This window comes from Pituophis catenifer, unplaced genomic scaffold (assembly GCF_029215685.1).
Source record: "Pituophis catenifer annectens isolate HBS135680 unplaced genomic scaffold, rPitCat1.0.hap2 SCAF_4, whole genome shotgun sequence".
Lineage (NCBI taxonomy): Eukaryota > Metazoa > Chordata > Lepidosauria > Squamata > Colubridae > Pituophis > Pituophis catenifer.
The window spans coordinates 100,812,462-100,956,640 of NW_027256884.1; the positions used below are offsets into that span (position 1 = coordinate 100,812,462).

Below are 144,179 nucleotides of genomic sequence, written 5' to 3' on the forward strand. Positions count from 1 at the left end.
TTGTTTGGTTAATTATGCTTAAGTGAAGTCTGAGGAAAAATTTAATCCGCTGTACAACCTAGTAACATGCAAAAAATTGTTCACTACTAGATGTATGCAACATGGACTGGAAACTTGAATTCACTTTTATGTTTTAATAAATGAAACCTGACTCAGAATATTGCAAAGTCAAAAAAAGCATACAGGAAGAAGGCAACTGAAACTTTTTCCATGCTGTTGCTGAAGAAAATCATACGGCCTCGTTGCTGCAGTCCCAACTCTTCCTTGTTATGTTTCACCAAGGACAGTCACTTGAAAATGATGGATTAATTTTAATTTTACTCATTTACTAAATGAGTAAAAAAAAAAAGACAGAAAAACAGCAAGTAAGAATATTTTTAAAAAATTGTGTATGGATAAGAATAGGTACACCTATGTTCCTTGCTTTTTCAAAATAAAAAAGGAGAACTTACAGGTTGATTTCAATTCTATGGTCTGCTCAGACTCGGTGACAATATTTATTAAATGTGCCTGCCGCCCATCTCACGCAGGACCTTCTCTCCGGATCGTTTGCCCGGGGCAGGCACCGGGGACGCGTCACGCAGCCCTAGCAGAGCCCCGGAATCTCTCTGTGCAGTTGTGCCTCCCTGCTGGTCTTCGGCCCAGAGAGCTCATGCGTGGTGGCTCTGCTTGGGTGCTGCTGGCCCTTTAAGCTGCGGGGAAGAGAAGCGTTGCGAGCGAATGGCGCTCGGATCCGCTTGCGGGTCGCATCCTTCTCTTCTCCATGGTAAGAGGCGCGGCATTCCCCCCCCCCCCTCACATACCCCCTCCATCTTTTTATGGGCAGCTGGATTGAAAGTTTAGCGTACAATCAAAGCAACTGACGGTCTTTGGGGATGTCAGGTGGCAAGTCTGCCTTCTCAGTCGCCCTCTGTCCGCTGCTGCCTTTCCGTCTCCCGGCGACGGTTGCTGAAAAAGTGGCGGAGACCTAAAAGAAAAAGGCGGAAAGTTGTTTTCCCGCCCGCCACTGGCTAGGATCGCCCAAACTTTCCTTGTCCCGTCGGACTCTCATTCACCCCCGCCCTTCTGAGCGTGTAGCATTACAAACGAAAGAAAACGGTACATATTTCAAAAGGGGCAGATTTTCTGTCATCTGTCATCTGTCATCTGGGGAACGGGCAGAATTCCTGGTGCCTTTCTTGCCTTGCCGAAGAGGCGGCGGTTTTGCCAGGTGGTAGTTGTCCGCTACTCTTAATGTAAAGGCTATAGTGTATTTTAGAATATTTTGATTCTACCTATTGTTTGTGTGTAGATATGCTCACACCCTTTTATCTTTGGATTGTCCAAAATAACATGGAGTCTATTAATAAAACATATTTCTCCAGGTGGTTATTTCACCTATTAAACTGATAATACCATAAACTATTAAAACTTTTCAATGTGCACCAAAAAATAAAATTGAAGATAAAATCCAATTGCAGAAAAAACAGAACTTAGTAGATTGTTGATTATATACAAGAATAATAAAATGCATTGAACTGGAGGATAAAAATCCATTTAATGCTCTAAGGTAGGGGGACTGGAATACTTCTTATTCTTTGATCCTCTCATTTTATTTAGGACTTCTGGATTTTTACCTTTGCCTTTTTAAAATACCAGTTATATTCCTTGTTCACCAGGCCCTTCATGAAGCAGATCATGGCCTCATCAGCCAAATACTGGTGGATTCAGAAGAGAATCTTAGTGTTTGCACTGAGAAAATGCAGCCCACATCTCCATATAACTGGAACACAGATTGGAACTTCTGGGTAAGTTCAAATTTTCCTTCCCCCCACTACCCCTCCCCCATTTTAGAGAAGTGTTTTCTTATTCAAGGATGTGTGTTTTTTTTACAGCTGTTTAATTAAGTCAATCTTTTCCTCTGCCTTGGAGAAAATGTATACTTAGTAATACTTAATGTATTAGTTTATCTCTTTGTTGAGTAACTGAGGAATGACTTCACTGTTATATTTTATACGAAATCATTGTTTAAATTGGCTATTCTAGAGAGAATGGAGACTTGGTGTTGTTTTCCTACTAACTTAACTTTAGTTGTTTTATATTGGACTTGAATGTGGCTTTTTTATTTTAGATTTTTTTTATCCCACCTTTATTATTTTCCCCACAACAACAACCATGTGAGGAGTGTTGGGCTGAGAGAGAATGACTTGCCCAGTAGTCCAGGCAGTTTTGATGTCTAAGGCAGAACTAGAACTCATAGTCTCCTGGTTTCTATCCTGGTGCCTTAATCACTAGACCAAACTGACTCTTTCTTGTCTTGTCACTATTGGCCACATGTTTGGGCTGCACGTTTTAGCAAACTAGAAATTGGAATTAAGTTCTGAATAGGTATTCTTATATTCTGGGTTACTGGAATTTATGGACATTTGTACAGTTTGTACCTGAAATAAATAAAAAATATCCATTAATTCTGAGGCTTTAATCTTAAAAACACTATGATACACTCATTGCAAGAGATAAATTTATAATTGTGCTTTTAATTGCTGTAAAGATTGGAAGCTACTTCTTTGTATCTTTTTTCTTTTTCTTACTTTGTATTAGCATCTATTAATTTTTATCTTTTTAAATTTAGATATCGTAGATAGAATGATCCACTCCCCTGAACCTGAGTTTTAATTTTGAAATATCTATAATCCTAGTAAGGAGAATCACGTTATTGAGTTGTCTACTATTTGATATTGAGATTCATTTCTATATAGGTAATCATGATCAGGTGACCCCTGGGTACACAGTATAGCCAACTGATACAGAGACTTCAGAACAAAATGTCCCTGGCAATGAAATACAAGTAAACAACCACTGAAAAAGAGGGTTAAGATGGTATCGTGCCAAGATTTTTGGAGATTATTTAAACTAAAATAAAATTTCACAACATATTTAAAAACCCTGAAAGGTTACTTAATAATTAATAGAAGGTACTAACGGGCCTTTAAAAACTAAGGTAATTTTAATTTGTGGCCAAATGAGAAAAAAAGCTAAGCACTCTCAAAGCCATATGGAGACAAGGATTATATTGCAAGAAATGTTAAATTGAAGAACAGAACATGAGTTAGCAGGATATGGACCCCAGGATCTGTTCGGGCTCCTAAAACCCCTTTGAACTGAGTGGTGCTTACAAATTAGGGGGTTTTTTATGTTGGAAAGAAAAGATTTTAAGGGGCAAAGTGGTTGCCTTAAGCCTGTGCAATGCTTAAAATGTATATTTTGTTCCTCAAACCCTTTCAAAATTATACTGATTTTTTTCATTTTGGCAGAATTGAAGAAAGAAATCAACACCATACATCTCAGCAAGGGTTAAGACCACCTCTTGGTTAAAAAGCTCAGCCCTTAAAAGGCAGCAAGTTTGATCCTCCCCACTTTCACAATGTCATGTCATTTGCTACTTCATCTTTAGCTTCTGGGAGACTAAAGCTTTGAAATGCAATTCAGTATCTACAAAAATAAAAATAGACCGTTAAATATTTTTCAAGCAGCAAACAAATTAAAGAAATCATTGGAACAGAGGAAACAAATGTTTTAAGGAATTGCTAAAGTAGTAGATAGATATTTCTAAAAGAAGTAGGCATATTCGTGTTAATCTCCATGAATTGGAGATAGAAGAATTGGATAGATATCCAAATCTGAACATTTTGGTAAGGAGAGCCATTTGAGAAGTTAAGAGAAATCTATTTGTCCAAAATTCCAAGAGTGGCAGTTTCAAATTTAACAAAACATGAATAGACTATACCTGCATGTTTGGAAGGAGACAAAAAATTACAAACTTCATGGTATGCCATCTTGTGTCAGACAAACAGCTGGCAAGCGTTATAAGTGACAGAATAAGCCTTTCTTAGCTGATCCTTCACATGTACCTAAGCAGGGTCGGATAGGTTTGCAGATAGTCCTTGTTTAGCAACTACTTCATTTAACAACCATTTTGCAGTTACAATAGTGATAAAAAAGTAACTTATGATCAATCCTCACTTTTATGAACTTCACAAGTTTGTAAAGCAAAGAAAAGCCGAAGTAAGAGCTGATGGACTGAAAGCAGCCTAAGCAGTTAGTGAGAAATAAAATGGAAAAATCTAAATCTTGACCGGAAAGATCTAAGCCCTAAAAAAGAAAGTTATGTCTAGGGGAAAATGGGGGCAATACTGCTACACTGCCTTTCCATAACAAATAGATTATCACAGAATGCAACAGTCTTTTAGAGTTCTTTAATATGTTAACAAGCACTGGGTAGAAGTGACTCAATAGGTTTCATATACTTAAGCATTTATAAATTTGTTGACAAAAATCTTTTACTAAAACTTATCAAACTTGGTGGAATTGGAAACTTCTTACAGACTTCTATTATTACAGAATAGACTATATTATTTTATGTATGATTAACAGGTAATAGGTTAATCTTTCCTAATTCAGCACTCCAATTCTATTTTCCTAGCCCTGATATTTATATTTTTAAAATTTGTAATTATATATATGTCAGGTTTAGTTTGAAATGTAAGTTCCAAATGATTTCCATTTGCAAGATGACAAGAATCTCTCAAGTTTAAAATAGGTATTTTTTTGTAAACCATGCAATACCCAGGATCTGTTTGTGCTAACAGTACAAACATCAAACTGCTCCAAGCATAGAAGCATTATCTGAGCTATCTGTTGATTAGAGTTTTGAATTATTAATCATACTCTGGGCATGGGAAATCTGAGTCAGTAGTTACGTGAATTATCCGAGTTGATGAAGTGAATCAGCTGCAATTTGGGATTTAGTCCCATGCTTGTTTCTCAGCATCCCACAGTTGTTCTTGGGCTGGAATTAGATGACTAACAGTAAGAGCTATTTTATTTCCTGAATTCAAGCTACAGGTAAGCAAACCTTAGGTATGGGAGCACTGTTGGGCTTCTGAGATAATGATGCTAGAGAATTAATAGAAATGCCCATCTATGGAAGCTCTTCATCTTTAGTCATTTTTTTCCTGGCAGGTGGGCATTTTAATTAAGTTATGTTGGACTAACATGTACAAATGAAACCACCAGTATTCTTTAAAATAAAAGCAATCTCCTAGATGGGATTGCAGTGTAGTGGTCATGGGCCTAGGATTGTTTCGAGTAGTATTTCTCAACCCCAGCAGTTCCAAGATATATGTACAGTTCTCGGTGGTTGGCTGGAGGAATTCTGAAAATTGAAGTCCACACATCTTAGAATTGCTAAGGTTAAGAAACACTGGTTTGGAGATACTGTACATCCCCAATGTTAACCAAGCTCCCTGCCTAGCAATGTTATTTTTAAAAGATTTTTTAAAAGAATACATTGGAAGCTGGCATGCTACAATATACTAGTCTCAAAGATTACTTTTATTTTGCTAAAATGCTATGAGATCCACTTGATGGGACATATCAGCTCAATTTGAAAATAAAAATGGTTGCAATAATGCTTTGTCCAGAAAATCAGAGGTATGCAAAAATAGTGGAATACACATATCATAGAGGAGACAGTTTTTAGTAGTAAATATTTTGTGACCAGTCATCCACTGTGTGGTAGCCATTTTGTGAGATACCCCTGACAAGTTCTCAAAATTTTGAATGTATTTACTCAGAAAAATTGCCTATATATTTTGAAGTCAACTTGAATTTTAGAATTAATAATAAGACATTTATTTAATTTTGCATGTTTGCTAATGATGATTCTTGAATGGAATACTAGGAAGACATTCTGCAGAGAACATTGTTTTCAGCTATCCAATATAACTGTGTGGAAAGGAAGAACAAGAATTGTTAATTAAGTCCTAGTGGTAGGCCAGACTGTCTTTAAAGGTTTCCATAAAACTCTAATTGCTCCCTTGGAGACTTACTGTGGTTTAATCCATTAGAAATTAGAAAGAGACAATGCTGCCAACCTACTAACAGATATGAATTTTCAAAAGAGAGTTTTGAAATAGTCATGAGAAATAAGTGACAAGCCAACTGTCTTCTGCTTGGTGTGTATATATGTGTGTTTATATTTCTGAGGCTACTTAGAGAGTTTTATCTTGTCTAAAACTATGAATGGCTTTTTAAAGTGCTTTGTTGATGAGGCTAAATTTATGATATATCATTATTCTTGATTATCTAAAATATAAAAGATACATTTGATAATTTAATTATTAAAAGCCAATTATATATTTATGTTTTCCATTGCAAACAGCTTCTTATTTTTCTAAGTATTTAATTTGTCCATGTTATTATCAGTACCATGAAACAAGAATGCAAAGTTCTGGTCTCCATATAAGTCACCAAACCACGTCCCTCTGTTGATTAGCTCCCCATCTCCCTTGCCCCACCCTTCTGTTGATCCAAAGAAATGTCAAGGGATAATCAGGAATGATTTCTTTTCTATTCCCTTTCTTGCCTGACAACGTGACTGATGACTAGACTACTAATAAAATAACAGATTGAAGGAAATGAGCTAGCATGATTTAGATCAGGTGCTAACATTCCTCATTTAAAATACTTTTGAATTCAGTCTACTTGTAGCAAACCGTTAATTTCTTTCATTTTACGTGATGTTAATTAGATGCTTCTGTAACGTTTGCCAAGTGAATAGCTGCTGACTACTGCATGTTCTTACAATTGATTCATAACAAACCTATGAATGTTAATCTCTTGACTGCATATTCTCAAACATAAAAAGCAGTCAGTTCCTAATGCTATAAACAGTATGTTGTTTTATGGCAAGCCCAGCTGTTCCATAAAGCAATTCTGGTCAATCGGTGAAAAGCAAACAAAAAAGAACAATATATTCCCAACTCTTCTGTGTACTTAGCATGCCAATAGAACACTGACATGCCTACCACTGCACATACAGTATCTAATGCATTTGTAATGGGATATTTGCTGTGTCACTTCCCTGGATTTGTTGCTGATTTGCTTTTAGAAGACATATTCCTCTTTTCAAGGTAGGTTCTGTGAAATTTTATGACTCTATCAGCCATTGTTCTTAAATGAGGGAGGGGGATTCATCTTATTGTCAGGTCATTAGAAGTACATTGGATGGGATAGAGCCTGCTTACTAGGATCAGAAACTCACCTTACCAACAAGTTACTAATTTACTAATGTTCTGGTGTCAACTCTGAATAAGGTTTTTTTTTTTACCAGGGTCTTTATGAGAGTATACTAATTGTGATAATGAATATTGTTGATTATTTGTTCTCTCTGCTGGTTGTATGTTGTTTTGTTTCTTATATTTTAGAGGAGGCCTTTAATATTATTTTTTATGGGGGTGGAAAATACAGCATTTTTGGCAATATTTGGATGTGGATATTTTAGATAATTTGAGTCTGATAAATATCTAAAACTATGTGTTTTAATGCACTATAATTGACAAAAGCTGAGAAATTGTGACATTTAATATTCAATCTATAATATCTAAATTATAAATGTTTATCTGGATTCATAGTATTTGATTCAATACTAGGGATAATAAACTGCAAAATCGTGATCTATTATTAGGGATAACATGACATTTTCCACCTGAATATTCTCAGTGGGTGATGGGAAAGCAAAAAAACCAATTGAAGATTTTATATGGACTTTCCATGCCTACTGTATTTATATAGAAAATACACAAGTTTGAAGTCAGTTTAAAATGTAGCTTTTCTGGATGTTTAAAAATTGGGGAAGGTAAGATTTTAGTGTCATCTGCTATAAATACTCTGCGCTTTAAAAGCTTTTTAATTCTGTTATTGCTAGACAGCTATTTTTCCTAATTTAATAATAGGATTTTAAAGGTGAGAATTTTAGAAAAGAACTAATGATGTAGAGCAGCAGAAGGGTGAGGCTATCCTTGAGGGCTCCTTTGTGCTCTCTGAGCTTGGTTGTTTTCTTGCAGATGTTTCATTACCCAAACTAGGTAATATTAACAGTGCACTGCAAGAAAATGATCAAACTCGGAGAGCATTAGCAACTCCACATTTCAACCCAAATTACAAACATTCTCCTCTATTGTGGCCATCCTTGTTTTAAAATGGGAACTAAGGAAAGTCATCCAGGAAAGCTGAGGGCTCTAAACCAGACTGAAAAGTCATGAAACCGTCCCAGAAGGCAGGTGCAAACCACCCCTTCTCTCGTTGCTAAGAGAACAGCCTGGTTGTCCTCATTACGTCAACAGGAGTCTAGCCTTGTCTTTGCTCAGTGTGGAACTGAGCAAAGACGAACATTTTAAAGCTTGGATTTCAAGCTCAACTTTATAGATATATTATCAGAGAATATCTGTCTACCGTATATGACTTCTTATATCCAGGACTTCTAAGGAACTTGGTAATTGTCTGGCAATCCCCCCCCTTTCCCCCCCCTCATTTGAGAAATGCTGAGAACTGGCAAAGTATCAGATTACATGGAGAGGGCAATGTTTTCTCTCCCTTTTTTAAAGAATAAAGGAGCATTCTAGGACTAGTGCATGCTCCCTCTCTCACAGATACACAAAGTCCCTTTGTGTAGGCAGCATTCCAGGAATTGAAGAAAAATAGAAAAAGGAATTAGCATCAGATGGGCCCATGAATATTGATTTTTGCCTCCCATCATGGCTTTAGTCAATGAAAACTTTCATGTAGCTTTAAATGGAGCAGTGAAGAGTAGGTTAGGAACTTTATTTTGATCCATCTCTTATGAAGCATTCTCTGCCAGTGATAATGGCATAAACTCATCCGTTTTACCAGGGGTGGGTTCTAAAATTTGTGATTGCGTCATAAAAATGGTGCTACTGTGTGTAATACTAGCTTGTTAAGACATGGTGAATCACGTTTAAAAAGCTATTTTCAGAAACCTTTTATCACTTTCATAAAAAAGTGAAAAGTGATTAAATACAAGTATATCTAAAAGAGTTTAATAATTTTATAGCTAGGGTAAAGTGCAAATTTATTTATTACATTTTTAATTTGCTGAATAACTAAAGTACCTGGACAGATTGGGTTTTGGTTCTGCATTAAAGGCATCTGAGAGTCACATGTGAACCTGCATTTTGAGATTATTCATCTCTGTATCATGCAAAGAAAATCGTAGGTTTGGGATGCTGGACAAAGTTTGCCTGCATATCTGGAAGAACTTGTTTTTATGTTTCCCTTAAGCAACCGGTCATTATGCAAAACACTTGGGTGGTGCTCTTGTCACATTCAGTTGGCATAGGGCCCTGATGGTGAACCTATGGCACTTGTGCCACAGGTGGCACGCATAGCTATATCAATGGGCACGCCAGCTCATCTCCCGCATGCATGTGCACGTTGGCCAGCTGATTTTCAGACCTTCTGGGCCCACCAGAAGTAGGGAAACAGGCTATTTCCTGCCTCTGGAGGGCCTGGGGTTGGGGGTGGAGAAGGACCGTTTTTCTTTCTCACCTGACTCCAGATCCTCTGTATGCATCTGGGGAGGGCGAAAACAGCCTTTCCCACCCCCTCGGAGGTTCCCAGCCTCCAGAGACTTCTAGAGAGGCTGGGAATATTTTTTTTCTCTTTACATCAACAATTATATAGGGTTTGTGACATTTGGAGGTTTTCTAAATAACCTGCTCCTAGTAGCAAGAAATGATAAAGCTTTGCTAGCCATTTTGGCTGTGGGCTAAGTAACTTGTAGCCAACCATAATCTTATCAAAGACCATTACCATTATGCAGCTGGTGCCTGAGTACCATATATAGTAGTGGCCAAAATTGTGGAAACCTTTTGGGAAAAGTGTATTTTCTAAAACTAGCTAATAACACCACTTTTTTTTTGGAGTAGTATCATAAAATTATGTATCAATGGAAAGATAATTTAATCAAGAATGTAATGCAATAACTTTTATGAAGGATTTGCTATTAGAATAGCAGTTATAGTATAAGAAGAAAAATGAAACATGTAGCAAAAATGAGATATACAAAAATTATCACTATAGAAAAAACAAGATATACAAAAATTATCACGGCAGTTAATACTTAGTTGGGTAACCTTTAGCATAAATTACGGCCTTACAACGTCTTCCCATGGAGTGAACCAAGTCTTTTAGTTCTGCAGCTGTTATAATGTGAAACCAAGATTGAATGATTGTTTCTATTAACTGGGTTTTATTGCCGGGTGGCTTCTGACTAACAAGTTTCTTTAGTCGGCTCCATAGATTTTCAATTGGGTTAAGGCCTGGACTATTCCCAGGCCCATTCCAGGAGTGGAATATGATTATCTTGAAACTCCCCCCCAAAAAAGTGGTGTGATTAGCCATCAAACCTCAAAAATACACTTTTCTCAAAAGGTTTCCAAATTTTGGCCACTACTGTATGCATGTCTTGAAACATTTTCTAGCTGTTGCTTTCATCTTCTTCCCAGCCTATGAGTGAGACAAACTTAGTGTTTTTCCCCCTTATCCTGACACTGTCCAAAGACCATCTCAAGAATTAAAAAAATGATTAGGCTTTGTCACCCCCTTCTTTGGAAAAAAGTCAAGTGACTAGCAGTGACAAAGAATTGAGGCTAGAGAGTCAAATAAAGATTGATGGTGGGACAGCAACTTTCAGTGCTGTGTTGCTGATTCAAAGAAGGGTAGAAAGTGATATAACTCAATAGCAGTGAAAATCCTTCTGCTGAGGGGCAACAGCACAGACAACATTTCATCTCTTAATCTAATCTATAGCTCTGAATAGTTAGAGGCATCTCCTTTAACATTTTCATCATGCTACACAATAAAGACAGAATTCTTCTTTAGATTAGCCTGCTCATTTATATTCACTGTGAACTCCTTGAGTACTGAAATGTATCTGAAGATTAGAAAGCAGGAAAGTCCATGGAATTCAATTCTCTATTAAACCGGTGTTAAACACTACATTTTTTTATGTCAAATCCAGAACCTGAATATGACCGGTTGAAAGAAAACCAAGAGCCAAAACATCTACTCACCAGGTAGAGGAGGAATGAGGAAGCACAGTGTGAATGTGTATCTTAAAGCAACAGATATCTTGCACTACAATAAGGAATGGATCGCATTTTGAAAATTAGAGTCCAAATTAAGTTCCATAGCCATCAGCTGCTTATCCCTCCACTAATAGACAAACAATGAATAGAATAGAATTCTTTATTGGCCAAGTGTGATTGGATACACAAGGAATTTGTCTTTGTTGCATATGCTCTCAGTGTACATAAAAAAACAAGATACATTCGTCAAGAATCATAAGGTACAACACTTAATGATAATCATAGGGTACAAATAAGCAATCAAATCATACTAGGAAACAATCAATAGCAATATAAATTGTGAGGATACAAGCAACAAAGTTACAGTCATGCAGTCATAAGTGTTTTGCCTTTCATACTATATTTGGTTAAAATACCGTGCTTCCCCGAAAATAAGACCTTGTCTTATAATTTTTTGAACCCTGAAATAAGCGCTTGCTCTTATTGCCATTCGCTCAAAAGCCTGATTGGGCTTATTATCAGGGGATGTTTTATTTTGGGGGAAACAGGGTATCAAAAAGGAACTAAAAGAGAAACTTTTATCTGATGAAAATCTCTGAAGGGTTTTAAAGAAGGGTCATTTTGCTAATTTAAATCTTTTATGTGGGAACTTGTATGGAAATAAAAGGCTTTTATTAATTGAAGGCTTTTTCAGACTATCTCCAAGATTAATTTCTACAAAGGCTAGGTACAATAATATTCATTGCAATGGGAACTTCTCCTGTTATGGGTATCTGCTAGTTAGACTTATAAGGATACTCTATTGCAGTGATGGCTAACCTTTTTGCCGTTGTGTGCCAAAAGCAGGGGGAGCATAGGGGGTCGCGCATGCATGTGCCAACACCCATAATTCAATGGACCCCACTCCCCACATATGCGTGCATGACCCGCCTGCGCTCCCCCGCTTTTGGGACGTGATGGCCCAGTGGGCCTAGTAGGCCTGTTTTTTCACCCTCCTCAGGCTCCAGAGCCTTTCTAGGAGCCTGGGGAGGGTGAAAACGGCATTCCCCCCCGGAGGCCCTCCCGAGGCTGGAAACAGCCCATTTCCCGACTTCCGGTGGGCCCGGAAGGCCCGAAAATCAGCTGGCCGGCATGTGCATGCGCACTGGAGCTGCGCTAGGGCAACACTTGCATGCCCACAGATATGGCTCTGCATGCCACCTGTGGCACGCATGCCATAGGCTCGCCATCACAGCTCTATTGCCTTTTGCCGAACAAGCAAGATTTTTCAACCATTTTAATTTTTTTCAACTTTGGCAACTTACACCTTAAAGTTGCCACGGTTGAGAAATACTGTTCTAGACTATTCAATTCTGTCAAGGAAGATTCCCTAGGCATTATTCCCTTATTTGCTTTCTATATGATTTATAACAACTGGGGTTTCTCTTTATAAGGCCAATCTTCAATCAAGAGTAATGTATTCAAAGTAGCACAATGGGAATAGATTATTGGAAGAATGTGGAATACTAAGTAGTTGAGAGGAAACTGGGATACATAAAATGGGGTGCTTGGAAATTTGAAATGTTGTCACTGATCCACTAGGCACCTAAGGGATGGCAAAGAAAGGGGTGAGATGAGTAAAAGTTCCCTTTTTTGCAAGGTTTGTGATGTCTTACTCCTGCTCAAAATGGACAGAACCTCTGGGGCAATTTTCCTTTCATCATTATGACCTCAGCTGTCTTGTTTCAAAAATTATGCCTTAATTCTAAGTTGAATCTCTCCTTGATCAACTTCCACTATTGCTTCTTGTCCTGCCTCTAGGTGCTTTGAAGAATAGATTGATCCCTCTTTTTTATGGCAGCCCCTTAGATATTGGAAGATTGCTATCATGTTACCCCTAGTCCTTCTCTTCATAGGACTAGACATACCCAATTCCTGCTACCATTCTTCATGTGCTTTGGCCTCCAGTCTCCCAATCATCTTTATTGGGTTTTTTTTTTTTTTTGGTAAATCATTGCAATCTTCTCCTTCTTGAGCTGATTTTATAACCTGAGAGACTTCAAGATATCTAAGAATTTACCGAAGAAAGTAACAATAGTATAATAAATAGACACAGTATATCTGATCTTTAGCCAAACCTTCAACAGAGTGCCTTATATTTTTGCTAAGAAAATAATAAAATATTACACTACTGTTAGATAGAATCACACTTGATTCACTAGGGGCTCTACTTCAACTTGGAAGGAATTATTAAGTGGATCATCACAACTCTCTGCCCTGGGTCCTGTGCTTTTCATGTTGTTTTTTTTTAGATTTGCAGATCATGTAAAATTGAAAGGCTCATATATTAGATGCAAAATATAATGTTGAAAAAAAAATCAAGGCTGGCCTGAGCAGTGGACTTAAATGAATAGGATGGAATTCAATAGGAGAAATGTTAAGTTTCACATATTAATAGGAAATATGTAAGGTATATGTGTGAGAGAGAGTATGATAGAATTACTAAAAAGGCAAATATTATTTTGGAATTCAATAACAAGAACATAGGATCCAGATCACAGGAAGTAATTTTTGCAGTAAATTTTGCCTTGTTCAGATCCCTTTGGAGTATAGTATTGCATCCAGTCCTAGGCACCACAGCTAAAAGGACAGTATCAAATTGGAGTAAATTCAGAAGAGGGCCTGAAACCAAGCACTGAGAAGAATAGACAATCTGTGTACAGAAAAGATGCCTACGGAGAGATTTAACTCTTCAAGTTATTTGATATATCTGAGTGAATAAAGGTATTCTCTATTGCCTCAGAGAACAAGATCAAAACCATTGAGTTACAACTACAAAGAGAAAGTTCAGAAGAGACATCCTGACTATGTACATTGTCAACCAATGGAACCTACTTGCCACAGATGTGATGAGTTGTTCACTAGATGTCTTCAACAGAAGCAGGATGGTCTTTTGTCAGATAAGCTGTACCAGATCTCACACTGAAAGTGAGTTGAACTAGATGACTTCTCTGGCCCTTTCCAATTGTATGATTTTACGAAAAAAAATCTATAAAAATAAGCCATATAAATTGAGGGCCATTAAAAAAGAATTCCAAGAAACTAAGCCAAAAAGGTTTCTCCCGACTTAAGTCTTACTTACTTACTAGTCTTATTTACTATACAGTAGGAGGAATTTACTATGCAGCCACACTATTAACACATTTGCACAGTAGGTTTCTGCCCTGAGAGGATTAGTAAATTTGGATGCAGCTACTGAAAATAACCATTTCCCAGAATTACTAGGATGTTTTGGGGACATTTAGCACAGGACTACAGGTAAGGGTCTTAATAAGAAAAAATATTAATACTAATATTAAAACAGAAGGAATGTTCCATTCTCCTTTATTATTACACATATATAACCCCTTTTTATTTGTCTTCATATTATTCAACATCTGATGTCCATATCTTACAATTCAACATCAATTATTTTGCTTCTCTGGGTGAAGAATGATATTTCTACATTACTAATCTGTTGATCTGCATTTTAGAAAAATAATTAATTACACAGAAGTATCTGATTCAATTGAGCATTGTTTTCCCAGGTCACATTCTTGCTTGTCCAATTGGTACATAGTTAATCTGAAATATTTCAAAATCTTTCTCCTCCAGTCTCTACAAGTAAGAGTGAGGCTGGGCTATAGACGGAGACCAAATCTCACTAATGTCCAGACCTCTGTCTGCCAGTGCCCCACAGGAAGAATACCTTCTGCTTAAGAGACTGCTCTTCCCAGAGCAACTCTGGGGAAATGAAGAGTCATGGAAAATTACTGTAAGTAAAGCATCCAGACCGAACTCTTGAAACACTTTTCCAGTAGTGATTGGGAAGAAATTGGATGTTACAAGTCAGTTCAATATACGAAATGCAACAAACAGATTGTCCTCCGGTTGTCATTGGGTTCCAACCCTCACCAGATTAATTAATGGTGAGAATTGAAAGAAACATGATTGGAGCATCTTAGCACAACAAGGCAAAGCAGCTTAAGAAAGCATGTGCTTTCCCTTTCTCAGTTCCTGAGATGTTTGCTGTGTTCACATTATTTCCTTGGCCTGAGCTCCTTGATCTTTTATCATCTCTTCTTCCTTTCCTTCAAAGCTATTCTCTATGCCTTTTACATACCATCCTGATTTTTGTCCAGAGTGCTAGAGATGAAAGAAATTATGGTGAAGGAGGTAGTCTGAGGTGAACTGTGGCAAAAACTGTGGTTTAGAACCATAGTATTTGGGTAGCGTTCCCAGAAAGTTGGGAACATTTGATTGTTTGTATAAAGTATTCCTCTACTTAGGCGCAGCAAGGAAATATACACATTGCTCATACCATATATCAGGGCTCCTCAAACTATGGCCCGCTGAAGCAATTTATCCAGCCCGCACTCCTCTAACCGACCCCCTCACTCCCCTCCAAGCAAGCAACGTTGGCGCAGGCAAAACCCCAGGGCAGCTCTGACAAGGCACCCGGAGGGAGCGGCTGGAGCTCCTAAACAGGTGGCCAAGCTAAGTGCCTGAAGGACCCCATCCCATCACTGGCAGTCAGGGCACCTCAGCAGGCAGCAGGTGAGGTCTCGGCCAGGCTCCTCGGCAGAAGGGGGCTTTGCAGGGGGTCAATCTAGCGCCCAGAGCTGGCTCTGCCCTAAGGAGCCGGGTCCAGAAGGCTGAAACAGCCATGAGACTAATGTGCAGACAAGCACCCTTGGAAACAGTCTTTCAAACTATAATCCGGGCCCCCAACAGTCTGAGGGACCATGAATTGGCCGCTTGATTAAAAGGTTTGAGGATCCCTGCCACATATGATGGCTAAACCAAAGGAATATTGTCAGTAGAAAAACTGAAAAGAGAGAAGATCATATTCCCCAATGTTTTTTAGTGTTCTGGCAAAATAGCCATCAAAAAAGTAATAAACTAGAGAGAACCCAAGCAATGTTAATTAGTCCATAGCTAGTAGTTTACAAAGAGTGACTGATCTTAAGGATCTGAGACCAGCACACACATATCACATACATTCAAAATAAGCAAGTGATTTCTTTGCACCCCAACCAAAATGCACCAAATTCCAGTAAGGAAATTAGCAATTCAATTTAAAGTATACACTTAAGAGTAAAATATATTAAAATATTAATGCAAAGCAAATAGCACCCCTCCACCCAATGTCTAAATCATGATGTTGCTAAAGCAAGGAATAAGCATGCACAATCTTAATAGAAACACTAAACTGGAAAATCTGAAATGAAAGTAGAATAAATTGTGGGATACATAGTTCAGGAAAACTCTTCTTTTCTACCAATCCCAGAATCTTCATACTGATAGCAAATATTATAAAGTTTATGAGCCACCAAGTGCATGAACCATCCATAATGTTCAATAATTATGTTGGTAAGAAATTAATTGTACTATTGTTATAAACTAAATATGAATCACTAAGATGATGGCCAAGTCAGGAAACAATGTGATGTGTCACATTTAGTATCCTTACCCCCTTCCTCCGCATTCCCTATAACTCTCCACAGAATGTCGTCTACAGAAGACTTTATTCTAGTGTCGATGAAGATACACAATCATCCAGGTAGGGTTGTCTGAAGGTTCTTTGAAGGTTGAATCATTGCAACTGAACTAATTTTTGTTGTTATTTTAAGAGACGTTTCACTGCGCTTCCAGGCAGCTTTCCCAGTCAGAGCACGACAGTTAGGCAGAAGTTTTTGGGATGTACCAATTCCTGCCACACCAACCTCAATTCTCAATCATCCAGGTAGAGTTCGTACATTCCAACGACTCTCTGCCTAACTGCCTTGCTCTGACTGAGGAAGCTGCCTGGATGGGCAGTGAAACTTCTCTTAAACTAACAACAAAAAATTAGTCCAATTGCAATGATTCAACCTTCAAACAACTTCAGACAACCTTCAGACTTTATTCTAGTGTTAGTAAGGCTTTATTTTCTTATATCATCTAGTAAGACACAAAGGTTAATAGGTAAGTATAAACTATTTATATTGACGTTTGTTATATATATGCACGGCACAGAAAGTACAGGAATGCCTTACCTTATGACTCTTCACAGCAGTTAGATCACTGAGTCAAGGCTCAGTTGATCCATGGATTCTACAAATCATGAAACAAAGAAACCTAATCACCGGTAATCTTTATTTGGAATTTATTATTTATTTATTTGTTAAATTTACTTGCCGCTCATTTCGCTGTGGGGCTACTCTAGGCAACTTACAACAGGAAAACGGGGGAAAAAGATAAAAAATGTAAATATAACGATAACAAAGCAACGAAACAAAAAATAAATAAACAATGAAAACACAATAATATGAATTAAAAGATGGGAAGAGGGAGGGTAGAAAGCATGGGGTGGGGGATGGGATCAGCTAATTAGTCCAGCAGCCACATCCAGTGTGGTATTCTCTTACTGGATCCCTAGGCCAAACAGCAGAACCAGGTCTTGAGGTCTTTGCAGGAGGATAGGAGGAGGGCGGCAAACCTTATCCTGGACCAGCACTACAACAGCAAAGACTCTTCTCCTCAATTCTGCCAGTTGGAGTTTCTTGAATGATGGGATCTTCAACAGACCTTCTCTGCTGGCATGAGTAGGGCAGGCTTGCCTTAGTGGGATGAGACGGTTCGTCAAGTATTCTGGAGCTATGCCATGGAGGGATTTAAAGGTCATGACCAATACCTTGAATTGCACTGGGAAGCAAACTGGCAGCCAATGCAGCTTGTGAAGCAGTGTTGTCATTCTATGGGCCCCAAAGACTGCTCATGCTGCTGCACTTTGTATCAGTTGAAGCTTTCTAATGCATTTTAAGGGGTGCGCCATGTAAAGTGCATTGCAGTAATCCAGATCAGAGACGACTAGGACTTGAGTGACTGAGACAAGGGAGTTCTGAGCCAGGAAAGGCCACAGCGATGCCCAAACCAAAGGTGTGCAAAGGATCTCTTAGTCATTACCATCACCTGTTCTTACAGCAGAAGTCACAAATCCAGAACAGTCCCTAAAATACGAACTGGACCTGTCCAGAACTAAAGATATCCAAAGCTGGATCTTGAAGCTCTATGCACCCAAAGCCCCTCAGACTTGCCAGGGTTCAGTCGTAGTCCATTGCCCTCCATCCAGCCCCTACAGGTTCCAGACACTGTAAGAGGGTACCGACAGCATCGCTCGGATCACCACATGTGGAGATGTAAAGTTGAAATCAGTATATTGATGACATCTCAACCCATGGTGATGGATGATCTTACCCAGCGACTTCGTGTAGTTAAACAGGAGTGGAGCGTGTACTGAGTCCTGCAGTATGCCATAAGAGCCTGGCCGAGGGCTGGATCTCTTACTCCCTATCGGTACTGATTTGGAGCGGCCTTGGAGAAAGAAGCTAAACCAGTGCAGAACTGTGCCACCCAGCTCTAAATTCAGCTGGCCACAAAGGTTATCATGATCAATAGTATGGAAGGCTGCTGAGAGGTCAAGGAGAGCCAGGATGGCTGTACTACTACCATTCTGCCCTTGCCAGAGATTATCCATAAGTGCAACCAATGGATGATTTGTCCCATAACTGGGCCTGAAACCTGACTGAAAATGGTTTAGGAAATCTGTTTCACCCAGGATCATCTGAAGCTGCTAAGCAACGACCTTTTCTATCACCTTCCCTAAAAAGGAAAGATGGGTGAATGGACAAAAATTGTCCAGGCAGGTGGAATCATTTTTTTTAGGAGAGGGCAAATCAGGGCCTCCTTAAAAGGTGCTGGGAATGTCTCCTCTTGCAGTGAGGAATTTATCACTGCATTAACCCTGCTGTTCACTGTCCTGGAAGATTTTACCAAACATGAGGAACAAAGGCCCGATTGAAAGGTGGTTGCATTGACAGCACTGAGGACTCTGTACACTTCCTTAAGGTTCAACAGGATCAAACTGTTTCCAGATCATTGAGCAAGACCTTTCTCCAAGTATCTCACAAAGACTCTGCACCACACTTGGATTCCATGAATGTATGGAATACATGTCTCATTTACAGCCAGCATGTGGACTGATCTTTAGCCATTCCTGTTTATTCAGCACAACTCTTGTTTTCGGAATATCCTGAAACACCTCATTTACGATGCTGGAAACACTGACCTCTTTTTGATGTTGCTGACGTGCCCTCAAATCACTTGGCATAGCTATTTAAAATTATTTTGGGCAGGCTATATAAAAGATAGTGTCATTATGTGAAGAGGGCAACTATACAAATGTGATACATATATACTGGCTTCACAAAGAACCATATACCCTGTTTTCCCCAAAATAAGACATCCCCTGATAATAAGCCCAATTGGACTTTTGAGTGCATGGCAATAAGGCCAAGTGCTTATTTCAGGGTTCAAAAAAATATAAGACAGTGTCTTATTTTCAGGGAAACGCAGTAGATATTATTTGTTATTAAATTTATTTGCCGCCCATCTCACCACAGGACTTCTATGGGCAGCTTAATTATTCAGGCTCCTTATAAATCTGTGTCTAGTATTTTTCTGGAGGAGCATTAAACCCAGGGGTGAAATGCTCCCGGTTCGGACAGGATCACCCAATCCGGTAGCGATGGAGACGGGTGGTTCGGAGAACCGGTAGCAAAAATCCCTGCCCCCCCCATGCCCAGCTGAGCCATGCGATCATTAGAGGCTTTTTCTTAATTTTTAAAAGCATTTTTTTCTACAACCTCTACGGCAGAAAAAATGCTTTTAAAAGTAAAAAAAAAACCCTCTGATGATCGCGCGGCTCAGCTGGGATCATCAGAGGCTTTTAAAAGCATTTTTTCTACAACTTCTTTGGCTGAAGAGGTTATAGAAAAAATGCTTTTAAAAGCCTCTGACGATCCCAGCTGAGTTGCCTGATCGGCAGAGGCTTTTAAAAGAAAAAAAGCCTCTGCCGATCAGGCAACTCACCTGAGATCGTCAGAGCCTTTTAAAAGCATTTTTTAACAACCTCTTCGCCAAAGAGGTTGTAGAAAAAATGATTTTAAAAGTAAAAAAAAAAAAAAAACGGTCACGCCCACCCAGTCACATTACCCCCCAAGCCACGCCCACAGAACTGATAGTAACAAATTTTAGATTTCACCACTGATTAAACCTGCTTTAAATCATGTGACTAATGCTCTTTTCAAAGAGTGGCACACTTATAGTAAGTTTAAAAAAGATTGATTTACACCTTGAAAGAAAGGTTATTCCAGTTACATATTGCTGTTTCTGTATTAAATTTGTTAACAGATACTTTTCTACTTTGGCCAAAAAAAATGTATGGCTGTGTTTTCCACTATTATGTGAATGGGAGCATGGTGTGTGTGTGTGTGTGTGTGTGTGTGTGTGTGTCTGTGTCTGTGTGTGTGTGTGTGTGTGCGTGCCATTTTACATCAGTGATGGGTTGCTTCCGGTTTGCACTGGTTCAGGAGAACCAGTAGTAGCAGCGGTGGGCCCACCTGCCTGGAAATCATCAAATACGCTCTGTGCATGCGCAGAAGCTTCTGCGCATGCAAACCAGTAGCAAAGGTAAGTAAAACCCACCACTGTTTTACATGCTCCATGAGATTTTTCTGAATGTTGCTGTTCCTTTTGGCACATATCAATTTGGAATATTTGAGAGGAGAGCAGAGCCTTCTGAGGTAGTCAGGTCAGAGAAATTTACCCAGAGTTTTCTTTAGCCTGGTTTCTGGAAAACCATTCTGTGGTTTTCTTTTTATCTGAAGGAAAATGAGATTAAACCTGTGAGAACAGGGACAGTTTGCTTGATACTTAAGGAAAGTGAGATTAAGCCTGTGAGAGCAGGGACAGTTTGCTTGATACTGATTTCCCTTCCAATGCTATTTTCTATTTTCCAAGCAGAATTGCAGAGGCTTGTATTTTTCCATTCTCCGATTAGTGGAAGTTTAGCACTATATTAGGATCAGAAGAAATGATGAAGAGGGCAGATATGGGGAGGGGGGGTTTCATTATTGTTTGGCTATGGTTGTAACAAAATGGGAGAATATAATTGTACATTATTTTAATTGTATTTATGTGTTCTTGAGGTGGATGGAAACACTCATAGTTAGGGATGAGAAAGATGCCTTTTAATTGTTTGAGCAGTTGTGTTAAAAATTATTTCCTTGTCCCTCCATTCTGTATGGGTTCTTTACCAAAAATGATTGTGCATGGAAAAATCAACTTGTGGATTACTCTCAAGGTGCATATCATGCCTCTAAGAAAACAAAAACATAATTTGAGCTACTTCACATTCCACAATCTTTTCTTGAGATAAGAATGGATAACCTGTATTCTTTACTTAAAAGAAGCATATGCTTATTTAAATGCACTTTAAAAAAAAGGTTTTGTATTATCTAGTTCAGTGGAAAAAGACACAATGCTATAAAGGATTAAGGTGAGATACAATAGGAATATTAAGATATAACAAATATGGACATATGTAATGCTAGCTCCCCAGATGTTTTATTTTTATCTATATTGCCTTGGGTTTCCCCCCTCCCACAAAGAAAAATGGCCAAATCAGTCTGTTAAAAGAATAAAATAGCCTTTGATTTGAAAGAATCTTTCTTGTAGTATTGGAAATTGATTATTTCCTCCATATGTGTGTTTGAATGTATAACATGCTCTTAATTGTCTTTTAGTCTGGACCAATGTTTGAAAAAAAAAATCTATATCTTTCAATAGCAGTACTATAAATCAAAAAATAGAAGATAATAGAAAACACTAAATTATCAACTAAAAAAACTGATAGTCTAAAATAATTTCTATAACCCTTCCTGGCAGTACTCTGAATGTAGCATCGTCTCTAGTAAATCAAAGGAAAGTTGGATTTGTTCTTAAAGTTCATTATTTTTGCAGATCTCAAGTTCTACTTATAAATATCGGAATGAAGAATTCAAGAAACAATTTGCCCACCTGCCTGATTTGGAAAGGCTCGTAGTAGGTAAGAAAAATGACATTATTCAGTAGAAGGGCAGTAAAATATAATTGAACTTTCCAATACAAATTTTAGGTAATGTGATGGAATGAAATAAGGAGGTGATTCTCAGGAGGTGGGGGATGCATTCCAGAGGAGTAAGAGGCAACTCAGTCCAAGTATTATGTGTGAGATAAAGAAGGTGAAGATAGCTCCACTTCCTCAATAATCACAGATTATATTGTAGCTGCACATAGTGGAATAGTCACTTTGAACTCTGCTTGGAAGAATCACCATGTATCATTCTTGGTTTTGGACCTGACATGTAAATATTTTTTAGTATGAACTATAATTAAAAAGGAAAAGAAATTATACAGTTCTGCCTCTGACCCTGTAGAATTGAGGCATGAAAGAAGGATATTAGCCCATTTCTTCCCCAGATATGGTAGATGATCCAATGTTACAAGAAAGAAAATCAACAAAAATCAACCATTATCAAAAGAAATAGAAAAAGTCAATTATGTAAATGTCTTATTTATAAATATCATAATTCAGATATTCAAAATTAAGGCAAAAAAACCCATTTCTGGTCTGATTAATTCACAGAGAGGCAACAACTTGTTAACTTAGAACACACAAAATTTAAAATAATATGCAATGTTATTCAAAGACCACATGATGGTGCTAGTCTACTACAACCTGCTTATTGTTTGATTTCAGATTTTACAGAATTAAAGTTTATCAAGGAAAAATTATTAAAGTCTGTAAAGCTATATTCATTAACATAATTCAAAATATAATACTCTGTAGTCTATCCACCAATTAATATAGAGATGGAAAGACAAAAGTCAATAAAAGATTAATTAGGGTGGATACAATCAAAATAAATCAAATGATTAATTGCAGATTCCTAACCAAATCTTTCTATATTTCTTTAAAAATAACTCTTGAAACGGTTGTATCCCTGGTTCCACTGTATCTAGTTTTCCCTTCCTCCCTTACAAATGCCAATCAGCTAATTCTATGGCTGTGGAGAAATGTTGAATTCCATGATGTTCAGCCTTGGGTTCAGAGTTTCTTTTGTTTTTAAAACAAAAACAAACCCCAACTTGAATTCCTTTTGTTAAAAAGGCTCATATAATCTGACTTTAAACATGATTCAAAGCATATCACTCTCCCTTCGGATGATGTAAATTCTACATTTGAGATAAGTGAATATGTTTTGAGAATGTATGCAGTCTGCCAGACACAGCAGACAGTCTGGAGTGTTGTGAATCTGAATTAGTTTCACAGCCATGCTCATTAGGCATTTAACATGTAATGCAAAGTCTGAGGTTATTGCAGGTCATTTTTTTTTAAAAAAGAAAGAAATATATTCTGAAATTCCTTAGCACTTGTAAATATTTACGGTATTTTCATGTTTCTGGAGTATTTTCAAGAACAAAAAGAGCTGTGGACATTTTAGAAACAAGAAGAAAAATTCAGGACTCCCTGAAGTCAGTCCTTCCTCGTAACACTTGTGTAATGGTCAGAAATAATTTCTTTTTTGATAGAGACTCTTATAGCATAGAAAGAATATGAAACCTGTGTAGCTCCCAGGTAAAAGGAGACAGGGGTTATGATTCTGGACTCACAACTTGTTAAAACTCTGACTCTGAATCTTAAAACTCACAATAGGTTTGATGCAGAGGTGGGTTTCAGCAGGTTCTGACTTGTTCTGGAGAACCGGTAGAGGAAATTTTGAGTAGTTCGGAGAACCAGTAGTAAAAATTCTGACTGGCCCCGACCCCATCTATTCTCTGCCTCCCAGGTCCCAGCTGATCGGGAGGAAATGGGGATTTTACAGTAACCTTCCCCTGGATTGGGGAGGGAATGGTGATTTTATAGTATCTTTCCCCTTACACGCCCACCAAGCCACGCCCACCAAGCCATGCCATGCTCACCAAGCCACACCCACAGAACCGGTAGTAAAAAATTTTGAAACCCACCACTGATTTGGTGTCCTGTTTTATTTATAACAGTAACTATAGTATGTCAAATATAGTATCCGAAAACATTCTTTTATAGCTGATATTTTTTAACTAGCAATACTAACACAGTTGGATTAACATGCCACTTTAGAACTTTTAAAATGTAGAAGCCAAACACAGATTCTGCCTACCATAAGAGATACATATACGCATACACACTTTCATCATGCTGTTCTCTTTTGGGTTAAAGACATTGTGCAACATGTACAAAACAAATAGGAGGTAGCAACCAAAGAAATTAAAGATATGAGATAAGAAAAAAGAAGGAATACATCTAATCTAAACCAACACTATTCATTATACTTTTCCATATCTTTCCACCCTTGAAAACCACCATATCTATACATTGCTTTACATGCTGTATTTTCTTTAAGATGCTGATCTTTCTTTTTTCATCACTATCCAATCATGAATTTCCAAATCTTTCTCTTTATCTTGACCTTAGTACTGTATATCATTCTTCCTTGATGCGTTTGTTTCATAACTTGACTCACATTCATTTTCTCTATGTAACTAAACTATTTGAATTATTTTCATATGGTTTACTCATATTTGTATTCAATCCAGTGCAAATTCATTCTAGAGTCTTTCTCTTTTCTCTCTTTCTCTTTTTGTTTTACACAGCAACTCATTCCCATTACATTCCCAGCAATGTAGGCCAATGTTTTCCTTTAATGCTGCTTCTACAGCATTTGCATTTCTCCATCTTTAATAAATATTCTCAGAAACATGCATTCATTTACTTGCTTGGTTTTTCACCATTTATATATAATTTGCAGTTATCCATTCCATTTCCCTGTCAAACACAACTACTTTGGTTTTTGATAGATTTATGCTCCTAAATATATGATATAATCACTGACTGCAAACCATTCCAAATCTCAATCAACATGATATTTTTGCATCCAAAAGTATGCACACACTCATGTTCCCAGCCACTACATCTGCAACCATTTCATACAAATACTGTAATTAAATTATGCAAGCAGGTGTGCATCTTTGTCTTATTCCGTGTATTTCAATCTTTTGGCTTTATCCTTTGAATCATGTTTCACAGTACTAATTTTCTCAAACAATAACACAGCAAAAATTTAGAAGCTGAAAGTTGTAATTAAAAACTCTCTTACTTAATATTTATAGTATTTTCTAATATAGCTGAGAAAAGGTGCTTGAAATTAATATAATAGTTAAATTTAGGGAGCTTTCTTGAGGGGTAATTTAACTCTAAAGCTTAGTTTATTACTTTTGATAATAATTTAGACTCACATGTCTAAGAGTGCCATAGCTGATAGAAGGTGAGAAAATTAGATCATTTAACAAACGTAGTTAGGAAGGAGTGAGAAATTTAAGTGAAGTCACTTTTTTGGAATTATTGTCAATTATAGTACAAACTCATCATTTGCTTTAAAAAAAATCTAGTTTCTCCTGAACTTAGTTATATGAGAGAGAAGATTGCACATTATAATAATATCCAATGAGTAATAGGCTCTCCATTCAAAATTAGTTTTGTCTCTAGGCAATCTTGACTTTAAGCTAACATCAAGGTCTGTTTTAAGATGCATGTAAAGATCAGGGATCTGTATTTGAAGCTGTTCAAAATAAAATATAGGTAATGTAGGAATGGTTTTATCAGTTAACAAAATAGTCAACAAATAAATAATGAATAAAAATATTATTGATGAACTTAATTGCTTGGCTACACTTTTAAAATGTTATAAAAATGTAATGCTTTTCTTTAGATTATGCCTGTGCCCTCCAAAAAGATATCCTTCTTCAAGGACGCTTATATCTGTCTGAAAACTGGATCTGTTTCTACAGTAACATCTTCAGATGGGAAACTATGGTAAGGCATGTGTGCTTTAAGAAATGTGTGTGTCCAAAGTACATTGTGTATATTTTTATGTACACATAAATACCTATACACATTCATACACTTTACTGACAATATTGGTACAGATAGTATATTTTCACACTAAGAATTTTAAGTTTGCATTTTATGATAAGATTTCTATCTTAGTTTGTACAGTTTTCATAAGGAAAAAAAAGAAACACAATCTGTTTAGGTTGTTTTTAACTCTACTCCTTCAATTATTTTTAAAGGAATGGTTTTGATATGAGTAGTAATGCTGAATTAAATGAAATCATGTGAAAACTATTGCTTTAATTATAGTCATTTTAGTATTTTGTTTCTGTAGTTTCAGCCTTAGCTTTTAGATGCCTTATTTTATGTGTATTTCAAATTTCAGATTTCTATCGCTTTGAAGGACATAACCTTCATGACAAAAGAGAAGACGGCTCGGCTTATTCCAAATGCTATCCAAATTGCTACAGAAGGGGAGAAGGTACAGTATTCTTACTTGTACCTCTGTTTAATGGAGACATTTCTTGAGGCAGCCAATTCCTTCCTTCCTTCCTTCCTTCCTTCCTTCCTTCCTTCCTTCCTTCCTTCCTTCCTTCCTTCCTTCCTTCCTTCCTCCCTCCCTCCCTCCCTCCCTCCCTCCCTCCCTCCATTCCTTCCTTCCTTCTGGTACAAAGCCAGTCTTTCTTGTTAGTTAGCTTTTCTTCTGAGTGTGTGTATGCATGTGCCTTTGAGTCAGTGTTGATTCCTAGTGACTGCCTAGACTAGTTTGTGAAGTTTTCTTGCAATATTTTCAGAAGTAGCTTGCTATTGTCTCCTTCTTTGGGCTGGGTTGCCAAAGGTATCCCAGCTGTCTTTGTGCCTAAAGCTGAACTACAATCATGGTCACCTGACTTAACCACTACAGCAAATCTTTTTTTTCTCATCATGCCTCCAAAGTTATAGATTTACAGTTCCCATTACACTAATTTGACATGGCCATTATAGGTAGTCCCCGACTTATCACCACAATTGAGCTCAACCTTTCTGTTGCTAAGTGAGATGGTTGTTAAGTGAATTTTGCTTCATTTTACCACTTTTCTTACCACAGTTGATAAGTGAATCACTGCAGATGTTAAGTTAGTAGCATGGTGGTTAAGTGAATCTGGCTTCCCCATTGACTTTGCTTGTCAGAAGGTTTCAAAAGGTGATCTACATGATTCCGGGACATTGCAACCGTCATAAATGGGAGCCAGTTGCCAAGCATCTGAATTTTGATCACATGACTATGGGGATGCTGCAACAGTCATAAGTGTGAAATTGGTCATAACATAAGTCACTTTTTTCAGTTTGTAACCATTGTAACTTTGAACAGTCACTAAATGAACTGCTGTAAGTCGACGACTACCTGTACTACTGGTATATGCCTGATGAAGGATGTTCTAGTCTATATGTCTAGGAGTCTAAAGAAGATTGTCCCAAACTAAACTAAAGAAAACCAGTTTGGTGTGCTATTAAGAAAGCAGGAGACTGTGAATTCGAGTCCTGATTTAGGCATGAAAGTCAGCTGGGTGACCTTGGGCCAGTCTCTCTCTCAGCTCAACCCATCTAAGAGGGTTGTTGCTTTGGGGAAAGTAGAAGGAGGAAGGATAAAGTAATGTTTGGGAATGTATCAATGCGTACTTTGTGTTGAGGCTCTTCCTCTGTCAATCAGGAATGTATCTAGGCTTTTACTGTAGAATATGTGAATGGGCATGGGGATATAAGAGCCAAAAATGCTTTATTATGTTGTACTTGGAAAGGAAAATTTTGAATTTTAAAATACTATTATTTAGCATTGCCGTGCAATGGGCCGCAAATAAATTGGTTAATAATAATAGTAATAATTGCAAATGATCTTAGAACTTATCTATATCTATATCTATATCTATATCTATATCTATATCTATCTATCTATCTATCTATCTATCTATCTATCTATCTATCTATCTATCTATCTATCTATCCTGTCCTGTCCATCCGTCTGTCAGTCTATCTGTCTATATAAAAGACTATATCTCTTTTATATACCCATGAACCCATTAAGTTTATTGACACTTAATTTTATGGTAGTGTGAATATAAATTTGGAGTATACCCGTTTACTTGGAAGTAAATACTCTGTAACCAGGAAGGCAAACAAACAGATTGAATAAATAATAGTAAGCCGGACTGAACGTAATGAAACTTTTATCTAAGTAAATAAGTATAGGATGATGAATGGCTGAAGACTGTATAATTTAGTTCTTCTTAGACACTTCTAAAAATCAACTCAGCTCTGACTTAATATCTTTTTATTTGAAATAGGGTTGACTGACTTGTAGATTGCTTTCAATACTTTTCATGCAAATTACCATTTTGTTCTGCAGTTTTTCTTCACTTCCTTCAGTGCCAGAGACCGAACCTACCTCAATATATTTAGATTATGGCAAAATGCATTGTTGGAGAAGGTAAGTTCTTATTATAGCTGGGAAATATCTGAGGTCGTGACTTGTTTTGTTGTAAACAAGTTTTATTAACATTTTTCTTTCATCATACGTATTTTTTGAACAGAGTGTTGACCGGGTCACATCTTATACATCTTATATATCTTAATTTTAATAATCTATTCCAATCTTCCCACTTTTTCCAAATTCATCCCTTTTATATAATTCTTTATCATAAATTCATCATTTTTCATTGTAACTTGTTATTTCATCTCTTTTTTTTCCCCCAGGTACCTTTTACATATTTCCAATTTTGACCATAATATTCTTTTTCCATATTTCTTTATCTTATCTTAATCTCTTCTTAATACATAATACATAAACAGTATCACTATCCACCCTTTAACTCCTAATTTCTTACAATAACTTCAATTAATTATCTTATTTCTCCATTTGCAAAATATATTTCTCAAAATCCCTATCCCACTTTTTAACATTTCAATTTTGTCTCTTAATTTAACTTGTCTTCATAATTAAATCCCATTACCATTTCATATTTCATTTGCTATTCTGTTTTGCTATAAGCAATATACATCATCATATTCACTTCTTACATTAAAAACCCTTTAACTTATTGACCATCCACAATTAATATTATTAATACAGTTCCCTTAAATCAACTAATATATAGCTTATTTCCCTTCCTCTTTTCCACTATTCTTCCTCTCTTTAACCATTTTCTCTTGGTCTCTCCAAAATTCCACTTCTTAATAATTTCCTCCTTTTATCCCATTCTTTTAACTTCTTCTTTTTCTTTTTTTTTCTTTTTATATTATATCTTTTCTCCTGAATCCTTTTTCTCACTTTTAAATATATTACTCAATTCTCCCCAAGTTTTCTCCTAATATCTTTCCACTCTTTCCTTCTTTTCCCTTTGATTGATTCTTTTTGGGGGAATATTCCACTCTTTTTTTGCCACTGTTAATCTCAGTGAAATAATCTAACTGCTTTTTGCTTTCAATTCCTTTTCCTTCAATATTATTTTCTTGCTCCTCATTTATGCTCTCTTTTACCTGTTCTATATGTTCCAGTAAAATTTCTGACTTTTTATTACCCTTTAGTGATTCACACATGTTTTTAAACATCTCAGTTAATTCCTCACACATCCAAGACTCCATATTGTCAATTAAAAAAATTATTAAAACGTTTGATTTATATTTAATTAAGAGTTTACAGTTCATATAGATCTTGACTTATTTTGGATGCTGTAATCTAACAGTACCAGTATCAGTAATACAGTACCAGTAAGATATCTTTGAAACTGTTGCCTTAACATTTGTATTTATACAATGGTAATTTGCACTGATATTTCACAAATTTTATTTTTTTAAAAAAATATTTTTTTCTCTTACATAATAATTATTTTAAAATTGAAACTCTATAATCTATGCATAAATATGAGCGGCAGAGATTGTAAATTTGGTGTACTTTAGAAATAAATGAAATTGGCCTGAGTATTTATTTAAAAAATATTTTGAGTTAGACATAATGCCCAAACTTAAAATCTCTCTAATCATGGCAAAATATGGAAGTGGTAGGATGATGAGTGGCACTTTAAATTTCCACATATTTTTTTATTTATTGTCAAATTAACATCTGACAAAACAGGGGCAAATTAAATTTATTTTAAAAATATTGGACATCTGTTTGAGAACTTTCCTTACTTCGATGTGTTTTAGTATGAAAATTTTGAATCTTATCTTGATTTAACAATTTGACTGAGTTCTGCAAGGAATAACCTATGTTCAAGAAAAGGGAAAGCATAATGGATAATTTGATGTTTTTGTATGTGTTTACATCTATCGGCTCTTAATCGTTTATATACATATATCTCTGCACAGACTGGTTGATGTAGATTTTAATCACTTTTATGTAGATCATCTTGGGCTGATTTAGAGTGCTTTTAGCTGGAGAAATTCCAAAACCACTCATCAAAAAACAAGCAGCTTTTCTATCCTTCTCTGCTTGCATCCTTAGACTAAATTTTCACCTGATCCTAAACTCCAAATTCAGAAATATTGCATGGCCTTGCTTCCATCAGATGTATTATTTCAACCTACAATTATGAGTGAAGAGCTTATTCTGGGTTAGGTGAGATAGAACTTCAAAAGAAGTAATGGATGGAGCCAGATCAAAACCCAACATACATTTTATATTTATCTGTAATTAAAGTTAAATATAGTTACTATAGTTACTTTTGTTATGTTTTAATAACATTCCTCTTCTGTCATATTAACAATTGCAAATAAGTATAGGTAGTTCTCAACTTACAACAGTTCATTTAGTGACTGTTCAAATTTACAATGGCACAGAAAAAAAGTGACTTATGACTGTTTTTCACCCTTAAGGCCATTGCTGCATCCCCATGTTTACATGATCAAAATTTAACTGGTTTGACAACCGGTTTATATTTATGATATTTGCAGTATCCTGAGATCATGTGATTACCTTTGGTGACCTTCTGAAAAGCAAAGTCAATGGGGAAGTCAGATGCATTTAGCAACCGTGTTACTAACTTAACAACTACAATGATTCACTTAACAACTGTGGCAAGAAACTCACTTAACATCTCAGCAACAGAAATGTTGGGCTCAATTGTGGTTGTGAGTTGAGGATTACGTATAACACATTCTGAGATCCAAATGTTGGAGGGAGGGCTGCATTTTTCAGAAGATGTTCTGTGTATAGAAGATCACAAGTTTGAAATATTTCTGACATAAAAACTACATAGTAGTAAAATAATGTTAAGGTACCTTTTCCCTAAATAAGCCTTTATATGTGCAGGGTTTTCCCAATTGTGAAACCTAGTGGTTCTTAAAGCTGGCGAAATGGGGAATTATCCCCAAAGGTGATATTTGGGCATATCCTAGGGGTCACCTTGCTGTGAGTTGAGGAGCTAGTTTGGGATTACCACTACCAAGACGCTTATGTAAAACAACAGTCTGCTTTGGGTGCGAGTGGGTGGGGGAGTAATGACTTTATTCCAGACCAAGAAAAAGAGTAATTGATTCAAATACCCTAAGAACCACTGTTAGCCTTATTCAGAACTGATGTAGTCCTATGTTTAGAATGATACTTTTTTATTATGTAATCCATCTTTTATTTGAAAGCAAATTTTATTTAATGAGTCCTTAATTTCTGGGTAAATCTGGGTGGTGCTTGTAGACTGCAATCCTATGTACACATACTATGTACACAATGGGCTTACCTTTGAACTTGATAGTAATTACATTTAAGTAGATGTGCATCGGATTCTATTCAAATGGAAAGGTGGAGGACAGACACATCAAATGGCATCTTATTACAGTTGATCACTTTCAGGGGAAAACTCAAGATGTTTGTTTTTCCAGAGGTGCGGGACTGGCATATATGTGCATCATGGCAAAAGGGTTAAAGAGAAATCTGATGATGAGGTTATGCCTAGGAATGTAGATTGGGTTCTTCTCTTGCATCCAAGTACAGTTGATCAACTTTGGATGGAATTATTAGCAACATTATCACACATGCAGCTTTCAAATCGCTCCCAGGAGATGCTGCATTAACTCAATGCAGTTCTTAGGAAAGGAGCAGAAGAGAAATTTCCCTCTGAATCGGTTCAATCTTATGCATATTCCAGTAACCTGTGCAAGAGACAGAAAAAAGCCTCGACAGTAATCTGTGTGCTTCACAGACTGTAGATTTGTTTCCTTGATGGGAGGAGCTGAAACGGGGCTGGTACAAGGAACAACTTACAGAACTAAAATCAGACCTGCCCACTTTTTAACAGCTTTCCGAGTGCCAGGAGTAGAATTTGTATAAATGCAACACTTTTCTCTCGAAGTGGAGTTTTGTTTTGATTTTTTTTAAGTGGTACCTCTATAGCTTTTGCCACTATTTGATAGAAACTTCTGTGCAGGCAAGGTAAGTTTAGATTAGATGTTACCTACCTTGCCGGTTTCTAGTTTGCTTTGTTAGTTAAATGGCTTGAGGAGGAGGCATTCTGACACTTCAGGAAGTGCTGATTTTCAATGACGGAAAGTTGCTTCAACCCTGAAGTTGCCTTGTTAACTTTGTCCTGATGATGTGTCCAGTTTCCTGAGTATCACTATGAAGTTCACTGTGCTTCGTTATTGCAAATCTATGAATATGATCTCTTTTCATGCCGAGGACTGCAGGTAAATGAATGTGGAAGGAAAAAAGGACCTCAAGCTTACATGAGAAACCTGTTGCTCTTAAATCCATAATCTCTTTAGACTGAATAGATTTTTTTCTATTAAAGTTAGAGTTAAGTTTTCTTACTCCTAAGTTAGAAAGAACATCATTGTTATTTGAGTTGAAGAAAAATATTTGCATGGTTTAATCAAGTTTAACTGACACTTTACTAACAACTATATTTGTACATTAATTATGGTTGCTTTTAATTTTGTTTTTTATGGACATTTAATAAGTTTTTGGTTTAGGGATTGTGCAAATCCAGAAAGTGATTAGGATAAGCAAGTTATATGAACACAGCCATAGTGTATCAATATGTAGGATTGGCACAATGGTATGGGTTGCCTTTAAGCAAGCACTAATGATGCTTCTTTGTAACTAGAGAATCATTAAAAGATGGCCATAAGGTAAGAGTAGATGCTTAGAATGCAGAAAGATCTAGATTCAATTCTTAACATCTTCAGATATAAATAGGAGATCTCTGTTTGAAATGCCTGTTGATGGTATTAAGAAACTAGAAAAAGTTATGGAGTGACTGAGTATACCACATCCTCCTCCTTGAATGTCATGCATTAATTACTTGCTATCTTTGCAGAATAATAGCAGTGATACTACTGGGTTCATTTAATATACTAAGCTATTATTAGGTTTTGCTGTGGTTTATTGAATAAGACATATTGTCCTGATTCATGTGTAATTCTAACTTAAAACATGGTTTATTGCAATGGTTTGTTTCATACATCGTGCTTAGTTAAAACTAAGCCATTTTCAGTAAATGTGGTATTGCAATGTGGCAACAAAAGCCATACTATTCGCATTGTGGGAACAAAGCAAAGATAGCTGCCTTCATCCATGAGAAAATAAGTCATCATATCCAGGGAGTACCAAAGGTATGTGAAGATAGTAGCACATCACAAAAATAAATCTGCTCCACCTTAGATGAGGTACATTAGATGCATTAAATGAGACTTTATTTGTTGCATGCTCAGCAAAATTTGAGTATAGTCTCATCTATGTATTTCTGCTTGTCTTTTCATTCAGAAGAGACTTAAGTACTTTATCCTCTCTTTATTTCTTATATTGCTCTTCTACTTTTCATCTGTAATGGGAAGGCCAATATACAGTTTTAAAAGTACTCCCTATTTATCCTGCTTAATATATCTGTATATTAGACTATCAACTATTGCATACAAGGCTACCTTTTTCATGATTTCTGATGACTCTTGTATCTCGAGGCTGAGGGACAGTTTTTACATCTCAGGAAAATAACACAATAACAGAGCTGAAAGGGATCTTGCAGGTCTTCTAGTCTTACCCCTTGACTCAAGCAGGAAACGCCATACCATTTCAGACAAATGGTTATAGAATCTCTTTGTAATAATGTGGAAACAATCCACATTATTACATAACTACAAGTGGATCAGGGGTGGATTCTACTTACCTTTACTACCAGTTCGCAACGGGGCCACGCACGCATGCGCAGAAGCGTTTTGATGACATCAGGGTCAGTAGGCGGAGACATAGAATACCTACTATTATAGCCTACTATTCTATAGAACCTGTGCGAACTGAGGGAAACCCACCACTGAAGTGGATCCTACTACCGTAATAGTGCATGTTTTTGCTTCAACATACAATACAACCCCATGCAATTATGGATACTGCAACTGCAGATAACAGGAGTTTGAGCCTAAGCTAAATTTTATTTATTTATTTATTTATTTATTTATTTATTTATTTATTTATTTATTTATTTGTTCAACTTGTATGCCGCCTTTCTCCGAAGACTCAAGGCGGCTTACAATGCATTTAAAAACCATATATAAAACATTAAAAGTTAAACCATTAAAAACAATTAAAACCCATTCACACCATTCATGGCCGGATCTTGCCAAATCGCAACAGTAAGATCAACGGCCCCATGCCTGCTGGAAGAGCCAGGTCTTCACCACTTTTCGGAAGGCCAATAGGGTGGGGATGGTCCGGACCTCAGGAGGTAACTGGTTCCAGAGAGCTGGGGCAGCCACAGAGAAGGCCCTCCCCCGTGGGCCCGCCAGCCGGCATTGTTTAGCTGACGGGACCCTGAGGAGACCAACTCTGTGGGATCTTACCGGTCGCTGGGAGATATGCGGTAGAAGGTGGTCTCGAAGATACCCTGGCCCTAAGCCATGTAGGGCTTTAAAGGTAATAACCAACACTTTGAATTGTGACCGGAGACCAATAGGGAGCCAGTGCAGCTCGCGGAGAATTGGTGTAATGTGGGTGTATCTAGGTGCACCTACGACAGCTCTCGTGGCTGTGTTCTGGACCAAGTGTAGTCTCCAAACACTTTTCAAGGGTAGCCCCATGTAGAGCGTGTTGCAATAATCTAACCGTGAGGTGACAAGGGCATGAGTGACTGTGAGGAGAGCCTCCTGATCCAAGTAGGGTCGCAATTGGTGCACCAGGCGAACCTGTGCAAAGGTCCTCCTAGCCACAGCTGACAGATGTTGCTCTAATCTTAGCTGTGAGTCTAGGAGGACACTAGAAGGACAAATTGTGAGCCCGTTCTGAGGGGGACAATTTCTCCCCCCCCCCCCCAGAACCAAGGATGGACAATCAGCATGGTCTTTAGGAGGCAATACCCACAGCCACTCGGTCTCGTCTGGGTTAAGTCTGAGCCTCTTGACTTCCATCCAGACCCTCACGGCCTCCAGGCACCGGCACATCACATCCACCGCCTCACTGAATTGACGCGGGGTAGAGATATACAGCTGTGTATCATCAGGGTATTGCTGATACCTCACCCCGTATCGTCGGATGATCTCACCCAGCGGCTTCATGTAGATGTTAAATAGGAAGGGAGAGTGGACCGAGCCCTGAGGCACCCCGCAAATGAGGGGCCTAGGGGTCGACCTCTGTCCTCCTACCAACACCGACTATGATCGACCAGAGAGATAGAAGGAGAACCACTGTAACACGGTGCCTCCCACTCCCAACTCCCTTAGTCGTCCCAGAAGGATACCATGGTCAATGGTATCGAAAGCCGCTGAGAGGTCAAGTAGCACCAAGATGGAGGAATGACCCCCATCTCGGGCTCGCCAGAGATCATCCATCAGCGTGACCAAGGCAGTTTCCGTGCTGTAGCCAGGCCTGAAGCCAGACTGAAAAGGGTCTAGATAATCCGTTTCCTCCAATGACCGCAGGAGCTGAAGTGCCACCACTTTCTCTACAACCTTTCCCACAAAGGGTAGGTTGGAGACTGGACAAAAGTTCTTTAATTCTGCTGGATCCAGGGAAGGCTTCTTGAGGAGGGGCCTTACAACCACTTCCTTTAATAGTTGCAGGAAGGCCCCTTCCCTCAAGGATGCATAAACTAAAGCCTGGAGCCAGCCTCGTGTTACTCCCTGCTGGTCAAAACCAGCCAGGAGGGGCATGGGGCCAACAAACAAGTGGAGGAACTCATCGCTCCTACAGCCTTGTCCACTTCCTCAGGAGTCACAGGCTCAAATTCATCCCACACAATAGGACTAAGACCTGCCCCCGTCATCTCGGTCATAATTGCCCAATCAGAGTCCAGGTCCATCCGAATCTGAGTGACTTTATCCGACAGAAACTGCACAAACACCTCAGCTCTACCCTGCAAGGGCTCCTCCACTCTCCCTGCATTAAGGAGGGAGCGAGTCACCCTAAATAGGGCGGCTGGGTGTGAATCAGTGGATGCAATAAGTGCGGAAAAATGCGAACATTTTGCTGCCCGTATCGCCACTAAATAAGTCCTAATAAGAGTGTTTGGTCAGATTCTGAGTTACTGGTCCTCCAGCGTCTCTCTAGACGTCTCTTCTGGCACTTCATCTCCTGGAGCTCCTCGGTAAACCAGGGAGCTTTCCTGGATCTACCGCCATGGAGAGGTCGCAAAGGCGCAATCCGGTCCAGTGCCCCAGATGCCGCCCTATTCCAGGCAGCCACCAGGGACTCAGCCGGACTGTGGACAAGGGAGTCAGGTATCTCCCCAAGCTCCTTCTGGAATCCTTCAGGGTCCATTAGGCGCCTGGGGTGGAACCACTTAATCGGCTCCACCTCCCTGCGATGGAGGAGTAGCGTCCTGAAGTCTAACCTCAGCAGGAAATGATCTGACCACGACAAGGGCCTGGTGGCTCAGCAGACTAAAAGCATTGTGATTAACACCAGCTGTCTGCAATTACTGTAAGTTCGAATCTCACCAGGCTCAAGGTTGACTCAGCCTTCCATCCTTTCTAAGGTAGGTAAAATGAGGACCCAATTTGGGGGGCAATAAGCTGACTTTGTATAAATATACAAAAGTATGAAGGCTATTGCTTAATGCATTGTAAGCCACCCTGAGTCTCCAGAGAAGGGCGGCATTTAAATCAAATAAAAAAAAAGGGGGGGGGAGAAGCATTTATAACCCTTAATTCCAGATCATATCTCCACTGCCCCGAGAGAAACACCAGGTCAAGTGTATGTCCCCCCCCATTTGTCGGACCCTGAACTACTTGGATCAGGTCCATGGTTGTCATGGAAGCCATGAACTCCTGAGCCGCATCTGAGGATTCACCAAGTGACGGCAAATTGAAGTCCCCCAGTACCATAAGCCTGGGGAACTCCACCGCTAGCCCAGCTACCGCCTCTAGCAGCACAGGCAGGGCTGTTGTAACGCAGCTGGGAGGCAGATACATCAGCAACAAGCCCAACTGAACCCCTGAGTCCAACCTCAAGAGGAGAGACTCACACCCAACAATCTCAGGGGCAGGGATCCTGCGAGGGCAAAGACTCTTCCGGACAATAGCTGCCACTCCTCCATCCCTTCCCTGGAGTCGCGGCTGATGCAATATCTGGAACCCGTCTGGGCACATCTCTGAGAGGGGCACATCCCCCTCCTGGCCCAGCCAGGTTTCAGTTATGCATGCCAGGTCAGCCCCCTCCTCCAGGATTAAGTCCCGAACGAGCGGGGCCTTGTGGACAACAGATCTGGCATTAAACAGCAGCAGCCTGAGGCCAGGGCCCTGACATCCCGAGTTACCAGGTATACGAGGCAAGCCCGGTGAACCAGAACCAGAGGGGCCAGAACAAGTAATCACTTTGAGACAGCGAGTCCTATTTCCCCGAGAGCGGCCTACCTCCCGCCATATCTACCTCTCCCAGTCATAACCGCAATACTCCGGCTCTCTAATACCCCAGATATCCCCTCCCCCACCTCAACGGCCCCCCTCCTCTCCGGCAGGCAAGGCACCCCACTCACACTGAGCCGGGGGTCGTATCTGAGCCCCCATCTGCTTCTGTTTGCACACTCAGCAGAGGGGGCTCCATTTCTTGCCCCCGGCTCCCTCATTCTCCCCAAATTCAGCCACTCCAAACCCACTCCTTCCATCCAATCCATCCCGACACACACACACACACACACACACACACACACACACACACACACAGGCATGTGTGTTTAAATGGGGGTTTAAATTCCGTAACTGTGGAAAAATCTGCTTTATTTTGTAAATAAAGGGAAATATTTTCTGTGATCATATGCCACTTTACTCAGCAGAGTTCTCCCCTGCACATTGCTTATTTTTCCTGTGGGGAAGTAACTTGCAGAAACAGGATGACAGTATAGCATCAGAATGTTAGCAGTTTGCTAGGATCATCAGGAAATCAAAGAAGAATTCTATCAATGCACCAAATGATGGATGAAATGAAACTGCAAACCTAAAAATGCAGAAAATACCTAAACCATTTACTATGGACAATTTATTTGGATCTTTGTTTTTTAACCATGGATACTCAAAACCTGCAGATAATGAAGTCCACTGTATTAGCATTTATTGTAAAAATTCCTTGCTAATTCTACTAAGGTGATTTAGTGTAATACTATGTAAATTGCATTTTTGCTTACATAGCATTTGTATGGCTTGTTTGCTGTGCTTTCGTTATTTTATGACAGATAGGAGGATTGTGTTGCAATCATAAAAACTTAAGATAAACCTTGGGATCAATAAAGAACATCCACGTTAAACATTTGCTAACTATATACTTCTTCAAATAAATATTAACTCTTATAAACTTTATAAACTATTAGCATTCATGGCATATTCAGTATTATTAATTAGGGTACATTTTATTCTGTGTACATGGAAGTGGTTTATGGTTTAGTACTACTATTAAACTAATAAGGAGCCCAAGTTAAAAAATTATTTTTGTATGCTTTTTATTTGTTCTGTGTAGTTGAAAAGAAGCATAAATTCAACTTTCTTTTCCTTGATTCCTTGTTTGTAATTATGAAATCCCCAAATTATTTAATGAAGTGGAATGAATATGTAGGAAGAAGGCTTGCCAAACTAACCTTGACTCATTTTTCAATCAGATAAATTCTTAATAGATTGTGGGAATGCTGTTGACAATACAGCTTAGCTTCAAAGAATTTGACAAAGTACCTCATGACATTCTTATCAGCAAGCTAGTTACACTAGGTGGATGGCATGATAATTAAGTGAATATATCAAAATGGCTCAAAAATGTAGCTCAATAGTACTCATCAATAGTTCCTCATTAAATTCAAGAGAGATTATTAAGCGTGGCCCCCCAAGGATTAGTTCTGTGTCCTCTAAACATCTATTCTTATTAATGGCTTGGATGAAGAAATGGAGGGAATCCTTATCAGTTTTTTAAATGAACCAAACTGGGTTGGCTAATTATCCTAGAAGAGAAAAATAACATTCAAAACTTTCATAAATTAGCCTGAAAGTAACTGAAGGATACCGTATTTAACAGAAGCAAGTGCAAAATTCTTCATGTAGGAAGCTAAAATGAAAAACACATATGGCTTAGATTGGTATTTGTGAAAAAGGTTGGAACAATAGTACATTATAAAGTAAATATGACCCAAAAGTGTCATAATATTTATTCTACTTCTACAAAGTTGGTTAGCCCCAACTTTGAGCTCAATTTCTAGTTCTGCTTCTTATGTTTTTAGAAGGATTCAGAGAAATTAGAATGGGTTCAGAGAAAGGCAATCATCTTGAGAGGTAGACCAGATAGGAGACATGACCAAAATGAGCTAATTCTACTGTATTGTAATATAATGTAACAGGAACCTTGCAAAATGTGAAATAACATTTCCCTTTCTCACATCCCCTTTACAACTCAAAAAACTAGGAATAGGGTCCTTTCTGAGCTGCTTGCCTCATCCCACTCCTGTTGTGGGCTAAATTGCCTTTTATATTTCTTCCCAATGGTCATTCCCACATACCATTACAGCAGTGAGGGTGATTAGAGAAATAATGCAGTGCTGTGTTGGAAAAGGGATTGAAGGAGCTATGTGTTTAATCTCAAAACAAGACTACTGAAAGATAGTTTGATACAAGTGTAATATTATGGAAAGTCAAACGTGTTCTGTTCCACAGCACAGGACACAGGTGTTCTCCTGATAAGATAACAAAGAGTAAAACAATTTAGTAGAGGTTAAGGAAACAGTAGAATATTCTGAAACTGCAGATCTATGGAAGACATAGCTCTTAAGTCTACATTATTCTGCTTAACTTGCTATGTTGCTACAGGTCTTTGATCAGGGCCTCTTTAACATTTGAGGAGAGAGGCTTCTGAACCAAAGACAGCTGACTTAATGATTGTGGCCTTGTACAACTAATATGAGTTAAGAAGTTGCAGCTGTTCTCAATAGTTAAAATGTCTTGGGGTGTTATTTCAGGAATCGGTTGGGGGGGGTGTAAGACCCCTGGGATGGCTAAACTGAATAGTTCTTGCAGCCCAAAACAAGTTGTGTATACTAATATTGAGGTTATTGAATGCTCTTATGAAACAGTCCTTTTAGATTATTAGAATAATTTATTGACTTAAATAACAATCAATAATTAATTTGTGAACAACTTGCCATTGTTGTTAATGTACATTTTCTTCTGTTTCCCAGAAATTAACCAAACAGGAATTCTGGCAGCTTGTCCACCAGAGCTATGGCTCTGAGCTTGGCTTGAATATAGAAGAGATGGAAAGCATTTATTCATCATCGGAAGAGAATGGACAATTAAGGTAAGGAAATATTATAGATTGCCACATTGTTACTGTATTTTTGCTTTTTTGGACATTGTGTTTTGTTGATAGGACCATCTATCGATAAAAACTTGGTATAATTTATTCTATCAGGGATATTTTAGGTACTAATTCTTGTTATGCTGGTTGCTGAAAACTTTTTATCTTTACATAACAAAGCAGTAGTATTTAAATGTTTTTGAATATGCAAATTGTTCAGTTATGTACAGAAGATTCATTTTACAGAATCTTTATAGAAGATTGTCATATAAACCCAACAAATATGGCATTGCTATGGTTGCTTGCAATGGTATTGTCAGGATTAAGAGCAGATCGATTCAGGTTATATAGGTTTTTGGCCCACTTTAATAGGTAGGTGATAAACCTTCAGTGCTGATGGCAAATTAAGACCTTGGACCTTATCAGATGCTGAACTAAGTCACTATCTTGAAGTCTGTTCCTCCAACAAAACTCAGTGGCCCTTCTGTCAAGATCACCATTGTCCTCTAAAATGAAGTTTTCATAAATAGATTTATTTAGCTATAAACTATTATGTTTTCCCCTGTTTCCCCCAAAATAAGACATTCCCTGATAATAAGCCCAAATGGGCTTTTGAGCGCATGGCAATAAGGCCAAGCGCTTATTTCAGGGTTCAAAAAAATATAAGACAGGGTCTTATTTCCAGGGAAACACGGTATGTACAGCAGAACTGAACATGCTTTCTATCCCGTTGTCTGTGTCCCCTCCCGCCCTCCACCCCCCGCCCATCTGCCCCAAGTCTTTACAAGAGCTAGCAATAAATGGTATGTGCTTAGGTATTGGCTGGGAAATACTTTGCTTTCAAATCAAGCCTCTACTTAGGCTTTGTTCTACCAAGTACTATCTAGGTAGTTTGGATTTCAAGTCCTGCAATTCCAAACTGGTAAATTCAATAACTGCTAGTTACAGATCATATCTGATGAGCTTTAGTTTGGAGAAAATTATCCTAGAAACTTCCTATGTTTGTCCTTTTGCCTAATCATCCTAGATGTGAGTAATTATACAGAAGATATTTGGGAAAATAAAACTATAGATAAGCAAAGGGATTTCTTTTCCCTCATTCATGTAACAAAATATAACACAATGGTACTGCTTTTTGACAAGTTCTGAAAAATGATGTTCCTAAGAGATAAAGACATCATTTGATGGTAGAAAGATTAAATGTTTAAGGCAGATTTGTTTTCCAATCTGCTTTAAATACAATACTGGTATATCACTGTATTAACAAATGATTCTAGAATAAGTATGAATTAACATTGTTGCTATTTTTGTATAGATCTAACCTTAGCGATGAATCTGGAGATAAGGAACCAGCTAAGTCTGTTGGTATAGTTCAAGAATCCACTGCTCTGACTGAAGTTGAGACAGAATTTCTTACTGGAAACTCACTTTTAGAAGTAAGCTTTTAAACATTCCTTTTCACTATAAATGCATTATTTACTTTATTAACTTGTTTTATATTCCTGCATATAAATATATACTGTTTAAACCATTATATATACCATAGTTTAACAACAGAAACATAGTATAAATATTTAGAATTTATCATAACTAAATATAAAAATATAATCAAATAAATATTTTAATGCAAGACAATCTATATATTTACATAAATGCAGATTGCCTCTCTGCTAATAGATTTCTCATATTCTTTGAGAAATCAGTTTTGTTAAATGAATTGTGTTATAAGCTATCCAAACTATGATAAAATAGCTGCTGTGGCCTCCATTCTCTGGAATATTCTCTCATCACAGGTGAGTTCCACACTCACATTCTTGGCTTTCTGGAAGAGCCTAAAAACTTTGCTCTTCTGCTTGGCTTGGGCACTGAGAGGGCCTATACATTGGGGATGGCTGATGAGACAAAAGATTCTCATCACCAGACTACTCATCATCTTGGTTCTTAACTTTTAACATTTTTATTCTAATTTTTATTGGGTTTTTTTTAGCACTTTTAAACTTTTTGTTATATTGTAAACTTCCCAGTTACTATATTATTGAGTTGGGCAGCATTAAATTTAGTAAATAAATTGAATAGCTTTCTAGACTGAAAATAGTTCAGTGAATTCCTTATTGGTTCATAAATAAGCCCTTCTGATTTAATAACACATACTATATTTCCTAAAAAAAATTGTTATTATATTCTTTATTGCTACATTTTCTGAAGTTACTTATGTCAATTATTTTATTTTGAAATGAATTCTAATCTTACATACCATATTTGCTATTATTCAATTAATTTTTAAAAACTAACCTACAAAAACAAATGAGAAATAAAAATCAAGCTAGTCATATTCTTGTAGACTAAAATTCTTATTATTGTGGATATACTGAAAATGTGTAGCATAGCATGGTGATAATTTGTACATAGTTAGAAATTTAGATTTTTAACAAGTTTCAAAATATTGTCATCATATATAACAAAATCCTGTTATTACATATAATATCACTATACTTTCACTCCAACCTGAATATCAAATCCTTTTTTTTTTGGCATTTGATACTGCTAAGATACACACACAAAACCACAAATCTATATATATGTATAGTACACCAAAAGTCAGGCCCCACTTATAATATTATCTAAAGTATATTAAGTGTTTGGATTGTCGAGGACTATCTGTATTTGAAATGTGTGTAGATATGTGGGTTTTCAGGAGTTTGTGAGTGGTTTTGGAAGCATTTAGAAAGTTTTTGTATTTTCTTTTTGGAAAGCTAAGATTGTGAATTGTCACGTTATTAAATAAGATGGCTGTGAGAATGATATTCTATTTTATTAGGTTGCTGAACCAGAGGAATGTCATTATGATAAACAAGACAAGAGGAATTCATTGATTCCTTTAGAAAGGAAGCTCTCTGATGTTGTACCACACAAAGTTTCATTACAATCCTTGGATGTAAATGAGAATATTCCTAAAGAGAAGAGCAGTGCCTCAGAAAGTGATGAAGACGGTAAATAATGTTCCAGTCTTAATGTTCCATACAGTACAAATTACAGCAACAAAAGAAAACATAAATCATCTTATCTATGGAATCTGCTCGTGCTTATCTTGCTGCTAGTAAAACTGATAGAAAATGGCCGAGTGTTGTGGCTGCCTTAGGCAATAGATCCCAAGACCTTGAGAGATAGTGTCAGGTTGGAGGACACAATCAGTACATGTAAACTGATCATCCTGTTTCTCCTTCAATAGTTCATTACTTACTGTCAAGTTTGAAAGAAAGACAATAGGATCAGTTTGGAAAGCTTCTGTACAAATAACAATGTGGAAATATTGTCTAAAGATCATTAAAAAAGATTTATATCTCACCTTTTTTTTTTTAAATAGGAGGAAGGTGTATTGGATATGTTCACCACCTTGAGTTATTTGTAAAAATGATAAAGGTGGGATATAACTAATCAAATCAATACATAAATAAATAAATAAATAAGTGAAGGAGAACGCACACAATACTCCTTCCTCCCCCTCTTTTCCCCACAACAACCCTGTGCACTGAGATTGGACTGAGAGACAGTGACTAGTCCAAAATCATCTGGAACTCAGTCTTCTGGCTTCTACCCTGGTGCTTCACCACTCAGAATCATACTCTGCCAATGACTGCTATTTTATCTTTTATTTATTTATTAGTTTGTCAAACATGTACAAGATAGCAGGTATAAATATGAACATGGACATGAACGAAAGAAATGAATACAAATAAATGGGGACAGTAGGACAGAGATGGTAGGCACGCAGGTGCGCTTATGCATGACCCCTTTATGGACCTTTTACATCAACGTGATATCATTATGTGATCTGCACAATATAAATTAGAAACAAAGCTGCTGCAGACATAGCATCAATTGTCCCCCCAGTATCCCTGGCTACTCCAAGGCCAACCACAATTATAGTATTGATGAAGCCTTTGTCATAGCCATGGATGAGAGGCACTATTCTGCACATAATGATGGTGATGCAGATACTGCCTTTTACAGAAAGTAAAGTTTCAGTAACAGACCACAAAATGTTCCAAACTGAAATCTTCCCTAACTCTAAAGCTTTCCATGACATGAGCACTAGATTGCAATGAACGTAGGACATTTTATGCTACAATGCTATTTGCTTTATTTTTCTAGTAAATAATTCCAAAATTCTAGTAAATAATTCCGATTTGGACAAACCATTTTTTAAAAATGGTATAGGATTTCCTGCTTGAGCAGGAGTTTGAACTAGAAGACCTTCCAACTCTGTTATTCTATTTGTCCATTTCTGCAAATACCAGGGCATGTATAATTCTTGGGAGATTCTTAAAGCAATAAACATGTTGCACTTAAAGCAGGAGAATACATGACTTGTGAATTATCTTCATTTATTTTAATCATATGGCCAGTGCTATTAATTACTCTATCAGCTATTTTTGCAAGGATTTTCAGTACTTGCCTGTCATTACTATAGAAAAACCTTCCACCTCAATTTCTCTATGTTATATTTTTATTTCAGTAATCATTATTATGCTGGCATTATAATCTGAATCCTAGTGTTGTGATATTGTTTTATTTTAATGATGAAGAATCTTCCTTCCATACTTACAGTTACAACTCAACTATTTTCTTTCTTTTCCAGTCCATTGATGAATTAAGATTAAATGGATTATCTGATAAAATCTCCTTCTCCTCCTCCTCCTTTTTGCATATATTTCATAGTATCTTTGATTATTCTTTTGTAAGTTTTGTTCTTGTTTCTCCTGTCACCACCTTCAACATCAAGGGATGCTTTTTAAAGTCCTTCATACAGTGGTGAAATCCAATTTTTTTTACTACCGGTTCTGTGAGCATGGCTTGGTGGGTGTGGCAGGGGAAGGATACTGCAAAATCTCCAATCCCACCCCACTCCAGGGGAAGCATACTGCAAAATTTCCATTCGCACCCCACTCCAGGGGAAGGATACTGCAAAATCCCCATTCCTGGGGGAAGGCTATTGGAAAATCTCCATTCCCACCTCACTCTGGGGCCAGGTGGTATTTTCCGGTTCTCCAAACTACTCAAAATTTCCACTACCGGTTCGCTGAACTTCTCAAAATTTCCACTACCAGTTCTCCAGAACCTGTCAGAACCTGCTGGATTTCATCCCTGCCTTCATAAGTGTAGATTTCTAGAATCCTTCACACTTTGTAGGCAAGTAAACTGACAAATTTTCATTAAGTCTTCTAATTCTAAACTGCCATAAATGCTTAAGGTGTTTTCTAAAATATATTTGGAGATTTCCATTTAGGGAATTTTGGCAGGAAAGTTGCTGGGAAGAGGAACTACTCTGTCCATTACCTGCATTTGATAAATTTAATCAAATTGTCTCACATAATTGTACTTTTGATGTCCTTTAAGTAGTGCAGACAATTTCATCTTTTGGGATATATTTTTTCTGAGGTAACTGTTAACAGAGTTCTTAACCTGTGTTTTAAACTCTTCTCCAATAGCTGAGGAAGCCATCCTTGAGTGTGAACTCCATGGAAAACTCTTTATTAATCGCATTTTCCGTATTGGTGCAGATAAGCTGTTTGAAATGCTTTTCACCAATTCCCATTTCATACAGACATATCTGAGGACTAGAAATATAACAGGTAAATTATTTTAATTTGTACTGTCTACATTGAGAAAAAAACAAGTTAATCTCCCTTTTAACAAGATGAATAATATTGTGTTAAAAGCAACTGATACAAAGACTGGGTTCAAATATAATGCAAACCCATTTTTTTCATGGTTGCATTCTGATGACTATATACCACTTCTTTTGCTCTTCCCTTTGCTTGACTGGGCAAACAAGTAAAAAAAAAACATGTCTGGATAACATCTGAATTGAGAATCTATTAATAATTAATAATCATTCTGAAACAAACAATGGTTTAAATTTAGCTCAGATCTTGGTTTTTGAGAAGGTTATTCAGCCTTTAGATATAACTGAATGTTTGGATGCAATGGGGTTTTAACTGCAGTATTTTGGCTTTGTTTTCCTGTTCAGAACTATGCATATCTTGACTTTTTTTAAAGCTAGGAAATGACAGTCATTGTCAGAATATAAACATGCTCACAAGTTATGGCTTATTCGCAATCAACCCATGTGGATTTGAAATCACAATTTGATATTTCTTTGCAAGTTATATTGAATTAACAAAATGCAGATGGATACAATAGGTTATCATACTGTAGAGAGAAGAATGAATTTATAAAATGGAGCACTGATCACCTGAGTAGAGAAAGCAGAAGTGCATCCAAACATTAGGTGATTCCACGTTTAAACAGTTTTCATTCAAAAAGTTTTGCACACAACTAATGATTAACCCTCACCATAATTTTGTATTAAGTTTCAGTTCAGCTGATATCAGAGAACACCACTGATACGTTATTGTTATTGCACTGATAGATCTTACTTTAATTAATTAAAATTCCTTTACTATGATTAATGTTTCACATGCTTTTCTAACTAAATAGAAGGTTTGTGCTTTTTTAAAGAACTTTTTCTAATGTAGATAAAAATAGATTGTTGCAGAAAACAATGGTCCCATTAGTAGGTTTCTTTTAGGGCATTGCAATTAATTGTAGGCTGCTGTTAAAAATACCACCAACATTTTGCTTTGTTTTGTTTTATTGTTTATTTCATTTCATTGGTTTTTTTTTTGTTTTATTTATTGTTTTATTTCATTTGCCTGGTTGCATATTTACTTTTCTGTTCTGAATAGTTTTTGCTGTATGTTTTCCTGCCTCAACACAACACTTATAGATTTAACCACTGCTATAATATGATGGGGTTAAACCCCAAATATATTTTAATATATATAGAAAAAAAAATCCAGAAGAAAGCACTCATTTATGGACACAATCTCAATCTTTATCATAATGGTTCAAGCCAGTTTCAGAATAATAAACTTGGGGATTAATTATTTAAAATCCATTACTGTATACCACATGTTATATGATAATTTCGTAGTTCAATTCACTTTGCCTTGCATGTATGGTTTAAGGTTGCTAAATGATACTGTATAAATGAATAGCGATAATGACTTATATTTTTGGCTTTAGATATTGTATCAACTTCGTGGAACCAAGATAATAGAGGCAATCAACTCAGGACCCTGACTTACAGAATTATACTTAACAATCCACTTATTGGAAAATTCACAACTGCAACAGAAAAACAGGTATAAAACTCAATTGTATCAGATTGCACTGAACTGGCGGAAACTACAGAATACAAAAAGTTGGGGTCTATGCTATGTAGAGCTTTATAGGTGATAGCCATTTGGTAGCAAATTAGAATAAGTGCAGTTTGTGGAGTGTTGATATTATGTGGACATGCTGAGGCAAGCCCATCACTATTCATTCCACTACATTTTGCAGCAGATGAAGCTTTAAAAGAAAGGATTGCAAAGATGTGCTATCTATCTTTGGTTATCCATTGACAGAATATCGGGAAAAAAATAGAAGACGTTGGGCATCATTAAACTTATTCTAGACTTGCTTTCCCCAAAACTAGTGCTCTACAACTGTCCTTGAGCAACAATTCTCATAATTTCTGATCAGTATTTTGGCTTGGAATTATAGAGAACTAAGTTCAATTTCCACTTGAGGCAATATGTTGAGAAAAGCCGTGTTAGGATATACACAACTATGTAGTGTGATCATTTTAGAAGTATACTTTCTTTCAGGACTTCTACATTTATTGTGGTGCAAAAGTTTTCTCAGTTAGTTTTTGAACATCAGCATTTTTTTTTAAAAAAGAGTTCTTTTCTGCTTCCATATTAGGTGCTGCATAAACGAAGCCACAAAGATCGGTCTTACCAAGTAGATGCAGAGGTGGTGACACATGATGTGCCTTACCATGATTACTTCTACACTGTGTACAGTTACAGTATCTCTCATATGTCCAGTCAAAAATGCAGACTCCGGTGAGACATTTCGTTTAATGACAGTAGTAAAACTGGAAATCGTAAAAGACAGCTTTTCTCAGTTCGGTAAAACAAGGAAGCTTAGGAATGCCAGGCTTTAATTTGTATACTTAGATGATTGGAAAATGATCTCTTGACTGAAAAAATGTTTGCTCTTTTTTTAGTTTCACTTTTTTCCCCTATGAAAGTTTTAGTAGAATTTTTTTCAACAAACTAATATTGGCTCTATGATCTATATGCCCTACAAATCTATGAATGTATGGTGCATCTGTCATCCAAAGTTACATAGAGTTGTGAAGCAGCTATTTTCTCTATTTCCTCATTCAGCTCTCAGCGTTTGTGTTCAAGATGTTACCTTAGTGATCATGCTTTGTTTTGTGTATACAGCTTCTTACCTGAAGCTGAAAGCCTGCAAAAATTGCTCTCAAAATGGATGAAAATGCTGATCTTACCTATAGTTGTATTCCAATCAGTTGCTAGCTTTATTCTTGTTTGTTACAGGATTTCCTCAGATGTGAAATACAAAAAACAACCATGGGGGCTTGTCAAGAATATAATTGAAAAGAATACATGGGGAGGTATCCAGGAAAATTTTAAACAACTTGGTAAGTATGGTATTTTGCCATCATTCTTGACAATGGTATTCATGGCTTTTATATTTAATTAGCTTGGCTATTTAGAAATAGTGAAGAACTGCTGCATTCTGGGTCTATTGATCACAAATGTACTTCAATACATCAATGCAAAAGTATTTTGCTTCATTTGGTATTAATAAGTCAAATTTAATTGTAAATTTTTATTCATTCTGATCCCTCTAGTGTCCATCCTTCAAAATTCCAAGCAATCATTTTTTCTTTTAAGAATTTAAAACAACAGCATTTTCCAGGCAAAGGTTTTATAACTGATTTCAAAATGTTACTTCAAATTCATCTGGACCATTTATTCATTTGTAACTTTCCAAAATCAAAATCTCTTTGTCCAGAGAGGAATCATCTTTTTTCCATCATGGTCTTAATGGAACCATGTTCAGCTCGCCATTTCTTTCCTAGAAATCTTGAACCAGTTTATGATAATTTCAAGGTAGAAGATCCAAAAATAAAATAAAATCATATTACTATTCCAGTATTGTTTCTACTGTATGTAGTATAATGAAATTTTCAGGTTGATTCTGTATGAAATTCAAGATTTACTGAGTTTCAAAATCAAGTAATTGGGTTTTTTGTTTTTTAAAGAAAAGCTTATCTTGGCTTCATTTTCTTTGTCTTTTTTAAAATGTAACATTTATCAGTATATCAAATGTACATTTCTTGTTTTTTCTTAAGTGGAAAGTGCAGTTTCTGCATTTCAGTAGGCAGATCTGATTCTTGTCATACTGCTGATTTAAACTATCATTTTGTAAATATAAATGATTATTTGTTAAGAGAGAGAGACATAAAGAGAAACAGACGTGAATAAAATTAATGAACTTCTTAGTAGTGGAGTTTGGGCCAGCAATCTGTAAATGTCATAAAACACTTTCCTTCCACTTGCCCGCCAGATATTATCAGACCAATTTCCCACAATTTTTAGCTGGTATTAAATTAAACTATGATTTCTGACAACAGAAATCTCAAAATACATGGATGCTGTTCCAGAAGGTTAGCTTAAAAAAAAAATAGAAACTATAAAGTAAAAACTGGAAAACTGATTCTGTCATTTGTAGAATCAGAATTACTAAAGGAAGAATATGGAATAAACAAACCTATTGAGGATCCTGCAAAACTTGGTGTCCTAAGAAGGAGAAGATGGATTTTACAGCGGAATTCAGAAGAAACACTTCCTAAACACTCTATACAAGATTCTACAGAAGACAAAAGAACAATACCTCTTGGGAATACAGGTGGGTTCAAGTAGAAATATTCCCCCCCCCAGCTATTTATGAAACTGAAGGCGTTGTTTATTTTAGTACTAGAGGTCATAGTATTTCTGCACAAGTGTCATACAGGCTTTTCTTGCTTGTCCATATGCAGCAAATCCAGAGTATTTCAACATAAATATGTGTGGTGCAGCTAATTGTAAAGAAAGTTCAAGGAAAATGCTGTTGGCATACAAAGCCTTATATTCTGGATAATTGACATAAGCTACTTGATATATTACTTATGCAGCTATGGTTGTATTTTCCATCTACAACCACCATTTTAAATTCTGAAATAATTATGAGCCTTTTTGTAAAATTGCACTTACTTTCTAGAATACTGAAGTTTTTCTTGCTATGTTAGTCATAGCACATTGAATGAGATTTGCATATGGCCATGTACTAACTGCTTTTAAAAATAATTGTGTTGAAATCCTTATGGCATCATTTAATGTACCATCTCCCTTTGCCCCCTCCAACTCTAATTTTAGACAATTTAAGTGGCAGCATTTAGTGACCTTGGCTGCTCTGAAAAAGACTAAGGGTTCTGGCCTAGTTTATAGGTAGGAGACCTACCCAAAATATGAAGCTGTGGGCTAGAGTAGGAAGAAAAAGGTAGAGAAAAAGGCAGAGACAAACTAGTTCTGTACTGTTACCAAGAAAATATCATGGGCCTGTCCATATAGTCACCAGATTCAAGTTTAAGTCAAGCGAGTTTTTATCTTATGTTCAAAAAGCATCCAGATCAGGCATAACCTTGAACTGTTTTCCTGCTTTGAGGGAGACAAATCTTCAGCAAAGGGATTTAGTAAAATCAGGTTAACTGAATTTCAAAATTAGAATGTTGTAAAGGTATTTTCCTTGCTTGACAGGAATGAAGAAGAACGCTACAAATAAAACCATCATCATCATAGTGGCAATGAGTATTTTGTAAGTACTTGCTTGATACTTCTTTTGGTTCAAGACTTCTTACAGCAGCTAAATGAAGGCTGGCTCTGACTGGACATGTCTTACAGCTGCTATTAAGACCTATAGTATGGCAGTAAAAATGGTGAAACAATACCATTTCTCTGTTCCTATTGCATCTGCAGAGTATCACCCATCAACCCTGTTGCGGATCACCCAATCCCTCCTTGGCCAGGATAGTGGTGGTCAGATAATCATCTTCAGGGACGTGCAGAAGAAACTGTTGAGCACTTGTCAGATAAAATTGTTTGGATTTGTAGTGCAAATCTGTATGAGAAACCTAGAGAGTCATCTTGCCCAGTAATCTGGTAACAGTTTGACCCTGTTGGATCTAAGAAAGTGGACAGAACCCTCTGTATTTTCAATGCAACCACCTGTCAGTTAGCCCCTTATACTTCCTGTCTGGTAGAAGTCTCCAGGAGGGTGACTGGTAGTGGGTTCATGCAGTAATAAATTCCTCACTGCAAGAGGAGACATTCCCGGGACCTTTTAAGGAGGCCCTGGTTTGTCCTCTTCCTTTAAAAAAAAAAAATCTCAACCCCACCTGCGTGGACAACTTTCATCCAGTCTGTCATCTTTCCTTTTTGGGGAAGGTAGTGAAATTGACAGCTCCAGAGGGTCCTGGATGAAATGGATTTCCTGGACCGCTTTCAGTCAGGATTTAGGCCCAGCTATGAGACACAGACAGCCTTGGTCGCACTTGTGGACAATCTCTGGGGGAATGGGATGGGAGTAGTGCAACCATTCTCACTTTCCTTGACCTCTTAGCGGCCTTTGATACCATCTATCATGGTTTTATGGTTTATTTAACAAACAAACAATTAAATATGAAGAAAAAGTTAATTTAGCTTACTGATATTTGCGTCTATTACATATGAAGATTGATATTGTATATGGACCCTTTCTCAAGCCAGGAGAGCAGAAAAGATAAGCTTTTTGTGGATATAGTGCACTTAAGAAGTGATATGAACCTCTGGAAAACTAGAGTCCTGTGTTGTACATAAAGCCATCAGGAGTAAAATAAGCTCTGTGCTTTAAACATTCACTGGACATGATGATTCAATTTCATTCAATTTCATTGTACACATGTTGTGCATTGACAATAAAGGTTTGATTTGATGATAGATGATAGTGGTGGAATTGAAAATATAGGCTGTTTCTTCCTTCCTCATACTTTCCAAATAATGTTTGGAATGCTTAGAAAGGTTTGTAGTTATTACTCTGATAATTAGCTGCTCATCCTTCTTATCTGCAGGATCCTGTTTCTTGCCCCTAGCGAGAACCTGAAAATTTGTAATTAAGATACAGAATTACTTCCAGATCTCACTGTTGCACTGGTCCATGCATTGTTTGATTTGCAAGAAGGTGTTTTCTTCAGGCTATAGAATGTCTCTGCAAAAGAGACTCCCAATTTCTTCAACTAACCCCCAGGATTGCTTATAAAGGGTCTGCATGCAAACACCCTGCTTACCAGGAAAAAATTGTCTATATATCACAACAATTTATTCAGGGAATTTATACCTTGCATAGTGCATGGGGAAACCAGTTCAAGTGAAGTCTCGGCCAAAGAAGTTCACTGAGTGACTTTGAGCCAGTCATTCTAAATCCTCTTGAGATAAACATGGTGATTGTTATGGGAAAAATAAGAGGAGGGAATGCCATGTATATTGCCTTGAGCTTCTGAACAAAATATTCCACTAAAATAAAGAGCACCTAAAAGCTATCACAAAGGAAAATGCAGAATGTTTTGGAATTAGTCCTCTTCAATTTCACACACACAATCTCTTAATCTTTATTGTCAATATCATATGGCACATATCACATACAGATTTGCATTCAGTCTTTTCTCCAAAGTGATCAAAATTGATTATAGTTGTGGCTTATCCTGACAATATATATCAGGGGATTGGTCCAGGAAGATGAAAGGAGACATATTTAATTGCCTGAATTTGATTCTATTCTGTATGATCTGCAAACAGATTATATAAAGGAGAATATTTGTGGCTCGGGGTTGAAATGTGGGCTCCTTGGTGCTCTCTGAGCTTGCTTGTTTTCTTGCAGATATTTCATTACCAAACTAGATAACATCATCAGTGCTAATTAGGAGTGTGGTTTGCTATCTATTATGTTTTCTTTATCCACATTCTAAAGCAAGGGTGTCAAACTTGCCGCGTCACGTTGCCGTCACGTGACGTTTTTCCCATTTGAGGAGCTGAGGTGGGCATGACACATCCAGTCTGTGGGCCACGAGTTTGACAACCCTGTTCTAGAGCCACAATTTAGTTTACAGTTGGACTCAAATGCCACACTTAGCCTGAATGTGAGATGACTAATGTGTTGTAAGAACACAGTTTGTATCATTTTTACAGTACTATATATACCTTACACTTCAAAAGCTTTAATTATCTTGCTAAAGTTGTCATGAAGCTATAAATATTTATATTATTTATTCTTGTCATTAAGAATGCTTTTGCAAGAATTAGTAATGATAACGAAAACTGTCCATTTGTTTGGATTTTTTCCAGTTTAGTGCTGCTGGTTTTTCTGAATGTGGCACTGTTCCTGAAATTGTCAAAGATTGAGCGTGCAGCTCAGTCATTGTACCATGTTCAACTTCAGGAAGAAGGGTCAACAATGTGAGTATTTTTTGTTTTGTTCTGTCATTTGTCTCTTCCTCCATGCTCCCAGTGGGCTAATATTAGTTAATGCAAATGTTAGGTTTACATATTGCAGTTCACCTGAAAACTGAAGCTAGTGAAAAATGTACAACTTAGCAAAAGCACTTTAAAATTGCTCAAAAGATCTGCATTGAAATTGGAATGCTGCCAAACCAGTTTTAGACATATTAAGCTCATTAAGCTCTTCATGCAGGATATATAATGGATAACTTTTTCCACTGAGATTCAACAGAAATGGCCTCTGGGTGGTATTTTATTGGTCAGAGATTTGCTGTGCAGTCACCTAAGAAAAGCATAGGTCTCCTATAATTTTGTACTACCATATTCTCTTACTGATATTGCTGAGTTTTGTTAATTTTTGGAATTGGTTGATGATTTATCATAAAAATTGAGGACATTGATCCATCCATGGCAGAAAACGGTTAACATTCTCGGGTGCATATCTATGTTGCCACTTTGCTTGATTGGGGGTGGGCCAGTTAAAATATTTCACTGAAGGCACCTAATCAGTTCAGATTGTCTTGGGGATGTCTAGATTTTTTTCCCAGCTGCCCACGAGCTTGTACTTTGGAACTCAGAGGTGAATAATTGCCCCAAGCCATCTCTCCTGTATTACAGATACCAAAAGAATTCCTTAATTCTATAAGGCCATGATGGCGAACCTATGGCACGTGTGTCGGAAGTGGCACACAGAGCCATCTCTCTGGGCATGTGAGCCATCACCCATTGCTCTTCTGGCTTGTGGCGCGCTGGCCAGCTGGTCTTCACGCACATGGGAGTGCTGGAAACTGGAAGAGAAGCCGGCTGGTGACCATGCGCACACTGGAAAGATGATCTTCTGGGTTTCAGCGCGCACATGTGCACAGGCCAGCTGGTCTTCATGCGCACATGTATATTAGAAACCGGAAAACCAGGTGGCCGGTGCACATGCACATGCCAGAAACTGGAAGATCATCTTCCCGGTGCGCATATGTGCACTAGCCGGCTGCTCTTCTGGTTTCCGGCATGCACATGCTCACCAGAGAGCTGGTCTTTGGGCATGCATGCGTGCAGAAACCGGAAGATGGCTGGTGCGCATGCACACCGGGCAGCTGCTCTTCCAGTTTCCGGCAGGCGCGCATGTGCACATGCACACTTCCATTTCGGCATTTGGTGCCGAAAAGGTTTGCCAACATTGCTATAAGGAGTTCCAGAAAATAAAGCTTAGGTCAATGCTGGGAGGAAATGAATTGTGATTGCAATTAACATGGTTATATACTCAACATTATCAATATTTTTGGCAATAATACTGGCAAAGTATTCTTACCAATATCCATTGTTATTGCATCTGTAGATTTGAGTCTATTGACCCTAATGTTACCTTTACCCTTTATTGGTAGAGAGGAGGAAGAATGGCCACTATGATGTTTATGTGAGGTTTTTCATGGATAAAAGGACTTGCATTCATTTGGAAATTAATACCAGACAGTATGTATATGCCTGGATTTGACAGGTGATCTAAACCTTTTTGAGAGAGGGGAGGTACCATCTACCTTGAAGGAGCAGAGATGTTTCCTCTCCTAAAGAATACAGCAGTATTTCTCCTCTCCTCTCCTCTCAATAAGAGCCTGGTGGCCCGGCAGACTAAAGCACTGTTATTAACAGTTATTAACATCAGCTGCCTGTAATTACTGCAAGTTCAAATCTCACCAGGCTCAAGGTTGACTCAGCCTTCCATCCTTTCTAAGGTAGGTAAAATGAGGACCCAGATTGTGGGGGCAATAAACTGACTTTGTATAAAAATATACAAAAGTATGAAGGCTATTGCTTAACACATTGTATGCCGCCCTGAGTCTCCGGAGAAGGGCGGCATATAAATTAAATTAAAAAAAAAATACAGCAGTATTAAACAGCATCCACAATTTCTGACCTTCCATTTTGGGGAAAGAATTTGAAAAAGGTATTGGGACTTTAACTATAGAAAATTCTAAACCCATTATCTAAACCTTTTTTCGGTCAGGATACAGGTCTCGTCCATTTTCTCACATTTCAAAACTCTGAAAACCATTCTTTTTCAGTAACCTTTTGGGATTGACTTGTGTATTTTATTGTATTGATTTTGGCTTTTATTTTTTGTAAATTGTTCTTAGTTAAGAGAAATTGAGATAGTGAAGAAATATTGTATAAATACATAAATAAATTCTGATTAAGCCACACTCAAAAGACCCAACTCTGGCGAAGCAGTTCTAAGGGGAATTTCCTTTCATTTAAGCTTTGCTTTTATTTAAAAAAAAAACTTGCATACTTGGAGTGCTTGGACATTATTTTTTTTTAATGAGAAAGTTCTTAGTAATGGGGAAAGCCAGGAAGTCATGGCAGAGGGCCTGAAAAAATATCATTACTCACTGCTCTGCATAGGAAAAAGTAAATTAGGAATCCCTAATACAACTGTTGTCACTGACAAGAATTCACTAGATAATGTATGCAAGATTTGAATGCATAATATTTATTTTTATGCCAGTACTGGCAATTTACTTGGGAAGTCACTTGATTATTTGTCATTTTGAATGATCCTATAATCAATTATTTTCACATCAGTATGAGAAATGATGGTGCACCCATATGGTACTCGTAGTAGAACAATGTCTTAGGTTTGCAAAAATTGTACAAAATGGTAATATTCACTCTTTGAAACTTTTCAGCCTCCCTTAATATATTTGATAATTAAAATTCTATCCATCATGTGGTAATCTAGGAACTTTACTAGGAAATCCACTGTGTGGATTTTTCTAGTAAAATTAATATAGAGATGAGAGCAGTGGTGTAAAATTTTTTACTACCGGTTCTGTGGGAGTGGCTTGGTAGGGGGTAATATGACTGAATGGGCGTGGCCAACTTTTTTTTTTTTAACTTTTAAAACCATTTTTTCTACAACCTCTTCAGCTGAAAAATGCTTTTAAAGCCTCTGACAATCCCAGCTGACTTGCCTGATCGGCAGAGGCTTTCTTTTTTTTAAAAAAAGCCTCTGACGATCCCAGTTGCAGAGGCTTTCTTTTTTTTTTTTTAAAGCCTCTGACGATCCCAGCTGACTTGCCTGATCGGCAGAGGCTTTCTTTTTTTTAAAAAAAGCCTCTGACAATCCCAGCTGACTTGCCTGATCGGCAGAGGCTTTCTTTTTTTTTTTTAAAGCCTCTGACGATCCCAGCTGACTTGCCTGATCAGCAGAAGCTTTTTTTTTTTTTAAAGCCTCTGACGATCCCAGCTGACTTGCCTGATCGGCAGAGGCTTTCTTTTTTTTTTTTTTTTAAAGCCTCTGACAATCCCAGCTGACTTGCCTGATCGGCAGAGGCTTTCTTTTTTAAAAAAAAAGCCTCTGACGATCCCAGCTGACTTGCCTGATCGGCAGAGGCTTTCTTTTTTTTTTTTTAAAGCCTCTGACGATCCCAGCTGACTTGCCTGATCAGCAGAAGCTTTTTTTTTTTTAAAGCCTCTGACGATCCCAGCTGACTTGCCTGATCGGCAGAGGCTTTTTTTTCCCTTTAATTTTTTTCCCTTTCCATTTTTTCTATAACCTCTTTGGCCAAAGAAGTTGTAGAAAAAATGCTTTTAAAAGCCTCTGATGATCCCAGCTGAGCCGCGCGATCAACAGAGGCTTTTTTTTAATTTTTAAAAGCATTTTTTCAGCCAAAGAGGTTGTAGAAAAAATACTTTTAAAAATAAAAAAAAAGCCTCTGATGAATGTGCGGCTCAGCTGGACAATGGGGGGGGGCAGGATTTTTGCTACTGGTTCTCCGAACCACCCACCTCCATCGCTACTGGATCAGGCGATCTGGTCCGAACCGGGAGCATTTCACCCCTGGATGAGAGCATGATTAAATAACATGAGAGCATGATTAAATTTGATGAAGCAAATATATTACATTTTAATGTTCTATTCTTTCTTCAGTCTAGCCCTTAATGTGGCATCAAAGGAGAAAACTCATCATAGTATGAATCAAGCCCAATATGTGAAAGGGGTGTTAAAGGATTCTATAGCTTTGCTTGAACAGGTAAGTATTCTGATCCTTATTGTTTTGAGCCACTGTATATGTAAGTACAGACATCATTGTGAATAACTAGAGCAGTTTTTCCCATCCTAGGAATTTTAAGATGTATGGACTACAACTCCCAGAATTCCCAAGTCAGCATTCTGGAAATTACAGTCCACACATCTTAAAGCTGCCAAGGTTGAGAAACACTGATCTAGAGGATTAAGAAACAACATTGCTTTTCATTTACTTTCTAACAATTCTTGATGATTATAGCAAGTTAATGGTATAAAAACTGGTTTAGTTCAGAAGTCTCTTATATTCAGCAAGAATGGCCTAGCTATAACAGTATAAACTATCTGCTATACTGTATCTGCTGTCATCTGAGAATAATGCTGAAGGATGCATTGTACAATCTTCAATTTGATCCACCCTAGAACAGGGGGATGGCATCAGTGGTGGGTTTCAATTTTTTTTACTACCAGTTCTGTGGGTGTGGCTTGGTGGGCGTGGCTTGGTGGGCGTGGCTAGGGGAAGGATACTGTAAAATCTCCATTCCCACCCCACTTCAGGGGAAGATTACTGCAAAATCCCCATTTCCTCCCAATCAGCTGGGACTTGGGAGGCAGAGAATAGATGGGGATGGGGCCAGTCAGAATTTATACTATCAGTTCTCTGAACTACTCAAAATTTCCACTACCGGTTCTCCAGAACTGGTCAGAACCTGCTGAAACCCACCTCTGAATGGCATAGAACCAATCAATATCAGAAAGAGACAGCTTTTAAAAGCAGTTTGGAAATGAGGTGACCAACTAAAAATGTAGTGATCCTGCAACAGTCAAAGGTCTTCCTTCTGATTATTCTGACAAATAAGAAAGTCGTCTAGGCAAGCAGATCTAGAGGAGTCCTTAAGCATACGAGAATATAAATTGGAGAGTCTTTCAATGGCAGGACACTAACATGAATGGAGGCAGAAGTTGAGACTGGTGAAGCCAAAATCAGAGAGATGGGAGAGCCTTTATCTTTCCCCATTTTCATTTTGCATTGATTAGAATCAGGGAAATTTCTTAAAAGGGTCTGACTCTTAATAGACAATTACCTTGGTGCCAATAATAGTACAGAAGAAACCTAGAGTTTAAATAAATGCTGGCTGACTTTCATTGGTGTTATATATGATGTTATCTCAGTCTGAGACACCGTTGATAATTAAAATAGCACTACCTACCAAGTAAACTGGTGTCCCTCCTTCTTTCTATCTTTGCAAGTCCTTATTAAGGGCTCCAACTGAAAATGGGATATAAAAATACTTTCCTGTGAAACCTAGAACTGCTTTGGGTTGGAAATAATTACATTTCTGATTCAAAGTATAATTTGTTGGGTATTCCTTATGCAATCTTTATCACTCCAGCTGAAGACTTCATTGTCTATGCTCCAGCATAGTTTTGATCACCTAAACAGAATCAAAGATGGGGACCCTGAAAGTTGATGTCACTAAAACCAGCTACTAAGAAGAATGAAAATATATTGCTGCGATGATAAAGCTGCTTCTTTATTACAGTCTTTTCATCACAATACTTTCACATATAATAAATGTTGTTCTGGAATAAGCTTTTTTTAAAAAGAATTTTCTTGTGAATTTGTGAATCTTTGTGAATCTTCCTGACCCACTTGATGTCTTATATGTGTGTTTCTGTGTATGTGTGTGTGTGTGTGTGTGTGTGTGTGTGTGTGTGAGAGAGAGAGAGAGAGAGAGAGAGAGAAAACACTTTCTTGAGCTGTGAATATTGGTGGAAATGAATGTTTGAGAACAAAATGAGAGCTGATAATTATATATACATTGCTGATAAACACTTCAGCAAACCACTGCACTCTACTGTATAAAGTAATAAACACTAGATTTAGATGGAAACAATCTTAAGTGTTATGAAAAATGCAATATAAAATGTTTGGTTTATCACATGCAAAGTTTTTCACTTCATGTTCCTTTTATCTATGTAAAAAAAATCTTAAAAAGTAAATTGTTCCAACATTTGGCTTATTTGTTCCAGATATCTATGAATAAATCTAAATTTTACATGTAGCTTTTTCTGTTTGGGGGGAATTTGTTTTATGGATTATAACATTTCTTCCTCTTAGTCGCTATCATTTCAATTCTCAGAATTTCTCAGGGAATTTTCATTCATGTCTGGAAGTCATATTTAAAAATGACCAACCCTACATATCTTTAAAAAGTAACTAATGTATAATTTGATTTATATATTACAACCTTAGAGAGAGATCTTTGTTAGAATATTTGTATCATTTTATAGTTTTATAGTTTTCAAGGCCTGGGGGATCATGTTCCTTGTAACAATTAAAGATGCAGAATGTGATATGTAAGTTTTCCGTTCTGATGAAGAAAACTAACTATCCCATTAAAAAATTCTAACTGTACTTCTGATAAAAAAAGAACAAAAACATTTAAAGTGTGATGCAAATAAAATTATGAACATCCAGTACTGTGTAGTTTTGATTATGCTGCGTATCTTTCTGTTAAGAGGAAGTAATCCTATTTGTGACTTCTGTTTAGGAGTCTTTATTTTCATTTGTCTTTTGTCAAAAATGCTTTTTTAGTCCTTATATATAAAACTAGTTTAACTGATGAATCAGAAACACCTAAGGGATTTTGAAAAATAATTATTAATCACAATACAACTAGTACTAATATCGATGGCAATGTATTAATAAGTGTAAACTATTACAGTTTCTTAGTTTATAATTTGATAAAATAACAGTTGCTGTCTCATCTTTGCCAAGTGTCCTTACCATATTATGTTACTGAAATATGTTACCCAAATATAGAGGATGCTAGATTCCTTTAAAAAAGAAATGATTGAATATAAATGTGTTGTGTGTCATCTCAAAATATTGAACACAAGTCAAAGGGAATATGAATATAAGTGCTTCAAAACATACATTGCAGTTTTTCCCAGATTAATTTACGAAAAAAACTTAAGGAAATGATTGGTCCATTAGTGGGAGAAGATGTCAAGGAGGGTGATGGACAGTAGGGAGAAAGCAGAACTGCTTAACTCATTCTCTGCCTCTATCTTTACACAAAAAGGGGGAAAAAAATCCAACCTCTCAAAAACAGTAGCATAAAAGACAGATTAGGAATGCAAATCAAAATAGGCAAGAAATGGTAAGAAAATATCTATCCACTCTAGACGAGTTCAAAACACCAGGTCCAGATGGATTACACCCTAGGGTTGTGAAGAGGCTGGCAGACATGATAGAACAATTGAACTGTATCTTTCAAAGATCCTGGAGCACCAGGGAACTATCAGTTGCCTGGAAAAGAGCTGACATTGTTCCTATCTTCAAAAACAGAAAAAAATGGATCCAGGAAAATATGGACCAATCAGTGTGACATCAATTCCTGGGAAGATCCTGGAAAAAATAAATAACAAATCTGTGAACATCTAGAGGTAAGCAAACTTATAACCAAAACCCAACACAAGTTTGTCAAAAACAGATCATGCCAGACAAATCTTATTGCATTCTTTGACAAAATCACAAAATTAGTGGACCAGCAAAATGTTGTGGACATAACTTACTTGGATTTCAGTAAGGCATTTGATAAAATAGATCACAACCTACTACTTGATAAGATAGAAAAATATGGGTTAAATAGCATCACCAGATGGATTCATAATTGGCTGACCAACCACACTCAATGTGTAGTCCTTAACTACATCTACATGAAGGGAAGTATGCAGTACTATTTTAGGCCCAGTACTCATCAAAATTTTAGACGACACCAAGTTGGTGGGAAAAGCTAACAGTCCAGAAAATATGCTCAAGAAGGAAGGATCTTGATAGACTTGAACACTGGGCCCAATCCAATAAAATGGAATTCAGTGGTGTGAAAAGTAAGGTTTTATACTTGGGCAAGAAAAACCAAATGCACAGGTATAGAATAGATGGTACCTGCTCAATAGTAACATGCATCTGGGAGTTCTGGTGGATAACAACTTAAATATGAGCCAGCAGTATGCTGCAGCTGCCAAAAACACAAGTTTAGGCTGCATTAACAGAGGGGTAGACTCAAGAGCACATAAAGTGTTAGCACCACTTTATAATGCCTTGGTAAGATCACATGGAATATGGCATCTAGTTTTAATTTCTTCTGCAAAGAAAAGCAAAAAGATCATTAGGCTATTGGAGGCTAAAGGATATTAACACTTGCAGGAACTAAGTATGTCTAATCTAATGAAAAGAAGGACTACGGGTGACATGATGGAAACTAATCAACGGAAGATCCAACCTAGAAATGAGAAATTTCCAGACAAGGAGAACAATAAACCAGTGGAATGGCTTGCCTTCAGAAATTGTGGGTGCTCCACCACTGGAGATTTTTAAGAAGAGATTGGGCAGCCCTTTGAAATAGTATGGGGGTTGAACTAGAAGACTTCCAAGGTTCCTTCCAATTGTCATTCCATTCCATTCCATTCTATTCCAAAAGCAATTAGAAAATGAAGTCTCTACTTGGTAAAGAGAGAAACATTATTGAGCTAATTAATTCTGAATCTTTTAATGTAATTATTACTTTGTATCATGGACCTAGGCAAAAAGTTTCTATCTTCCACTCACCAGTATTAAATAGCTGTCTTGTATTACAAACAGGTGAAAAAAAAACCTAGATCACTTGCATTTCTTCTACTGCCACTAACCCTAACCCCTAGAGTTGGACATGATTGGACAGCAGAAACCTTAACTTTATCTTATGTATTTACAACAGTTGTAGCATCCTGGTGTTATGTGATGGCCATTTGCAACCTTCCTAGATGTCTTTGAACAAGCAAAGTCAATGGGGGAAGCCAGATTTGCTTATTACATGATTCACTTAACTGCAGTGATTCACTTTAACAACCATGGCAGAAAAAATTGGGCCTGACTCACTTAACAATTGCCTTGCTTAGCCACCGAAATTCTGGTCTCAACTGTGGCTTACCAAGAACTACCTGTATATACCTAATGGTTGTTCAACTAACCTGTAATTACATTTTTTTTAAAAAAGAAAGGTAAGTTAAGACCTTTTAATTCTTTTGAAAGGATTCATAAAATAAGAAATAAGATCTGACTCATCCACCTACATGGCAAGTGATGGTTTTTAGCCAAGGCATGGCTAAAAATGATCACTAGTTTATAATTTGAACTGTTTAAGATGAAATTGATTTTTCTGTTTTAGTGCATCTTAATGGCAGGAAATGGGCAAAGTACAGACATACCATTAGCTTTGCCTTTATGCGTGAATATTAAGAACTGAGAATAAATGTATGTTTTGACTACAAAATGGATACAAATAGGTTTCTTTTTTAGGCATTGTGTTCTTCCTTATAATTGTTTCTTTTTTGCCTGCCACTAGCAAAATAGACCTGAAAAGTTTTTGCCTGCCGCAGATGTAATCGATTGGTCCAATATCCTTCTTGTAATTACGGCATGGTATCATAAATTTGCTGAAGTAATTTAACCATCAATCGATGAACCTAACTCATTTGATGGGGGGAGAAATGCAAGACAGCCAAAATAAGCAGTCCTAATCGATTGGTGGACAAAACTCAGGAACAAAAACTTTTGGGGCATGAAAGTAATAAGATCCGAATTGTGCATCAATTCAACATATTTTAGCTCCTGACAACATAATTTAACTACCGTACATGGGTTGGATCTGAATGCGAGACCAAAAAGTAGTTGGTAATAGTACTGTAATCTAGTATGTGTTGCTTAAATGATCTCTGCTCTCTGTATTTATAGTCAATGGACTCTTCACCATGTATATGGTGGATGATTATGGTGGACTAGTTCTCTAAAGACTACGCTCACAGTCTGTAGAGACTCTCAGTCATCCAGGTCATGGTTGTCCCAAAGGTGCTTTTTCAGGAAACTTTCTTTTTTTCTTTAAAGACGTTTCGCTTCTCTTCCAAGAAGCTTCTTCAGCTCTGACAGGATAGTGGAGAATGGAAGAATTTATACTCCTTGCAGACAGCTGGTCGAGTGTCTTTAAAGCACCTGGGAGTTTACCTGTGTCCTCAGGGTCACCTGAGTAGTGCTTCTGGTTCCTGTAGTCTGCAATTTTTTCCTGTGGAAATCCATTCCTACTCCCACACCATTCAAAGAGTGTTCATCCCAAATTGCATAGCTAAAAGAGATTCTCAGTCATCCAGGTCATGGTTGTCCCAAAGGTGCTTCTGCAGGAGGCAACTGGACTTTCTCGTTTTTTCTTTGAAGACGTTTCGCTTCTCATCCAAGGTTCTTCAGCTCTGACAGAATAATCAGATACAGATAAACAGAAGGGACCTTATAGGTCATCTAGTCCAACCCCACCCCCCATCCCCCGCTCAAGCAGGAGACCCTACACCATTTCTGACAAATGGCAGTCCAATCTTTTCTTGAAAGTCTCAAGTGATGAAGCTCCCACAACTTCCAAAGGCAACTTCTGTTCCATTGCTTGATTGTTCTCACTGTCAAAAAGTTCCTCCTCATTTCTAGGTTGAATCTCTCCTTGGTCAGTTTCCATCCATTATTGGAAATATATCCTCCTTCCATTCCCCATCATCCTGTCACAGCTGATGAAGCTTCTAGGTCAGAGGTCTTGCTGGAGCACAGCTGGCTGGAGAATTCTGGAAGTTGAAGTCCACAAGTCATAAAGCTGCCAAGTTTGAAGACCTCTGTTCTAGGTTGAGAAGGGAAACGTCTTCAAAGAAAAAAAAAAGACAGTCCAGTTGCCTCCTGAAGAAGCACCTTTGGGTCTACGCTCACAGATGTTCTCCAGGGCAAGCCTCGGCACTAACTGGGATGAAGGTAAACCACGCCTTCGCTATCTTCCCGGCTGTGGGCCGATCTCCGTGATGTCACAAAGGGGAAACAAAAAAAACAGAAGACAAGACCGGCGTTGTAAAGAAGCCGGAAGCTTCAGGTTGCCGTGAGGACACTTAGGGGAGAACTGCAAGAAGGGAGGGGTCGTGCCTAGAAAGCAGGAGTGCTTAAAATAAAACAAGGCGGAGCGTGTCGAGAATCCCACCAATCGCCGCGGCCAAAGGAAAGGGGGCGCTGGGAGCCTTCCTTCCTTCCTTTCCTTCCTTGCCTTCAACGGAGTTGGAAATCAGGACCGCCACGAGAGTCGCGGGGCGCGGGAGTCACGGACTTGGCAAGAATTGCTTACAATGAAGGTTACAGTTTGCTCTCGTGGTAACTGTAATAACTTATACTTATTATAATTAAATTATAATTATTATTAATACTGGTAACTGTAATAAGGAATCCTGTGCTCTTTCTAAAGGATCCATTCCTTTCAGGAATCCTGTATTGCTCGGTCGCAGGTAGTTAAGTGGAGTTACTAATAAGCGGAGTTACCCTGGAGAAAGTCTTTCCGCCCGGGAGCGTTTTACCGACGACTTTTGTCTGGGCGAATCTTTTTTCAAAATTCAGCGTTCGACGACTTAACTTTTAACCCAGAGTTTTATAAAGCGTTGAACGGTCCTCGGTCTGATCGGAAAGCTGGTGACCCTACCCACTCACCCACGCACCCTCTCTCACGCTCCTTTTCCGATGGTCGGAGCAAGGTCCCGTTGGTGTTGCTACCGTACGTGGCTGAAACATGGTCAAAAGGGCAGGGAAACGAGCGAGAGCCCAGGAGGTGGAAGATACGCTCTGTTGCTGCGAGTATCTCGATCGGAAGGGCCAAAGGAGCCACCTAGCGGCGTGTCTCTGCGAGTGCGAGGACCTCGACGAGTGCTGTGAAAGGTAAAGAGGGGGTGGGGGCTCTTTCTGAGGATTTCCTCAAGCTTGGGACTTCGTTAGGGAGGAGGCGGGGAGATTCGTGGCTGTGGGCATGTCACTGGCCTTGATGGGTAGCTGTGATGGATTTCACATTTTTTTACTACCGGTTCTGTGGGTGTGGCTTAGTGGGCGTGGCATGGCTTGGTGGGCGTGGCAGGGGAAGGATACTGTAAAATCTCCATTCCCATCCCACTCCAGGGGAAGGATACTGTAACATTTCCATTCCTTCCCCAATCCAGGGGAAGGTTACTGCAAAATCCCCATTTCCTCCCTATCAGCTGGGACTTGGGAGGCAGAGAATAGATGGCGGCGGGGCCAGTCAAAATTTTTACTACCAGTTCTCCCAACTACTCAAAATTTCTGCTACTGGTTCTCCAGAATTGGTCAGAACCAGTTGCAAAAACCCACCTCTGGTGGGTAGATCTGGATTTTCACGTGGTTTAGTATATGGTACCTGTCAGTGGTGAAATCCAAATTTTTTTACTACCGGTTCTGTGGGCGTGGCTTGGGGAGCATGGCAGGGGAAGGATACTGCAAAATCTCCATTCCCACCCTACTCCAGGGGAATGATACTGCAAAATCTCCATTCCCACCTCACTCGGGGGCCAGCCAGAGGTTGTATTTGCCGGTTCTCCGAAGTACTCAAAATTTCCACTACCAGTTCTCCGAACTGCTCAAAATTTCCGCTACCGGTCAGAACCTGCTGGATTTCACCCCTGGTACCTGTTAGGATAGATTGTCGGTCCTACCCACATTGCTGATAGACTTAGACTAACTTTATTGTCACTTGAATGTACACTAATCAGCAAACATTAAAATGAAATTTCATTGCATAGAGCTGTCAGAGGGTCCCCACCTCTAATATACTACATAAACACGACAAAATAAATAAATAAATAAAAATTATGCATATTCCCACATATATGACACAGAAAACAACATTGTCTAGTTTGGATGTATACGTGTACATGGTGAGAGAAACAAATCTTGTGAGTTTATCAGACGGATGGCATAGGGAACAAAGCTTTTACAGAATCTGGTAGTCCTGTTAGAAATACTTTGAAACCTGTTCCCAGAGGGGAGCAACAGAAACAGACTGTGAAGTGGGTGTGTGGGGCCTCTAACAATGCTTTGAGCTCTAAGCACATAGTGCTTATAAGCAGTATCTTGAATGACAGGAAGCGAGCTTCCTATAATCTTCTCTGCTGTCCTTACCACTCTCTGAATGGACTTTCTATCTGAGGCACTGCTGCCACCAAACCAAACAATGATGCAGTTTGTTAAAACACTCTCAATCATATCTCTGTAAAAAGTAGCCAGGACAGGAGGAGAAAGATGTGCTCTTCTCATCCAACAGAGGAAATGCAGACGCTGGTTTGCACGCTTCACTAATGCTGATGTGTGAAGAGACCAGTTCAGATTGTTACTTATCTGTATCCTGAGAAACTTAATACTGTTGACCATCTCTACAGCTGCATCCTTGATAACTCTACTACCTTTACCTGGTACTACTACCTGGTAGTCCAGGTGGATAAAAAAAGATTCTGTCTTCCCATACTGATGCCTTTCTGACTAATTAGGTCTACAGGTCCCTTCTTTCTGTGCAAATAGCCTTGTTGGTTAGTGATGCTATTGTCTTGCATAGGTTAAAATGTAAAAGCAGAAGACGAACTTCCCACCAAGTGTTGTATTTTTGCTGATAGCATGGATCGGTGTCCCCTGAATCACTGCCCCCCAAGTGTGTTGGATTACAGTATTCATCACTGCTAGATTTGAAAGTGATGGGAATTGCGGTGCAGTTCAATTAGCAGACAGTAAAGTGGAAGTGTTGAAATGTGACATGTGCTCTCTGCTGGATTATGATTCTACTTCCCTTGTGTGGGATGTAAAGAACAGAAACTTGTCTGGAGCTGGTGACTGTCCAAAGGTGCTACTGCTTTTTCTCATGAACATGTCCTTAGAAAAGCATGCTTATCTCCTGTAAAAGTAGAATCTAAAGATTTTCTCCCTGTAAATTCTGATGTGGTGCAAGTTAATGTGACAGAAACTAGCAGAAATGTTATTTCGTGTTCTGTTTGGTCTAATATGAGCAGAATCTGTGTTTTTTCCTAACAGATGGATGACTTGCAAATCTTTACCTCCTGGAATATTGGAGAGAATCACAGAAACCTTCACTGATCGTTTCCGTTTTCCATGGATTCGAGGGGCTGTAAAGATCGATATCAGCCTCCTTCCGCCAATCGTCTTGCTTCCTTTTTTCCTTCACATAGCAGCTTTGCACTTCCTTTTGGCCCTCGTCATCCTGATATCGCTTCCCATACTAGTACTGTGGTATTACTACCTCACACACAGGAAGAAAGGTCAGACTCTCTTCTTCTTAAGCCTGGGCCTATTCTCCCTAGGTTACATGTACTATGTATTTCTCCAGGAAGTGGTTCCCCGAGGCCATGTGGAATACAGTCAGGTGGCTCTTCTTACTTGTGGGTTAATCCTGATGCTTGTAGCCCTACATCGAGCCAAGAAAGATCCTGGCTATCTTTTCAGCCAAATGAACAGCGACAAAGCACTTCACCAAGGCAGTTGCAGTAATAACATGTTCAATAAGAATGGCCTGGGAAACTCCAATGGGCTTTGCAGAGTACCTGCTTCGGATGTTGCTGGACACACTAACACTGAGAGCTACTCCAGAATATTGGAAGCAGAGACAGGTCAGGGCTCAAAGGACTGGTGCACCAAATGTCAGTTGGTTAAACCAGCTCGAGCTGGACACTGCCGAATATGTGGCAGGTGTGTGAAGAGACTGGATCATCACTGTGTCTGGTACGTTCCTTAGTTGGCCTTGATGTTTTTTCCTAATGCTTCTGTTGCCAGCAAGCTGTAGTTCTCTCTGAAATATTGTTCTACCTTGGTTTTATCTATACGTGAGTGGTTCCATAGACTTGTTATCTCTGTTGAACAGACTGGGTTCCTAAGCCTTTATCTTTGGGCTGCCTTTTGTTCGCCGTTAGTTGGGGAATTTCTGTTCAAAGTTATAAATATCAGTGTTCCCATTACTACCCAGAGGCGGCAGAAGTGAAATACAGGGTTTTCTGCAGGTAAATCATACCATCAGGATGTAAGAGTTGAAGGGACTTTGGATATCGTCTATTATAGCCCCCTGTTTAATGCAGTATGAGCTCTACTACCGCAGAGCATTATTACTAATTTTCCAACTCGCATGAAAGAAACCAGAATGATTTCTTTCAGAGCTTCACATATTCTGTAGGGTAGAAAAGCAGAGTTATCTGCACATTTAAATTGCTTCCATGGATATAAGGCTTATCAAAGATTTGGAATGATTTCCTTATAAAAAAACTGACATGGAACTTGGCAGAGGTGAACAGAAGAGCAGATTAAGATAAGCAGACAGTGAGTGGTGTGCAGCATCTGCTACATTGGACAATTCTTACCCAAGTTCATTTTATAAAGATTAGTGCAAGGCATTTGTTAAATAGCAAGCACATAGTCTTTGAAGCATATGAATAGAATTTATGCACGTTTGGGGCATACAATCTTTTGGAATATAGATCATAAACAATTCTGGTTGAGATTGTTCCTGTTTCAGCAATGAGATCTTTTTGGTAGCAGCTCCTCTTACGCAATACAGCATGTTCCTGAGTTATATTTATACAAGTGTCTCTTGAATACCCCTCCTCATATCTGCTTCCTTTTCTGATTTGACACCTGTACCTTTTCTTTCATCCAAATCACAAAGTAGTTGTGTTTACTTTGTAAGCTGTGAATAGACGGTTATTTCAGATTTTTTAAAAAATGAAGTCAAGTATTTAATGGGCACTTTGGATTCTACCTTTTTCTAAATCATGTTACTATAATATCATATTTCTCCTTTGTTTCTTGGAGGATTAACAACTGTGTTGGAGAACAGAACCATCAAGCTTTTGTCCTTGCCCTCTTCCTTTTTTTGCTCACTTCAATATATGGGATTTCTTTGACTTTGGATACCATTTGTAGAGGAAAAAACACCCTCAGTGCTCTGTTCTACTGTCCTGGTGTCTATGGAGAATACAGGTGAGAGAAATGCTCACTAACTTGATAGGATTAAATCAAGATAATCCCTAGAAGAAAATTGTGGGAATTCTGTGGTTTTTTTAGTCTATGGAATAGTTTTATTTGCTCATTTACATGAGAAATTTTGCACGTTCATAAGGAAAATGTAATTGCTTTCCAATGTGATGCATTGGGAGCTTAATGTTACATATTCTTCTGTGGAGGAAATTTCCATCTTCTCAAATGTCCTGGGCTCTTTTTTTGACTGCTAGCGAGAGTTCTCATACTTTGTTCTTTCTTGTCTTTTTTAATTGAAAAGAGTATAATTCTCTAGCTTCACTTATATGGGGTATGCTTCCACGTTGGCTTACTTTTTTTAATAATCCGTATTGGGTTAAAATCTTGAGTTTATTTAAGTTATTTCTGGAGAAAAAAGTTAAACCATTTATATGCAGTCATTTTAATTCTATCTTTCCTCCCTAAAATAGTCATAGACATGTGTGCTAAAAAGAGTAAAATGATATCACATAAAGTAACCGGCAATTGATAGGGCATTTAGAAAGGTAACAGGTGCATACCGAAGGACAGAAGTATCCTTCTAGATCAGTGGTCACCAACTGGTGGTCCATGGACCACTGGTGGTCCGCAAGAAAATTTTGATGGTCCGCAGAAAAATTATTTGCATTTTTTATATTGCACTAAATCAGTGGTCCTCAATCTATGGCCCCTGGGCCGGATACGTGCAATGAACGTTTGTGTTGCTACAGAGAGTCTCCTGCTTCAGGGTGTTTTTGTGCGGATCAGAGGGGGGCAGAAATTTTGACTTGGGGTCTGCTTTGACCTCCTGGCTTTGGGCGAAGGCTGGAGGGAAGTGCCTCTGGTGGCAAAGAGCCCGAGGGTCTTGTTCCAGTGGGACAGCATCATGGCCTGGAACTGGCTGAACATCTTAGCCCGCTGAGCTTCCAGGTGCCGGTACCTGGCCTTGCACTCCCACAGATCTTCCCTCTGCTTGGAAAGCCTATGCTCGTAGTCCTCAGTGAGGGGCTTCTGCTGAGCCTCCTTCTTGGTCAGATCCAATTTGAACTGAGTGGGCTGTTTTGCCAACTCTTTCTCGTGGTGGCTGCTTAGCTCCAACAACTGCTTCCTGTTGGGGCCCTAAGGAGCCCGGGCAGGGAGGCGAGGGGTGGCAAGTAGAGGCTTGCAAAGTACCACTCGTTATGAGTTACATCGAGTTGGCCACGCCCACCCAGTCATATGACCACCTTGCCACCCCCACCCAGCCAGTCATTAGGCAGATCATATTAGTGATCCGTGGGATTTAAAATTATGAATTTAGTGGTCCCTGAGGTTCGAAAGGTTGGGGACCCCTGTTCTAGATCAGCTTTATACTAAAAAAAGGGAAACAAACACATCACCAGGGGGAGAAGTGATTTGGTGGCAGAGAGTCACCACAAATAATTCCATCTTGTACGTTGTTAGAATAAGAATATTAATTTTATTCCCATATTTAATCTAACAAATTAGGATTCGATTATTATACACATGGTTTACTTGCTACTGCAGTTTACCAGAAATAGGAGAATGCTCCAGACTAGCAATGGGAAATAATTTTTGTTCATGAACTTTTGTATTAATCATGCCTTTCTGTTCCTCATTTAGTTCAGCCCTGACATTCACCTGTGTATGGTATTGCGCCATTGTAACTTCTGGTATGAGCTACATCCTTCTTCTTCAGCTCTTGAATATCAGCTGTAACATGACTGAGAGGGAAGCTCGCATTGCATTACGGGAGAATATTGGAAGGAGGTTATTATGGGGTATGATGGTTGATACGGGACAATATAATCAAGGTTTTCTATCCAATTGGATCCAGTTTTTCACCTTGCGCTCATCTGATCTGCAGCAGAGTGCTGAGGATGTCGTATGAAGGAATTTTTAACTATTAACTTTATCATGTATCGAAAGGCGTTCTGGGCAAATAGCTCTCATCTCTTGCAAATGAAGACTGGCGCACGAAGATCCTTTTAAAGCCATATAGCAAACTGCAATACCACTTTCTCAAAAACATGCATATGCCAAATGTTTTGCAGGAAGACCTTGGTATGATTGGGATTGCTTATATTCTTCACTTGATACCTATTAGTGTCAGGTGAGGAAACAGAAATATAAAAACAACCATTACAATTGAAAGAAGCAGAGACTTCCCTGTTGAGGTCGATGTGACCTTGAAGTTTTAGCATTTCCTTGAAGGCAGCACATACTTTCTGTTCTCGGCTCATTCTGTGGCATATATGGATATATGAATCAGGTGGTCAGAATATTATGCTGGGAAGTCATAGATTTGAGAGAGGCACAGTCATATGGTTACAACAAAATGAGTTTCCTTTAATACATTGTTTCTTTATAGAGCATTTATTGTGAGGGCAAAGGTATTTAACTCTGAGCAGAAGAGTTTCACTCCACAACTTTCCAATTTGTCAGTTATGAATTAGATACAGTATAACAGAGTTGGAAGGTACCTTGTAGGTCATCTAGTCCAACCCACTGCCCAAGCTGGAGGCCTACACCGTTTCTGAAAGATGGCAGTCTAGTCTCTTCTTGAAAGCTTCCAGTAATGAAGCTCCCACAACTTCCGAAGGCAAGCGGTTCCATTGGTTGATTGTTCTCACTGTTAGAAAATTTCTCCTTATTTCTAGGTTGAATCTCTCCTTGATCCTGTTTTTTTTTGTGTGTGTGGAGACGCATGTTGGTTATAGGAGTGATCCTGATATGTTATTTTCGGGTTCTGATTTTTCTATTTGGAATTCCTGTCTTCTTTGGATTCACACCCCAAATTTAACAGGCTGCATACTTAATTTTATGCATTTCTCTGATGCAAAGATAGTTATTAACTGGATAGTGGAGAAGGTTCTCAGTGTCGTTTAATCATGATGTATTGTAGCCAAAACACTTGAATTTTTAAAAACTTGATTGTTATAAACCCTGAATTTTGTTAATGGATATAAGAAATTAAAAAGGGAACTTCCCTCATTTTTATGCTTTTACCAAAAAAAGGAAGAGCTCTCCAATGTTGTACTCTTTAATATCTTCGCATTACAAGAGCAGAGATATATAAGTGCCTATAGGATGGGCTTTTTTTAAAGCTGTGATTTGCATAGCTGATTTAGTATTTTTTTTTATTACTTGCTTACTTTGAGAATACGATTGCTTTTAATTAATATACTTATCCCTTGCCTTAAAATGGCTCATAATGAACAATGTAAGATCAGAATTGCAAAAGCTATTTCTGCATTAATTTAATTGGTTCATATATTTATATGAACTGCCCAGAGTTGCTGAGAGTCAGATGGGTTATGTTTTCCCTTCATTCATTTGTGTCTGATTCTCGAAGACTGCCTAGACAAGTCCCTGCAATTTCTTTGGCAAGGTTTTTTTCAGGGGCCATTGCCTCCTTCCCAGGGTTGTGATAGTGACCAGCCCAGGTCACCCAGCAGGCTTTGTGCCTAAGGCAAGAATAGAAGTCACAGCCTCTGGTTTCTAGCCTGATGTCTTAACACCAAATCTAAGCTCTCATATATTAAATAAATAAATGAAGTAGCTAGTAAAAGCCCTTAAAACATCCAAATTCAAAAATCATGTAAAATCAACAACTTTTGATTGAAAAAAAATATTGCAAATTGCAAGTGATTAAAATCGCAGCTGATTATGGATCATCAGCCTAAGTGTAGTTTCTTGTTTGAAGGCCGTATAAAAAATCCATCAAACTGAATTTTAAACATTTTAAATCATAACAAGTATGATTTGTAGAACTACAATGCAATCAAATTGTAAAAAAAAGTCCAATTATATTAAGAAAAACAGTTGTTTGGAGAATTAGGAACTGTAGAAAATGTAGCTCCAGTTCTTTTTCTCTGTTATAAAGATGAATATATGCTAGATTATTTTTTTGCAGTTGTTGGCATTTGCTAAAATTCGCAAAATTCATGCACACACAGTGTGTGTGTGTGTATATACATACATACATACATACATACATACATACATACATACATACATACATATATATATATATATATATATATATATATATATATATATAGTTAATATTTCGGGTTTCTTCCCGTGTAATTGTGGATATATCCCTAAAAGGGTGGAAGCGACGTTTCGGCAGAATCCCATCTGCCATCATCAGGCTTATGTCAGCAGTCATTTTGCACTAACTGACGTTAGTGCAAAATGACTGCTGACATAAGCCTGATGATGGCAGATGGGATTCTGCCGAAACGTCGCTTCTACCCTTTTAGGGATATATCCACAATTACATGGGAAGAAACCCGAAATATTAACTATACACACACACACACACACACACACACACACACATATAATATAATATATATTATACATGCACGCACACATCTCAACAGAAATATCATTCTAAAGATGATATTAACACCGTTATAGGATTATATTATGTACATGCTAAAGTCTAATAAAAACCTGGTAATCTTCTAAGTAGCTAGCCAGTAACAAGAAACAAAATCCTTAAATTTTTAAAACACACATATAATTCCAGCTTCTCTTTTTTAATATTGGCTTGAAATGGTAAAATATACATATTTATAACAACCGAAAATATGTTTTAGATAGTGTAGATAGCTATACTTGGAAGAAATTATTACTAATAATGCTTAAGAGGGTTCCCTCCCCCTCCAAAGCACTAAAATGGCAAAGTTGCCTCCATGCCTGACTCTCACAGAACCCCAAAGGTGTAAAATATTGCTGTCAGAACACAATCTGGAAAGGCTAGACATTGACAATAAATATCTTGTAGTATGAAGGAATGTTGCAAGGAACAACGGAAAATGTTAAAAATCCACAATCCCCAATTGTTTAGCTTTTCTTGGGAAAGTTGAAAGGACCTGTCTCAATGTCAGAAATATAAAGCACAATTTTTTGAAGAAAAGAGTTGCCATGTAAAGACAATTCAATGTAGCTACAATTAAGCTAACTGAAAGTGACTTCTAAGCACTTATTGCGTATTGCAGTGAAGTAGAATATAATCTAGAGTGAAACTAGTCACTTAGCTACCGAGATGAGTAGTGCCTAAATTTGATAAATACCAACTAGCCTTTGGAATTCTACAATTCTGAAACACTTAAAATTGTATTACAGCATTTTCTATTTAAAATACCTTTGCGTTAGTCAATTCCAGTCTAGAGGTTATGGTGAACTTTGAAGGAGCAGGCTTCCTGTGTTGCTTTCGTTGATCAAGATCAAATGTTAATAATATGGAAGTTTTACTGTGAGCTCATTAGGAAGCAGAAGCTCCTTCGTATTTATGCAATAATTGTTCCATTGCCATATTTCTGACTTAAGTAATATATATCATAGCTCACACATATATTATTTTAATGGTGCTTTTTTATTTTATACCAAATTAGTCTTTAAAATAATTTGAGATAAGAATGCTTTCTAAAGCAAGAAATACCTGCCTAACAATCTAATGTTTTAAATGTTCTCTGATTTTAATCAAATCATGAATGTATTTTGCTCTTGCAGGATAGTATCAAAGTTTTTTCCCCATATATATAAATAACTTATCTTTTTCAAAATCTGTTTTTCCATCTCACTGTACAGTAGAGAACATTAAGAAAACAGGACATTTTCTTTCTTGTTGGTTTACAATTTTTAGATTTCCCCCCCACAGTTGGAATATGTGATGTATATTATAAAATTGCTTCTATCTGAACTATTTATTTAATTTTGAAATATTTTATCTATAAATTTGATTGCATAGTGGAGTATTTATTTTTATAACCTTAATGTTTGCTATTAATACGTTAAATGTTTAAATTATATTAAGTGAATAAAGCTATAGTACAATGTCATCATTAAAAACAGTGATTCAATAAACCACATTGGCTATCTTTTTCATTTGTTCTTTTTTTGTTTTTTAAATATGAGGATGAGGGGAAAGATGGGTTAAGTTTTATATGTATACTGATAAACCTAATTGCTAATAAGTTGCAGGGAATGGAGGGAATTTAATGTTTTATACTCAGAATTTTTGAAGCTTGAAATAAAAAGTATGATTACTAACTATGCAGTTAAACATTATTTGATAAAAAATTAGGGTACTAAATAGGGATTTTTTGTAAACTTCCCTAGAATAAACTTCCATATAAACTGTAGAAAAAAACTTGTATAAATTTATTCTATGTGTGATTTCTAATAATAGATGAATACATTTGAACTACAAATGGAAGAATAGCATTTAAAGCTGTCCCTATTTGTCCTTAAAGAATGAATATTTTTTGAGGCAAAGCAAACTTGTGGATGACCAGCAAATGGCTCTTTAGATTTAGAGGTCTTATATATGGATTGTTTGTGAACCATCAAGCTAATGTGAACTCTTAGTGACCACATAAACCAATAATGATTGGTTTGCCACAATGGAGTATCATACTGATATATAATTAATAATCAAGGGCAAACTGGGCTACATTTTGCAAAGAGATCAGTGACTTGCCCATGGTACTATAAATGTGGCACAAAGGAAGCCAAAACTAGCTTCCAAAACTAAAGAAATTCCACATTTGAAAGCAAAGTTCCTGGCCGGAATTCTTGTATTATCACTTTAACATTTTTCTTAATAAAAATTACTAATCCAGCTTTAGAGATAATTTATTTCTTTGCTGTTTTTCTATTATAACTTTTTGTAGTTATAATTGTTACTAAGGTGATTTGACCTTCATGTTTCTAATTCAGTTTTCAGCCAAAAATTATCAGCTGTAGAATGAAAATTCCATCTGGAAGTTGAAGTGTTAACAGTTTAGAAACTCAGAATATGTGAAGCAGCAACAGAATTTTGTAGGCAACAAGGGAGACTGACAACTGGCAAATTCCAGGGCTTCAGGTGGCTGAAGGAGGATGCATATGAATGTGAGAAACAAATCTTCCTTTAAAAGTGACTGACTTACAAATGTGTAAATATAACATACAGAACTTTACCATGTGCCTCAAATCTGGGATTAACTACTGCACTTTTCAAAATAGATATAACAATGACCCTTCTAGGCAATTGATTTTGTGTGTCATGAATGCCAAAACAATAGTTATTACAGTATTTCTAGTTACAGTAACAGTGAAAGGCATTTGTATGGATTACCTTAGTTGTCTAGAGAGCACAGAAGTGTATTCCAACATTGTGGAAACTGATTGTCTCACAGCAATTGGGGAAAAGACCAAGGGTAGCTGGTATTGATTAACTGGTTGCTTTTGCATTTATATTACAGCTGTTTGAGATAGATAACAAAATGCCTTGATGTGGGTGTATGCAGATAGTAAGGACCATAACTATGTTCACACCATGAGCTCTTAACAGCTGAACAGCAATAGACAAATTCTGTTTTTAAGGTCAATTCTGATTGCAAAGCAGACATTCATAGGATTTCCCTTGCAAACCAAAGATACTGCCACATTGTTGATAGAAGGAAAAAGGCAAACAGGAATGAGTTTACTGAAATGGTGCTACAGAGACAATCTCAAGAGGAAATTTGCCTCATGGACTTTTTTCCCCTTTTATTTGTCCTCTGGTCTGAAATTCTTTTGTCATGCTTGGAAATCTGGCAAAATTTCAGATACTCTCTTTCTTAGCTTTTCTAGTCTTTCTTCTTTTTTTCTTTCCTCTTTCATCTGATCTGGGTACTGTTGCCAGGCTCTGAATGCAAGTAATATCATTCTCCTGTATCACAAAAATATTTAAAAGAGGGAAAATAACAATAGAATTGTAAGAAGGCATGCGTATGTTTATTTTTAAAAAAATATTCTCATACTTGCCCCATATTGAATAAACAGCTTTAAAATATGCTATTATGTTGAGGCAGAGATGATTATGAAACAATGTACTATTTCCTCCTTATTTTTTAGGAACATGTCAGCTTGTTGGATAGGGAATTTCCATAGAGAAAAGAGATGCTAAATGTCACTAGTCTCTAGACCAGGGCTGTCAAACTCCCGGCCCACAGGCCAGATGCATCACATGCTGGCCACGCCCATGCCTGGTTTAGCGAAGGGGGGGAGAAAGTCCCGATACATCACATGACACAGCCGTGACAACTTGAGTTTGACACCCTTATAAAAGATACTGAAAGTTTTTCCTTATCTATGTAGAGAACTAGTTGCCAAGATTTTATGTCTGAAACGGTATCTCAAACATAACAGTGGTTTCATTTTCATGAAAGTGAACTGAATGTTCAAGGGCCTATGTAATCCAGCATTCTGTATTATATCTCACAGATAGGGACAAGAGGGCAGTAACTGAATTTGCTCTAGAAAAACAGGTATTTAAATAGTTAAATATCATCAGAAAACTTTGATTCTTACATTGTTCATCATTCTTTACAAGTGGAATATATTGCTAATAGTTTTTAATTATTAGGTTGCATTTCACTTTTTCTTTCAAAAATATATTAATCCCACACCTTTCTATCCCTGTGAAGTAAATTAAACAGAGAATGAGTTTTGTGGCTACGTGAGGATGTGAGTCTCTCAACTCATTTTATCACTAATCAATCACACTGCCTTCCAAGAGACCTTTATGCATAGATGTTTCTTTTCCATTTATAATTTTTATTTGTGGTTTTTTAAAACTAAGTGATACACTCAAATAGACTGAGTCATACATTTAGTATTCTCTGTGGTTTGGTCTGAAAAATCTCAGAATCCTCTTCCTTTTTAATTCAACAGATTACAAGAAAAGGATTTGGAATCCTGTCTATATTTTGTAATATAATTTTCCCCATGAATAGTAAGATTCTGATTTTATTCAGTCTAAAATAAGGCTGTTCTGTTTAGCATAGAGCAAAGCCCATATATTAGTAAAAACACCTATCATTAGACACATATTTAGTCAAACATTAAACATACTGTCTTCAAACAGAAATGAGCCTTGTAAATAATGCAAGACAACTTTTGATAAATCTCAGTACTTTACAAGAAAAAGCTGAATACAGTAGATTCTGTTGCAAAGAAAGGACCATAGATGTTCCCATGAAAGACAGTAAATGTTATGTACAACTCTAAGGGAACTTTATTTAGTTTTTAAGTCTTGCATAAAGGCTGTTGCTTAGAATTTTTTTTCCTATGATGATAAATGAATATGGAGTTTCCAAATGAAGTGTGTTGATAGAGAAAATGAACTGAAATTAAGTTTATTAATTTCAATTCAGTACTACCCTGGTACTGGGTTTGCCAAATTTATTCAATGGCTGGTGATTCTCAGCAACTGCACCAAATAACAAGAGGATAGACATATGCTAGAGCTGCACTTCTACATTGTGTTATGTAGAAGTTAAACTTCTAAAAAAGCATTGAATTCAGTAGAGGATACCTTTGAATAGTATTGTATTGTTAGGAGTACTAGCTTTCTGTAGAGCGAAATATGGGCTGAACAGTAAGCAATAACAGCCTATAGCCCAAGCACATTGCTAGAAGAAGGGAAGAACCAGATTTTCTATCTGGTATGGTTCATTCTGTTTAGTGATATAGTTATATGGCTGGTTTGTACACAAAGATAAGTTTAACATATAAGTTGTATCTAAATTACATATCCTCGAAGCATGATTTGCATCTTGTTTCCCAGAACAAAGAAATGAATGCATGCACACACACAATGTTCAGATGATTCCAAAGGAACCTAAAGAACAAGGAACATACTGTAGAATTCTTGCAATAAATACAATCTAAATGAAAATGCCTTTCATATATTCATTTTTACCTATTAAAGTATTGATCTGCGGTCTTTTGTTTCGCCCACAATATACTTTTCTCCTCATTTACCAAATCAAACCAAGAGCCAAATAACTTCTTCTTTAGGGTAGTTTCATGCATTTTGCTTGCACTCTCTTCCAGAGTAAGTGTGTAATCCTTATACTGAAAGAAGTCCAATGAAAGGAAAAAGGTGTCACTCAATTACTGTATGTTTACATTTTATACAACAACATAGCAACAGAAGTAGGTGGAAGAAACAAAATTTTCTACTGCATGTGTCAAAGGAAAAAACCCTCACAATGCACAAATGTGAATGTACAATTCAGCATGTGGTATGATACACACAAAAAAATATGCTTTATGCTCCCTCCGTCTTCATTACTTCAAACTCCTGGTCTCCAGTCTAGATTAGATTAGAATCTTTTAGAAAATGCCTACAATTACTTTTTTTAAAAATATATATATACCTTCCCTCTTGCTCACCTTTATCCAACACCTGAACGACCTTCTAAGCAATTGAGAGCAATGGAGACCCTCAGCTTGAGCTATTTTCCTTGAATGTATTTCTTGCATATGATGAAGCCAGGCAAGAAGACATTTCTGCTGCAACGTAGTACAGTGATGACTTTGGGCCATCTAAATTCAGAGATCAAGAAAAGACATGGTTACTGGTATAAATGGATGCAAGGGCGGTCCTGTAACTAAGGTTGTGTCATTGAAACATCACTGACCAGGCCCCTTTTATTATGTCCAATGACCAAGCTGCATAGATTCCCAGAGCAAGCACATTCTTTTTTCTCCATTTCAACTTTATAGTCTGACAGCACAATTGCATCTTCAGTTATTTTAGCTGGAAATATGCCTAGAACTCAGGGCATTCATATGGATACTTGATTTGTGGGTAGTTCACATATTTTAAAAGCCATTCAAAATATATTGTTAATTTAAACACTAATTTAAACGTAAATGAGCTCCATAGCCCCAATTTTGGAAAAAATTGCTCCTGCTATACAAGGCATTTCTGCAAATGCTGTCACAGTCTGACATTTGTCTTTTGGGCCAGAACATTTGGGGATGCTAATTATAACACTCATTCTGGATTGCTATATTTTCCCTTCTTTTAAACTTGTCTTCAGATATTTTGTTGGATCCACAGAATTTTTTAAAGCTTTTTCCATCAAGGCTGTATAAACTAGGCTTAGAGAATGGTTCCTTTTTGCTGTGTTAGTCCATGCATTATCATCACAACACAGAAATCTGATTTGATGAAAAAACCTTTTCACTCACCAACACTTCACACACTGGAAAATAGCAGAGGATTCATCTTCAGCACATGAAACTATCTTTTCCAAGATGGCCAGTTTTAGTCTAGTTCTTACCACCATGTTTTCTTCAGATTGCTCTGTAAGTCTCTTCCAGGCCTTTAACCCCTGTTTGAGCAGAACCTTAATGTAATGGTCTTCAGCTTTGGATAAAAGTTGCTGTTCTCTCTCTAGCCTTCTCTGTTTTTCCAGTTCTTTCTGTAATTAACAAATCAGAAAAGCACAGTTTAGAGAATTTGACCAGTTCATTAAAAATAGTACTATTTCTTGGGCAAACAAGTAAAACTCATGTGCTCAGTTGTTGATTTCTTTCTAAATTGCAGGAAATGGAGATATTGTTGCAGTCCTCTACATGGCTCCAAACGTCATTACCAAAAGCATTTCCTTCATGCCAATCTGCATCATTTTGAATAGGCCATCTTTTTGCGATTAGGGTAACTATTCTGTGTGACTATACATACAGAATGACCACTGCAGTTTCATGTTTGGGAAGTTGCAAAACCTCCGGCATTACCTCAGATCTTCAGATCTTCCAGGCCTTATTTCTGCCTCTGTTGTTGCTTTCTTTATCTACTATTTACCCTTGTCAGCTCTAAGACTTCCCCCCCCCCCAAAAAAAAAAGTCAGCTAGCATTACCAGCAGTTTTCACTTGTTTTCCCCCTAGACAGGATAAGATTGAAAGAGCAAGGGCATCAAATGACAGGGGCAAGAAAGTCACTCATTCATACATCAGGAGGTTCATTTGAGGGCATACAGTCTAAATATTCCTCCCAATCTGCCACCAACTGTTTGAACATAATCTCATTCAGAAGCTTTGAATCATTTAAGCAACAATGCCAGGCTGGCTTAATTCTAGAACACTGGACTGTTGTCCCATTACTTTATGTTACAGCAATTAATATGGCTTTGATGTAGGGGTGTTTAAAATAATTTTTATGAAATGGTGAAAGTATTTTTTTTTCCTCAGCAGCTTTGACACTGCTTGAATTGAATTTTGTAATGGTGCCATTACAAAATCATACTGAAAAGCTAGTTTAAACTAGTGTTTTATCACTAATAGATCTGTGAGATCAACTACCAACTGTGAGTTGGTAGCACAATCTTCCACTCACCATTTGCTGCAATTTCTTCTCTTCTCGCCTCTTCTCTAATTTAGCTTCTTTTTCTGCTGCTTCTTGTCTTTCACGTTCTTCTTCTTTGGCTTGCATCTCAGCCTTAGGATTGTATAGAACAAGACAAGCTAAATCATATTTAAATCCCTGTCCCGAAGAAACACAGACGTTCCAAAGCAGATGCCTACCTAAATAATGATGTGTGTTTTACAGACAAAAGGGGTAAAAATAATATTTTACTCAGAATCCTTTTCAGCAATGGTGGAGAGAGAATAGGTTTACCAGCAGTAATTAGTCAGGAAACCTACACATTTCAAAGCAGGTTTTCACTTGTAAAATATAAATATCAAAAACAAGTAACCACCATTATAACTTGTTAATTGGAGATGAAGTCTACTAGTTAGGTAAAAAGTTTAATTTTTTAAGTCTAAACTAGTGGGTTGCAAAATTGTTTGCTGTTTTATTGAAGAAAAATAGAGGGATTTTAGATGCATCTTATACACTTTCTATTTTATCCATCTTCTCAGAAAATGTTTGGTTTCTATGCTGGGAAGAAAAAGATGAAGTGCCTTTCTCACCAAACATGCTCTCTTGCTTGCATGCAGTGTCTCCTCATCTATAAAACTTATCCTCTGCTCTTCAGTATAAAATGTTATTTTCATGTTATTAAGGCAAACCAACTTCAGGGGCCAGGGTATTAATTTATTAAAGCTCTGGCATGTGTATATAGTTTATAGAGTGAGACTGAAATTTTTATAGATGCCTCAGCTTGGAATGTGGTTTTATTTTGGTTTTAAGTGGTTTGTAATTTGTTTTATATTCACTGCCTAATTTCCTTGGCTAGATGGAGGGCCACAGAAATTTGATTAAAAAATAAAAGGCTAATAAATAAAATTTCATGTTTGTATTTTAAACATTATATTGGTCCTTTTATTGTCTACCTGCTGGATATTCAAGTCAGAAACTAGTTTTACTTGCCAGCTTTTCGTCTTCTCGCTTTTTTTTTGCTTCTTCCAATTGTTTCCTTCGTTCTGCTCGCTGAACTGCTCTCTCTTCCATAGCTAAACATTTAGGAGATGGCGTACAATGAGTATAAATTAAATTTGAAACTTGAAGCATGCAGAGTTTTGCTTTAAATTTTGTTTCTGATTGATCCATATCAAACTAGCTCAATATGTTCTCTCTCTCTCCCTCTCCTTCTCTCTCTTCCCCCACTCCCTTCCAAAGGTCACTAAACAAATGATTGTTAAAGACTACATGTATTTTAAGGCAACTTACTTACCAGTTAAAGAAGTTGGACAAGTCTATGCCATTCTTCATAACTAACCACAAGAATACTTTTCCTCTAATCTTAGGTGGTATAGACTATTAATAACTTATAACTAATTTGATATGAACAATAAAGGGTACTTAGATTTATGATATAGCACATTAAGAAAAACAAATTATTGATTACAATGCACATTACATGTATTGCAATGTGATTCTGAAAGCCATCAACTTAATTAAAACATTTAAACACATTTGTGTGTATATTTCAGGAAGAAATATGTATACTTACAATTATTTCTTGCCGTAGTTGTTTTAATCTTTCTGAGACTGGTTGAAATACACTGGCATTATTTGTCAGTGGTCAGATAAAGTATATGAATTATATTATACTGTCACAATGCTAGTGACCTCACCCTGTCCAGTTAAAATTTTATTCAACAAGGTGTCCAGGAAAAAAAGAACACTTTAATTTTTAATTCAAAGAAAACCACAAAATTTAGGATTTGAGATAATTCACACATAGGAGTTGAAAAAGTTTGCCAAGAAGGCCAATTAAAAAAATCAGCCCTTCTGCTATATTTATTAAACATTTCATGACTGTTCCTGTGCTATAATATAGTATGCGTATTTGTATTATAACAGTCATATATTTTACTGCAGCTTTTTATAGACATCCAGGAAAGATTCTAGAAGTTAGGGACATACCTCTAAGCAAGGGATGTGGTGTTACTAATGCTTTCAAAGTCCTTCTCTTATGAGTGACTGGCTGCTGAACTTCTGACCTAAATAAACCAAGTATAGGAGAGAGGAAAGAAAAAAAAAAGGGACAATTGAACAGAAAGGTCTTGGGCATGGGATAAAGATTCTACAAAGCAAATACTTCAAATAGAAAAAATGTTCTGTGAATAATGTAGACTACAGCCAAAGCATGAGATTCAAAATGACTTTGGAAAGATTGAAATAAGTAAAGTGACCCTTATAAGGCTTGGTTTCCTGATCCTATCCTGGAAAGGATCCAGATACTAAGTCTTATGAAAGTCATTAGAGAACCTGTGACTCTTTAGCTTGCTATGGAGAAGTCTGAGGGGAGGATATGGCCTATACATTTCTTAAAGATTGTCATATCATGCAAGAGCAGCTTTTCTTTAAAAGTAAGGGAAGGACAAGGACCATCCAGTTGAAATTAAAAGAAAGCAGATTCAGTCTACTGTATATATTAAGAAAAACTTTCTGACAGTAAAAAGTGTAAAAAGTGAAGCAGTTCCACCCATAGTTAACTGGACTTGGCCACTCTGGAGGCTGAATCTGTTGTGGATGATTCAGTAGTTTGTTATTTTTAGCAGAACATTGGACCAGATCACTTATTAGATCTCTATCTTCTACTACAATGTATGAGGCTAGAAATCCAACTCAAAATAACTAGAATGACTACAGCAATTCTGTCTATACATGCAGAAAGTTAATATCCAACCTATTAAAAATACCATACCAGAACTTTGTCCTAACTTTTGTTTTTGTTTTTGTTTTTGTTCCACGATTCTACTCAGTCCTACATGACTATATATTAATTCATTGACCGTTCCCCCACTGTACTTTGTAGCCTCCTTTTTTTTTGAAACCTTTATAGTATGCACAATATTTCTTTTTCAGTTTTTTCCTAAATAAATCATAACAGTTTAAATAAACTATGTTACAAAAATTAAAAATGAAGTCGCTTTAAGATAATTCTGTTACAAAAAACCCTTGTAAATTTCACAGCGCATGATTTTGTTAATCTAGTTATTCCCCCTTGCCCCTTTTTATTAATCATAAGAAAAAGTGTCCTTTGCATGACAACAGACACCTTATTTCTTAGCCATGCATTTGAGTGGTAGGAATAAAAATTACAAACACCCTCCTTTGATTTTCTATAAGGCAACAAGCCACATGCAACTAAATAAAAATATAGTTTTCCTCTGCTTATTTTTATTGTTTGCCCGTAATTACTTTGGACTGAAAGTTCCTTAGACTACTCAATTACTACTACTACTACTACTACTACTACTACTACTACTACTACTACTACTGTTGTTTTATTATTAAAGCAATGGAAATAAATGATTAAAATTGGTCAAATAATAGTGAGTATTGAACCTGTATCATATGTGATACTGAGCTATTAATTACAACTAAAAACATCACAGTGCTACTTTGAAGTGTGTTGCTCCAACCACATTCTTTTAGCTACTAGATAACAAAATCCCGGTAATATTATTATTATACCTTACAGATTTAGTATTCTTGTAATTTGACTGATTTTCTCTCATTTGCTTTTCTTCCTTAATTTTTGGAGTGTCAATGTTAAGTGCTGTGGTAGCTGTTGTAGTTTGCTCAACCTCCTCCCAAGCAGTGTGTGGCCTCTGAAGGCCCTGAAGTTTATGGATCAGCTCTTGCTGCTCTTGAAGCTGCTGTTGCTGTTCTTCAATCAGACGTTGCTGTTCCAGGGGACCCAAAATAGTGGAAGATTTCTTTTGTTTTGATAGATCAAGATGCTGCAGGGAATGCTTTGTTTCATTTCCAAACCTGGCATGGTCCTGAAGATTCAAAGCAGCATGTTTTCTGGTGATTTGCCATGGGCATTTCGGTTGACTTGGGGAATGGAGATTCCATTTTTTACTTGTCCCTGGAGAGCAGGAATTTTCTCTTTCAGATTTTGCAATTGTGGGATTATTCTGAACAAACGGTACTTCAGTCAGCTGGTTAACCTCTATACTGTTTACCTCTGTATCACTTGCAGGTTTATCTTGGGTAACTTCTGTCTCAAGGATTTTATTGGTAGGTCTTGAGAAATCTGACGTTGGTTGCCCCAGTGATACTTCTTCCAAGAGCTTTGCCATTTTTCTCCTCATTTTTTCTTTTTTCGCTTCTAGCTCTCTCTTTTCCATCTCTAATCGGCTCCAGCATTGCCATTCAGCAAAGAAATGACGCAAAATGCATTTCCGGTTAAACTCTATAGCCAGCTGGTTTTTCCTAAATTAAGATATTTTTTAACATTAGTTTAGAATCCCTGGTTTCTGTTTGACTATTATTTATTTATAAAAGAGTTGAGCATGCATTACTAGATGTGGGCCTCTAGTACCCTATTTGCAGACCCCAGATCCCCTCCAGTAGACAAAACTGACTTGTTTACATAATAAAGTTCTTTTGGAGCTTAAGCGATAAAATGGATGCCTTAAATCTTGCATCCATTTGATCTCCACCTCCACTCAAGTAGACTAAAACTTTCAGTCCTCCAAATATCCTGATATCAGCAATCATGGCTGTTGCAGTCCTCAAAGGAAATTAAAATAAAAACAAAAAAAGTAGAGTGTATTTATTTCTCTTGCAATGACTTCTTATTTTGATAAATATATTGTTCTGCTTATTGTAGTTTCCAGTGTATTTCCAATAATATGGGTCAAGCATAAAATAATTGCTATTAGTAAGAGCTATATTAGCATATTTCTAAGGGAAACCATTAGGTCTTACACAAGCCTGTTGAAATATTTTTTTCTAACAAGTTTTTATTCAATAATGATTGTGGCCATGATGCAACCTGCTGATTGGGACAGATCAAATGTACTTTGCTTTCCCTGCATTGGGTTAATGGATTCCTAATGTAATTTCTTGGAACTCAATGAAATAATAATTTATTTATTTATTTTTATTTTATTTGATTTCTATACCGCCCTACTCCCGAAGGACTCAGGGCAGTGCACAGCCAAACAATAAAACACATACATACAAAATTTACAAGTAGAATAAAATCAAATTAAATAATTTTGGCCCCGACAAATTTAAAACCCCAAACTTTTAAAACCAATTTAAAATTGAATGTATAAAATACTAAAAGATATTTAAAAATTAAAAATCTTTTATAAAAGAGGGAGAAAATTAGGCCAGGCCTGCCTGGTGAAATAGTAAGGTCTTTAAAGCGCGGCGGAAGGTGCACAGATCCAGGATCCTCCGTATCTCTGGGGGGAGCTCGTTCCAGATAGTAGGTGCCCCCACAGAGAAGGCTCTCCCCCTGGGGGCCGCCAGTCAGCATTGTTTGGCTGACGGCACCCGGAGAAGCCCCTCTCTATGGGAGCGTACCGGCCGGTGGGAGGCTATTGATGGTAGTAGGCGGTCCCGCAAGTACCCAGGTCCTAAGCCATGGAGCGCTTTAAAGGTGGTAACCAAAACCTTGAAGCGCACCCGGAAGACCACCAGGAGCCAGTGCAGCTTGCGCAGGAGGGGTGTTACATGGGAACGCCATGTCGCTCCCATTACCACCCGCGCGGCCGCACCCTGCGCCAGTTGGAGCCTCCGGGTGCTCCTCAAGGGGAGCCCCATGTAGAGAGCGTTGCAATAGTCCAGGCGGGAGGTGACAAGGGCATGAGTGACCGTGCGTAACGAGTCCCGATCCAGAAAGGGATGCAACTGGCGAATCAGGCGAACCTGATGAAAAATCCTCCCGGTCACAGCTGTGAAGTGCTCTTCTAAAGACAGCCGTGAATCCAGGAGGACGCCCAAGTTGCGAGCCCTCTCCGTGGGGGCCAATGATTCGCCCCCAATAGTCAGTGATGGCGTCAACTGACTATATCGGGACGTCGGAAACCACAGCCACTCGGTCTTGGATGGGTTGAGCCTGAGCCTGTTCCTCCCCATAATAGATTCATCCAGGAACGGTTACTCATCAAAATTATAGGATCATTCTCATGTTTGCAAGAGTCAAGAAATAAATAAATGGGGAAAGCGGGGGAAGGGAAACTTTGAAAAAGTTTAATAATCATAGTATTAAATATACCAGCTGAATTGTCCTTGAGTTTATATAAGTGGCACAGTATTCAAAAAACATCTTGCACACCAGTGGCACTAATTATATGTTAATGAATACTAATGTTGATGGCTTCTTCATAAAAGAGTGAAAGCAATAGTCCTGATAAAAAGTTTGAAAATATACCATAATTTTTTTTTCAGTTGCATTTTATATTTCCTTTTTTAAAAGCACTCCAATAAACAAACAAAAATCAAAATAATTAAACCAAACATAAGAGTAACTTTCAACTTCACAGGAAGGAATTGTGTTAATATTGCTACCTATTTTGATCCCGAAGCTGATTTTCCATTTTTTGAGTCTCCTTCTCCAGTTTGTGAGACCATGAATAATCCCTCCAGGCTCGCAAAATCTTCAGCTGGCACTTCCAGTCTGCAAGGGCTCTTGCTTTTCCCATTTTAATTCTGAGATCCAGAATAAACTTGTACCAGGCAGAGAAATACTTCCGTAGGCACTACATTGAGAATCAAGTAACCATGTTCCATTGTATCATATTTACATTTCTGATAATGTAAAATATTGGAGTATTGCAATAAATGCCTTCAATGTTCACTGACAACTGTACCTCCCTTCATAAATTGTAATGATTTGTTACTGTATATGTATGTGGAAGTGAATGTTAGATATGTCAGAATGAATAGAAAAATATGAAAGAAATATACTGGATAGGTTATGTAGAGAGCATGAGGACTGATATATGTAAAACAAATATATGAAGGTTGAGAAGCAGACTTGAGAAAGCCAGGGGAGGATGAAGTTGATATCATAAAAGAGAAATATATAAAATATATATGTATGAAGTAGTACGAAAAACAAGATTTGAAAGGTATTGTGAAGTATAGCAAATCGTATTAGTGCAACCTAGATTTTCTTTTCTCTTTTGTGTTTCATTTCTTTTGTTTTCTACTACTTTCTTTTTCTATGTTTTCCATAATATTGCCAATACTGAAAAAGTAGAAATTGGCGTTTTAAAAATGTAGATATAAAGAAGTAGAAGGCTCTCATCCCCCATGCCCAAACTCATAAGTGGTAAGGGTTTTTTTTTTAAAAAAACCTCTTTTTTAAGAATATATCAATTGTCTACTTCAGTTAACTGTAACATTTTAATGCTATTTCATATGTATTGCTATCATAATTGAATGATCACATAACTAACATTTTAATGAGAACCTACATCTCATTTCAGCAAGCAATCCAGGATGCATCGTTAATAAGTTAAAGCAGGACAGTTATAAGTCTTCAAATAGCAAATATACTACAATTGTTATGCATGTCTATTGATTAGTAACTTCTAAGTGGCTAATAAATATAAGTAGATGCTATACAGCATCTGCAGACTGTTGTTTCCCATTTACTATTTTATTGTTGTTTTCAAGTCCATGCTTTGGTGGCATAAACATGTGTGGCACTTTACAATACCAGATCATACTCAAACATATTGCATTTTAGCAAGTGTAAAAATGACTCCCTTGGTTTTCTTGCTTTAAAGAAGAAAAAAAGAAGTTTATAAGAAAACCTGGGCTGACATAACATTGTGCTGTATCCTCAGGTTTAAACTTAGTCATGAAGCAGTTTTCAGAGCAGGTTCCAGTTTTTGGCATCCATCTGCTCTCCTAACCTTCTATATCCTTTCAACCTCAAATCTATACATTTATCCCCAGTTCATTTTAACATAAATGACACCTTGAGCATCTTTGTTTAGTGAAAACTGTTAAGAATTCTAGCTAAAGCAACAATCCATCTGAAGACAAGATCATGAATGTCCTCACCACCTGATCAGCAGTGTTGACTTTGCTCAGCAGTTCCTGCTTTTTGGCCTGTTCCTCCTCCTTTTGTTCTTCATTGTCACAATTCAGATAGGTAAGCTCAGCAGGAGGCAGGCCAACTTCTATCAGAGTCTGAATTTTTTTTAAATTGTGTCTCTTTCTTTCCCTAAAATAGGACAGTTTGTGAGAGGTTAGAGAAAAGTAGTAGAGAAAGTGCATGTTAATCAATTTGTTATTAGTTAGCAATTCTTATTTGTTGTACTTTTTATTTGAACAGAGCAAGTTTTACAGGACTGTTGTAATACATTTAGTTACTGCAATGTTCTCCATTTCATAAGCTAGTATTACACAATATGTCCTTAAATAATTCTTAAAGAAGAATTATATAAATTATATAAAAGGAAAACTGCCTTAGTAGGTTCCCATAGTGTCCTAAAGAGGTACCTATAGTGATTTTCAGTCATCTTAATGTCATACGCTGCTGTAGAAGCTGACAATTTGAAGAAACAATTGTAATCAAATAGGGATACACATGAAAAATAGTTTGACTTCTGATTTAATTTTTACAGTTCATATAACATGGTACCTACTTGGTCGGTGGTTTTGAAAAGCATATAGAGATGATTTGGAAAAGAAGATCTAGTAGTTTCTTCTATATCTACAAATCTCAAATAAATTTAATTACACTTGGAAGTTAATCAATCTCCACAGCGTCTTTGGAGATGAGGTTCTAAATTGTCTTACGTTTATATGTTCCCTCACTCGTTAGAACTCACTATGATTTTTAGATGATCTTTCATCTAAAAATGACACCATCACTCTGCTAAACAAATAATTCCCTCAACACTGTCAAACTATTCATTAAGTCTGCATTACTATTACTATTAATCTTCCCATCGTTCCTATCACCCAACTCCTCCCATTTATGACTGTTTGACTGTAACTTGTTGCTGTATCTTTATGATTTATATTGTTTCCTAGTATGATTCAATTGCTTATTGTACCCTATGACTTTGTGTTGTACCTTGATTCTTGACGAATGCATCTTCTCTTTTTATGTACACTGAGAACATATGGACCAAAGACAAATTTCTTGTGTATCCAATCACACTTGGCCAATAAAGAATTCTAATCTAATCTAATCTAATCTAATCTAATCTAATCTAATCTAATCTAATCTAATCTAATCTAATCTAATCTAATCTAATCAGTTGTATACAGTTGCTCTATTAGGGTTGTTCGGATTCTGTTTTAGGATCTAGAATGAACTGATTTTTCTCTAAAGCTTACATTTTCCGTGCTTCTTCCATAAGATGTCTTTTTTCTCCCAACTCCTTCCGCAGTATTACCATTTGTTTTTGGATTGCTGCTTCTTCTTTTTTGGCTTTCAGAGCTTTCCTCTTTGTCTCCTCTTGCAATTGCTTTTGAGCCTCTGACATTGCTAACTTTTTCAGGGCTTTTTCTTGTTTTAAAAGTTCAAGCTCCTTCTGCCGTTTCAAGCGATTTTCTTTTACCTGGAAAACAAGTACAAAAAGAAGTGTTAAAGCACAGGCCAGTCATTGAACTTGATTGCCAAATAACTTCTAATCACTAGATGAAGGATTTATACAGGAAAGAGTTGACTCTTCTATCAGTAAAAAGTTCAAATCAAAATATGCATTAGGCTTCTGATAGCTCTACTGAGGCTGGAAGTATTCCACTGTGTTGGCTTCTGGTATAGACCTTAATTTCTCCATTCTGGAGGTTCAGTGCCTGATGAATTTGTTTAGCAGTCTGAGGTTCAAAATACACGCCAATGTCCATTTTCCTTTAGCATCTTGTAAACAGAAAATACACCAGACCAGGTTTCCAACCTTGGCAACTTTAAGCCTGGTGGACTTCAATTCCCCAGTTGGCTGGGGAATTCTGGGAGTTGAAGTCCACCAGGCTTAAAGTTGCCAAGGTTGGAGACTCCTGCATCAGAGCGTTCTTATGCAGTTATATTTTATATATTTCTAAAGTCTAATAAATGTATTATTCATCTTAAAATGTTTTTTGTTCATTCTTAGAGATAGGGGATTCTTGTGAACTGTATATTCTCATTAAATTAGCTCTAACATCCACATGTCCATACAGGAATATTACAGGACATTAAAATTATTGCAGTTGCCCATCACCTTGCAGGTGAAGACAAAACAGTCTCAGGTATTTCCTTGGTTCCTGCCTTCTCTGTCTTTTCTATTGGGTGTGCCCTTCTGTTGCTGGACCTGGACACATGAGTTGGGCTTCTGCCTGAAAAAAAAAATTGGCTATGATCTTTAACCTGGAAGATCAGGATAGATTCTTTTCTGAGCTACGGTGAATGATTTCTTCGTTTTGCACAAAGATTGAATCAGCTGCTTCACCGAACAACTTCTTCCCTGAGAAAGATTTCACTGTATGCTAATCCATGTGAAGGCACCATTCAACGGTTATTCCTATCTCCATCTATCCCCAGTGCAGAATGAACTTCATATGCGTCTCATGTTTTTTTCCCTTGCTTCTCTATTTGATATGGGAGGCCTTCCTCATTGTGAAGGATGTACACCTGAAGTCCCTGCACATAAGTTTTATCCTCACTTTACTTTTTTGTCTATTTGTCTGTAATGCTTTGAAGTAAATGCCCTTTCCATTCAGTTTTCTTTTCAGTGCCTTGCTCCCTGCTTTTTTCCTTTCCTGTGGGACTGTGTAAACAGACAGAGAATTACTGGATGGGCTTTTGGAACATTACATTTGTTTCCTCTGGCCCATCACTCTGGGTAGCTCTGGAAGCAACAGCCTCAAATGTTAGTGAAAGAAGAACTAGTGAGACTCAAAATGCTTAGAACTGATGATCTGTCTTCCAACACTTGAGTCATAGGGCCAAATACACTGTCATACAGTGTCTTGGCCCTGGCAAAAACTGCAAAACTTATCCAGGAATGCAGGCGTCCTGGCCAGCTTGTTCAGATTTGCGACATTGGCTCTGCATCCACTGCAGCCTTGAGAAATAGGGTATGTATATATAGCCATTATACTTTCAATTTATTATTTTTAGATTGTACTTCTTTCCCTCCTCTATGGGATTAATTTAAACAATATAAAAACTTAAGAAATTTATGAAAAAATATAAAGTGAACTTTAGAAAGTTTTCCATAAACATTATATTTTTACCTGCTTATGCCTTAGTTCCATGTTAATTCGTATGTCTCTGGGTTCCTTTTTCTCTCTGACGGCTTTAGTTTTAAGGCCTTCCAGTATACCACTGTTTACAATTTCGCTTTGCAATAGATGCTGTAAAAAATCTTGTACCGTGGTGCCTTCCACTTCTTGCTCCAAATAACCATAGAAATCTAGAATACATAAATCATATTGAAATTGAATGTAAAATGGTGTCTTTAAGCTTTCTGTCCTGAATCAGGAGTTGCAGCTTGCAGTCACCACATGTGCCATCCCCAAGGTCCTCTTTGTGCTTCCCAGAACACCCCAGAACACCAAAAACGAGCTACAAATGTTTGTTTTATGAAGGCATTTATTGTCAGGGTTCCAATAACACCCCCAACTAAAGAAGACTCTGAGGCTAGGCATTCCTAGGCTTCCAGGCCTGACATTTATATTTAGAAATGGTGAAACCATAATGAAAATCATAAGCCTTTGTGAGATGAAATACGCCTATTCTATCCTTAAAATCTCTCCATACGCAGCCCAATTACACTGAGTTTTGAACTCTGAAATTCAATAGCAAAGTATCACTTTCCAGTAGCATGATTTTTCAGCTTAAGAATGTTAAAATAAGAGTGGAAAATACATGTACAAAGTCTTTGAAAACACGAGTGGTTATTTTTTTAATAGTTACTTTCCTTGATTGTCCTGTGGGTGGAAAAACTGGATACAAATCAAAGTAGTGTTTGTTACATCATTTTCTTAAAAATATTTTAATCTCTCTTTGTAAAATAGCCTATAAGGAACAGAACAAAAGGGAGAAGGGTTCTTCTGTGACAGTCCTGTCTTTCTGGAAAAGGATACTTTTTGGGGTTAGTTATGCCACAACAATGCAATTTTCTCAGAATGGTCTTTATCGACTATTTAGATTATTAGATACAATAATGTTTTACTTTCAATTTAATTGTTTGGTGTGAATTTTACCAGTATAATAGTGTACCAGGAGAGGTTTTGCTATTATGTAAATACTTAAAATAAATTTAAAATCAGTCTCACCATCAAATTTTTTATATTTCTGAAAGCCAGCAACAGGCTCTTGTAAAGGAACAGAGTTAGGGGCTGAATTTTGAACATCGTTGTCTTCATCACTTGCCAGTTCCAATTTCAATTTTGAATTCATCCAGTCATTAAGCAACTCTTGAGCTGCATTGATGAAAGCAATAAAAATATTACTAGATTCAGAATTCCCAACTAAAGCAAAAGTTTAAAATATGAAAAGGAGTTTTACACCCCAAACCTAAACTCTGCTCAGAGGCAAATTAAACTGGCTTCTGCAGTATTAGTCCCAAGGAGTTTTAGCCAAGATTTTTATTCTGATTTGTTAAAATTTCTTGGTATTATTTATAGTTGATCTTATATTTGAAAGCTCACAAGCCTAGGAGGAATTGGGAAAGTATGAATCTCATTAGTTAAAACGATCATAGATATTTAAAAACATCTATACAATATGGTCACCATTTAAAGCTATCCTCAATTACATATACAGTAATCAGCACTTTGAAAAACTGAGCCATGCTTCATCAAATTTCTCTATAAATTTAAATTGATATTACCGTCCACCATCATACATAAATCAGGTATTTTCACAATCTCTTGGCATAATGGAATGTTACAACTCCATCTCCCACAAAATTACAAAATTGTAATAGGGGGATGGGAGAAGTGATATGTACTTTTCTAGGGATGGGTAATCTATTGTTCTTTTTCTACAATACAGTAAAAAAACCATAATTATTCTGCATCAGCTGGAGTCCACAACAAAATGTTTAGGTAATACCTTCTACATATGCTTCATCATGATCTAACAGCTGCTCTGTTGTCTCCAAATCCAGCACTGGACCATGAAGTCCATGAGAATAGGATGCCCTTTTTAATGAAAAAGCTTCAGAAACAGCAAATTCGGAGGCTTGTTCCACCCGCTGAATTTAAAAAAATAAATAATAGAAATGTTATTAAGATCGACTTATTTTGTCTAACACAAGAGAAGATATTTTGATCGGCAATAAGGTTGGAAGCACATGGTATTTATTCTGCTGGCTTTATCTTTTTGATTTTGATTGGTCCTTATATGTATTGAAGAGTATCTCCTTTATTGATACATTATTTTATATTAAAATTGTTAGCCACATAGAATTTTTTTGAAACTAAGAAGCATATTAATTCTTAAGATAGCATCCACTAAAATGCTAGAATTTAAGTTATCTATCCTACTACAGATAGATGTGTACACTCCCACCCCCCCCCCACCCCCCCACAACTTCTTTCAAGAATTCAGGGCAGTTTACAAGGGGACTTTCCTTTATTTTATCCTTATAACAGCAACACTTTGAAGTAGATTGGGCTGAAAGAGTCACTGGCTTAAAATTTCCATTACTAAGAGGGGGCATGAATTTGGACTGTCCTAGTCCAATCCTTAACCATTATGGTTCTATTAGTAATCAGTAAAGTATATCTTTATACACATTTATACACATCAGTAGATTTATAGATTTATACACATTTCTCAACATAATCTAATAATAATTGTAATAGACTTTAACATCTCTGCAATTAACAATCCAGTATCATTCATAATTATTCAGAAAACGAATCTTGTTGAATTAAATGAATCTTTACTAGGGAACTCAAGATTTCTTCCCACTCAGTAAGAAGTACTCTTTTTTCCAGATATTTGAGACTGAGCATTAATTTATTTTTCCTTACCTTTATCCAGTGCTCTATACTGTCAGCATCAAACTGTGGCTGGGAATTAAAGAATCAAATATTTTAATTTCCAGTTAAAGATCAAATTAAAGTAAAATTAAGAGATCTCTATGGATGCCTTTATATAAGAGCTTCCATTTTGTAAAACTTTAATGAAACTAGTTAGTATATTTTTATTTACTATATTTATATCATGCTATTCTATAGGCATGTCTTTGATTTACATTAACTCAAGTTTTACAACAAATATTCTCAAAAGAAATGAGACAAAATATTCACTATTACTCCAAGCACATTTAAAGGACCGATTGAAGTACACATACTTAGGTGTGCATAGAAAAATGTTTTATTCTGTTTTCTTTCATTGATCAAAGGGCTCTAGTGGTTATTCATAACTTCTGTAAGAAGGCCCACTTACATGGCAGTGCAAAGCTGGCTTTGATCTCAAAAAGTTACATAGAGTCAGATCTAATTATTTTTTAAATGGGAAGCCACTGAGACATTTTAGGGCTGTAGGATAGATTGAGAAGTCAAAAAAGTAACTCAGATGCTGGCTGCACAGAAAACTCATAAAACTGCTTCTGTATGGCTCCAAGAAAACCACATCAATGCATTCACATTAGTTGAGCTAGACTTGAAGTAGATGTGGCAACGAGTTCTGTATGCTCTGAGTACAGGTAGTCCTCGGCTTACAACAGTTCGTTTAGTGACGGTTCAAAGTTACAGTGGCACTGAAAAAAGTGTTATAGGACTGTTTTTCAGTTATGACCTTTAAATCATGATAATTTCATTTCATTTCATTTCATTTCATTTCATTAGATTTCTATACCGCCCTACTCCCGAAGGACTCAGGGCGGTGCACAGCCAAACAATAAAAACACATACAATACAAAATTTAAAAATAGAATAAAATCAAATTAAATAATTTTGGCCCCGACAAATTTAAAACCCCAAACTGATCAAAATTGTTAACTATTTCATATTTATAACGGTTGCTGTGCCCCAAGGTCATGCGAATCCTTTGGATTGATTAATGGGGTCTCTTCAACTTTACTGAACAATGAGAGCCTTCATTCTGTGCTATATATATATATATATATATATATATATATATATATATATATATATATGTATGTATGTATGTATGTATGTATGTATGTATGTATAATGTACTAAGAGCTCCAGCTGTTTTTTTTCCACTTATAGTCAAAACATCCATAATAAAAAGTATCCTGCCTTAGAAAATATTTGGTTGTGGGAAAAGAGCAGATAGCGCTATGCATTTATTTCCATATACAGCATTGGCAGGAAGAATTCCATGCATACATAATGAGTCAGAGAACCAACAAAAAGAATGTGCAATAAGATACTGGATAACTACCAGTACCAACAGTGGTGAAATCTAAAATTTGTTACTACCAGTTCTGTGGGTGTGGCTTTGTGTGTGGGGGGGAATGTGACTGGGTGGGCGTGGCCATTTTTTTTTTTTTTTACTTTTAAAAGCATTTTTTCTACAACCTCTTCGGCGAAGAGGTTGTACAAAACATGCTTTCAAAAGCCTCTGACGATCCAAGCTGAGTTGCCTGATCAGCAGAGGCTTTTTTTCTTTTAAAAGCCTTTGATCCCAGCTGAGCTGCCCGATCATCAAAGGCTTTTTTTTTTTTACTTTTAAAAGCATTTTTTCGGCGGAAGAGGTTGTAGAAAAAATGCTTTTAAAAGTAAAAAAAAAAGCCTCTGATTAGTGTGCGGTTCAGCTGGGCATGGGGGGGGTGGAGGGATTTTTGCTACTGGTTCTCCAAAGCACCCGACTCTATTGCTACCGGATCGGGTGATCCGGTCCAAACTGGGAGCATTTCACCCCTGAGTACCAACAAGCAAATGGATTCACTTAATAGCTGTGACACGCAATGTCATAAAATGGGGCAAAACTCATTTAACAAATGTTTCACTGGCTTCATTGTGGTCGTAAATCGAGGACTACCTGCACAGGCACTTCCTTGCTGCTCAGTTACATGAAATCAAGGCAGGCTTTAATATTATCCAAAAACTGTGACCATCCAATAGCCGGCACAGGCTGTTTGGAAAGCGACTTCAGCAATAAGCAGCGGACCAGGTCTACGTCCTTGTTTTGTTTTTTTACCTTTTGCCGCGATGCTGGCTGATTGAAACGTCGCCAACGATAAAGCTCAGGACGGGATCGCACGACCGCCATTGAAAAAGCCCGAAGGAGACCCCTCGATTTCCTTTCCACCTCGCACTGTTCGAACTCCTTTCCTTAAAGCCGGACCGACAACCGACGTAGAAGGCAAAGCACCCCAAGCCGGTCCGTTTCCCTCGCTCGAGTGGAGAGCGGCGTCCCTAAGCTTTGTCATGGCAACATTTCCGCCAATTAGTGGGCGCGTCTCTCCCTCCCTCCTATCAAACCCGCGCCGTCGACTTTTTATGACGTACATATTCTCCATTGGCAAACCGGCGTTACGAAAAAAATCAAAAGCCGCAACGGAAACGGCGTGTTATCGTGTGCGGGGATTGATATGTAAGTGTAATTGCGCGTGGTTCAATTGCTATTTACACTCTAGGCCAGAGGTCTTCAAACTTGGCAGTCTTAAGACTTGTGGACTTCAACTCCCAGAATTCTGGGAGTTGAAGTCCATAAATCTTAAGGCTGCCAAGTTTGAAGACTTCTGCTCTAGGCCAAAAGCAGGTACCGGATCGTGGAATTCCGGTGCTTGCTAGTTTCGTCTCCTATTTTTTTTTTTTTTAATATAGTCTAGGACTAGATACTTCCACCCCCATGCCCACCCCCTAAAAAAAACCCCTTTTGCCTCCCGTTGTATCGTAATGATGGCTTCTATATCTCTCACCGCGCTGATTCTGGAGACGTTTTGTTACCTACCTCACGTTTGGAGCTATATGGAGATTCTCTCAGTCATCGGTCACGGTTGCCCCAAAGGTGCTTTTTCGAAAGGCAACTGAACTTACTTTTTTTTCTCTTGCAAACGTTTCGCTTCTAATCCAAGAAGTTTCTTCAGTTCTGAACAAAGTCCAGTTGCCTTTTGAAGAAAGCACATTTGGAGGGCATTGGATTGGGTTTTCTGTACATTACAAACGAAATACGCTAAAAAAAAAGTTTCAAATGTATACTGGCTTTACTATTGCAATTTGGAATGCCACTGACAGAGAAAAGTATCAAGCCTTTTTAAGATTTAATTAAAAACTTTTTTCATTTAATGGAATTAAAATTGTGGCGGGTGGGAGTGTGTTTGGGGATTATGTGTGTTGGACCTGGTCTTTGGGTGTTAAGTGAATTTCGTTGTATGGGTATACTGTGTATACACATACAATGACAATAAAGTTTATTATTTATTATTATTTATTAAAACATTCAGGATTATGAGGATTTCCAAATTTGGGTTGCAAAAATCTGGACGACCACGAAATGTTAATATAAAGAAACAAGAAAATATACCCCTTGCCGCCCCTTTAGTGCTGATATAGACTTTTGCATGAAACCCAGATTTAGTAGCCGGGCCACAGAGTGTTATTCCAGTTCAGTACCGGTGTTATAAATATTTATTGTTTTCTAGTCCTTATAAGTGGCATGTTTTGGTGTATAAAGTAAGGTAACCTGATGTCTTTACATATTTTGGACTCTACTTCATGTAGTCCATTCACCTTGGTGCTTATGAGAGTTGAAAACAAAACTTGTGCATCGTAATTCATTGCTTTTATTTGAATTCAGGGAAAATAGTAATGCCCTCCATGATACAAAATGTCATGGAATATCAGTGTAAGATAAATAATACATCATGACCATTACACTTAGAGAAAACTGATTCAAGATGACTAAGGGCTCTGCTTATTGATCATTTGCTGTTGTCTCAGGTGTGTTGATGTGAAGATGAAATTAAATCTCTGCAAAATAGTTGATGGCTGTCGCCTTGGGACACTGACAAATCTCGGCAAGAAAGCGGTTCAGTCGATGGAAATTCCAGGGTGTCTGCTTTATACCAAAATGGGAACAGCACCACACCTTACCCATGATACACTACACAGTGTTCAAGATGTTCCTGTGGTTGCCCAGATTTCACTTACAACACTGTGAGTGCAATTTCAGCCTTTGTAGGTAAAATAGATGAGGCAAATGCAGACTTGGATCTGATTTCTTTTGAGATTGTATGTTTTATGTATGTATGTATGTATGTATGTATGTATGTATGTATGTATGTATACGTATGTAGGTATAATTTTTGCATTCCTGATAGAATTACATTCAAATACTGCTGTCCTATTTGTGCAAATCTAGACCCCTTTAATTTCAACAGGATTCATTCTCAAAATTCTTTTTCTTTGCTCTAGGATTACACCCTGAGATTTCAATGGTGGTTTTATATGCTAGCATTAAATTGCATAATCGTTTAGTTTGCTGATCATGTTTATCAACATTAGTAATTTAAGAGGAAGCTGTTTTGCACTTTGAGAAATTTTTTGCATTATGATTCCTCAACTATATTAGATTCAAAATATTTGTTGGATAGTGAGAAACTATAGGGGACTCTCTTTGTGGTTAGAATCACTCTGGGGTCAATGGCTAAACAGCTATCACTTAGTGAATTCATACACTGAGATGTTTTTCAAACTGCATTATTTACATATTGTGCATTAATGTCTAAAATGCATGAATTATATAGTTGTCTAACATATTTCTGTTTGGATGCAGAGCAGATCTTCAAGAGGTCTTGCAGGAATATAAAGAAGGAATTGGAAAATTCATAGGTAAAAGTATAGGGGTGGCTTTTTATCATTAATGAAGCATGTTAAAGTATGTGTTATAGCATCTAAAATTATTTGGAATAGAGTGTTATCCATATGCTACTAAAACTCTTATGTCTCTAACCTTTAACTGGGCAAAGAGGTGCATCATAGGGCAAACATTTGTCAACAAAGTACCTCCAATGAGCTAACTTACAGAATGCCAGGACCCAATTCTCCCAAAGGAATGAAATTTGGGGATGTTGTGATTGGTTCAGTGCTGCCGGGCTACTGTGTGATCCTGATTTTCACCAATTTTGTGATAATTTTCAGGCCACCTATCTGCCTCCTAGTGAGGGATGGAAGGAGGGAAGAACAGGGAAGAAAGCAAAAAAATATGTGTGAGCAGGAATTCATTGTCCCCCTTATTCTCCAGCCCCCATGATGGGAATAATAACAAATGTGGAGTCCTTGCTGCTGTCTCAGCTTGATTGTTCAGAGAGCATTAAGAACTCCACAGTTCAACTCTTAAGCTATGTATATTCTCCTTTATTGGCAATAGTAATTTTTTTGCATTTTAACTAATTGTAAGAAAGTCGGTAAGAAATTTTGATGTTTTCTTGCAACGCTGTTAGTTGACATTACAAAAGAAACATATGTTTTTTGTCTAAGTGAAATCAATAAATGTGATACTCCCATTTGACAGTTTAGGGAGCTGAATCCCTGGAAATAGAATTAATTCTCTTTATGGGTGACCCCAATAAGGCATGCTTTTGGCAACCTTGTTTACTAATTTCTGATCAGTTATGATCCAGGAGGTATGCTTTTGAATTTAAATAAGGATGAGGTGGATAAAGACATGATCCATTTGAAATTACAGGATAGAGATGGCATTGGTGATTGACTTTTGCTTGTTGCAAAGGATGTTGATGAAATGACTTAGGATTTATTTGGAATGCGTTTTACATGTTTTTATTGTAATCTGTATGATGTTTCAAACCTAGAGTCCTCTCCATTTTTATTATTACATTTTAAATCCTTAAATCCTACACCAGTTATATCATACGATAATTTACCAACATTGCCGGGTCCAGGGATAGCTTCTTGAGGAGAGGCCTCACCACCGCCTCTTTCAAGACGGCAGGAAAGACACCCTCACCCAACGAAGCATTTATAATCCCCTGGAACCAGCCTCGTGTCACCTCCCGAGAAGCCAGCACTAACCAGGAGGGACACGGGTCCAATAAACAAGTGGTCACGTTCAGTCTACCCAGAATCCTGTCCACATCCTCAGGGTTCACAGGATCAAACTCAGAAACAACGTATCTGGATCCGTTCCAGTCGGGCTTCAGGCCTGGGTACAGCACGGAAACGGCATTGGTCGCGTTGGTTGATGATCTCTGGAGGGCTCGGGACAGGGGGTGCTCCTCTGTCCTGGTCCTGTTAAATCTCTCAGCAGCTTTTGATACCATCGACCATGATATCATGCTGCACCGGTTGGAAGAGTTAGGGGTGGGAGGCACTGTGTTGCGGTGGTTCTCCTCCTTTCTCTCTGACTGGTCGCAGTCTGTGTTGACAGGGGGACAGAGGTCGACCCCAAGGCCCCTCATATGTGGGGTGCCGCAAAGGTCGGTCCTCTCGCCTCTCCTGTTCAACATTTATGTGACGCCGCTGGGCGAGATCATCCGTGGTTTCGGGGTGGAGTACCATCAGTACGCTGACGACACCCAGCTGTACATCTCCACCCCGGATCACCCCAACGATGCCCTTGAAGTGATGTCCCGGTGCCTGGAGGCCGTACGGATCTGGATGGGGAGGAACAGGCTCAGGCTCAACCCATCCAAGACCGAGTGGCTGTGGTTTCCGACGTCCCGATATAGTCAGTTGACGCCATCTTTGACTATTGGGGGCGAATCACTGGCCCCCACGGAGAGGGCTCGCAACTTGGGCGTCCTCCTGGATTCACGGCTGTCTTTAGAAGAGCACTTGACGGCCGTGACCGGGAGGATTTTCTATCAGGTTCGCCTGATTCGCCAGTTGCGTCCCTTTCTGGATCGGGACTCGTTACGCACAGTCACTCATGCCCTCGTCACCTCCCGCCTGGACTATTGTAATGCTCTCTACATGGGGCTCCCCTTGAGGAGCACCCGGAGGCTCCAACTGGCGCAGAGTGCGGCCGCACGGGTGGTAATGGTAGCGTCATGGCGCTCCCATGTGACACCTCTCCTGCGCGAGCTGCACTGGCTCCCGGTGGTCTTCCGGGTGCGCTTCAAGGTTTTGGTTACCACCTTTAAAGCGTTCCATGGCTTAGGACCTGGTTATTTACGGGACCGCCTACTACCACCAATAGCCTCCCACCGGCCAGTACGCTCTCATAGAGAGGGACTCCTCCGGGTGCCGTCAGCCAAACAATGTCGGCTGGCGACCCCTAGGGGGAGAGCCTTCTCTGTGGGGGCACCTACCGTCTGGAATGAGCTCCCCCCAGAGATACGGAGGATTCCGGATCTGCGCACCTTCCGCCGCGCTGTGAAGACTCTTTTATTCCATTAAGCAGGCTTGGCCTAATCTCCTCCCTCTTTTAATATATAAATTTTAAATCTGTTCTTAAATTTTTGGGGTGTTTTAATTTGTCTGGGCCAAAATGATTTAATTTGATTTTAACTGGTTTTTTAAATTTTTGTATTTATGTATTTTATTGCTTGGCTGTTCACCGCCCTGAGTCCTTCGGGAGTAGGGCGGTATACAAATCAAATAAAACATAAAACAAACATAAAACATACAACAGTCTAGCCATTCTGTGCATCTGATGAAGTGAGCTTTAGCTCCAGAAAACATACACTCTTTAAATTAAAAAAAAAGTTTGATAAGTTGGTATCAGATTCCTTCTGATTTTTTGCTACCAGAAACTGACAATGTAGATCTTTCTCCTACATTATCCTGAAAAGTAACTAGAAATGCTTAGTGGAATGTTATAATTTTTGGAGACTTGGCTATTAATAGTTTAAGTGATACAGCATTATGATAAAAAATTCATTGTCTCTATATTAAAGATAACATTTTATTTTGGACTTAGGTATGCCAGAATCAATATTATATTGTTCCCTTCAAGACCCTGCTGTTTGTTCTCCTCATGGCTACAACAGCAAGAAGGTATAGTAAACTGGGGTATTTTCGTGACTTTTCAGTCTTGGCTATTCACTTCCCTCCCTACTATTTTTTAAGGAATGATAGTAATAGTGGCAGCAACTGAAGATTCTTGCATAGCCAGATGGAAAACAAATAGAAGAATGGAATTAATTCATAGTGCATAAAATCATGTTTTTTCTTTTTTTAATTTCTGATAGGCTGTATCTATATGGAACAATAGAGGACGGAAAGAACTCACAGCATCAAAGTTCATGGACATCCAAAAGGCTATCCAGCCAGACTGGTTCCAGTGTTTATCAGATGGAGACACTATTTCAGGAGACATATCCAGAAAGAAAGCCAGGAAATCTGTAGATCGATCATTGTGCTTTTTGGATGAATGTCTACAGCTGCAAGAAAATTCTCCAGTAAGAGTTAACTCTTTTTGAGGTGTATATACACATTGCAGTTACTTGTTAAGTTTTAGATATTTTGGTAAACACAGCTTGCAGAATTCCTGCATTGTTTCTGACAACTATATTATATAATCGATAGAACACTGTCTTTTTCTTTCTTTCTGTTTTCTTTTTGTTGTATAGAACTAAGTATAATGATTCATCCCCCTTGTATTATTAATTTAATTTTATATTGATAAACCAAATTATTTTAGGGCTGTGTCGTTGTGCACTCTTCCACAAACCCCTTTGCAAAAATACGATAGCACTCTAATTGGAGCCGTTCCAGTTTCATTGTGTCAGAATCTGTGAATAGCATTTTATTTAAAATGTTTATATCTTGTATTTATAAAGCCCTTGAAGCTTGGAATAAGTATTCAAAATAATAATACCAAATAGATTTCATATGGAGTCTATATCTTTGTGTTAGCAGAAAGGCCAATTTTAATGAAAAAGTAATTTTAATGTATGTATTGAGAAATTAGTAACATACACTGTCTTTTCTTTCCAAAACAAAAATTGCTCTTGTATCATTTGGTCTTTAAAAAAAAATAGTTTAAACTTCAGGTAGCAAAAATAATGCCCAGAAGCAGGGTGGATTTGACTTAAATCAACTCTATTTAAATCATAATTTTAAAGACCAACTGTCATCTCTGTCCCACAGCGATGCATTGACATTCACAATATTGAAGAATATACAGCCTCATGCTACATAACTAAGCTCCATTTCATGCTGAATAAACTAAATTATTAATGTATCTTAAATAGAAAACTATCTTTAGATAGATTTTTACTCCAAAAGCATTTTATTAAAATAAATTTAATAAAAATAAATAAAACCTGATTTAAATAAAAAAATCTGATTTTTTAATTTTTTTTAAAAAAAACCCATCAATTTTTATCCACCCTGCCAAGAGGTGTTTTATAAAGAAGTGGCAATCTGCTAGGAAAAATAGTTAAGCAATAGTTAAGATATTCTTAACCAGAGCCATGATTCATAGGGCTATGAATCATACATGTATTTAAAGTATTGCCTAAGATCATAATATGGGATGGAAGAAAAAATAAATGTGAGCTTATTTTAAGTTTTATGTTCTTTGCTCACCCTATACTTACTGTTTGATATCACTAGTGCAACAATCTGCAGGAAAGCAGACTACTTTCCGTTCCAACTCTATCCAACATCTGTTGAACCAAAGGATGTATTCATATTTTACATATATATGACTTTCTTTCATACCAGGAATTGAAACAGAGTTTGATGATTGGGGTTATCGAAGGTGGAGATGTGTTGGAGGAAAGACTAAGATCAGCCAGGGAGACTGCCAAAAGACCGGTGGCTGGATTTCTTTTAGATGCCTTTCAAGGAAATACCATGACTAAAGAGACTAAATTGGAGCTCTTAACCTCAGTTACAGCTGAGCTGCCAGAAGATAAACCAAGGTCAGAGCTAAATGGGATTTTTATTTAAGCATATCTAATGCAGCACTTGGATGGATTTTCACAAACACAGAAAACTTTTGAATGTATGATGAGACATTGTGTTAGGTGGTATTACAAAAGTAGATTTTAGTAACTTAAGACAGGCTCGAAAATTCTCAGCTGATGTTTGCTGCATGAACTGCCCCACTCCTTTGTTTTATTGCCCAGAGCACCCACAATTATGCAAGGAAGTAATAAAATGGCCATTTTTTAAAAAGCAATTTGGGGATATTTTAAAACTTATGTTGTGTCATTCATTCAATTACATTCAAAGTCAGGGGGAAAAGGTTGGAATTTGTGATCCCATTAAGTTTGAAATTATTGCCAACTTAATTAATACTGACACATACAATTATAATACACATTATTTTTATTAATTCATTTAGCACCATAAAATTATCATTTTGAAAAAATATCAATGTCAAATGTTACTAGTATATTTCAACTATTGTACTACTGCTTCAAATTGACAATGTAGCCTCAATCAAAAACTCATGCTGTGAATTGCAGATCTTTATTTTATGAAGCCATCTGCAAACAACCATGTTTAGTAAAGAATGTTGCCAACTGAAGCTCTGAATATTTTTTAATTTGATTTGATTTATACACTGCCTGATTCCAAAATGATTCTACATAGTACACAAAATAAGTATCAAATAAATAACAAGACAAAAAACAATACAATAAAAATAAACAAGGTAACATCTGATCACTCAAAACATTGTATATACAAAGACTCAACCAACAAATGGAACCCATCCACCCCCCTCTATCTGGAGTATACAACATGGGAAAACAACATGCTTTCCAGTGAGTATGTGTTTTTGCATGGAAAGAACAAGAATTGGTTTCTTTTGGAAGGAGACCATTATAATTCCAAAGAGTTGTCTAATTCAGCTTCTAATCTTATTGCCAATGTTCCTTAAGAAAATCCAATTCTCTTTTACTTTCACCAAAAAGTTTCAAAAATATTTTATATTGAATAATAATCCATTTTGCCTTCCTCATGATAAACAGGTCATTTTTACAATAATTATCATCTTCTGTCTCTCCGATTGAGATAAAGATATGTATTGTACAAATAATAGGGGATAACAGTATGTCAGTCAAATTTTGCAGGCCTCACTCTATTTTTAATAAGTATCTTAGATTGGAATTAGAAAAGTTGCATTTAAGGAACTACAAATGTTAATGAATTGTGTAATAGTTTTGTTAATAGAATGTAATTATCTTATTCAGCAAGCTTAAAAACTAGTTTATATAGTTGTCAGCACATTACTCCTGCGGAGAGCAAAATTGCTATTCCTTTACCTTTCCAGTCTTATCAGACGTGCCAAATGAATTTAGAGTCTGGCATCGTTAATAACAGTGCAAGAAGCTTGGTAAAGCCAGCTACATTTTCAAGCCCCAAGGAGACTTTTATGTATGCTGTTGGTAAAACATTGTTTCCTTTGTATTTCAAAACATTATTTTGATTACAGCAAGCTTAGGTTAAGTTAGAAATTCTGAAAGTCAAATTTGCAAATACTAGTGCTGTGATTTATCCTTTTTCTTTGGTTTAGTTTTCCATTACAACTAGAGAATTCTAAAAAGTGAGTGTATTGTGTAGTTGTGCGTAGGTTTTTTTTGTTTGTTTGTTTGTTTGTTTGCCTTCAACCAAACTTGACTCGGGATGATGATATGGACAAGTCTAGTCAACATATCAAAAGTGGTTTGCCATTGGCTTGTTTTAAGGCTACTAGAGGATGAGTGGTACAAAGTCCCTTGGTTAGTTTCCATGCCAAAGCAAGACTAGAACTTAAAGTTTCCTTGCTTCAAGTCCAGTACATTAGTCATTAAATCAAATGAACTTTCAGGTATATTTTTATGCTCAGTTTTGAGAAGCTCTGTATATTACAATACCATCATTACATACTGTATAGTTCTGTGGTGGTGTAATAATGCCAGGAGCCCAGTGCAGCTTTCCGTCCTTTCTGAATGGTACAGAGGATTCTGGCAGTGCAATAATATCATTAAAATACCTTCTGAAAGTATGGTTGAATTTTGTCTCCATTTATTTTGGAAAAGTAACCCCACCACCAAGAATCTGAGGATATTGGAATCTGCAACTGGAATGTTTAGGGCCACATTACACACATAAGTATGATGTATCCTTCAGAGTTTTAGGCAATGAGAGTGTTCCATTTTCCATTTTCTTTCACTGTAAAGGGAACATATATCATGAATCAGCAATAGACATAAGCTAACATGTTTAAGAAATTAAAAGTTGGAAATTAAAAAATGGTTGTTACAATTTCATTACTTGTTCCAGTGTGCCACTAAAATAGTTATTGTCATTTGTCAAATATAATGTCCATTGGGATGCAAGGCAATTTTATATTCATTGGGGAATTTTGAAGTTCTTAGAAACAGAAAATAGTTATATTGTATCTTCCCTCTTACATTGTAGAAAAAGTTTCGATTAAATCTAGTGAATTCAGCTACTATTCTCAAGATATTCAAGATATGGTTGGTAACTTACAGATCCTTATAGCAGTGTCTCCCACCCCCAAATTAAGTGCCCTTCAGATGATTCCCTAGTGCCGCGTAACGGGGTGAGCTCTCGTTACTTCTTCCAGCTTCTGCCAACCTAGCAGTTCGAAAGCATGTAAAAATGCAAGTAGAAAAATAGGGACCACTTTTGATATAAGTAGATGCATGTGTTCCGTGTGCCTTTAGCGTTTAATCATGCCGGCCACATGACCATGGAGACGTCTTCAGACAGCACTGGCTCTTTGGCTTTGTAATGGAGATGAGCACCGCCCCCTAGAGTCGGGAACGACTAGAAGATATGTGCGAGGGGAATCTTTACCTTTACAGAAGATTCCCAGAATTTCCATCCAGTCTTCCTTTCTGTAGCCAGATTTGGAAGAAGTACACTTCTGGAGGCTGTCCATTTTGAGAGAATGCTTTATACACAACATATACAACAAGGAGCAACTGTCACATAAATTACCTCATAATGTAGGATAGGAAGTTAGCCTTTGAAGTTTTTCTCATCTACTTCTGAATTTTGGAGCATGTTTGTTTTGGAATTCTGATAAATCAGAATATGTGAATCCCAAGGTATTTGGAGAGAATGTAAGGCCTTTCACTTCTCTCAGGCTTTATAAGTCATGCCTCACCTATTACTCAGAAACTTTGTTGGTTGTTTGGGACTAGTTATAAATATCTACCTGACTTCATTATTAGACATAATTACTGTAAGTATAACTCAGAACTTGTAAGTATAACTCCAGAATTTATCAAGGTAAAATGGGAAAGGAGTGTATGAATAGAAGGAGAACAAAATGAATTGCAAAAATATGTATCAAGTATTATTTTAAAATGGCTTTTTTTTTGGTCTATTGCAGATTAATCCATGGAATTGGTAAACCAGATGAAGTTCTGGAGTGCATTAAAAGAGGAATAGATATTTTTGACAGTTGTTTTCCTTATCAGGTGACAGAACGACACTGTGCTTTGTCCTTCAGTTATGATTATCAACTGAATCCTGAATCAGCAGGTATTGGTCTTGATAATCTTGTCTGCATGGGGATATTTGAATAAAATATTGGTAATGTGAGTTTTAAAATTCTTAAGATTCCAATCTGTACGCTTATTATGTTTAACATCCTTCTGAGAATGTTCTAATTATGTTGTTAATCATGTTCTCTTTTTTGTTCTATTGCACTGTAAACAAAACTTTACTTGTTATACTAGAAGTACAACTTCCAATTGAGGTTTAAGATTATAGTTAAGACCACTATTATTTATAGTAAAACGTCAGTTTAGCAGATCTCAGAAAAGCAGATTTACATTCAGAGAACTAAAGTTCTACAACAGTTTACACAGTTACTGTAATAATTTCATTGTATAAATGATATAAGTAGATGCATGTGATCTAATTTCCATAATTTTGGTAAAGAGATTTTGCAATTGATGTAAATCATCCCAGTGACTTCATATTTGATATCTCTTTGAATGATAGGATCTCTTCCCCCAATTCATTTACTAAAACAAGGTTTTGCTGATGTTTAGCATCAGCAATTAGAACTCCATATGGTTGAAGAAACCAACATACTTTTAAGGCCTTTTTTTTTTGACTTTGTGCTCCTGATGCATTTTCTTAAAAAACAAACAAACAAACCTTATATGTTAATCAGAGTTATATGTGCACAATTCGTTGTTTTGTTCTTTGGCCTTCAAACCTGAAATACATAGGTTGATAAAGAAAATTCAAGGACTGTACTTTTTAAAAATGTAAATATTTTCCAAAAACAGTGAAGTTGCTGTCATTCATTGTTGAGGAGTGAAAAAAAGCAGTGGAGATCTTAATGGCTGTCGATTTTCATGCCTTGACAGCTCAGATCTTTTATATTTTTTATCACCATTAGTGAGCTGTTGGACAGTATTACTTGGTCTGTTGTGTGGATGTTTGGGTGGTTTAGGGGTGGGGAATTGTGGTGGGTGGGAGTGTGTTTGGGGATTGTTATGTGTGTTGGACCTGGTCTTTGGGTGTTAAGTGAAGTTTGTTGTATGGGTATACTGTGTATACACGTACAATGACAATAAAGTTATTATTATTATCACCTTTTTTAGAAGCTTCTCACAATTTAATAAGTCATACAGATTCTACAGTAAAGTGCAAATATTAAATGATCTATTATTTTGCCACTATTATAAGACAAGCTGTCAAGTCTTTGTGCATTTAGTAAAGTATATACAAACACATAATCTAATTGTAGAATACTCAAAAAATGAATAGGATTTCTATGTATTTTATATCTTTTCTCCTGATCGTGATTATGAAAGATTCATCCTGATAAACATTTACAGTTGGAAAATAAAAAGCTTTCCTTTTTAAGATTATATCACTGCCTTGATGGCTCAACCTCAACTTTCTGATTAAAATGTAAGAGTAAATTGATAGAACATGAATCTGTTTTAATTGAAAATAAGTACAACGCCACATTGCATTTAATACAATTTGGTTAAAATGTTGTATTGCTTATTTTGTGTGGATGGATAGTTATAAAACAATGAGAAATGTAGCCATTTACATTTTAAGCTTTTAACATTAGATTGCCTCCCTTTCCCCTATTTTACTGCCTTGCAAGTATCAAAACTATTTGATTGTATATTTTGTGACAACTAGTTAAATATTTTAAATAGTGCCATAGCCTTTAAGTATGAACTTCTCCTTTATTGCAGATATAAAAGAAGATGGAAAAACAGAGGTGAGGAAAGATGATGAAAAATCAAAAGATGAAACATGCAGTGAAGCTCAAGAAAAGACTTCATTTGAAATACATCTGAGAGAAATAAAGTATGTTGGTTTTTGATTACTTAAAATTCCAGTTTTTACTATGTGTAGGTCCCGAGTAATATTATAGTGGTCTTTGCATTAATTGGGAAATAAGTTCTGAACATTGTTGGCCTAATTTTATAAATAGGTGACTGCTTAATATTCCCCACTCCCACCTTTTTTTGGCCATCTTGAGAACTACTTCCGACCACAGTTGCTGAAAATTAATATTGTGGTTGCTTACGAATTTCACTCAAAAAATGAAGCTTTAGCCCTAACAGAGGCTTAGCATTTGAAAAGAAAAATTCTCAATTTTTTCTCTGGGAAAACCTTAGCTCTTCAAATTTTGCATGAACTGACACATCACATGGAAACCCTTGTCATCAAAAGGGTCCTTTTTTATGCTATACTTACTTATCTGAAAACAAGTCCCATTGAATTTAAAGAAACTGTTGAGTCATTTTGCAGATGAATTTACTGAGTCAAGTCATGGCTAATCAATAATTCTGCAGAATGCCACTGATCATTTATTCCTAGTTGCTATTGAATAAGTATTCTGTCTCCTATTTGCTACTAAATACTGTTGATGCTTTTAAAACTAAGTATGTTTGAGCCAAGGAAAAATTAGATCACAGCCTTTAAAAAAAATTTTTTTTCGTGGCTTGCTTTAGACATTCGCGGGGGATGATCTTATAGTTAGGACCATTCATGAAACCTTAACTGTCCTATTATATGATGTGTTGAGCTGTATAATTTTATGAGGTTAATAGGATTCCTAGATATCTTCATCATGTTGTTTTTGCAACTATGTATTTAACAGTCTGGTTACATGGATCTCTTATAATGTTAAAAATGTAATAGAGCTCTCTCAGTGTTTTTTCTCCACATGAGTGACATTATTTAGATGACAGTAGGGTCATACTTGCTGGATCTGTCTTGTTACTTGTCTCCCACTACCTTGGTCCTGCTCTAATCATGTCATGTATTAAAAAAAGTTCTTAAAAAAAACCCAACATGTCAAATTTGTAGAGGCAGTTCCCCATATTAAACATTCCTTTTCATACTTTTTCTATGCAGGTTGGACCACTGGGAAATACAATAGAATAATATAATCATTATACAAAAAAAGTCTGAATAAAAGTAGAAAAGTACAGAGAACAACAATAATTCATACCGAAAAGAATGTGTTAAAATCTTTCATTGTCAGGCTTGTGGCAGCACATTCTGGTTGGGGTTCTCTTGACTTATAAGTCCTTTGTCAACTGATCTAGTATCAGTTGTTAATTTGAACCACAGTATTACAGCAAATATGTTAGCATGTCTTTAGATTGTAAACTCCTTAAACTGATGACCTGTTCTGACATTTTTGTAAAGTACCATGTATACAGATAATGGCATATAATGATGATAATATCAGTGATCATTAAGTGTTCATGTTGTGTTCAGCAATTAGGTTATAGTTAGTTTTTAGAGTTACTCCACTGGACCCAAAGTGTAACTTTAGCTGCATGGATGATTTACTTCTTATCCATGAATGTGCTTTTCTCTTTTAGGTACCAGGATGATTTTAATCCTTTAGTAAATGGATGCTCATGCTACTGCTGTCAAAACCACAGTCGTGCCTATATTCATCACCTCGTCATGACCAAAGAGCTGCTGGCTTATGTACTTCTTATGATGCATAACTTTCAGCATTACTTTAGCTTCTTTTCTTCTATCCAAAATGCTTTGAAAGAAGATAAATTGGATCAGTTAAGCAAGATTATCAGCAGACAAGCCCTCTGAGGTCAGATATGTAAAAAAGCAGATTCCCCAACCTGGCTTCCCCTTCTGGATCAAGATTATGGAGAAGAGCTGTTATACCATGAGGGTAGATACCCATGATAAAAGAAAATCCATATTTTGCCCGCTCATATCTCATATCTGAGTATAACTTTCTAAGTCCTTATAATTTTAGGAAAGATTGACATTTTTCCCCCAGAGATATTAATCTTTGAAAAAGATAAAAATAAGGATATTCTCTAGAAGAATTCACATACTTTTCTGAATTGTATTAACTTATGGACATTTGAACTGCAATGAGAAGAAAAGAACATCAAATAATCGGAACAATGGGAAAACAATTCTGCATCTATTTGAGATACAGGCGTACTACTATTGTATATTAATTTTTTATTATTATTTTTAAATATATCAGGAAGAAGTGACATATAGTAGTTAAAAATCATAGGAAAAATAGTTCCTGTTATGAATTATGTCTCACTTGAACACTTCTGCTGGTGGAAAGGTTTTAAAATAATGCATTCCTTAAAGTCCTCTGTGTTCTTGTTAGATAGAGAGCTTTTTTCATATGTTGTAAGCTGCTTGTTAGAGACCCTGATTTTAATAATATCAAAAGATAGCTGTTTTATCTCAAGGGTATGGATTGCACTCTTTCAACAATATCCTTTTACGATAATGTTTTGGGAGGGGGAGGCATAAGGCTTTGATAGTAAAAGCAAATACAACAAATTATGTATTTCAGGTTTCTTTAGATTATTTGGTTCAACTTTCTTTTCTACTGGATTTTTATACTATATTTGAATGTCAAAAAGTTTTTATATTATTAAATTTATTATACTTCATGAGGAACTTTAATAAAACCCTTAAATTTTTGTATTATATATGGGAAATGCAGTAAGGCATGAGGGAGAGAAAGAGGGAGGGAACTCATAAAATAGAGAAAAACTGTGAGAATGGGAAGACCAGGCAAGATGATCCTGCAAAAAGCCAATAACTGGATAGATAGACTGAATTTGTCAAGAACAAATCTTAATGGACTTTTATCTCATGTTTTGATTGGGTATTCAAACATGTAACACCACTACAGTGTGAGCTGCATCGGTTACCTGTGTTTCCAGATGCAATTCAAGATTCTGTTTGTTATCTTTAAAGCTCTTCAGGCTTGGGACCAGATTACTTAAAACCATCTTCTTGCAGTGATTTCTACGTGTCCAAATTTGTCTGATAGGTTAAGCATGCTAAAGGTCCTATCAGCCAAGGAATGTTGGCTGGCAGGGACTAGGAGACATACTTTTCCTGCCGTAGTCCCTATCCTCTGGAACATTCTCCCTTCAGTTAAGGATGGTCACTGCAGAGAAGTACCACCAAATGTATTTTCTTAATAGATGAAACTATAGATCAGGGGTGTCAAACTCAATTTTATTGAGAGCCGCATCAGGATTGTTTGACCTCGCTGGGGCCAGGGTGGGCATGGCCAGCTTGATGTTACTCATGTCAGGGGTGCCTGTGGTGGCCCAAGCGCTCTGCCAGTGAAAAGGGGCTCCCGAGCTCCATTTTCAGCTGTGATGGCCTCCTGCAGCCCTATGCCAGCAAAATTGGAGCTGGGGGGGGTTCGTGCACGGCCCCCCAAGCTCCATTTTCGCTGGCAGAGGCACCGTGGGCCGATCCTTCGCTGTTTCCAGGGTGGCTTTGCGGGCCAGATTTAAACAACCTGCTGGCCGGATGCAGCCCTCAGGCCTTGAGTTTGACACCCCTTACTATTTGATGGTGAGTCAAATAGAGGTAACTGGGGAGAGGTAGTCCTTTAAATAACTTGGTTTCAACCATGTTGGGCTTTAAAGTTCAATTACACTCAGAAGCAAATCAGCAATCAGTGCAGCTCCTGTAAAAGGTGACAGGTACACAGATTTCACTTGCACAAAATTGTGTGGGCCACTGTTTTGAGCCAACTAAAACTACCAGGTACTCTTCAAAGGTAGTCCCATGTAGAGCTCATTGCAATAGTCCAAAGGAGAGGTGACCAGGGCACAAGTGACTTTGAGAAGGGCCTGGTGATGAATGGATATAATTGGGACACAACACACAGTTGTGCAAAGGCTCTCCTGACCGTTACTGCCACCAGTAGTTGTAAGTCCTGGAGAACCCCCAGGTTTTGCACCAGGTGTCTGGGGTAGTGCTGTCCAATCCAGAAGATGGCAATTCTTCAAGACCCAAGGAACCCTGCATCTAATACTATTCCATCTTGCCAGGGCTCAATTTTAACTTGTTGCTCCTCATTCAGACCTCAACACCCTCCAGGCTCCAAGAGAGGACAGTTACAGCATTGGAGTTAGTTGTTCTGGAAATTTCAGCAATGCAACTACAGAAAAACCTACTTGGTGGAAAAGACACAACATCCCCAATCACAGCTTTCATGTGAAATGACAGTATGTCTAAAACGATATCTAGGTCTCATTTCTGAGCTTGACTAAGCTTTGGAAAATCATGTAGTTGTTAATTTGTACAATAAGTAATCTATACATGCAAATGGTTTTAATTTTTTTACTGATTTCACTGCTGATATTTTTATAGTGCCTGTCTCCATGTATATGATTTCCAGAGTGATCTTTGTTAACATCTCATAACAAAAAGAAAAAAGATTACGGTTACCTCCCCTCCCAAATGTTAGAAAATAATGAGAATCCTTTCTGTGAGAAATTTATTTTTATTTATTTATTTATTAAATGTATATTGCCGCCTATTCGCCCATGGCGACTCAAGGTGGCTTACACAATATAAAACTACAGTTAAAACAGTAAAACTAATTAAAAAATCAAATAAATTAATATAATAAAATCACCTCCCACCCCAACAACAGCAGATCACATGAGCCATTTAATGGGCTCCATCCCGCTCTGGGTTCTCCAGGCCCATTGGCAGAACTAGGTCTTCAGCGCCTTCCAAAAGAGTATTAGAGTGGGGGCCATTCTAATCTCTGGGGGAATGATGTTCCAGAGAGGGTGCCACCACGGAGAAGGCCGTTCTTCTGGGTCCCATCAGGTGTATCTCCCTCTGGGATGGGATCCGTAACATTCCCTGCCTCCCCGCTCTGATGGGTTGGGTAGATGTGATCGGCAAGAGACAGTCCCTCAGATAACCTGGTCCCAAGCCATGAAGGGCTTTAAAGGAAATGCTACATGGCTGAGGCTATTCAGAAGCTAACAGGTCAGATAACAGGTGTATAAACAATTTTAGGAACATTAGGTAATAGTATAATATAACCTTAATATAAATTCTGAACAATAGTCCCTGAATCAATAGTCCCTCTCTGGAACTAGTTATCTCCTGAGGTCCGGACCACCCCCACCCTATTGGCCTTCCGAAAAGCGGTGAAGACCTGGCTTTTCCGGCAGGCCCGGGGCTGTTGATCTCGCTCTTGTGATCTGGCGTGACCGGCCATGAATGGCATGAATGAGTTTTTAATGTTTTTAATTTTTAAATGTTTTTTATAATGATTTTTTGAAATGTATTGTGAGCCGCCTTGAGTCTTTGGAGAGGGGCGGCATATAAATTGAATTAATTAAATTAAATTAAATTAAATTATATCATTAAGCCACATGAATATTGTTCAACTTCTGGAATTATTTCAGGGAGGATAGGGAGTAAAACAAGCTACTATTCTTCCAGGAAAAGCCACTTAGGACTAATACAAACTACTACTACTAAAAATACTGCACTGATGCAAATTTGATCTAATAGATATTTTATAGTCTGCCATAATGAACTGCATGTTTACAAACAATTCCAATTCTTCAGAATCAAAGCCCTAAACAATGATATTAAATGATAGACACAAAATGACACTAGTAAGATTGCAGAGTAGCCAGCACTTTTATTTATTTATTTTATTTATTTCGAATTTGAGGGAGCTGGGGAAATATTCCAACTATCGAGAACATGTGATACTATGAAAATATATTGAGGTTAAAGACATTCCCATTAATATACATGCAGCTGGAGATTTGCACATTGCAATGTGCCAACTTCTAATAAATATTTATTTTAAAATTAAAATAATTATTTAAAAAATATCAAGTTGTGGAGCAAGTAGTCTGGGGACAAAAGGGAAGACTTCTGAGGCATGGTGGAGGCCTTGGACACTGCTGCCTCCCCACATAAAGTTTGAACATTATATAGTCAATTTTTAGTCAAGGTTTTCAGAGGAATGGCACTACTATATGTAATAGAATTACATATTCCAAAGCTTTTATATTTGAATAACAAACATCACTGTGTTTACAATTATCAGGACTGATGGAATGTGCACTGTAGTTCTACCAAAGCATCCAAGGAATCTGTGGAGGCTGAATGGATTTAAGAGGCAACAATTTTATGTATGTTCAGTTTTGGATGTACCCAAATTGTAACATAGGATTGTATTGTAAATAAATTATCTAGAAACATCACTGACATTAGTTCGATTTATTTTCTAATAAAATTAATCTTTAAAAGAGTTGTTGGTTGCACAGTCAGCCAGATGTCTAGACTGGATTTGGATTTTTTCCCACCTGGAGTTCTTCCCAATAACAAGAAAGTTGTTATTTGTTGGTGTTCCATTTCAGAATGTAAGTTGTTCCAAGTAAAGCTGCCTTTTGTAGTAGACCGATTTTGTCAATGTCTTAAGTGTTCAAGTGGTGCTCCAGATATTTTGGGATCACAATACTATTGGTATTGTTTTTGCTTTCTTTTTTCTTTTATTAGATTTATTATAGCTGCCCATCCCATTGGACTCTGAGTGGTTTACAAAATCTAATAGTAAATTAAAACAACAGAAAACATAAAATGAAACAAGACAGCCCAAACTAAAACCAACCATTAAAATGAAACATGATAGCTTCACCATAAACACATTAATTCCAGTCCTAGGGCCAAAGGCAGGTTTTAAGGGCTTTTCAGAACTCCAGGAGGGCACCATTGATGAATATTAGTATATAGACCTTATTTCGTCTGACTTCAACTCATACATTTTTTCAATGTACAGCTACAAATCAAAGAGATGTTTCAGTGAATAAGTCAGTCATCCGCAAACCTCTTCTTCCTTAGTACCTATTTGCTAGCATGTTATTATTTTCATACAAGAGCGTAAAATACCTTAAATTTTGAAGTATAGATAGTCCTCAATTTACTACTACAACTGAGCCCAAAATTTCTGTTGCTAAGTGTGAGATTTATTAAGTGAATTTTGCCCATTTTACGACCTTTCTTACCACAGTTTACTAAAGGTTGTTAAGTGATTCACTGTAGTTGTCAAATTAGTAACAATAGACAACTATTTGGGACATATTGACCAAATGCATCATTTCCTGGCCTCATGGAGTTTTCTTCTGCAGCTGACCTTCAATTCTTGGAGAAGGTACATTTGGTTTCAAGTTGTTTTGGTAAGTCCTATGTACCCACAATCCAAATCACATTTTACTGTTTGAATTCAATTTTTTTATCAAGTAAATATATTACAAAGGGGACACAGTGGCTCAGTTGCTAAGATGCTGAGCTTGTCGATTGAAAGGTTGGCAGTTCAGTGGTTCGAATCCCTAGTGCTGTGTAACGGGGTGAGCTCCCATTACTTGTCCCAGCTTGGGCAATTTAGCAGTTCAAAAGCAAGTAAAAATGCAAGTAGAAAAATAGGGAGCACCTTTGGTGGGAAGGTAACAGCATTCTGTGCGCCTTTGATGTTTAGTCATGACCATGGAGATGTCTTCGGACAGTGCTGGCTCTTTGGCTTTGAAACGGAGATGAGCACTGCCCACTAGAGTTGGGAACAACTAACACATATGTGCAAGGGGAACCTTTACCTTAAATATATTACAAGTAATTACAATGACTTCTTTTTATGAAAAGAAGTAGCTAATTTGGTTGGACAAGTGGATTTATTAACATGAACAGATGTGTGCTTCAGGAAAAATAGTCTTTACAGTAACTTGTCTGACCAATTGTTCTATATGTGTCCTTATGAAAGCGTCCTCACAATGATACATTATAAGGTGGTTATAGAGTGTGCTCCCACAGGATATTTAGACCGATGTCTATAGACAGCCAATGATGGTACTAAAGATGTTTATGGAATATGCATGCAGAAGAAAAAGTGAAGAAAGTACCGAAGGTCTTTTCATTTTAAGTGGCAAATCATCTGACTATAACACCTAAATATTTACGCTAGGAGATATCTTAAAGTGTAATTCTATTAAAGTGCTCAACAAGCAATCATAATAATATTGCATATTGGATTCATTAAAACAATGTCAGAATGTGTATTTGCCAGAGATGCAAATTCCAGGGCATCGGCTCTGCTCATCAAATTGTGTCCCTTGAATTCTGTATCTAATGAAAATATATTACAATGCCAAATATGGCAGTAGAGGACTTTTCTCTACCACACATCATGAAATTCATGAATCCCACTATTACAAAACTATTTCCCACATTAAATGATAGAGAAAAGCCATAGACAAATTAGTCCAAAATTCACCAAAAACAGAGAAAATTCATCCTGATGTACATTAATCAATCTCAGCTATACCTTCCTTTGCTGTTTCTGCAAGGAATACAAAGCTCCACAAGTTTTGCAGCAGTAGAGAATCTTAAGGAAAGCTTTACAGAACTCATTGTTGAAGGTGGTTTTAGATGATAGGTTTGAGGGCACTGTTGATGTAACCAAGCCAAGTACTAACACTGTAGAGTTCTGGGGAGACATGGCAGGCTTGACAGTGAATATTCAATATGTGTGTCATGAACAAAGGCAGCCAGCAGACTATAAAAGTCCCTAGGAGATAAAAGAAAATGAGAAGCAACACATTTTTGCTCAGTAGTGTTTAATTGTGGATATAAGTCTTCATTCACATAAATCTAAATGCACTCATCTAAAGGCAAACTGCCACTCTGAAGATAATAAGTGAACAAGGTCAAATTAATTCTGTCTGTTTTTAAGGTAACTACACATTACTCTAGAAAATACTTGGAGATCCTTGATTGTCTTTTCACATATCTTATTAAAAGCAAAGCACATGTGGAAAATAGCAATAATAAAAATAAATATAATTTTAGCTGACCATCAGTAAATTTACTTTTAAAAGATAATGGAAAAACTATTTAAATGTGAGTCTTTTTGTTGTTAATTTATTCCCCTTTGAAGCAAGGTACTTCAAATTTCTTGGTAATCTGAATTGAGAAAATATATATGTGATTATTTTTTTCTCTATGATTGGAAACAAAATGGAGAAAAAACCTGATCTAAAAACAGTATTAAGTACCTCGTTCTTTGGCTTCATAAACTGCTATAGAGTTTGCCTTTTTGCTTTTGCTAAGAGCAAAAGTGGTGCACAGTACATATTTTTCCCCAGTCAGAAAAAGCAAACTTTCTTTTGTTAAACAGAAAGGGACAGAGATCTAGTCATATTTAGTCTTGGCCTTAGGGGTCAACACAGACTCTATAGCTTTCATTGGTGACCTCTTGCAGCCATTTAAGATAATACATTTCCCATGTTTAAAGTTTTGGCTTTTTTCTTAAATTAAAAAAAAAACCCATCAAGTAATTTTTTTCTGTAAGATATCAGTCGGGATCACAGTTATTGCAACCTTTGGATCTCAAATGTTTTTTTTCAAAAGCATCTCCCAATTCACACAAATATATTATCTGCAAATACTGTATATTATCTCTTACCTCGATAACTATTCTTGGCAATCAATTAGTATAAGGCCCATATTAAGCTGACCCACAAAGTGTTGTTGACGATAGAGCTCTTTAATGCATCAGCATAAGGCTAGTAACTCTGATATTTAAAATGCAAGTATTCTGAACAATTTGTGTCTCTGGTGTAATTACCAATTATAAAGTTCATAACAAAACTTACCAGCTGCTGTCAAAAATATCCATCATCTCTTCTTCATTATATTGCCTGAGGCAGATTGACAGATTACTGCCAATGACATTCTGTGTTTCCAACTGAGATTTTAGTACTGCAATAATGTCATTTAGGATTATAAATCTAAAACAGTAAATAGAACGTTTCCTTCACAAAATGAGAAATAAGACTAGAACGTTAAAAGCAATATCGTTTATTTGACAGTTTTTCACATTGTTGAAGAAATCATTCCTATCAGATGGGGCTCTTAAACTGGGATTTGGGATCCTGTCGGTATTATATGCAAATCTGAGGAAGCATAAAGAGAGGCTAGAAGCATAAGAAGAGAGCCTGAGTCTAGCCTTGTATTCTACCTCAGCATTTTACCTCTGGAGAGATTTTTAAAAAGTAAGGAGACTTTTTCATCATGTACTAAGTCTGTGTTTACCAAAACAGAAGACTAAGATTTTTACCCATGTTTTGTAGAACAAACTAATGCTTTAATTAATGGTTAATGCTAATGCATAATGAGTGAGTTCCCACACTGAACGATGCCAAAACCTGAGCTCAGCAAGGTATCACTATAATTTTAAAAACAGTGACTTTCATAGTTCATACATGATCTCATGTCAATCATATAGCTGTCCATTTTTATTGTGATCTATTTTTAGAAAAATACAAATCAGAGCCCATAACAGATTAATTTGTAGCACAGTTAACCAAGATATTTCATTTAAAGTCCTAAATGCTTAATTCATTGCCATATTAATTTACTCAATATTGTTATCTTTCATATGAGCTTTTCCATATTTATGGATAATGTTTTTATTCCAATACATAAATTACAAAAAGGTTAGGATTATATTTTTCTAAAAAAAATACTGTTACTTAAAAGAAGTGACACACTCAGCATAGAATAGAACAGCTTGCCACGGCCAATTTACTGCAGCCAACTTGCAATGGCCAACTTCTCATGGCCAACTGTGGGACAACTTGCCATTGCCTACTCACCATGGGGCAACTAGCTGTGGCAACAATTTCACAATTCAATTTTATTATTTAAAATAAATTTAAAAATTGTTTTATTTTTTGTCATTCACATTTCATTTTGTCCCTTCATTTGCATCCTTTCTTTAATGATTCTATTCCACCATTTCTTTGATATTAGTGTAACTCTTGTCCTGCAGCAAGTTGTCCTGTAGCGAGTTGGCCATGGCAAATTGTCATAGACCCCACTCAGCATCCATTTATACTGTCATGAATTCTACATTTACTGTACTAATGAATGAATCTGATCAGATTTAAAGAGGAATGAAGATTTTGCAGATTGCCAACACAAAACGTATCATTTTGTCAAATTCCAAATCCCTAACAACTACCATTTATAGCCCATCAATAAATCTTGCATTGTACTTGAGTTATGTGCTGTGCTAATATCAAGGCAAAATATATTGTATATGGTTCATCATTTAAATAACTGTTTTATATGTTTCCTGGAGAAGATCTCTCCATGTTTATATATGTTATTTACAGATGTCCTATTCATGGGTATTATTTCTTCAGCTCTTGGCAAAATATACAATCTAAAGGATTGGAGATGTATAATCTAAAGAAAGCCTTGACAATATGCTGAAGATTTCTTCAGCCATGTTTTATAGACAAGATAACACATCAATAGTCAAACTGAACTTGAACCAGAATTATTTTCTATAGTCTTATATTACAAAATTAGGTATTGTCATTTCAAAAAGCAATGTTTTGGAACATTGTAGAACATTAGCATTCACAAAACAACCTAGTGCTTTTCTATTTATTTATTTATTTAATTTATTTGTTAAGCATAGATAAGATAAGATAAGATAAGATAAGATAAGATAAGATAAGATAAGATAAGATAAGAGTATAAACATGATTGTGAATACATGAAAGGGATACGAATAAAAAGGGACATTAGGACAGGAATGGTAGGCACGTCGGTGCACTTATGCACGCCCCTTACAGACCTCTTAGGAATGAGGTGAGGTCAACAACAGACAGTCTAAAGTTAAAGTTTTGGGGGTTTGGGGAAAAAACCACAGACTCAGGTATAAGAGCCTGGTGGCTCAGTGGACTAAGTGCTGTTAAAGTAGCACTTAAGTTGCCAGCTGCCTGCAATTATTGCAAGTTCAAATCTCACCAGGCTCAAGGTTGACTCAGCCTTCCATCCTTTCGAGGTAGGTAAAATGAGGACCCGGATTGTGGGGGCAATAAACTGACTTTGTATAAAAAAGAACACCGCTTAGGAGGGGCCGAAAGCCCTACTAAGCAGGTATATACAAACAAACAAACAAACAAACAAATAAATAAATAAATAAATAAATAAATAAATAAATAAATAAATAACTCTATATGAGAATTTTATATGAGAATTTCTGTGAAGATCACTCCCTAGAACAGTTGTAGGAAATGTTTACTTTCAAATGCAGCATCTTGTAAAGTATCTTTTGTTTCTATAGTTCACTGGCATATGGTTATATGCAGTATTCTCTTTTGGTTCATTTATGTCTAAACCTGAAGTTAGAGAAAGAATAGTGTTTCAAATGTTCACTCGCCATCGACATGAAATATTTCAAAGGAATAGGATTATAGAATTGTCTGACAGTTTGAAATTCATTTATTGGATGTCCACCAGTGCTTTACTAGAAAATATGATAACTCAAATAAGAAGTTCAGCCACAGATCTTCTAGTTAAATGGATCTTTAGAAAGTAAAGTCACTTTTTATCCTTTATATTAAAATATTAGCAGACATAGCTCTGCAAGCTCCTCTAAATACAACTACTGAGCATTCCTTACTGATTCTTTCCAAATTCTCTTTAAAAAAAAGATTCAGTTACTTCCTTTGAATAAGAGATTAGCTAAAGCATAATCTTCTCTTACCAATTATTGGATGATAAAAGCTTAACACCCCTCCCCTCTTTAGAGATAAGTAGAAAGGACTTGATAACAATGCAGTGCTTTGAATTCTTGAGATGGAAGATGTTCTGGTTTACAATAGATTACAGCCTTTAAATCAGATCTTAGTCTCTGTTAATATCCCCACTTATATTCACAAAAGTCCTTTTCTCTTTGTCAATCCACTTTATGGCTTTTCAGCAATTTTATAGAGATAATTTCTTTTCCAGAACAGTTTAATATATTGGTACACATTTCATTGTGTGAACATAATTGGATTTGCATTATACTATTTCAATTTTTTATTTTGAGACTGTGACATGATATGAATAATTAACTACCAGCATTTGTATTAGGTTGCCTATCAGCAATATAAGCCTTTAAGTTATCTTTTAATTAATGTTTCAGGGGAAAAAGTGTGGCATTCTTGCTAAAATACAGATGTTCCCAGTCTGATGACCTTCGTATATATCAGCTCCCAGAATTCTTATATATAATTTTATTACAAATTTTGATTATAATATTAAAATCTAATTCAAACTAAATTTAAAGACAAAAAGCAGAAAGCAGTAGAAAATCAAATGAAAAAGCAAAAATAAAAAGATGAGAGAGAAGACAGAGACAAATAAAAATGAAAAAGGACAAAAGAAATATATAAAGAAATGACTGCCAAACTTCACAAGTTGAAAAAATTAGCAATATTTCACCGTCCCCCTTTGAGGTTACAAACATTTATCTCTTCATCCCATATCCTATGTCTTATCTATAAACAAATCCATAAAAGATAATCTTTTCAGTCCTTGTGCCAGAAGAATGTGCATAAAAGTATTTCCAGAAATAATAACATATCTTATTTTAATCTTGATGAAATAAACCAACTTTATATTTCTTTCTTTTACTTCTAACAGTCTTAATTTAAATATTGTCATAAGATTCAATTTCTCTTCATTACTTTTTTGTCCCATCATATAGAGTTCTTCAAAGCTAAAAAAATATCCAGGTCACTCTCTTAGTTTATCTTTTCTGTTTCCCTTTTACATTTTAAAACCAACCTAAATATCCTTTTCTAAGTCATTCTCTTGGTCTATGAGTTACAAATCCACTTTCGAAACCATCTCTATCTTGTCAGATAAAATTTGTTCTACATCTGTAGATAATAACTTTTGGACATAGAGTATCCATAGAAGCAGACATCACTGCTGACCCTGTAGTTATTGTGGCTACCAATTTCTAGCTCTGTTCCTCAAAAGACTTCTTCAGTATTTTCATAGTTATAATGTTCTGCACCATCTTATAGATTTGTAAATCTTTTCTCTACTGAAAATCTTTAGTCCCCTTTAGTGCCCACTTTCTGAAATATGAACTTGTTTATCTTTGAAATCTTGTAAATACCAAAATAGTATATATTTTCCATGATAAGCTATTTGTCTTTATAATTAATTTCAAAATCTTATAGTAAATGTTTCAATATTCCAAATTTATCTGGGATTTCAGTCTACTTATAACTTTCTAAGATAAAATTTTATTTATCTTTTTGCTGTTTAATTTCAGAGCCTTTAAATTCTTAAGCTTTTAATTAAAATTTTCTTTTCTTCAGGATTGAACTGGATTTTCAACCTTGTCATTCTGAAGATTTCAGAGTTTAGCTTAGAAATAGTTAATGAGCATTTTCCAAAAATGATTAGTGAGGGAGAGTTTGTGAACTTAGTCTCTCATTTAAGTAAAATGGCTAATCTCATCATTTCCCAGCAATTAAATCTTCCTAAAACCATTCTGAGGTCTCCTTGTAAGGAGCACATGTGAGTTATCTCCTATCCTCTCCTTATCCAGAGAGGTTAAAAGAAACCATTCTACTCACCAGTTCTTTGTTCTTTGCTGTGGTTATTGGCTCTGCTTTGGTTAGTTTGCTATACCTTTTCCAGAAATCCTTAACTCTCAGAATTTTTAAAGGCCATACTAGCTAAGATTGAGGACAACCAAATTCCAAAACTATATCATCTACGTAACTTGAAAAGGTGCTAGAAATGATTTGCTCTGTTGAGCCCAAATAAAAACTCACATTTTGTTTACAGTTCTTTGCATACTATACAAGCTGTTTTGAGTTGTCTTATTGGAGAGATGGGCAGCATGTAAATTTAATTAATAAATTTTATATTTCTGAAATCTTATTTGCCACAGTTTAATTATCAATTATCTTCACCCAACTCTCCAGCTATGTTGGATGTTCAAATCACAGAATTCTTAGTTAATGGACCAACATCAAGGTGGGCTGCTGCTGGTTTGGAGTGGTTCGGGTGAACCAGTAGTTGCGACCCGCAGGTGGGCCTGCCCACCTGCCCTGGCGCTATTCCATCCTACATCGTCATGTTTTTGAAGCCGCGTACATGTGCAGCATGCACACGTGCTCACATTTTTGGTGCTGGGCGAACCGGTTGTTACAACAGCTGTTACAACCATCAGCAGTCAACCACTGATCAACATATATGAAAAGCATCAACTAGGGAATGACTGATGAAGAAATTAAAAGTGCCATTTAACTGATTTATTGAATTTATATGCTTTCAACTCATATAATCAGGTGTATGACTGCAGTGTATAACCTTAACACAACTTGTCATTTTAAAGTCATTGAATTAAATGGGACTTATGAATATTAACATTCAGTGGTAGCAGTTTCTCAAATAGATATTTCCTAAAACTGTAGCAATCATATTGGAATAGAAGAAAGGCATACATTCAACACACTGGGACCTAAGTGCCTTCTAATTTATAGCTAAAGACTTCAAACAGGGCATGGACTACAGAGATAATGTAAAGCCAGTAGAGAAGGCTTTTTGCTGACAGGTCTCCATGCCTTCTATCAATATACTTCAGAAATTAAACATTAGTTTTATGTAAATGTGCTATAAGGAACACATATGCTGAACCCTGTACATTAAAAAAACTTATTTTTAAAATCCTATTATACTCAACATTACTGCATTTACATATGATAAGAACGACTGTCAAGCCAGGGAAACCAAACATTGCAACAACAAAAAAAGTATTATAAGGGCAAACAACCTCTATAGACTGAAAGTTGCTGGGATAATTAGTACGTAACTACCCAGCATATTCATTATTGTTTCTCTATCATGTATTTCCACATAGCTCATCAATTTTATACATTAGGAAGTTATATCCCAAATATTCCTTTGATAGATCAATTTAGCCGTAACCATATGACCTGCAAGTAATATTTTTTGTTAGTAATTTAATAATTACTGAATTTGAAGCAGAAAAAACAATTTGGATGGCAGTATTCACTATTTGGTTTAAGGGGATTGAAATAAATGTTGAGAGTATATCAAGTGATGCCCGTGTACCAGCAGCCCGAGTTTTACACACCTCAAGATATACCACTCATGGTATCACTAAAATGGCCACCAGCAGGTCTGCTATTGCTAGGTTTATCCTAGTCTGCCTATTCCCAAAACAATGACTAAAATAAAGATGGAGGAAAAGAGAGCATAGTAGGAATGAGGCTGTCGTAATTCAAGTCTGCTAAAGTTATTCTCCCAATTCATGGCTGGTATAATAAAATTTGGCGAGCTGAGGGATCCCATTGTGATGAAGGAGATCTGCAAAACAGAGATATCTGTTTAAATGTTTGTATGAAATAACACGTACACAAACATTATAGCAGCAAAATAATTTCTTTAATGATAGATTAAATTCCAGAATGTTCAAACATGGATAGTTCGGCCTCCGTTGACCATAACAGCTTCCATCTTTTTAGTGACCTTTTTGCTGAACATTTTGAAAATAGAGAATTTTAATAAAAATTCATTTTATTTATTGTTCATGGATTTGTAAATAACATAGATATGTTATGTTTCATAAAACCATAATCTTGGAATTCTTCTAAATACTGGAGTGCTTTCAAAGACTGAAGGACAGAAAAGATACATTTTCCAGATAATTTACTACCTCCATGATAGGCCATTCATGAAGAATTCTAGCACTGCTTTACTTAGGCTGCTTTGAAACACTCAATTTTGAAACCCTTTTTGCCACAATTTTTAAGCAATGCTGAATCACTGTTGAATCCAGTTTCCCTCATTGACTTTGCTTGTTGGAAGTTGGCTGGAAAGTTTGCAAATGGTGATCATGTGACCCTGTGATTCTGCACAATCATAAATATGCTTGCAAATGCTGGTTGCAAGGCACCCAAATTTTGATGATGTGGTAGGGATGCTATGAAGGTGATGAGGTCTGGTTGTCACTTTTTTCAGTGCCTTTGTAACTTTAAATAGTCTCTAAATGAATAGCAATAGCACTTAGACATGTATACCACTTCACAGTGCTTTACAGCCCACTCTAAGCAGTTTACAGAGTCAGTCTATTGCCCCCAACAATCTGGGTCCTCTATTTACTCACCTCAGCAGGATGGAAGGCTGACCCAACCTTGAGCCAATGAATATTGAACTGCCAAACTGCTGGCAGCTGGCAGTCAGCAGTAGGAGCCTACAGTACTCCATTCTAAACACTGTGCCACCCTCGCTCTTATAGAATAGTTGGAAGTCAATGACTACTTGAATACAGAAGCTCTTCAAAAGGCAGATTCCATGCTAGGAATCATTCCTTCCTTCCTCAGATTCCTAAGCATCTCATTAAAGTTATTAAAAGTTTCAAAGAAATCAGACATCTTTTATATACTATGAACTGTAAATTCAAGGCAGCATTCAGCAGGAGGTGCACAGCAGGACATTCAAAAGCTCTTGTTCCCAATCAATTAATGATCATTTTCTGAAAATATTCAATTTAGCTTTGATCATCTTCTAAATGAATTTAGTTGCTATGCTTAATGATTTAGCTGCAATAATGAAAAGATTGGTAAGATTACCTCCTCCAATTTAGCATCTGCGAGCTATGACTGCTTTCTCTGAAAGTAGGAAAACTTAATCTTCCTAAGACATGAAGAAGGCATTACAGAATCTGAACTCTCGTCTTTGTGCCCTCTCTCTCTCTCTCTTTCTTTCTCTCATATATTTGATTAAAAAGACTATTTGTTTTCTGCTTCCTCATCATTTCCATGATTCAGAAAGCGTAACCCTGGCCAAAAGCTGACCTACCCTAAGTATATTCCTCATTATTCTCTTCTCTGTTTTACTCTTGTTTTTTGACTTTGCAGGCTTTGGCAGACATTGGATTGCTCTACCTAGTGCAAAATTCCATTGAATTTTTGGATCAGATTTCATAGATTTGATAGGATATGTGCACATGCAATTCTCTAGAATGAAGGTTTGAGGCTTGAAAGCCAAGCTGACCATGGGACATCACTAAAGAGATTAAATAACATTTCTCAGAATTAGTGGATTTTTGACAGATGAAACCAAGAAAGGCAAAAGAATTATTCTATTAAAAAGTCCTTTGTGACAACATCATTGTAGCTTTGAAGTTAAATCTCTGCATACCTTTTTATATAGTAAGTGAAAATTATGAGTTGTTCTTTTTGTCCAAGAGCTCCATGGAGTCAGGGATTATTTCTAACAATACAGTAACTGCATTTAATATTATTAATGGACCCAAATTGCATTGTGCTCCAAAAGCAAGCATAAAAGCTTCCAAAACTGCATAAATACCTTTAAACATCTGGACATTGGTACATTTTGCATGTATTATGATGTAGAAGACATAAAGTTTCTGATTACGGTACTTCTTCTGTAAAGCTATTTTACATATACTGCAATCTCTAGAAACTGCTACAATCTACTATCCTTTCAGTTTGCTGAAATCACAATTTGGTAATTAAATAAATGTTAAGATTTATTGGCATCTGTGTATGATTTTACAGATCTAAAATGGCTTATCAAAACTGCAGTCTGCAAAAAATTGCAAATCATATCAACAACATTATTTTCTTCATTATTCTATATGAACTCCAAATCAAATTCCTAATTAAAGGTTTTGTTTACAATTTTCAATTTTTTAACTCTTCACTTTTCTTGATAGCAGAATATCAGTCTGGCTAACAAACGTCAAAGAAACTGTCTTTAGTGCAAGAATAACTACTGGATGACATTGTTTGTGACCATGTTTTCAGGTACTGTATATATATATTTTCTGGTTTTAGATACAATGAAAAACCTACATGATTTTTAGAATCTCTTTCTTGAATAATTGTGACAATAGGGAGTGAGTGATCCACCCTTTAATTGAACTTTAATTGAAAGTTGCAATTAAAAGCTCACTAACTGCCCCAGACTTTCTCTATATTTTCTTGATTTATTTATATTCCACTCTCATTTTATTTTTTACTTCATTCCCATACTGTTTATTTCCTTTCCAGATTCTTATATCTACTTCTTTCCACCACCAGTCATTCCTTTTCATAGATCTTCCTTAAAATGAGGAAGTGGAAGTTTCTACTTAAAATAGTCACTTTTCAATACACAATTCTTTCAAACAGGAATCAATTTTTTGATTGCATTGAAAAATATAGTTTCAGAATAAAAGTATCTCAGCATTATTGGTGTCCCTTTGTCACTATTTAAGTAAAACACATGTATCTTTCTATTTTTTTAAAAAAAATATTCCAGATATTTACTTCTAGAAAGATGAAAACATTTGTTTAAAAAGTCATTTTCTTCAATTAAGAAAGGCAGAATATTGAGGAAAAAATGAATCTGTTCTTATTCCTATATTCTTTATGGGTGAATCCACTGCATTTTTTTTAATTCTGCCTTCTAAATACACTCTTATTGGCTTTATATCTTTTAATCATATTTTTGTCCCAAGCTTCTTAACATTTGAAAATGTCTATAGGCAGCATTCTAAAACATAATAACTTAGCATTAAAATGCAAAACACTAAAACCATGACTTACCCTTCTTGGTCTGATTATGCTGTGAAAGAATGGAGAAAATATAGTAGATTCATGTGACTCTGGAACCATAAGTCACAGGGATGTGAAACGTTACCCTTCCTCCAGAAGCATAGCAAGTGTGTAAGAAATCCATGTTGCCTCTTAGCTTTTCACAATTTTATAGATAGTATTTACAGTATGGGATCTCTCTGGATCTGATTTTATACCGCCGAATTTCCAATCAGCTTTCTGAGGATCTCTATAAGCCACCATCAACCAAGCTGCTCATATCTCTGTCCTTGGTGCTGATAGCATGCTGTAAACTGATCCCTCTCCAAGCAATTCCCATGTGATTCTGGTTATATCTAATCTCTTTCTTTTAACTTTACAATATAAGCCTCTCTTATATATTGCTTGTATTCTCAACCAGTCTCCCCTCCTCAGATATTTTTAAAGCTGAATGTCTAGTGTCTTTGTTAACACATGTATAAAGCATTTGTCTTTAAAACCCATTAGCTGGGATGTCTACTGAATACAAATTCACAATAACATGTTTTCTTAAGGAAACACTGTAATAATAAAAAAAAGACTAGACCTGTGAACAAAACATTTGCTTTGCTTTTTACAGACCACAATTTTAAATGGTGTTGAGATATGGGCAGATTTGAATCAAATTCAGGTGTTTAATTCTGGTAAGTTTTGAATCGGGGCTTCACATTTTCTGGTTAATTCAAATGATTTTATTCCTGGTATTTTAAAAGAGATCAGTGATTTTTCAAAGAAAAAGATTCATGAGAAGCCATTCTGTCCTTTTAAAATCAGAATTAATTTTAATACAATTAAAATTAAACAATTAAAGCACAACATTTAAATTTAAAAAATTCTCAACATTGGAAAGTTACAAATAGCTGTAGAATTTGACACAGTTGTGTAACATTTTCTATACATATGTGAATTTTTACTGGTATAAAATAAAATGTAGCCAACATGCAGAAAAGTATTTCAGTGGGAGTACAAACTCTTAAGGCAAAAGAATGCTGTCTTTTAGACAAATATTTGTTTATTGCATTAAAACAGAGACAAGAAAATACTTATTACATGGTAGTGGGCTGGGCCCTCTGGCCCATTCGGAACTGGGCCACACAAGTGGCAGAAGAGTGCGCAAGCATGCAAAGCTCCATTTGTGCAAACGGCAGGTGCACACATGAAACCATCTCTACCCCCTAACCACTGCCACCGGTGCTGATCTGCACTGTCGGAAAAGTTAGGGACCACTGTCTTACTAGTGTTTTATACCATTGTCTAAAACACTTACTAGTGTTTTATACCAAGGTGTTGGTTATTACCTTTAAAGCCCTACATGGCTCAGGGCCAGGTCATCTTCGAGACCGCCTTCTACCGCATAGCTCCCAGCGACTGGTAAGATCCCAAGAGTTGGTCTCCTCCAGGTCCTGTCAGCTAAACAATGCTGGCTGGCGGGCCCGTGGGGGAGGGCCTTCTCTGTGGCTGCCCTAGCTCTCTGGAACTAGTTACCTCCTGAGGTCCGGACCATCCCCACCCTATTGGCCTTCCGAAAAGCAGTGAAGACCTGGCTTTTCCAGCAGGCCTGGGGCCGTTGATCTCGCTTTGCGATCTGATGAGATCTGGCCATGAATGGTGTGAATGGGTTTTAATGTCTTTAATGTTTTTAATTTTTAAGTGTTTTTATAGTGATTTTTTGAGTGTATTGTGAACCGCCCTAGGTCTTTGGAGAGGGGCAGCATATAAATAAATAAATAAATAAATAAATAAATAAATAAATAAATAAATAAATAAATAAATAAATAATTGTCCATGGTAGCCTTTTCGATTGCCTGTTCTGACCTAGGCTTCCCAAGAGCATGAAGGAGACTCCTCGTTCCGATAAAACCTCTTTTATTTAGGTTAAAGGTAAATTCCTCTCCAGCAAAGTCCTGACAAACAGTCTTTCATGAGATTTCACAATTACAGACCTTTATCAGGCATGGAGAATTACTTGGCAAGAACAGATCTTCACCCTAATGAATTGAACTAATTGCCTCCTGCAAACTCCCCTCCCCTGTCACTCCTCTTTATTCCCTATGGGAGGGGCCATTCACTGGCCACCTGTGCCTTTACTCCTGAGTGGGTTCCTTAGCTGTTCCCTTCTCCTGGCAGCTCTGTGCATGCGCACATTGGGAACAGACTCCAGCTGTTCTTCTGCCGCACTGATATCTGACTGCGAAGGCAGCTGATAACTGTCGGATGTCTTGGCCCCATCTCTGCCTCTGACGCAGAACACTAATCAGAGCCTTCCCCAGATTCCAGGACTGGCCCATGTTCCTCCCCAACCTCCTCACTGTCTGAGTCTGCCACCAGTTCTGCTGGCCGCTGGTCGGCCACAACACTGCCTGTGAGGCAGGGGTGGGTTCTAAAATTTTTTACTACTGGTTCTGTGGGAGTGGCTTATTTTGTGGGCATGGTTTGATGGTCATGTGACAATTCTTTAGGATTTAGCAGAGGTACTGGTCTACCAGGCTTTTAACTGCTTGCAGAGCTGTACCGGTCCACCCATTTGTTCTTGGAGCATCCCGGTCTACCCATTTGTTTTTCGAGCATCCCGGTCTACCCATTTGTTTTTTGAGCATCCCGGTCTACCCATTTGTTTTTCAAGCATCCCGGTCTACCACCACACTGCCTTTTAACAGTGATCAGCTGTAGAGCAGCCCTTTGAAGCCCTGCGGCAAGAGTTTAAACAGTTTTTTCCTTCTAGCCATCAGCTGGGACTCGGGAGGCAGTGAATAGATTGGGGGTGGGGCCAAATAAAAGGTAAGAATAACGTGGGTGGGGCGGGATGGCCCAGCTCCCGAACAAAGAGAACCAGTTTGGTGACGTCATATTGTCACCGCTACCGGCTTGGCCGAACCGGGCCGAACCGGGAGGAACCCACCACTGCTGTGAGGAACAGGCATATTGGTCTACTCTCTCCTAAATGTACAACTGGTGATTAAGGGGATGAGAGGTTGGTTTACTGGGTACTCCCTTGTAGAGGTCCAAAGTTAAGACTTTCTCCTCTGCTGTTTAATAGCTACATGGAACTGCTGGTTATGATACACAGTGCCATCTACTTTTTATTTATTTTCATTATATTTTTGTGGATCTTGTATGCTTGTAAACGGAAGCCAATCATATCTACTTAGAACTATTCCCATTAAAATATGATAATGTAGAGATATGATAACATTCCCTACGTTCCCTAACGTAGGGAACGTAGACAAAACACAATAATAAAAAGACAAAATTATAATTTGGTGGCAATATTTATAATCCAAATTCACATAAAAATAAATGGCAGAAATAGAAGTAAAGGCCAGGCTTCTTTCTTTAGAGTTGTCCCCTCAAGGATAATGAATGAAATGAACAGCATGGCTAAAGTTTTTAATTGCCTGGGTTGTATCAGCTCTGTGAGTTAATAGGAACTTTAGCTGTCAGTGTTGTTGCTCCGTTTCCCTTAGCTTAAATAATAAAAACGGAACAGACAATTGAATTCTTAGTATGAGTTGGTTGGAGCTGAGGCTGTAGTTCAATTCTCCCACAGAACATCCTTCTCTATGCCAAAGTAGGAAAGAAAATACTGAATGTGTCATTCTGCTTTTTGGTAGCAACTATTTTTTTTTTAAAAAAAAAATTTGTCCTGATCAAGATCTGGGAAGACGGTTCTGGAAAATCTCCAGCATATAAAGAAAGTGATTCAAGATATGATCAAAAGTTTGGGGATTTTCAATTAGCTTTTTGTGATGACAGATGTGTTATTACCCTTTCAAAATTACAAGTAAATAATAAAATGAAATTGCAACTATGTTTACAATCTTACTTTAGCTTTTCTTTGCTTTATAGGCTTGTGAAATTTGTAAACATGAGGATTGGTCAAAAGTTTTTTTTATTACTGTCATAATTGCAAAGAGGCACTAAATGAGGCAGTGGCTAAATGAGGACTATCTGTATTATCTACAGTGTGTCCTTTATTCTATTAGACTGCATGCAATTTAAAGCAAATAAAAAAAGGAAGAATCTTGTAAATATGGGATGATTACTGCAGTAGTGAAAAACTGTTCTGCTGAAAATATTTGATGTCTATAATTGCAGAAATAATAATGTAGATCTAGCATTATTTTTAAAAAATCAGAAATTTCAAAATTGGAATTCTCAGTGGTGCTATTCTATTCCAGTCACAGATGGAGCAGTTGAGATAAAAAGTGATTTAGTGACATGTCCTTGGTGAAGCAAAAAATCTGTTTCAGAATTAAGAACAGGATCCAATTCTTGCTATAAGGAGAATAGCCAAAGATTAAGGTGGTTCTTTTTCAAGCACTCTGCCTTCTTGCCTACTAAAACAGCTGTACGATTAAACTATAGTTGACTTTGCACCTTCACTGTAAATGGAATATTTGCTTTTACTGTCTCTAAAATAGGGATGTCAAACTCGTGGCCTGCGGGCCGGATGCGTCATGCGCTGGCCACCCCCACCCCCAGTTTAGCGAAGGGGGAAAAAGTTGTGATACATCACATGATGATAATGTGATGCCGTGAGTTTGACACCCCTGCTCTAGAGTATATTTACTAAAAACTGTGATATGCACTATTGTATTATTTATTTTATTCATTCAATTTTAGCCAACAAAATGACAGCCATGTTCTTAGATTCTTGATCATCATTCATATTTATTTTTCAATTCCTCTATTCTCTTACTGGACAATGCTTGGTCCTTCCTAAGAAATCCCTTTATAGCTTCTTAATCAAAGGCACAGAAATGACAAAGAAGATGATGCCTTCATTTACCGCTATGTTGGGAATTAGGATCCTATTCATTTAAACAGTATTGAAAGATGTCAGTGCTTTGCAATGTTGGGATGTATAATGTTGGGGCAGAAACCAAAGGAAAATTAATGGAAAAGTCATGTTTATACCGTAGACATCAAAATATCTCCATTGGATCATTATAAGGGATGCACTTAAAGATACAAAGTTCTTGTGCAGAAAACTATAGCCACCGTAATGTTTGGGCTTGGAAGATATGTGCACATTATCACTGTTTCTAATATTATACTGGGCACAATGGAAATTGATGTTACCTACTATATTTATAAAGTCCTAAATAACTCTGGAACTTGATGTGTAAGAAGTTCATGGACATGTCGATTAGTGATCTTGGCAACAATGTGAAAGTGGATTTTTAAAGATTTCTTAGTTTAGCATATGATCCTGTTAGTCCCTAGTTTTCAACACCCAAGTATTAAGCAGGTTCAACCAGTGGTGGGTTGCCCCCGGTTCGGACCGGTTCGTAAGAACCAGTAGTAAAACCAGTGAGAGGCTCCACCCACTGACCCAGACATCATCGTAGGTGATCTGCGCATGCAGGCACGATGCGAACCGGTAGTAAAGGTAAGTAGAACCCAATATCTTGTGTTAGGTCCTTTCTAGCTGAATGTGATCTTGTGACTCTGTGACAACCATATCCTTTGTGTCATCATGAACTATTTGATTCACAAAAGCAGCAGAGTTGCTTGCTACTGATTTTCTTCTTCAACAATTGGTGTTCTTTCGTCCTCTGTAAATATATTAGGATGATTGCTTACAAAATCTTGATTTCAGCTCTAATATCAAGAAATCCTAATTCAGCTTAATTGATTAACAAGTATTATTTTTTCTATTACCTTTTTTCTGCATACATAGAAGTATTTCTCCCCTCATTATACTTTTTTTCTTAACAGCTTGTCAGAAGACTAAATTCCTTTTTACTATGCAGTGGTGGAAGCATTTAGATGGTCGAATTAATGTTCATAAAATGGCTCACAATAAGCTAGAATAGTTCCATGTTTTGGAATTAATTTACCAGGCTTCAAGTAGTAGATATGACACTATGTATTGTCTGGAAATAATGGACACTGCCAAAATACAATCTGCATGAATTTAATTGTTTACCAAAATACTCATCAGGTCCAACTACTTAGCTATTTTTTAAGATCAGTTGATATAAACAAATAGTTGCTAGTTGTAAAGAAATCACTTTGTAAATCAAGTATGTTTTAGATATAACAAGGTTTCAGGCCATATATTCCATGTCTATAGACATATTCCATGTCTATGGAATGACACTAAATGAGAAGGATTTTGGAACTTTATTTAAGCAAGACGGTACAGATCATCAGCCTGGGTATTAAACCAGTAGCTTGAAAAAATTACAGGGAAACATGTTTCCTAAACATTTTCACAGTTTTCTTTTCATAATTTGATCCCTCTAGTTCTTTGGGGATGGGATAGATCTGATGTTGATGCATGTTGGATAACAGAAAAAATATCAAAAAGAAGTCAATATCCATTTCATTAACTATAGCATTAGCAAGGCTGATAGTGTCAACCATGTTGAACTCTGAAATGTTGTTAGAAAAATGAGAATCCCAGAACATCTCATTGTTTTCGTGTAAAATCTACACACAGGACAAGTAACCACAGTCCAGCTGGAACGTAGCAGGACAGAAAGGTCGGTCAAGAAGTGTGGTAAGGCTATATACTCTCCCTTTATTAATTCAACCTATATGCAGAATATATATCAAAAGAGGCTGGACTGGAAGATGAATGTGGTTTAAAATTGGAGGGAAAAAAATCAATAATACCCTGTTTACCCCAAAATAAAACATCCCCTGATAATAAGCCCAATCAGGCTTTTGAGTGCCTGGCAATAAGTCCAAGCGCTTATTTCAGGGTTCAAGAAAATATAACACAGGGTCTTATTTTCGGGGAAACACGGTATGTACTATGCTGATGATCTGAAAATACAAATGACCTGCAAGCTATATCTGTAATAAAAGTCAATGGCATAGGGAAAATGGGACTATAATTAAATTGAAAGATGGTAATCAGTATAGTAATCAATTATAGAATTGACAACGAAGACATTGAAGTGGTGGATAACTTCTACCTTTTAGGATCAATTATCAACACTAACAGAAATAGCAATTAAGAAACACACTGCGAATTTCTGTTTCATAGAATAACAATAAAGGCATGGAAAGATATTCAAATTAACCTGTCAATGTGATGCCTGCCTTGTTTATGGTTGCCTGCTGCATTTTCAGGACCGTTTTCCCAAGTTGGGAGGAATGCTATGCCAAAGAACTGCATCTTTCCAGCAATTAAGTTAAAATGATATGTCCTCATCTTTCATTCCTTGTGAGTATTTGTGTTTGGAGAAGAACATATTACAACCGGGTGGTGGTGGTAGGGGGTTGGAGGAGGCATCCTACCAATTTTATCTGACTTTGCAAACAGTTTTCCTGGATTTCTAAATACTTAGATAGGAGACCTCCCCCCCCCATCCCCCAGGAAGCCCAGGATATAGGCTAAGTCTTCATTCTTGAATAAAAGAATGATGAAGAGTCCCAAAGGTGTTTTTTTAAGAGGTAATTTGGACTTTCTGGTTTTTCTTTGAAGACTTTTGCTTCTCATCCAATAAGCTTTTTCAGTTTTGACTGGATGGTGGGGAATGGAAGTATTTATAATCCTTGTAGAAGCTGGTCATTTGCATTCTTTTAGTGAGTCATTGAGGCTACCTGGAGGTTTACCTGTGTCATCAGGGTCACCAGAATAGTGTAAATGGGTGTGGAGCTTCAGGTGGCCTTAACTACTCACTAAAAGAATGCAAATGACCAGCTGTCTGCAAGGAGTATAAATCCTTCCATTCCCCACCATCTAGTCAGAGTTGAAGAAACTTCTTGGATGAGATGTGAAACATTTTCAAAGAAAAACCAGAAAGTCCAGTTGCCCCTTGAAAGGGCACCTTTGGGATAATCTTGACCTGGATGACTGAGAATTTTCATAGAATGACAAGGAGCCACTTCAGCATTACTGCCAAGAAATTTATTTACTTATTTTTTTATTTTTATTGTCCTATATTTATAATTGTTTTTATACTTCTATTTGTATTGTATTGTAAGCCAGCCAGAGTTGCTCTTGATAGTGAGCTGGCATCAGTGTTTCCTCTTCAGTCTGCTGGGCAGAAGTCTGATAATTAGCTGGGTTCCATGGAATTCTAGCTACCACTGAAGATGTTACCTAGTTGGATAATGAAACCTCTTTAGGAAAACAACTAAGCTCAAGTGCACCAAGGGATCTCCAGTTCAACCCAAGCTACGTGTTTTCTCACTGTTGATCCCTAGAATTCTTTAGAGAGAACATGGACAAAGAATGTTGCCTTGAGCAACCCCCAGAGGCAGTTTTCTCTGATGTAAGCAGCCAACACCTCCCTCATATAAAAACTCTTGCCTGTTGGATATTACAGGGTCTTTTCTTGGACCAGGGAGGAATACTTTCTTCTTTGGTACCTTCTTAGATAAGGTCAAAGAATTTCTAGGCTATAGCCTGGATCAGCCTCTTCCAAGGTCTCTAATAGAGGCTCTTTAAATCAGTTGTAATTTCCTTATAAGAAGTCCCCGTGCATCCCTCTTAATCAAGATAGCTACATGTTGTCTGGGCTGATGATCTCTACTTGGAAGGATGAACTGCTGCTTTACTGAAAAGAACAAAAAAGAGTACAGATCAGAAAAGATTTGAAAAAGGATCTTCTAGCTAATTTGAGTGCCTTCAGGTTCCCAGGTCTTATAGAGGACATTCTTCCTACGGGATACTAAAGGAACTGCCTGGAGAGCTGTTGGAAACTTACAGGACTACTGGAGAACTAAGGAGGTACTCTTGTTTTCCTCTCTTCTATTGAATTGTGTCTGATCCTGGACAAGTCCTTGCCATTTTCTTGGCAAGATTTCCAAAGTGGTTTGTCATTGTCTTGTTCCTGAGGCTGAGAGAGGGGGCCAACCCAAGAGGTTCCAGATGGCTTTGTGCCTAAGAAGGAGAACTCATAGTCTTCGATTTCTAGCTGAGTGCCTTCACCAGCACACCAAACTGACTCTGAAGGAGATACTAGAGGAGACAAATAGCTCCTCTCATCCAGAAAGAGGAAAAAAGAGTGATCCCCAAATCTTGGCCCACTACTATCTTTTAATCTTAAATTATGATTAATAAGTCATTTACCTTCATTTTATTATATAATTATCAATTATATATTTTTGTTGTTCTCCTTTTTAAAATTTAAATTGTTATTGCATGGTTATGAAGGGTAATAAAGCCACTGTTAATAAAATATATTTTTTAAAAAACTGTAAGTTTGAGAAAAGTTTTTGTGTAGCTTTTGCAGCCTCCTAGAGTCACTGGAAGTCAGGTAATATAAAAATGTAATAAATCAATTGATTATGTACCATCAAGTTGGTGTCTGACTCTTAACAACTCCATTTGATTTCCATAGGTTTCCTCCATGATGATCTGTCCCCAACCCGTCCCGTCAGGTCTTTGAATCTCAGTTTATCTCCCCAGTTTATGTTCTCTTTCCTTCCACTTTACTTTTTGTAATGTGTCCAAATTAATATATTTCATGAAAAGTCTCAGTTGGGCAGCTAAAGAAGTAAGGATCTTTGAGTTGCTCATTTAACACATGACTTCTTTTTTTCTCATCTTCTTCTTTTTTTACAGCACACATCAAAGACTACAGGAGACCTGGCTTGGGAGAGCAATATGACATCCTCTAATAAGACTGACAGCCTTCCAATTTTCCTCCTGACAGGCTTTCCTGGACTAGAAAAACACCACTTCTGGATTTCCCTTCCTATCTGCTCCATGTACCTTATAGCCATTACAGGGAACTGTGCCATCCTCTTTGTCCTCAAGACAGATCAAACGCTCCATGAGCCCATGTACTATTTCCTTTCTTTGCTAGCCCTCTCAGACCTGGGCTTATCTTTTGCTTCTTTGCCCACCATGCTCAGTGTCCTGTGGTTCAATCACCGTGTGATATATTTTGATGCCTGCTTGGTCCAGATGTACTTCATCCATACTTTCTCCATTATTGAGTCTGGTATTCTACTCTCTATGGCCTTTGATCGCTTGGTGGCCATCTGGAACCCTCTGAGATACACAAGCCTTTTGACCTATGAGATGGTCATTAAGATTGGAGTGGGAGTGACTCTTCGAGCTGCTTTACTTGTGTTCCCAACCTCCTTTCTCCTGAAGCGTCTGGAGTATGGAAGGATGAATGTCCTCTCCTATTCCTTCTGCTTGCACCAGGATATTCTGAAAGTGGTGCTCTCAGACAGAAGAATCAGCAGCATCTATGGCTTGATGGTGGTGGTGCCTTCTATGGTTCTTGACTCTATATTGCTTGTTTTGTCATATGTTATGATCCTCAAAACTGTGTTAAGTATTGCTTCTAAGGTAGAGCGCCTCCGGGCCTTGAATACCTGCTTCTCCCATATCTGTGCTGTCCTAACCTTCTATACACCAATGATTGGACTCTCCATGATCCATCGCTATGGGAAAAATGCTTCCCCGGTTGTTCACATCCTCATGGCCAATGTCTATCTTTTAGTACCACCCCTTATGAATCCCATTGTATACAGTATAAAAACCAAACAAATTCGGATGAGAATCTTTAGAAGTCTACTGAAAAGTAAAGAGTCAACTATGACCTCTTAGAATTAGTTTCTTGTGCCAGAGATCTTGAGAATATAGTAAGACATCTTTAAATAGAGAGTTGTCCAGAAGCAAATTGACTGAGGTACTGTCCTGACTTGGATTATGGTTATTACTATAGAACTTTGATTCATTGCATCCGAAGTTCACTCAATAGATGCCCAAATGAAGGTTCCATTGATTGATTCTTCTTTCCTCTCTAAAAGAGACCCAGTTTCTCTTGGTCTCATGCCCCATTTGATCTGCCTTCATTATAAAACTCTTGGCCAATTTTTCACCTTAAATGCAGGTTCTCCTGCAGGAAATAATAGTAGAATTCTCGAGGACCAGTATGGGACCCGTTGCCCATGAGCTTCAAGGAAGCATATGAAACAGCTTTGCGATCGCGCGCAAAGTCCGGGCATGATGCGAACCAGTGGTAAAACTGATTATAACCCACCATTTCAAAGCACCTATTTCAAATAACATATAATTGTGGATGTCAGCACGTCAAGATGCATTTATCCTAGTGCTGACATAAGAAGGAGAACGCAGGCGTCTACAACAGGACGGTTGCCTTTCACCTACTTATTTCCTCTGGAGATAATGTCCCCTAGGAGATGGATGGGAGGGGGGAAATTCTTTGAATTGGAGCAGTAGATTAGGGGTGAATGATTGGGAAGATGGCCAATGAATGCAGAGGAGTTGGGGAAGGAAGAGGAGGGGTTTTGGGGCAGCACGTCAGTGCCGGCTGCAACGAGTCGGTGTAAAAAGTGCTGTGCTTAATAAAATGAGTTTCTTTTATAAAAGACTTTGTTTGCGATGCAATTTATTTGAAGACAGCCTGAAAACCTGACAGTGTATTCTAACTTTCCCTCTTGTACTGTACCACTGCATTTTGGATTCAAATGCAAAAAAATATATTTTGGAGAGCACAGAGAAAGGAATGCTGCATCTGTTTGCAAACCTTTAAGGCAGCTGCATTCCCCCCTCCCCCGGGATTATGCAGCTTCCTGGGATTATGCAGCTTCCTGGGATTATGCAGCTGCCTTTCTTCCCCAGAAAAGGCCATATTTTGTTTAAAAAATTGCAGACAAATGCATCCCTGTCCACCATAGCAATGCACAGTCCTACGCTTATAATTGTTCTGCTTTTTCAAGACAGGTGGATGCACTTCTAAACAAAACACTGGTTACAGATAGCTCTCTTTTTCACATTGCAGGACAGTTCAGAAATGATTCAGTTACTTAACAACTGACTGGCTGATTTTGGGCCAGTCATTCCTTCTCTCAACCCAGCCTACCTCACAGGACTGTGGTGGGGAAAATAGGAGGAGGAGGGATATTTGGAATGTTTGCTGCTTTGAGTTACTTATAAAGATAATGATGAAATATAAATAAAGAAATAAATGATTTTTCTGGAGATGGTGTTTTGCTTTGTGACAAGTCAGCTTCCCATTTTTTAAAAGTTTAAACATATTTTGAAGAATATATAAATACAGGTGGAGTAGATAAATTGCCAAGCAACCAGCGAGGTATGTACAGGCATACATTGGCCCTCTGGGTGGTACAAATGGGGACCTCAGGCCTCAGATAATTGGTAGAGCATAGAGATCCAGTAGTCATTAAATCACTATTCTCTGTCTTCTTTTTTAATACTGCAAATCCACCCTTCTCAGAGCACCCTTTCTGCAAATTCAGAGAGCCTATCAAAATAGTCAATATGAACAGCTAGTAGTAAAAGTTACCACATGAGTTTATTTAAATAATTGGAAGATACAGTACATATTTTTATTTTCATAAAGCATTGTTGCCAAAAATAGTTGTTTTCAATTCTAAGGTTCTTCTAACGTACTGCCATTAAATACTTTTTGCTCTCAGTCACCAAAAGTGAATACTTCCAAATGTTTCCAAGAGCTTAATTCTAACACTTAAAATCTATAGGGTCACTAGGAGTAGTTGACATATAATCCATTCCAACACCACAAATGTGCAGGGCTTTCTCCTCAAAAATCCCTCATATTATTTTCTAATCTATTAAAAAAAAAAATCTTCCTTTCCCCCTCACCATTCCCCCCCTTTCCCACCCATCCTGGGGCCAAAACCTGGGTGACCACCCTACCCGCCAGTCTGTTGTAAGAGTTTGTCAGGCCGGTAGCCCCTGTGGAGGAGGCAGTTGAAGTGGTGTCCTCAGAGTCTTTCTGGGCAAGCAATGGCTCTTCAGCTCCAGCAATGCACTGTGATACTTGCTGATGGCTTCCTGGCCCGTCTTCTTCTTGTAGCACTGAGCTTCTTGACTTTTGAAATCTAGCACTCTTGGATCAGCTGCTGGGGCTCGGCAGCTGGAGAAGCAGCCGCCGAGCTTCTTTCCTTGCACACGGTGTTGGGAACATATCAACCTACACAGAGCATAAGCTCCATATGGCAACTGATGAAAGTAATCAAAGGTCTTGGTTGCTTTTCCAGGTGAAATAAAAATAATACCAAGGAACTTAACCTCTGAGAAAGAAAATTTTGTGAACAAATGAATGACTGTGAAATAACAAAAGGTCTTTGGAAATATTTAGGAATTCATTTGACAGGATGAAATGCAGATAGATTTCAAAACATTTAAAATAAACTATGGAAAGAAATAAAACAAGACCTTGAAAGGAGGAAAATCTTAATTTTTTTCTGAATAGAGTAACAGAGTTGGAAGGGATGTAGATGCAAGTCATATACTCCAAACCTCTGCTCAAGCAGAAGATCCTATACCATTTATGACAGATGGTTGTCCAGTCTCTTCTTGAAAGCTTCCAGTGATGAAGCACCCACAACTTCTGAAGGCAACTTCTGTTCCATTGGTTGATTGTTCTCACTGTCAGAAAATTTATGCTTATTTCTAGATTGAATCTCTCCTTGATCAGTTTCCATCCATTATTCCTTGTCTGGTCTTCAGGTGCTTTGGAAAATAGGTTGACCCTCTCCTCTCTGTGACAGCCCTCAAATATTGGAACACTGTACAATTGTAAAATTCAATGTTAAGGCTTCTGTCTTCCTTAATGTGTACAGAAGTTTACAGAATGTGTAATGAATGTGTACAGAAGTTTACAGAAAGCCCATACCCAGAGATCAATATTTACATTTTAATTCCCACCGCCCACTGGAGCACAAAATGGGAGTCACTGAGCTGAAGTCCTGCCTACCAGCAAAGACGGGAAAAGAAAAAGAAC

General features: G+C 37.2%; 5 protein-coding genes across 5 annotated transcripts; 4 read left to right on the forward strand and 1 right to left on the reverse strand.

The window, feature by feature from the left end:
* The first annotated feature begins 720 nt into the window (after positions 1 to 720).
* On the forward strand, positions 721 to 60,165 carry GRAMD1C (GRAM domain containing 1C). The gene is made up of 18 exons (XM_070943649.1): positions 721 to 766; positions 1,600 to 1,787; positions 21,792 to 21,876; positions 25,619 to 25,722; positions 26,126 to 26,221; positions 28,124 to 28,204; positions 40,344 to 40,462; positions 41,778 to 41,898; positions 43,281 to 43,452; positions 45,952 to 46,095; positions 47,552 to 47,670; positions 48,275 to 48,417; positions 48,919 to 49,022; positions 50,120 to 50,296; positions 51,184 to 51,241; positions 53,803 to 53,913; positions 57,881 to 57,983; positions 59,371 to 60,165. The coding sequence occupies exons 1-18, from the start codon at positions 721 to 723 to the stop codon at positions 59,446 to 59,448; spliced, it is 2,049 nt and encodes a 682-aa protein (XP_070799750.1). The 3' UTR covers positions 59,449 to 60,165.
* Positions 60,166 to 65,601: 5,436 nt separating this feature from the next.
* Positions 65,602 to 71,757, forward strand: ZDHHC23 (zinc finger DHHC-type palmitoyltransferase 23). The gene is made up of 4 exons (XM_070943822.1): positions 65,602 to 65,747; positions 67,899 to 68,603; positions 69,684 to 69,851; positions 71,490 to 71,757. The coding sequence occupies exons 1-4, from the start codon at positions 65,602 to 65,604 to the stop codon at positions 71,755 to 71,757; spliced, it is 1,287 nt and encodes a 428-aa protein (XP_070799923.1).
* Positions 71,758 to 77,431: 5,674 nt separating this feature from the next.
* CCDC191 (coiled-coil domain containing 191) lies at positions 77,432 to 98,215 on the reverse strand. The gene is made up of 16 exons (XM_070943823.1): positions 97,977 to 98,215; positions 95,837 to 95,875; positions 94,911 to 95,052; positions 94,130 to 94,276; positions 93,086 to 93,264; positions 91,205 to 91,428; positions 89,918 to 90,080; positions 88,412 to 88,602; positions 85,574 to 86,320; positions 84,017 to 84,093; positions 83,018 to 83,100; positions 82,040 to 82,141; positions 80,984 to 81,124; positions 80,088 to 80,240; positions 79,612 to 79,766; positions 77,432 to 77,577 (listed from the first exon to the last, which is right to left on the reverse strand). Exons 1-16 carry the CDS (start codon positions 98,046 to 98,048, stop codon positions 77,445 to 77,447), a joined length of 2,748 nt encoding a protein of 915 aa, XP_070799924.1. The 5' UTR covers positions 98,049 to 98,215; the 3' UTR covers positions 77,432 to 77,444.
* Positions 98,216 to 98,342: 127 nt separating this feature from the next.
* On the forward strand, positions 98,343 to 113,177 carry QTRT2 (queuine tRNA-ribosyltransferase accessory subunit 2). The gene is made up of 9 exons (XM_070943824.1): positions 98,343 to 98,372; positions 99,722 to 99,937; positions 100,557 to 100,612; positions 103,662 to 103,738; positions 103,933 to 104,142; positions 105,413 to 105,612; positions 109,044 to 109,195; positions 110,884 to 110,998; positions 112,531 to 113,177. Coding segments are annotated over exons 1-9 (1,260 nt in total). The 5' UTR covers positions 98,343 to 98,370; the 3' UTR covers positions 112,763 to 113,177.
* Positions 113,178 to 140,023: 26,846 nt separating this feature from the next.
* Positions 140,024 to 140,992, forward strand: LOC139316955 (olfactory receptor 51G2-like). The gene has a single exon (XM_070943825.1). It carries the CDS (start codon positions 140,036 to 140,038, stop codon positions 140,990 to 140,992), a length of 957 nt encoding a protein of 318 aa, XP_070799926.1. The 5' UTR covers positions 140,024 to 140,035.
* Positions 140,993 to 144,179: the final 3,187 nt, after the last annotated feature.

Excerpts from the sequence above, each read along its gene's own strand:
- ZDHHC23 (XM_070943822.1), top strand. The coding sequence starts at position 65,602 with ATGGTCAAAAGGGCAGGGAAACGAGCGAGAGCCCAGGAGGTGGAAGAT. Across the intron at positions 68,604-69,683 it reads CTGGATCATCACTGTGTCTG|GATTAACAACTGTGTTGGAG; the intron begins GTACGTTCCTTA and ends TGTTTCTTGGAG. Across the intron at positions 69,852-71,489 it reads GGTGTCTATGGAGAATACAG|TTCAGCCCTGACATTCACCT; the intron begins GTGAGAGAAATG and ends TTCCTCATTTAG.
- GRAMD1C (XM_070943649.1), top strand. The coding sequence starts at position 721 with ATGGCGCTCGGATCCGCTTGCGGGTCGCATCCTTCTCTTCTCCATG. Across the intron at positions 43,453-45,951 it reads CTCAGAAAGTGATGAAGACG|CTGAGGAAGCCATCCTTGAG; the intron begins GTAAATAATGTT and ends CTTCTCCAATAG. Across the intron at positions 57,984-59,370 it reads CTATAGCTTTGCTTGAACAG|CTGAAGACTTCATTGTCTAT; the intron begins GTAAGTATTCTG and ends TTATCACTCCAG.
- LOC139316955 (XM_070943825.1), top strand. The coding sequence starts at position 140,036 with ATGACATCCTCTAATAAGACTGACAGCCTTCCAATTTTCCTCCTGACA.
- QTRT2 (XM_070943824.1), top strand. Across the intron at positions 99,938-100,556 it reads CAGATTTCACTTACAACACT|AGCAGATCTTCAAGAGGTCT; the intron begins GTGAGTGCAATT and ends GTTTGGATGCAG. Across the intron at positions 104,143-105,412 it reads AGCTGCAAGAAAATTCTCCA|GAATTGAAACAGAGTTTGAT; the intron begins GTAAGAGTTAAC and ends CTTTCATACCAG.
- CCDC191 (XM_070943823.1), bottom strand. The coding sequence starts at position 98,048 with ATGGCGGTCGTGCGATCCCGTCCTGAGCTTTATCGTTGGCGACGTTTC. Across the intron at positions 88,603-89,917 it reads TCAACACTGCTGATCAGGTG|TGCCTACGGAAGTATTTCTC; the intron begins GTGAGGACATTC and ends TTCTCAATGTAG. Across the intron at positions 79,767-80,087 it reads CGTTCAGGTGTTGGATAAAG|TATAAGGATTACACACTTAC; the intron begins GTGAGCAAGAGG and ends GACTTCTTTCAG.